At 44.0% G+C, this 117,194-nt stretch overlaps 1 protein-coding gene across 1 annotated transcript; it reads left to right on the forward strand.

Annotated features, from left to right (window-relative positions):
* The first annotated feature begins 4,726 nt into the window (after window positions 1-4,726).
* Window positions 4,727-71,580, forward strand: LOC146352370 (aminopeptidase Q-like). Its single transcript, XM_084833915.1, has 20 exons — window positions 4,727-5,601; window positions 8,554-8,696; window positions 9,827-10,002; window positions 13,409-13,535; window positions 15,326-15,480; window positions 25,900-26,013; window positions 26,767-26,904; window positions 28,671-28,736; window positions 28,848-28,913; window positions 33,898-34,058; window positions 35,622-35,698; window positions 37,618-37,757; window positions 38,502-38,557; window positions 41,028-41,181; window positions 53,973-54,067; window positions 64,355-64,462; window positions 67,943-68,113; window positions 69,138-69,278; window positions 70,578-70,641; window positions 71,298-71,580. The coding sequence occupies exons 1-20, from the start codon at window positions 4,976-4,978 to the stop codon at window positions 71,442-71,444; spliced, it is 2,925 nt and encodes a 974-aa protein (XP_084690041.1). The 5' UTR covers window positions 4,727-4,975; the 3' UTR covers window positions 71,445-71,580.
* Window positions 71,581-117,194: the final 45,614 nt, after the last annotated feature.

The following is a 117,194-nucleotide window of genomic DNA, read 5'->3' on the forward strand; positions in this document are numbered from 1 at the left end:
GCTATTGCTGCTTCCCCTATAATCTTTCCGGATTTGTGTGGTGCAAAGTCAGTCTGCTAATTCCTCCTCCCCCCCTCCCCCGTCTCTCACACTAACTTTATTTCTCATTCTCAAAACAAAACAAAAATCAATTTTTAAAAAGGAAGCTGCTGCCAAGCCTCAATACTCCCACTCCACACACTGTGAAAAAGAACAAAATAAGTTGCTCCACACTGCTCCAGGAAAAACTGCAACAAAATTGAGAGTGAACAGCTGATTGGTTCTTAAAAATGTTTGCCATCTGTGAAAAATAGCGATTGGCTAATGGGCATAGTCCTTACTGCCCATTTCTTCCCTATTCGCTGCACTTCCCTGATTACCTGGGGTTGGGTTGAGTACATCCATATAAGGCATTCAGACAGCTTGGCAGGCCCTAATGCTCTGGCTGGTGCTTTGTGCTGCCTGCAGAGGAAGAGAAGGAGCCAAGGCAAAGCTCTGCTCCTTTTAGCATACGTGTAATGCAAACTCCATCAAGACAGCAGAGGTAGGAGGAGGCTTTGTGTGTGCATGGGAGAGGGAGCCCAAGGAAAGCAATTCATTTCATTCAGACTTGAGCTGAGGCTGGGAGGTTGAGGGAGCACATTGGGAGACACACAGGCAGTCCTTTGCCCCTCTTGACCCAATGAATGGATTGCCTTTGGGTTTATTTATTTCTTGTTTTTATTGGCAAACGACAAGGAAACACAACAACAAAAGGAAATGTCACTTCACAACACTAACAAAAATCAGCACTCAAATCTTACATATTTACATTAATATAACCAGTCCATATATCTGAATAAACCTCAAAATGAGATTGGTGACTATAGGATATACATTCAAATATAGGAAGTGCAGTAAGATCCTTTGACCGTTGAATGATAGGTGCTGGGTGTTTATTGTTCCAAGCTTGCAGTGTAACTCTTTTTGCAACTACAAGGGCTCTCAGTATCCATTCCTGCTGTCCATCTGTTAGACCACACATCACAGGAATTTAATGTAAAGTATGTGAGTAATTACAATTATCATTTTTTTATTTTTTAAAATAAAATATGAGCAATTTGTTTCCAACCAAAAAGAAGCCACCATAGGACATGCCCACATCATATGCCTCAATGAGGCATTGTCCTTATTACATTGCCAGGATCTAGCAGCACTTGCCAGCTTCTTCCTAACAAGCTGCTGCACTGTTGCATAAACATGAAACATTTAATTTTGTCAATCTCAGTTTTAAATATAAAGAAATAGTACATATAGAAGTTAAGGCAACTTTCTATTGATTAGGCTCTATAGCATTCTGATTCCCTATTCCATTCAACCCTAACATTCTGAACATCAAATTTACTACATTCCAAAATACATTTATAAACAGCTATTACAGGTTTAGCTTTCTATGGTGTTAGCTTCCCCTTGTTTGCAAAGTGCCATGAATTGAAGGGTGAATTTCTGAGTAGGGACCTAAAGCTGATGTGCTTTGGGGGGCGGGGGGTTCTTGCCAACACACCTCTGCACTCCTTTGACACATTACGGATATGTGTGCAGAAAGACTGGACTCAAAATGCTATATTCCTTAATTCTTTGAATTGCTTTCATTAATACTGTTTTATATATTATTTCATTTATACTCTTTTATTCACCTAATCAAGCTTCCTTACTATCAATAAAGATTGCTTCTCACTAAATTTTTTTCTAAAGGTTTGCTATCTGTACCTTCCTTCTTCTTTCTAATTCATGAAATTGACCTGGAGCACTGTGACCCTGAAAATAAGCCTTTTAGCCAAAGTCAATGAAAGCATTCTAGTCCAGGTCAGGAAAGGAGAGGGAGAGCGTGAATGGTTTTATTGCAGGAAGGCCTAATGGAGGTGCTTTGGTATGTGCTGAAGACTGCCAAAGTATCAGTTATGCAAGATGGAGATGGGTAAGACTTTACAACCTTGAGAGGTGTTGGGGAATCAGAAGGATGTGTCAGACTGTGAGTAAACAACCATCAATCTTGGGATTTGCGATCAACAAAGAAGATATTGAACCCTTCTTTACTGCCATAGGCCCCAATGAAGGGAAAAAAGGATAAAACCCCTGAGCCTGTCAGTGTTCAGGAGGGTGTGGTTGCATCTGAATCGTTGTATGTGCACGTACCAACAGTACCCTCGATCCATGGCACACATGTCAAGTGCTCTGGCCAAGTACTTGGCAGCGTGTGGTATGTGTTGGGTAGAATTCAGGGAATAGGATTTCATCATCCAGGGCACAGATAAGGTGCAGTTATCTTTGCGCTGTCATATTCACTATTTTGGAGGTTTTCCTGCAGACAGCAGGTTCTGGCTTGAGCCTGGCTGAAACTGCATGCCCATTACACAGTCAGTAGGCTCTGGCGTGAGCTTGGCTACAGGGAAGCTGTGTAACAAACAGAGACTAACTGTATATTTAGCCATTTAAGGCACTACATTTGGGTCACTAAGTTGTGAGCAAGGAGCGTATAGTTAAGGTACTTGCTAGATTGCGACTGAGGAGTGTGTAGTTCCTTGAGGTGATTGTAACTAAGCTTGTAACTATGAGGTGAACTGCCTCTTAAGCCTGTTACTTTGCAACTCTCTAGGGAAGCTCAGCTCGTTTGTTTGTCAATAAATTTCCTTTTTCTTTCACCTACATTGGTTATGTGTGCCCTTTCTCCACCCCAGAAGATCCTAAACTCCTCAGCCTGATCAACTGAGGGGTCTTGGATATAAATTAAAATTCAAAACTCATACCTCCACATGATTTAAAATGCATGAAGATAATGCCTGAATAGAGCTAGGGTTCAGTGTAGTGATTAGAGTGTCAGACTTGAGCCAGTAAGACCCACCTTCAAATCGTCACTCAGCTATGAAGCACGCTGGGTGGGCCAATCACTCTCTCAGTCTGACCTATATCAGTGTTGTTGTGAGGATAAAATGGGGGGCTCACGTATGCTACCTTAAGGTCCTTGGCGGAAAGGTGGGATATAAATGTGATGAATAAATGAACAGAAAGAAGTTCCTTTTGAGTCCAGGGTAAAGGAGTGTAAGTGCTTCGTAGCAGAAAATGGAAAGTCAGAGAGAACCAACTGAGTGGATAGGCAGGATGACGTTTCTTGAGTTCTGCACTCCTGCATGACTTCAAACTACTTTCCAGATATGTGAAGATGACAGAGCATATAGGCAGAATACTTTGGAAATACAAGGTTCATGGGTTCAGTAGCGGACTGAACTCAGTGCTCTCCTAAAGATAAGTTGGCTTGTGGTTTCATCTGGGCACCACATTGCACACATTTCTCATTTATATAATCCCTTCCTCTCTTCTGACCATTTGCATGCTGTACATCTAAGAGCACAAGACAAAAACTTTGCCTTCTTGAGGTTAAATGCAGGGGGGGGGGATCCTGCTCTAAAAGCATATATTTTCTGTATGTATGAGGGCCTTTTCTGTGGTGGCCCCCACTCTGTGGAACTCCCTCCCTAGGGAACTCTGCCATGCCCCCTCTTTAATGAGCTTCTGCCATGCATTAAAAACGTGGTTGTTCAGGCAGGCATTTGGGGCGGGTTAGGGTATTTTAGAAAATGTTTTTATTGTAGAATTTTATTTTAAACTGTTTTATTATATGCTGTACATCACCCAGAGTGGCTGGGTGACCAGCCAGATGGGCGATTAATAAATTTAATAATAATAATACATGAATCTTGAATTGCTAGCATGATCTAAAATGTCTTGTCTGTTCTGGCTAAAGTTTCCCACATACAACATTTCTGGATTTTACACCATCTACCCTCTAATTCTAATTCAAGCCGCAATGCTTCATGCTACTTTTAAAAACACTGAGATACAGGGAAAGGGACTTGAGATTTCTGGCATAAACCTTCCCAGGCAATCCTAAACATGGATTCTAGAAAAGGCTTAAACCCACACACAGAGATTTAGTTCAACCTCGAATCCATCGTTGGTAAACTCTGTGCTACATGGTTGAGGGCTACCAAATCCAAGATTGCTTGGCACCTAAGAAAGAGAGAGTGCATTTGTGGGGAACTGGTAGTATCAGGAAAAAGTATCATGCTGTGAACTGCCTAGAGAGCTTTGGCTATTGAGCGATATAGAAATGGAACGAATGAATTAAAAAAAAACTGAGATTCAAAAGTTTGAAGATGCATACACGAGTGTTAGTGTGTATTCATGGTCAAAACTTGTTTTTTTTTATCACATGCGATACCATAGGTGTATGTGCTCAGAGTCAAAGCTCTTTGCCTCCTGAATGTATACGTTCTTGTTGCAGCATAATGTATGAGGACATCCTAAGCATTGCATGGACCACCTGCCTTCAAGGTTGCATCCAGCACCTCGACGTGTCTTCAGTGTATCTTTAAAAATATAACGAGAGAGAAACAAGAGAGCCCTCTTCCTATCTTCAGAGGCCTTGATAATTAAAACTAAATGTCTAGGGATTTTCCTTCACCCCCTTCTCCTTCCGCAGTTTCTCAGTCGTTCCAGAACATCTGCTGCTAGTGGCTGCTGTCTGAGGGGGGTAAAGCGGGACGCTTCCTCAGGGGAGCGAAGGATGGTCTATGCAGACCTCGTCATCGCCCTCCGCCTGGTTTTGCTACTCGACTACAACAGGCGGCGCAAACCAATCACAAGAACCCTTCCAGGGAAACAGAAAAGGCTTCGGGGCGGCTTTAGCCAGGCGGGGCGGGCTCCGTTCAGACGTCGGCCAACTATCTGCTGGGCTTCAGCGTGACTCCGCTGCTGAGCGGCGGGTGAGGTGCTTTTGCCCCGCTGTCTGGCTTTCCTTCAGCCAACGGCTCGCCTCCATCTGAGGCAATGAGCGGACACTGACGCCCCGGTTCCCCGTCCCGTTTCGCCGCCGCACCACCTTCAGCAGCGGCTAATCAGTCGTCGCCCCCTCCAGCCCGTCGTTTTTTGTTTGCGCGGGAAGGAGCCCGGCGCCAAAATGGGCGCCAAGCTGCGCTCGGGCTTCTACGTGGGCAAGAAGTCCGCCGCGCTGCTGACGCTGCTGCTGGCCGCCCTGCTCTTGGCGTTGCTCGTGCTGGGCGTCCTGTACGGGCGCTGCGCGCACGAGAAGGGGCTGGAGGGCGCCGGCGCGGGGCCCTCGCCGCCCAACGCCAGCGCCGGGCCCCCCGCGCGGCCGCCGGGGCCGTGGGACCGCTGGCGCCTGCCCGCCGCCTTGGCGCCCGTGCACTACTCGCTGCTGCTGTGGCCCCACCTGGCGCCCGGCCTGCCCGAGCCGCGCACGCACTCGGGGCGCGTGGCCATCACGGTGCGCTGCCGCGCGGACACGGCCACGGTGCTTCTGCACAGCGCCGAGCTCGCCTACCGGAGCGCCGCCGTCTGGGGCCCGCTCGGCCACGAGCCGCAGGACGCCGCCGGCCGCCGCCGCGTCCCCGTGGCCGAGCTGTGGGAGGCGCCCGCGAACCAGTACGTGGTGCTGGAGCTGCGCGAGAACCTGAGCGCGGGCGCCCTCTACGAGCTGCAGCTCGCCTTCCAGGGCAGAATCCACGCGGAGCCGGAGTTCAGCGGGCTCTTCCGGAACGCGTATCGGGACGAAGGGGAGAGCAGGTAGGGTGATGCTCCCGGCTTCGCTCCCCGGGCTGGGGCTGGGGCTGGGGCTATGCGAGGAGAGGGAATGGGAGCAGCTGTGCAGTTTAGAGCCTGACTTACGGAAGCCCCTTTTAGACGGGCATGCAGGCTTGTAGCCCGCCTAAAAGTTCTTTGGGGGGCGGGGAGTAGGGGGGCCTGGTCTGGTTTGCAGGCTTTTTAAAGACAAAATTGTAAACTTTTTATTTAACCCTTATTTAACTGCAATTCGTGTACATTCAAAAATTTCCACTAAGCATCGTCAACAATTGTTAGGGTTCTTGCCACCAGTTAACAAAAGAAAGAAAAAAAGAAAATCAAGAATAGCCTACTAGTAGAATATCAAGAATAAGCTACAATAGGAGTATTGTTATCATGGGATCATAGAGTTGGAAGAGACCATTTAGACCATCTAGTCCAACCCCGAGTTTAAAGCATCCCTGATAGATGGCTGCCCAGTCTTTGCTTGAATACCTCCAGTGACGGAGAGCCCACCACCTCCCTAAGCAGCTGTTTCCATGGTCTGACTGCTCTGACTGTTAGGGAGCTTTTCTTGATGTTCAAGCAAAATCTGCTTTCCTGTAACTTAACCCCGCTATGTTGTGTCCTACAACCTTGGATGACAGGGAACAGGCACCTCTCTTCTGTGTGACAATACTTTAGGTACTTGGTAAGTGTCATCATATCCCCCCCCCCCCCGCAGTCTTCTGTTTTCAAGGCTAAACATACCTATTTCCTTCAATCTTTCCTTGTAGGACTTAATTTCTAGCCCCCTGGTCATCTTTTTGCCTTTCTCTGTACCCGTTCCAATTTATCGGAATCTTTTAAAAAGTGTGGTGTCTAGAACTAGACACAGTATTGGAGGTGGGGTCTGACCAGTGCACTTTCTGTGATTTTGAAACTATGGGTAGTATCTAGTGTTGGTCCTACCCATTAGAGTTGGTCCGACTTAGAGTAGACCAATTGAAATGAGTGGGACTTAAGTTAGTTGTGAGTACTTCATGTCTCATTCATTTCAATGGATCTACTCTACATAGGACTAACATGGGATACTACTCTATGCTTCTATTGATGCAACCTAAATTGCATTTGCCTTTTTTGCAGCCATATCACACTTCTGACTCATATTCAGCTGTGACTGACTACAACTCCCATACCCTTTTTACACATACTGTTGCCAAGCCAGCTATCCCACCTTATACCTGTGCATTTCATTTCTTTTTCGTAAATGAAGAACTTTGCCTTTGTTAAATTTCATCGTGTTATTTTCTGCCCAGTCTTCTAACCTATCAAGATCATTTTGAATGTTGTTTCTGTTTTCTACGGTATTAGCTATCTCACCCAATTTTGTGTTATCTGCAAATTTGATCATCATTCCTCCCACCTCTTGAATCCCTCTTGCTGCTGGATTTTCCTTCCATAGAATGCTACTTATCAGTGCTCTGAGTTTATTAAAATCAGCTTTCCTGAAGTCTATGCGGGTTTATAAAGATGTTTTGACGCTGCTTCATGGTGAGCAGATTCACATGCTCTCTTGACTGCTTTGAAAGTGTTGTAGAAAACAGTATCATTTTGCATTTCTTGCAACTGCCTCCCGAAAACAATTAGTAAGTTTCAATGTTGCTTTGATATCCATATCCTTGTGCTGCGGCAGTGATGTTACAGGTTTAAGACATCCCAGTACTTTTATAATAATTTCAGTAAGAGAGGGAAAAAGAAGACTACTGATCCAATTGTGCAATCCAAGAGCTCCGTTTTTAGATGAGGAAAATTTTCACATGGGGAAAATTCAGTGATTAATTTGAGTGTGAAAAGAATGAATTCTTCATCTTGTTTGTCTTGCTAAAATAAAGTTTGACACAATGTGAATGAGTTTATACTTAAAGCCCTTCTCAGATTTAAAGGAAGCTTATTTGGAAATGCTGATATGCTGTGATGTCTGACAGTGCAATTTCTTTTAGTTTGAAGGATATTTTTGTTTTCAAAAGAATCTGTGACCAATATATGCCGGTATTTAAAAGAATTCATTAGTGTTGTTATGCAGTGCTGATGTTCCGGGAAACAAAAATTCCACTTGGCTGACTTAAGGCACATGCAGTTATCCTGAAATGCGGAATAAAGGTCAATAGGTATTCGGCTTGTGTTCAGTCCTTTTCTAAACAAATTCATTCTGATGCCTGACCTGTGGTGTTATGAGCAAGATGTTTGTTATTTATTTGTGCCATGGTGAGCATTGTTTTTATTTGAAAACTTGCTGAACATACAATCAATCTGCCTTCTGTTTTACTATGCCCATGCCAATACATGCTGTTTGTGCTTTTGAACAAATATGGTAAGGTCAGAGGGCCAAATTCACATGTAACCTTAGCTTTGGTGGATGTGTTTTTAGGGTTTTAGTGCAATTGTATTGGGCTGTTTGATGTTATGATATACAGTGTTTTCTGTTAAAATGTATGTAGCCCAGAGTATCCAGTTATGGGATGATTCAGAAATTCAGATAAATATAAAAAATATAATCAGTGTTTCCTTTTCTGTTAGATGAGCAGAGAGTTTTGAAGCACCCCCAAATATCTACCACATCCTTGACCCAGGAGAACTGACAAACAAATACAGTGTCATACAATTAGAAATATATTGTTACTGAGAAGCTCAGCCATAAGGGCTTTTTTACATGTGTAATTTATATTTAGTGTTATTGTTGGTATTCTCCTAGCACCTGGTCTAATATGTCTAATGTTTCCCTCTTCTTCACCCCAAAAGCTGATTGGTTTGATTGAGCTTATTTTTCAGAGTTATGTGTGCATATCTTGAACTAACTGGATGGGATTGCAGAACTGTGCATGCAGCACCACTTCAGAGGTTTGCATGTGCAAGCCTTGGCCCAATACTGTGTCAAGGTGATTTAATTTAGCCCTGTTCATACCTTCAATTTAGGTGGCTGATTGCATCACAACTAGAACCAACAGCTGCAAGGAGTGTTTACCCATGCTTTGATGAGCCTGCTATGAAAGCCACCTTTAACATCAGTATGGTTCACCATCCAAGCTATGTAGCCCTTTCCAACATGCCAGCTATAGGTAAGTAAAGAAAGGGCGGGGGGCACAGTAATGGTAGGGTGATCCTACTCATAGAAACAACAGCACTATTCTTATTAATGTTCCTATCATAGTTGCTGTAGCCAGGCTTGGAAAAATCGCAGGCACCTAATCATCCAAGTGCCTCAAAATGTGATGCTGGCACCTACGAATCTGAAAGGTTTATTCAGCCCTGATACTTTTTTGTTTTGTCTTTGTCATCATCTTCATCTTCCTGTGTTTGGCTTGCCGATTGTTTTACATTCCTGTTCTCTCAAGGTGCCAGGGAGAGGCAGTAATCACATCTGGGACAGATTCTCTCTTTTTTTGGTGAGTTGGCTACAAGCACCAGCAAAACTCTGCTACCTGCTAGCCTGGCAGGGCCAGTCTGGGAAGCTGGGTAGTCCTTTCTTTTGTGTCCTGTCAACTTGACCTGCTTGTAACCAAGAGAAAGTGCTGTCCTGTATTTGATGACTGCTTCCCCCTGCTACCACAGAGAGTGAGAATGTGCAGGTAAGCATTTATATTATTGATTCTCACAATACCCCCAAGTGGGAAATGGAAGCAGTACAAATGGGCTCCATCAACTGGGCTCCCCCACACCTCTCAGCTCAAAAGTAGTATGCTTTCCATTTCCTAACAGGATTCTGAGCATCACTTGGGACTGTGCTTCTACCATCCAGAGACTCTGAAAGAGCTAGACAGTCAAATGTTTTCTTTAGGAGGTGCTGAAGCCACAAGTGATTTTGGAGGTATCTGTGGATAATAATTCTGTCATCAAAAGATATGTTGGTGTAGAAGGGGAGGAGTTAGAGGGCTTGAGTATCTGTTGGACTGAATGGATTCTCCACTGAAGCAGAGTTCTGACTTAAATAATATGATCCCTGCTGTTCAGCAAAACAATATTGAACTATTACCGTCAGAAGCAAAATATCACTGCTCACATCCCAGCCAGCATGCAATATAAATATGGCATCATGGTCAAGCATGCATTTGTGTATGAGAGAGAGAGAGAGGACTGTTTACAGGGTTTAAAATCAATAAAACATGCATTAAATGCATTTATCTAATTCTATCATTTGTACAGAATTTTAAAAAATATGTTAATACCTTATATGTATTTATATTTATAGATGTATCCGAGTATAAAGATGTGAATGAGAGCACATTGAGTGGATTGTTGAATGGGACTACACCGATAAACTGGACCGTCACAACATTTGAAACAACACCAAAAATGTCCACATATATCACTGCTTTTGTGGTCTGTAACTTTGATCATGTCACTACAACTGAGAGGGGCAATGAGGTGAATGAAGCTGTTGAATTTATTACAGATTTTTGCAGCACATTTGCATCTGTGACTGGGTTTTATGTTCTGTGATATATTCCTACATGTAGTGTAAGCCACCCAGAGAATTCTGTGATTTGGGCCAGCATATAAAACTTGTAAACACATAAAGTATAATATTTAATAGTATAATAATGTATGTTTTGGATCCTGGATCTGCTTTCTGTGAGAGGAAGGGCTCCACTCAAGGAAGGGCTCCACTCAAGGAAGGTCCCTCCATCTTATTTTGGCGTATCCCCCCTCCCCCTATACCATAGCTCACCCCATTCAGCAGGTCTCCTGACTCTGTGTAGCATTTTCAGGGGTCTGGAGGGTCTGACATGGGAAGGAGAGGGTGGGGAAGTTTGCTTCTGGTAGCGCAGTTGATCCAGCTTAAATCTGGATCCAACCCCTATGTGCAACATCCCCCCACTGTTATAGTGAGATTTGGCTTACACCATATCAGGATTTGCCCAAGCACAGTATAACTGGGCCCACTGCCATTTTTCAGCAGAGCATCATAAGTGAATTTGTTAGGAGATTACTTTCCACACACCAGGAGCCCTCAGGACCCATACTCTTACCTGGAATGGCCCTCACACACTGGGTACTGCTGTTCCAAAGTCAGTTTACCAAGTTATGAGGAAGGGGAATGTCTCCTTTTCTTCTTTCCTACCTAGCTGAAGCAAAATAAAAGGTCCATTCACTTTAAAGGCTCAGCTGTCTTATACCGCCCCTAGCTCTCTGGAAAAAGTCTTAAGAAGAGCACAAGAAGAGCCATGCTGGATCAGACCAAGGGTTATTCTAGTCCAGCATTCTGTTCACATGGTGGCTAACCAATTGCCGACCGAGAAACCACAAGCAGGACATGAGTGCAACAGCACCCTCCTGCTGATATTCCCCAGCATCTGGTATACACAGGCATACTGTCCTTCACATTACCACAGTGTTGCAAATAAAGTTTTTTTTTTAAAAAAAGCCCTACTCATGAAGAGTCATTTCCTCTTGAGGATTCCTCCTCTGAAATTGAGCACTCCTTCTCAGCGGAGCCTACTGGCCTGCCTCTTGAGGAGATGATGCTCCTGGAGGCCAGGGGGCTGCATCATCTTCTGCCTCAGAGGCGGAATCCCCTGCCACTTGCAGGAATGGACCTGTAGCCATCTCCCGTGAGGGTTCAGGCTCCTCCTGGTTTTCTGACATGAGCTGTCCTGGTGTGCTCTTCATCTTCTGCAGCTTTTGCTCCTCCTCTGAGGAGGATTCCTCCAGTGGGGGCATGACTATGTAATACTCTACCAGCTAGTCAGGGAAGCAGCGAGATATTATTTGTATTTATTTTAACATATTGGTATCTCATTCTTATTCCAGCAGGACAAGGGGACATTGGTAGTATCCCTCCCAAGGCCTGGGATGAATATGACAAGTTGATTTTGTAGATGTATTTTGTAAATTTCTCCAAATCCAAGCTCTCTGTGGCACCCAGATCTTTAGAGTGCAACTTAGTGTGAGATTTCTCATCTTACAGTGCCACTGCATATTCATGTATATCTTGACTAATTTGAAGTTTTGAGCAAACAATTGTTTTTCCTTGGAGTTACCCTCAGAGAAGATGGATTTGGAGATATCACCCATGAAACAACAAATTCTTGCATTCATTCCATGTATTTGTAAGGATGAAGTTGGCCAAGAGGTTACACTTGAGAGTGATGCCCACAGTGCTGTAAACAATGCCTCTGAAAGTATGCCACTGCCAGTCCCATGCAACAAAGATTTTTTGGCACCATTTCCTAGACCCATCCAATTTGGGATATTCAGTTGCCAGAACGATGTAGCTAATTTACTTAATTTAACAATATTTCTGAATTGCTTACACTAAATAAATGTCTTAAGTCCTCATATAGAGGAAACGGATACCTTCCTGGGAATGCCTGTTGGAAAAGTTATGTTTTCAGCAGGTGCCGAAAACACAAAAGGGTAGGTGCCTGCCTAATTTGTAGTGTTTGGGAGTTCCAGAGAGTGGGTGCTAGGATACTAAAGGCCCTATTCTGAACCATGATGATCCAGATCTGTAGGTACCACCAGGAGGGTACTGGGAGGAGGGTATCTCCTGATGAGCGCAGTGACTCCTGATGAGCGCAGTGACTGAGCAGGCTAGTAGGGGATCAGGAAATCTCTTAAGTATCCTGCTCTTGAATGGTTTAGGGCTTTGTAAGCAAGTACCCCAAACCTTAAACTTGGCCCAGCAGCATATATACAGCCAGTGTAATTCCCTCAGCATAGGTGTAATATGCTGGCAATAATCTGTTCCCTCTACTAACCTGGCTGTGGCATTCTGCACCAAATGTAACATCTGGACCAACGTTAAGTGCTTTGTAGTGATCCAGTTTTGAAGTTACCAATGCATGGATCACAATGGTCAAGCTATCCCTGTCCAGGAATGGCCAGAACTGTGGTAACTGCCGGAGCTGCATACTTGCTAGAGCACTCCTAGCCCTTCAAGACACCTGTGCCTCCAGTGACGGCTCTGGATCGATGATCACCCACAGACTACACAACTTCTTCAGGGGGAGTGTAACCCTGTCCAGAAGAGACAACTGACCCAGTTCCTGGACATTGGAGCCACTCATCCACAGAGCCTCTGTCTTGCCAGGATTCAGACTCAGTTTATTTGCCTTCATCCACCCCATCACTGCATCCAAGCACCTCTCCAAGGCTTGATTCAGACATTACAGAGAAATAAAGCTGGGTGTCATCAGCATATCCACTCCAGATCTCCTGATGACAGCTTCATATAGACATTAAAAAGTACATGGGACAATAGCATAAATGCCAGAGGGCCAATGAGCATCTCCCCCAAATTACTCTGAGACTGACCCTGCACATATAACTACCTAAGAAGTCGGTCCAGGAGGATACTATAGTTAATGAAATCAAAAACTGCTGAAAGGTCCAGTAAGAGCAACAGGGGATCACCCCCCCCTGTCTCTCACACAGTAAATGTCATCTATCAGGGCAAATAAGGCCAATTCATTTCCAAAACTGGGCCTGAACCCAGACTGGAATGGCTCCAGAAAATCAGGATCCTCCAAGAATGTGTGGAATTGCCCCACCACAATTCTTTCAAGAATCTTTTCCAAAAAGGAGGTATTTGTGACCTGGCTATAATTGTCAAGTACCTTAAGGTCCTGGGTGGATGTCCTGAGGAGGGATGATTCAGCAGTGAAAGGATTAAGCCTCCTGCCCATTATTTCTGTCCTGGTAATGCCCTCCAACCCTTGCACTAATGTTGAGGCAAAAATGGGCTTCCCTGTGTAACTCCATCTCTAAACTGTATCAACAGCATACTTTTGTTTCTGTCTGAAATAATTATTTCTTCGCATACTGATAGATACGCATTTGGGCTAGGAAAACTGCAGTTCGAGAAGGATTTGCTGACTATGCTTTAAATATCACTGGACCAATCTTTTCATTTATGGAAGACTTACTTAACATTAGTTACACTCTTTCAAAAACAGGTATGTTTGCCAATTTAAATAACACTTACAAGTGTTAACTTACACTTAAAAACGGACAATAATTGTTATTGCTTGTAACAACGTAATGTGTTATTTACAAAATAATTGAGGAACGCCAGTGCTAAGCAAAAAGCTGTATCATTGTACCCTAGAAACGAGCCAGTTGATTGTGGTATGGCTTCTTCTAGCTAACAGCCTACATCTTACAAGACACTGTTTATTGTATTGTATATTTTAAAGATCTGTCTATTAAAATGATCCTCAAAATGGCTTACAATAAATACACAGTTCAGCAGAAAGCTGCCCAAGGGGCAGTCCTAAAGATGGTTGAAGCCCAGCTGAGGGGCTGTTGGATGCTGTTCTGCCAGCAAAGAGGGAGGCTGACGAGACCAACAGCACCACAGGTGCTGTTCTGCTGGTGGTGTGTGTCTGAGAGGGAAATGGGGCATGTAAGGAGTGGCGGAAGATGCACGGAATCCTTGTCCCCCTAACACTCCATCCCCAAAAGGAGCCCTCAGCTACCCCAGCACTGGAGCTGGAATAGTAATTCCCTCCCACTGACCACAATGGGAGGGGGGAAAGGTAAGGAAAAGATACCCCACCTTCTGCCCTGGCTGCAGTGAGCCAGCAGGAGTTAGGAAGTGGCAGTAGCCACTTGGGATCTTCCCTACCCACCATAGGTTTGCTCTGTAATTTATCTTTTTGTGAGGGACAGCTAATGGAGATGCTGGGAGGACATGACGTTAAAGCCTCTCTCCAGCTCTCTTGTGCTCCTGTTTCTGCCATTGTCTTTTGTGGCCTGTGGAGAATCCAAGGAAAACAGCGCCTCACTAAGGAGTAAGCTGCCAGGCAGTACTAGATACAATGTTCTTGCATGTTTTTTTCTGACCATTCTCATTCAATTTGATAGAAAACAAATTGCTTTCCAAAGAAATTCAAAGAATAAAATTACAGATAAATTCTCATGGTTTGTGTTCAGTGTTCTTGTGTTTACCTTACTTATGAGGTAGCCAAGGATGGTGTACAAGTGCCTTGTCTTTCATTCTACAATAATCTCTTTGGCAGCCTGTAGCCTCCTTGGTGGTGGGAGGGACGCGGTGGAAAAGATCATGAGGTAATTCCTCCATAGGGCTTTTTCAGTTCATGAAGCACAGGAAGCCCAGGAGGCTGAAGAGCAATGGATAGATGTGTAATAGAAAAAAAAAATACAGCATTCTTGGCCACCTCTCAGTGATTAGGTAAACGGAAATACATCACCAAAATAAATTCAAAATAAGTTATACAGCTCCCTGAAAAGACAGCGATCTCAGAAAAGTTTAGAGATTTCTCTTTTCCGACCCCCTAGAAATAAAGTGAAAGTGAAATAAAATTCCACTTTGCAGAATTTTCTCCCAATTTTCTACATCATTTTTTGTGTGGTGGCTGCCTTCCCCTTTCCTTTCACAATGTCTTGGAAGGACACTCAGTATGGGACATTGCGGAATATACAAAATGAGGACAATAGTAATTGTTCTTCACAGCATTGGAGGGCGCTGGTTTGGGGGAGAGTGCTGTGTTTGATGTAATTTTTGTCTGATCCAGCAAGTCTCTTTTTATGTTATGTATGTATTAATGGCAACACAAGAGAAGGGGCAGAATCATACCAAAGGAAGCTTTGTTTTAATAATGTTTTTAGCCACTGAAAATTTTGGGAGTTTGTGGGGAAGCAGAGGAGCATTTGGGTAAGCATGTTAAATATTAAGTTATTAAAGCTTCCTCTTTCCCCATCCTCTCTATTTAAACCAACATAGATCTGATCGCGCTACCTGACACGGTAGGAGGTGCTATGGAAAACTGGGGGCTAATGACTTTCCAAGAAGGTTCCTTATTGCATCGCCCAGAAGATAAATCTACATACAAGAAAACATGGATTTGTCAAATTGTTTCCCATGAGATAGTACATCAGGCATGTGGTGAAATATTCTGTACTTTTATTTATCTTCAAAATGAAGTTGATATCTTCCTAATAAACAGTAACTGCACAATTTCAATTTAAAGCGAAAATCAATCATGAGAACTGCCAAGTATCTTCAAACATGTTCAGGTGTAACATTTCTTATCAAGCAGAAGAGACATGTGGCATGTCACTGATGGAAGGCAGTTTTCATGTTTTATATATTTATATATTGTTTGTATTTATTTTTCATCTCAAAATAAATTCTCTAAGGGCCCAATCATGCATATTTAGACAGAAAAAAGTCCTTCAACTCCCAGCATTCGCCAGCAGGCTATACTGACTTGGGAATTCAGCGAGCTGAAAGACCTTTTTCTGTCCAAACATGCATAAGATTTCACCCTAATAAAATCCACAATAAAACAGTATAAAACAAGAACAGGAACTATAATACAAAAACAAAAAACAAATGCTATACTAAAATCCAAAGTTAGGTCATAAAGTTAAAATAGCTAGCACAGAAATCAGTTTTAACACAGAAAGAGCGTTTAATAACCCTCCAAAACTAAAACCAACCAATTCTAATAACATAGAGCTAATGAAATTAATAACATTGAATCACTGTATGGCATAACAGCAGCAAAGAAAGTATCCTGATATTTCGAATGAGATTAATAAAAGCAGTGTGGCCTTTTTATACTCTTTTAGCAGAGTGTTCAGTGAAAAAGGTCTCGTGTCATGCAATCCTAAGTATGTCTACTCATAAATCAGCCCCATTGAACTCAATGGGACTTAGTCTTAGGTTTGTTTGTCTCCTTGGGATGCGTTTTTGGACTGGAATAAGTGTGTATAGGATTGCAGCTTAATATATACAATATATTGATTAATGAATGTCTAGTTTTTACTTTCTGGTTATGCAGTTAGATAAATGCAAGCAATGAGCTGCACTGCTGCAAGGACAGCAGAATTGTCTACCAGGTGAGTGAGGCTCTTTGCTTCTCTTGCCGCAACTTCCCCCACCCCCATTACTTATGAAGGAGCATGACATAGTGTTGCACAAATAGAATGCTGCTTAAGAGACCAGTGCCAGAAGTAAGCCCTTCACATAAAAAATCTATGTCACACAGGAAAAGGGGAACTGTGCTGTTGCTAATACTGCATTAGTAACATGGCTACAATCTAGTCCAAGTAGAAATTGTCTTCCCATTGTCCTAGCAGAGAAGCTAGAGACCAGCAAGGATCAATACTGAAAGCAAAGTCCAAAGGCAGTACAAACCCACAAGAAAACCAGCAAAGTACAAGTATGGGGGCTGGAGAAACAGACATTGTTCCAACAACACTCTGCTTGGAACTGAGGACTTTTAAGCCTGAATGCTGGCGGAATCCATTTAGGAGGTGGAGCTTGATGAGGTTCCCTTGGTCCCCCCCCCCCAATTTTGTCCATTTTCTGCAAACTGGTCCAACTTGATCTTCATCAATGAGTCTGCCTCTCACTTTCCAGCCTCCTCTTTCAATCCACTTATTTGAGACATAATCCTGAAAAAAACTTTTGCTTTTTCGAGCACCAGAGCCTGCCTCCCCTTCTGTGTCTTTAAAAGAGTGCAACCCGACTTAGCTCCACTGGTGGCTATCCTGATGCTTCCAAAATTACTACACGTAATCAATCCTGGGCAAAACCTTCTACTCTCCCACCGATGTCTAGAAAAATAGAGAACTTATATAGGGTGCAGGAAAAGGATTGCTCCTTCCTCTTCAAACACCCCACACCAAACTCCATAATAGTAGAAGCATCCCAATCGAAGATGAGATGAAAGCCTCACTCTGCCACTGTGGATTCAGATGAAAGGAAATTAGATTCAATGGGATGCAGGATTTATTCTACAGCCCTGGCCATCCATGTGGCAATCTACGAGGCATACATGGCAGCCTACCAACGGTTCTTATGAGAAAAAGCAGCAGCCCTCGTTATCGTCTCCCAGAAGATGTCAAAAACCTAGCAATGATATCCCAAGCCAAAGCCCAAAGATTAGCAGCCAACAAATAAACATGGCCCACCACATGGCTGACTGTGGCTCCAAGGCTATTGCAGCTGCAATGACTTTGAGATGTCATGCCTGGCTTCACGTTGCAGCACTCCACCAGGAGGCCAGATTGAAAGTGGAAGATCTTCCATTCAGTGGTGATGGTGAAGGCCTTTCAGTGCATCCACAGATGCCACACTTTACCATGTCTACAAAATAAAGACATATGGCCTGAAGATGGGAATAGGGTCCCACTCCTCTATGACCTACCCCAACTGACCATGTCCATACTGGCAGTGCCAATGGCTACCTTGGCGCCAACCTGAGGGCCCAAACCAAGCTTCCAAACAAGGTTCATACTCCTCCTTTCACTCAAAGAGATCATTTCAGAACAAATACCACCAATCCACTTGTGGTAAACAACCCAACTATACCAAACAGTGTCTTTGACTCCTACAATGGAGCCCAAGCACTGGCTCTTTTCCACCAGAACAGACTCAAATCCTTTCTCCATGGCTGGAAGTCCTTCACCACTGACAATAAAGTTCTTGCTTGGTTATGCAAAACTTGAAGCTTCTCTGACAGATCTCCTCAAAAGTAAGAAATCGCCCTTCCACTGGTCCGACTCCGCCCAGCAATCTTTTGAAGAACTGAAGCCAGTGTTAAGCTCTAAACCAATCCTTTTACATCCTAATCCACAAAAACCCTTTGTAGTGCAATCAGATGCTTCTGATTTAGCTGTAGGGGCTGTACTCTTACAGCTGGGAAAGGAGGGCAAAGAGCTGCAGCCCTGTGCTTACCATTTCCAGAAACTGACCCTTTCAGAGAGAAACTACACCATCTGGGAAAAGGAACTTTTAGCTATAAAGCCAGCGCTGGAAACATGGCAGCATCTTCTAGAGGGGGCACAGCACCCAGTCGAAATTAGAACCGACCATCGAAATCTGGAACATCTCCAGACAGCCAGGGCCATGAATCAACACCAAATTAGATGGTTCCTTTTTTCCACAGTTCAACCTCAAAATCTGCCACGTTTGAGCCACAGAAAACCAGCAAGTGGACACACTCTCCCATAAGCCGGACTTACAGACAGGGGGTGAGGAGAGCCCCACCCCACCTGCTCCGATCCTTCCTCCTGAGAATCTGGTGGCTGCAGTCAACTCCCAATCTTGGGTAGAGGTCCTTTGCAGAGAACAAGTGCAGGATCCTTTGTTCTCAACAAAGTGGTGGAACTGGGACTGGCAGTTGGAGCTACCAAGCCAACCCCTTTTTCATTGCAAGGTGGGCTGTTTTACCACTTATGCAGAGTCTATGTGCCTTCCAAAAACCTGAGGGAGAAAGTCCTCCGTCAGTGCTATAACTCATCCACTGCAGGGCATTTTGGATTTTCCAAAATGTTGTATGGGGGTCACTTGGGATTTTTGGTGGCCCCGAGTGGGTCATGATGTCAAAACCTATGTGGCCTCGTGTGACACCTGTCAACGGGCAAAGGACCCCATAGGCAAACCCACTGGATTGCTCCGTCCCCTGCCTATGCCCTCAGGGCCCTGGAAACTGCTGTCCCTTGACTTTATCACCTATTTACCACAATTGCAAAGTAAGACCACCATTTTGGTGGTGGTGGCCTTATTTTATAAAATGGTTCATTTGATATCTTGTTCTGGACTGCCCATGACCAAAGAAACAGCAGACCTGTTTTTAACTCATGTTTTCTGACTGCATGGCTTGCTGGAGGGGCTAGTTTCAGATAGGGGCTCCCAATTCATGGCCTGATTCTGGAGGAAGTAACTGACGCTGCTCAGTATAGAATTCAGGCTTTCCTCCACTCACCACCCCCAGATGTATGGGCAGACTGAACACACTAATGCCACACTGGAGCAGTACTTGCACTGGTATGTAAATTACCAACAGGACAATTGGGTAGCCCTGTTGCCTCTCTCGGAATTTGCTTACAGCAACGCGTGTTCATGCCTCCACAAGCCAAACCCCATTCTTTGCCAAGTTTGGATACCATATCAAGACCTTCCCCATCTTGTTAACTTCTGCTTCGGTGCCCACCACCCATGACTTTTTAGATGAATTGCACTCTGTGCAACACCTTTTACAGGACAACATTGAGCAGGCGAAAGCAGCATTTAAAACAGCTGCTGATCGACATCGGCACCCTGGTCCAGCTCTTCTCATTGGGGATTGGGTGTGGTTGTCAACCCGGAACCTCCCATCTAACACCCCATGTAAGAAGCTGGTAGCTCGTTGGACGGGACCTTTCCAAATCATGGCCTAGATTAACCCCGTCACTTTCAGACTCGCCCTACCTGAAGATTCACCCTGTGTTTCATCACTCCTCGCTTTCCCCCATGATCTCTAGAGACCCTTATTGCTCGGACTCTGCACCCTCACCTCCCATTTTGGTGGGGGAGAGAGGGGGTTTGAAGTTGCTGACATCCTAGACTTGTGCCTTTTCTGGGGGCAGCTGCAATATCTGGTGGACTGAGAGGGTTACAGATCAGAAGATCGTTCCTGGGAACTGGCAGAACATTTGCATGCCCATTGGTGGTTTGCAGGTTCCACCAACACTACCCCCACAAGCCAGGGCCCCATGGGGAAAGAGGGCAGGAGGAATTGTGGGAGCGGGGATGATGTCAGGAATGAATCTGAGCGTGTGGAGATGCCTGGCAGCTCAGATTCAGAATCAGGATGGGAACAGTCAGAAGAGAGGGAGGGAACCTCCCCAGTGAGCCCAGATACAGTGAGACTTTCTTCCCAGGACCTTGACACATAGATGGCACAGGCTGAATGCCTCCCCCGTTCCTCCACCATGAGAATGCAAGTTGGGGAGGGGGACCTAGGGCGTGATTTGAGGGACACAAGAGTCAGTCATAGAGAGAAGCGGGAAAAGTTAGGGCAGAGCTACAAAGCCCCACCAAGTTGGCCACTCGTGATAGCCAATGTGGGAGGGAGCCACCCTAAGGGAGAGGCATCCCTGTGATGCAAGTCTAGCTGTGAAATTCTTGCCCTGACAGCTGGCAATTTTTCTCACTTCCACTTGTATCCTCTATTGATATTTGTAGATGTGTAGATTAGCTAGTTGAATGCAGTCTAAGAGTTTCCTAGAATTTGCATTTGTAATGAAGCTAGTTGTTAACCAATAAAGTAGTGTTAGCCTGGAGCTTTGTTTCCTGGAGTGTGTTGATTGCAAAGCAAGAGGACAGAGGAATATGACACTAGATCTTCGCTATGCTTACCTCCACATCACTATACACCCTGCTTCTCTCCCTTTTCTCTGATTCGCCTTGGGCAACAAACTGTTACAGATCAAGCTTCTCCCTTTGTGCTTAGCCACAGTTCTGAGAGACTTTATGAAGTATATGGCAGTAGTAGCTGGCAGCACATCTGAGACTTCAAGGGATCATTGTTTTTCCGTACATAGATGACTGGCTCCTCTTAGCTCCCTCTCACCACTGCCTCACCACCAACATCAACATTGCTTAGTCACTTCTAGGATCTCATGGCCTGCCGGTCAACAAAGAAAAATCCTGTCTCATCCCATCTTGAACCTGACAATTCATAGGGGCACTTCTCGACTCCAGTTGAGTCTATCAATTGACTCTACCTCCAATTGAGCCTACCTACCAGAGGACAGAGCAGACACCCTAAGATGTCTTGCACAGAAATTAAAGGCTACCCCCCAATACCGAGCAACCAGCAACCAACACCCTCTCGGGCTTATGATCTCTACCACCTCAGTAACTGTTAGCACACCTCCATATGGGACCACTTCAGTCATGTTTCCTATGAATCTTCCACCCCGAAATGGACCCTTGGACTTGTCTCTTATCTCTTCCCAATTCAGTCCAGCATTTCCTGCACTCGGGGAAGGTTCCAAGACATCTCTCATGGGGGCTCGTCTTCTGGACTCCCTGTCCGTCTGTAACAGTCACCACAGGTGCATCCCTTAACAGCTGGGGAGCACACTATGGCTCACGCAGGATCAGGGGACTGTGGTCCCTTCGAGAGAGAACCCTACTCGTCATTCAGCTTGAGCTTCTTGCTGTTGCCAAAGCCCTACAGGCACTTAAATCTTCCATCAAGGGGCAGTCCCCAGGACAGTATCATGATTGTCTTCTATATGGACAAGCAGGACGGGATGAGATCCCTTCAACTCCTCCTCAATTCCTGAGACTGGTGCGAATGTCGCCACATTGCCCCCGTCACCATACACCTTGCAGGAATGTCCAGCACTTGCTGACTTGCTCAGCAAGTTGGGAAACATCCCTCACAAGTGGGAGCTCTCTTTGACAGTCACACTAGAACTCTTCGACATGAACGGCACCCCTACTATCGACCTCTCTGCAGTACTAAATACGAAATGCCAATCTTTCTGCACCAGAGCTTGTCACGACCCAGACTCTCTGGGAGATGCTTTCCTTCTTCTCCGGGGAGGCACTCTAACCTACATGTTCCCCGTTTTCGTCTAGTCACAGGAGCGTTGAATAAGACACAGCACGATGAGGCCTACTCCATCTTCTAACCGCATGATGGCTGAGGCAAATGTGGTTTGCGATCCTTCTCCTCCTATCCAACCACACTTTTCTCCACCTTCCTTGCCTTTTGGGTCTCCTCACAATCAGCAATGGGAAGATCAGGCACTTGGACTTGGATTCTCTATGTCTCCCTGCATGGGAATTGGGCAGTCTCACCAATTCTTCGACAAGGTCCTGGATGTAATGACTGCTTTATGCAAACCTTGCACCCGAGCCTCATATGCTGCCTAGTGGAAGCCGTTTTTGAAATTTCTCGCTCCAACAGAATAGGACCCCAAATCCTGTAGTTTCCCAAGTATATTGGACTTTCTTATTCCTTTGAAATCTAGAAGCTTAGCTCTCTCCACTATCAAAATGTATTGAGCAGACATATTGGCTGATCATGACAATATTGAAGGATTCTGTCTCTTCTCACAACCTCACATTAAATGGTTCCTTAACTTCTGTCCACTGGCCTCCCTGCCAGTCCTGGCCTGGAGTCTGTCAGTGGTACTGGCTCAATTAATGGCCAAACCCTATGGACCTATGGCCACACCTGCCCTTAGGCTCCTCACAATGAAAGTGGTTTTCCTCGTTGCTATTACTATGGCATGAAGAATGAGCAACCTATGTGTTCTAAGGCATGACCAAACGTTCCTCACTTTATGTAGGGGCAAAGCAGTGTTATGCCCAGATTGCCCCTTTCTTCAAAAGGTTGTCTCACACTTCCGTTTAACTTGGGATATCGTTCTACCAACTTTCCTTCCTCAACCTAGCTCCCTGATGGTAGTCAAGCTTCATTTCCTAGATTTCAGAGGGGCACTTTTATTTGACATCCATAGAACATCACCCTTTAGGAAATGTACCTATTTCATCTCCCACTTGGTACCCAAAAAGGGTCACTCAGTGTCATCACAACGCTTCACCAAGTGTCTGGTTTCAGGCATACTTTTTGCCTATGCTTACCGGTCCGACTACAAGTAGGGGGTCACTCGACTAGAGCCATAGCATCCTCTGCCGCTTGCCCTCGCCTTCGCAGCTGTGTAGGGTAGCGACTTGGGCTCAGCCCTCTACCTTCATCAAATATTACCGCCTGGACGTCAGAGCTTGAGCCAATGGGGATTTTGGCAGAGCAGTCCTTTCTTCAATTATGACATGACATCTCCCTCCTCCTGTAAGTCTCTTACTTTTCAGTCACCGATATGTGTGAGTCACAGACACCATGAAGAAGGACAAGTAAGTGTGGTTCTTGGAGTGATCATTTGTGAACTCACACAACTCACCCTCCTCCCTGCTTCGATGCCTCACCTTTATTCCTCTGCTACAATGGACTCAGAACTGAGAGGCAGGTGTGAGCCACGCCTGGAGCGTATGCAAAGGAGTCGCACCCACCTAAAACTCTATTAAGTTCCAGAATGTTCCAAATTACCCTTACTAGCACAGCTTGCTGTGTCATGTGAACCCAGTGAGAGTGGCCTGCTGCTGTGGTTAAGGCTACCCCAGAACCCTAAAGCAGCCCAAGGGTTCTGGGTGGCTTGTTCAACGTGACTGCAATGCATGTCACATGTCACACAATCCCTCTGGCACATGTCTGGAATGTGCAGTAGGAGAAATAAGCCATTATGGCCATGATCATGTGAACCAGGCCATTGTATGGTGAAATGTTTAAGTGCCTGTTCTAAATTAAAGTAGAAATAGATAGAGACAAACTTGATGTGATGTTAATTGCTCCTATAATGCAATAGATTGAGGACCTTACAATGCTTTCAATATTTGAATGGGTGGCATAGAATCATAGAATAGTAGGGTTGGAAAGGGCCTATCAGACCATCGAGCCCAACCCCCTGCTCAATGCAGGAATCCAAGTCAAAGCATCCCTGACAGATGGTTGTCCAGCCTCACCTTGAATGCCTCCAGTGTGGGAGAGCCCTTCCTGTCGCCATCCCTGCAGTTCTGTGCTACCTGCCTGTACTCTTCCTTTGTTGCTTGGCCTTCCTTCCACTTCCTATATGTGTCCTTTTTGTTTTCAGGTCATCTCTAAGCTTTTTGTGAAGTCACATTGGCTTCTTCTGTTGTCTTCTGCCTTTTTTTCTTGTTGGAATTGTTTGTAATTGTGCCTTTTTTAAATACTCCCACTCATCTTGGACTCCTTTTCTCATTAGAGTTGCTCGCCATGGGACCTTACTTATAATTGTTCTGAGTTTATTAAAATTGGCTTTCCTAAAATCCAGGGTACGCGTTTGGCTGCACTCGGCTTTTGGTTTTTTTAGAACCAAGAACTCAAGTATAACATGGTCACATCCCCCAGAGTTCCTGTAACTGCTACTTTATCCACCAAGTCATCTCTGTTGGTTAGGATCAAGTCAAGGATAGCCGATCCTCTAGTTCTTTCCTATACCTTCTGTAGGACAAAGTTATCAACAACACAGGTCTGGAATTTCTTGGAGGGGCCATGTTTTGCAGAATTTGTCTCCCAGCAAATATGGGGGAAATTGAAGTTCCCCATTACTGCATCTTGCTTCCTTGAAACATTGGCAATTGGCTTTACAAACGTTTCATCCTCGTCTTCTCCATGATTGGGTGACCGGTAGTAGACTCCGACCACCATGTTCCTTTTATTCTTTGCTCCATTTATTTTAACCCAGATGCTCTCGATGGGGCTACCAAGCTCATCCTCCTGTATTTCTGTGCAGACATATGTATTTTAACATATAGTGCAACTCCACCTCCCTTTCTGTTCCTTCTGTTCTTCCTGAACAAACTTTATCCTTCAACTGCTGTATTCCAGTCCTGGGAGTCATCCCACCAAGTTTCAGTTACACCTATCAAGTCATAATTTCCCTCCTGTATTAAGAGTTCAAGTTTGTTCTGTTTGTTTCCCATACTCTGGGCATTCGTATATAGACATCGAAGACCATGTGCTTTATAGTCTGGCTTTCTGCCTACATGTTTTTGAAGACTATCATTGGGCACTATTAGAGCTGTTCTCTCCGTTGTGGTGCATGAGCTTTCGTCCATTGTTACCCCCAAATTTATGTCTCCCTCCCCTGAAGGATTCAATTTAAAGCCCTCCTGATGAAGTTCTTCATGCTGTAGCCAAGCACATTCTTCTGAGCCCTTGTGAGGTGCAACCCATCCCTTGCCAACAGTCCATCTTCCAGGAAGTATAGCCCCTAGTCCCAGAATCCAAATCTCTCGCGTTGGCACCACCTTTCTAGCCAGTCATTCACCCGGAGTATTTTTCTTTCCCTTTCTATCCCTCTTCTAACTACTGGAAGGATGGATGAGAAAACTATCTGGGCCCCAAAGTTCTTGAGTTTCCTTCCCAAAGCTTCAAAGTCTGATGTGATTTCTTCGTAGCTCCACTTGGTGGTATCATTTGTTCCCACATGGATGAGAAAAATCGGATACCTGTCATTGGGCTTTATGAGTGTAGACAGCCCTTCAGTCACATCTCTAATCCATCCTCGGAGGAGACAGCATACCTGGCAAGTCCATGGGACTTCGTGACATACTTGGGTTTCAATCTCACGCAGCAAGCATATAGATGCCACATTTAAATGGGTACTTATTTGGATATTTGCTCCACTTTTGTTAAAGCCTATGTATAATTGGTAGAAAGTTTATGCATATCATATGTATTCATTGCTATGGAGATATTCAAGTCTGTGTACATATATTAAAAGAAATGGGTAAAAAATTCTGTAGTTCCCCACGGGTGCCATGTAAGGGACGCTTTAATGGGTGCCATTCGAGGTGCCTGCGGGTGGCATGGCACCTGCAGGCTCCGCATTGGGCACCCTTGATGTGAGGCATGAACTCCTTTGCCAGATGGATGAGAATAGCGGTTAAATGCATTTAAATGCTTTTTTCTTCTCCTATTTTAGTGGTTTGGAAACCTAGTTACAATGGCATGGTGGAACGACTTATGGCTTAATGAGGGGTTTGCATCTTACTTTGAACATGTAGGTGCACACTACATTGAACCGTCAGTGGCCCTGGTAGGTATGAAATGAATTAACATTCATAAAATATATTTTATCCAAACAATACCGTTGTTTTCAATGCCTTGACATTAACGGGAGCTATACTGTGGTGCCTCCAGGTTTTGGAGTGTTCTCTGACAAGATGCTGTCAGTGTACCCCTGTGTCTGCCACCAGACTGGTCCCAGTCCCACCTTCTCCCTGCTCTTGTCGGTCCTCAGTTACCTACTCCCATGTGAGCTTCTGCCACCAGATTGAACTCATAGCACCTCATCTTACTTACCTCATCTGCTTTTTCTGAGAACAAACCTATTGCTTCCAAATCTCTGTATCAGGAGGCTTGGAGTTCCCCATCAAAGTCTGTAAGCGGTCCCAAATGCAGCAATTGATTCTCGTGGTGCCCTATGTATTGTGCCTAAGCTATCTCCTAGTGATGTGCTCTTCTGTAGCTCGGTGATGCCTTGATGTTCTCTCTGTACTGATGTTCTCAGTGCTATTACTGACCTGTTCCATGCTGATTGTCTATCACAGTTGGCGGGTAAAATTAGTGTGTGATGCCCTGGTCTTCTGAAATGTTCATCCCATATCATATCTTTCTGTGATAGATATTTAAGATATACAGATTCCCTTGAGTGGGATAATTACTAAATGAAGGTTTTTAATAGGAGAGGAACAAAGAAACTGTTTATGAATTAACAATATAATCCTAGTAGTTGTTTGAAAGTTGGTCGTGTTTTAGTTAAGTATTGGTATTTTATGGTTATTTTCAGGACCTAGTCTTTATCTCTGATCTGTTAGATATGTTGGAGATAGATGGTGGAATGGTACATCAGTCTTTATCAGACACAAATGAAGATCGTCAAACAGCTACAGTAGCTGAACTATTTAGTATGGTAACATACAAGAAGGTAAAGTCAGCAAATAAATCTTTTTCAGTACATGATTGCCCAAGAATATTGTACACACGATTTGAAAAGAGGCAGCATGGAATTGTCACTTTTTGCATAACACGACAAAAAAGGAATCAACTCCCCCTCTTGAAGTGAATGAATCATAGAATCATAGGGTTGGAAGGGGCCTACAAGACCATTGAGTCCAACCCCCTGCTCAGTGCAGGAAGCCTGACTCCCGTGCGGTCTCCCATCAAAGTACTAATCAGGCTGACCCTGCTTAGCTTCCGAGATCAGATGAGAAGGGAAGTTAATATAAGAAATCACTACAGTCAGAAAGAGATGAGTGGATAGAAATATGCTCCATTCATATCAGTGGATCTCATTTCCAAGTTGTGGCTATAAAGCATTCCATTCCTTCAAAGATTAAAGTCCTCAATCCACATACCATATGTTTTGTTCCCCTGCTGATGAAAGATAAAACCTATGCACACAGCTTGATCCACACAGCAAAGTTGTTGGTATGCTCACTAGGGGGCTCTGAGCACATGTGAAACATGCGTATTAATCTGAAGGCCAGTCAAAATGGATTCTTTGGAGTACCATGATGAAACTAGGCCACTTGTGGACTAAACTTCTCTAGGCTTGTTGTGCACATTTCCCCCTTGGAGTGAGATCAAAGAGCAAAGCCAGCAGGCTGGATTTTGTATGTGTCTCTCCCTAGATCAGGAGCTGACAGGCTATCTCTGGCCATTCAGGAGAAGGGGGGCTTTCCTTCCCACAGGAAGAGAGACATATCTTGACTCACAAGGTGAAATCATACAGCTGGCCAAAACAGCTTCAAGGTGAAGCTGTAAATTATTGGCCTGTGTGAGAGGCCTTCCTAATTAACTATAAAGCTGTCAAGCCAAACATGTCTTTATGCATTCAGACAGCATATAGGACACTGTGTCAGTTCAAACCTGACTCTTCAAATTACTACAACACGTTTTCTTCACCACTGAGGACACAGAACATGTGCCACATATCTAGAATAGGAGAGAAGGAGTTCCAGGGTAGAAGACATAATTTCCAGATGCCGTTAGAAAATTTCTCAAGTGATGCCACAAATGCCTTTTTATACTCCACGGCATCATTTCTGACTTTTACACTGGATTTAGAAACATGAGAAACAATGTTATTTTTTTATTAGTAATTATATGCTGAGTACATTTTCCTGCCTGAAATAAAACATTCGGTGCTTGTTCTCAAATAATCACATATAATATTCTGATTTTTAAATGTCACATAATAGTTTTGCATGGTAGGTTTTACTCTGGGGAAGAATACTTAAAAGTTTAAGATACTATATATTATTTATTTGTTATTTATGTATTGCATTTATATCCCGCCTTTTTTCCTCTTGCAAGGAACCCAAGGCGGCTTACATTATCCTCCTCCTCTCCATTTTATCCTCACAACAGCAACCCTGTGAGGTAGGTTGGGCTGAGAGTCTGTGACTGGCCCAAAGTCACCCAGTGAGCTTCCATGGCTGAGTGGGGACTAGAACCCGGATCTCCCGGCTCCCAGTCCAGCACTTTCACCAGTACACCACGCTGGCTTATATGTAAACATAATCACCCGCACATGAAAAGTATGTGTATGGGGAACGGTTTGGAATCTTTATATAATATATAACATAATCGGTATATGTATTTAATAAGAAAACACTGAATGTAATATCAGTAATTAAACATTTTGCATAATTAATTACGCTCTAATCCTTTAAAAAATATATATCTTAGGGGGCTGCCATCATCCGGATGCTTTCCAACTTTATGACAGAAAGACTGTTTATAAAAGCACTCAATGTGAGTTTAAGAAATGACTTCAACAGTTAGAATTTTGAAAAAAAATGACTTAGTTTTTTCAAATGTATTGTCAGTGAGAATTGAATAATTCTGATGCTTGTTTTATTGCAGGCTTACCTGAATGCATTTTCCTTCTCAATTGCCATCCAGGATGATCTGTGGAATCACATTCAAAAGGTGCTTAAAACTTGTGGTTGTTTGCTCTTACTATAACAATTGGCCCTAAAAGAGGTTTGAACCAGCAATCTCAGAGTTTGCCCAGCTGTTGTACCAGTCTGGGCTAACAGATCAGCATGGTCAAAGGGCTGCCTTCTCCTACAGAAACCTCTTTGACTTGCTTCCAAGTCAGGCCTCAAGTCTTTGCCTAAGTGACCCTTCATTTGGCTCCGTGCTCATGCCTGGTATGTTGCTCATTGACCAATAATCAATAGCTAATTTAAAATGCATATGGAAGTCTGAGTCTCTATCTTTATATGTCTATAGTCCCCTTCTCACAATCTGTGGGCAGTCATGTGTTAGCAGCCAGTAAAACACGGGTGCATTGGAGAGCAATGTAAGACCTTCAGACCAGTAGGCTGTTTCTCATATGGAACATTTCTGCCACAACTGAAAGATATGATAGGATGCCAATATAAGGAAATTCCCCAGGTTACATCAATGACTAGATGTATCCTTGGATATACTAGTCTGGTGGTGGGAGATTTGCAGCCCTCCAGATGTTGTTAGACTGCAACTCTCACTATCCCTGATAATTTCCCATGCTGGCTGGGAGTGATAAGTGTTGGAGTACAGCAACTGTTTCCCACTGCCTATTTCCCACCTCTGTACTAGACAGAGGAGGAGGCTTTGCCCTGCAGAAGGAAGTCCCCGCCCAATTTCAACCACTGCTTAAATCAGTATCCTACCCATGACTGTCAATCTGATTACCTAGGCCCTGTCAGATATCACAATATAATTGTGGGAAGTTGTGATATGTCCTGGTAGGGAGCACAGGGATCTTGGGGTTCCTGCTCAGCTCTGAAGTCAGTAGGGCTTTCCTTCTTTTCTTCCTCTCCTCAGCTTCTAGGTACCTAGCTGAGCACTGGGAGAATGCTTCCTAGCCCAGCTGCCTCTAGTCCTTAAATGCTGTTTCTCAGCTGATTTCTTCATTCTCCCTTGATCCTTCCTGACTGCCATATTGTGCATGGCTAGGGAAAATGTCTCTATCACCTTGCAGTGAGACTAGTCTTCTTCTGATAGCTATCATTCCCTATGACGGCCTGGGCAGTGTTTCCATTATCAGGCTAATGGGATTATTGATTCCAACTGTATCACCTCTTGTCTTAGTTTTGGGGTCACATCACACAGAATTCTTTGAGTTACTACATTGTAATTGTGTTGATAGGGTCTTGAGTGACCATTGTTAAGCTGATTGAGACCCAGCCACATAATATTTTAATTTACTGGGTTCTCTTGTGCATTTAATAGCCAGGCAAATTGTCTACTTGGCCCACAGATCAGTTAGATATGAGCTCACGAATATTCCTAATGAATATGCAGTGGAGGTGAAGAATAAATTTAAGGGACTAGATTTAGTAGATAGGGTCCCGGAAGAACTATGGACAGAAGTTCGCAACATTGTTCAGGAGGCAGCAACAAAAAACGTCCCAAAGAAAAAGAAAACCAAGAAGGCAAGATGGCTGTCTGCTGAAACACTGGAAGCAGCCCAAGAAAGAAGGAAAGCAAAAGGCAACAGTGATAGGGGGAGATATGCCCAATTAAATGCAAAATTCCAGAGGTTAGCCAGAAGAGATAAGGAATTATTTTTAAACAAGCAATGCGTGGAAGCGGAAGAAGATAATAGAATAGGAAGGACAAGAGACCTCTTCCAGAAAATTAGAAACATCAGAGGTAAATTCCAGGCAAAAATGGGTATGATCAAAAACAAAGATGGCAAGGACCTAACAGAAGCAGAAGAGATCAAGAAAAGGTGGCAAGAATATACGGAAGATCTGTATAGGAAGGATAATAATATCGGGGATAGATTTGACGGTGTGGTCAGTGAGCTAGAGCCAGACATCCTGAAGAGTGAGGTGGAATGGGCCTTAAGAAGCATTGCTAATAACAAGGCAGCAGGAGATGACGGTATCCCAGCTGAACTGTTTAAAATCTTGCAAGATGATGCTGTCAAGGTGATGCATGCCATATGCCAGCAAATTTGGAAAACACAAGAATGGCCAACAGATTGGAAAAAATCAACTTCTATCCCCATACCAAAAAAGGGAAGCACCAAAGAATGTTCAAACTATCGAACAGTGACACTTATTTCACATGCCAGTAAGGTAATGCTCAAGATCTTGCAAGGTCAACTCCAGCAATTCATGGAACGAGAATTGCCAGATGTACAAGCTGGGTTTAGAAAAGGCAGAGGAACTAGAGACCAAATTGCCAATATCCGCTAGATAATGGAGAAAGCCAGGGAGTTTCAGAAAAACATCTATTTCTGTTTTATGGACTATTCTAAAGCCTTTGACTGTGTAGATCATCACAAATTGTGGCAAGTTCTTGGTGGTATGGGGATACCAAGTCATCTTGTCTGCCTCCTGAGGAATCTGTATAACGATCAAGTAGCAACGGTAAGAAGTAAGAACAGACCATGGAACAACGGACTGGTTTAAGATTGGGAAAGGAGTACGGCAGGGTTGTATACTCTCACCCTACCTATTCAACCTGTACGCAGAACACATCATGTGATGTGCTGGGCTTGATGAAGCCAAGGCTGGAGTTAAAATGCTGGAAGAAACATTAACCATCTCAGATATGCAGATGATACCACTTTGATGGCTGAAAGTGAGGAGGAGCTGAGGAACCTCATGACAAAGGTGAAAGAAGAAAGTGCAAAAGCTGGGTTGCAGTTAAACCTCAAAAAAACCAAGATTATGGCAACCAGCTTGACTGAGAACTGGCCGTGGAGGCATTGACAGACTTTGTCTTTCTAGGCACAAAGATTACTGCAGACGCTGACTGCAGCCAGGAAATCAGAAGACGTTTACTTCTTGGGAGGACAGCAATGACAATTCTTGATAAAATAGTGAAGAGCATCACAACATCACACTGACAACAAAGGTCCACATAGTTAAAGCAATGGTATTCCCCCCAGTAACCTATGGCTGCGAGAGCTGGACCATAAGGAAGGCTGAGCGAAGGAAGATAGATGCTTTTGAACTGTGGTGCTGGAGGAAAATTCTGAGAGTGCCTTGGACTGCAAGAAGATCAAACCAGTCCATCCTCCAGGAAATAAAGCCAGACTGCTCACTTGAGGGAATGATCTTAAAGGCAAAACTGAAGTACTTTGGCCACATAATGAGAAGACAGGATACCCTGGAGAAGATGCTGATGCTAGGGAAAGTGGAAGGCAAAAGGAAGAGGGGCCGACCAAGGGCAAGATGGATGGATGATATTCTGGAGGTGACGGACTCAACCTTGGGTGAGCTGGGGGTGGCGACGGCTGACAGGAAGCTCTGGTGTGGGCTGGTCCATGAAGTCACGAAGAGTCGGAAGCAACTGACCGAATAAACAACAACAAATGAGCAGTGTACTACAGATGAGAGTAATCAAACTTCAGAATAACATCTGTGCATCTTTGTCCTGCTCTGACCATAAATGGAAGCCTACTGGGCATGATGAATACTCAAAAAAAGTTGCCTTTTTCCTTTCCTTTTTCTTTTTCTTTACTTAATAGTAGGGAGACTGATTTTCATCAAGACTGCAGCTGTGATCCCAACAAAAATGGACTCTCTCTCAATCCCTCTCTCTCTCTCTCTCACACACACACACACACGCTTCCTGCTGCTATGAATCTTAGAAACAAAGCTTAGAAACAAAGCTCCATTTGGTTAATCCTCCATTTGCATCTTGCAGTATGGATGAAAATCTTTCCCCTCCCCCCACCACAGTTTTTATTTAACTTTAGTATTTAGTATTAAGTATTTAGTGTTAAATACTAAATAGTGTTAAATACTGCGTGTTAAATACTAAATCGTGTTAAATACTGCGGTGGCTTAGCGGTTAAGACGCTGAACTGCAGACTGGAAGGTCGGCAGGACAGCAGTTCGAGACCCGAGTGCTGCGTGATGGAGTGAGCTCCCGTCTTCAGTCCCAGCTTCTGCCAACCTAGCAGTTCGAAAGCAAGAAATTGCAAGTAGATAAATAGGTACCGCCTCTGCGGGAAAGGTAACAGTGTTCCGTGCTCCTCGGTGTTCAGTCATGCCGGCCACATGACCACGGAAGCGTCTTCGGACAGCGCTGGCTCTTCGGCTTAGAAACGGGGATGTGCACCGCACCCTAGAGTCGGACACGACTGGTTGGGGACACCTTTACCTTTTACCTTTTTATTTACTGTTACCTTTAGTATTAAGTTAAATAAAAAAACAGATCCCTTGGCATAGTTGATATTTATGCATTAAAAGTAATGTGTAGGTTGGCTCTTACTTGGGCAAGTAGGAGCCTGAGTGAATATGGAGTTTCAGAATGATGGACAGCTCCAGTCAGACAACTCGCTCTGACAAAGTCTGGTCCTAACTTTGAGCTAGAGTACCCTTCCAAGGCTATGTCCCCTCCTGAAGAGTAGAGTTTTAAAGAGGTAGTCCTGTGGCCTGGAGTTTTGCAGTTATCTCTCTGTCAGATTTCTCCTTCTGTGTCACCAGGGCTAGCGAGCAGGCCTTAGTGTCCTTGAGTTCACTGGTGTACAGGGAAAAGCTCCTCAGAGTAATCTGGATCATGAGATGCTGTTTTGGAGGTCCCAGTTTGGGAGATTCTGACTCAAAGGACTTCTGGCTGATACTAGGCATTGGCTCAGCCTCTGTGTTGGGACCTAGGTCTGGGATTATCACTCTCACAGTTTACACAATTGGTCCTCCTCATCCAGTTGGCTCTTCCTGTTCTGTGTTAAGAGTTCTGGCTGCAGCTTAGGGTCAGGGCCATGCAAACCTTGCTCATGAAAGCTGATCTTCTGAGCGTACCGAGTTTCTTCTTCGTGAGACCTATTTAATGTTCAACAGAGATGGGATTACTCATGTATGAACTGGCTTATGGTATCTGAAATCCTGATGTGAGTATAAGTGCAAAAATACAGTTAAAATTATATAAGGCAAACTGTTCTAATCCAGAATTTTTCTTCAAGGTAATAGATGAACAGAATGACCTCCAGTTGCCAGCACCAGTAAAAGTTATAATGGACTCTTGGACCTGCCAAAATGGTTTCCCACTCCTAACAGTAAATTTCTCCACTGGGAACATCAGCCAGGAAAAATTTAATACTGAAAAAGGAAAAAACAATACGAAGTATGTCTTCTTAGTACATATATGTTTAGTTTTTAGTACTGATGTGAAGGTTTGAATTGTAGAAATCTGTTTTGCCTAATTCAGGCAATTCTCCCTTTTAAGTACAACCTGTAATTTGCCATGACTTCCTAAAATGAAAGCTATTATTGGTGCTTGCCCTCCAAATCAGACTTCAAAATCCACATCAAGTATCACAGCAAATCATGGTTTGTGCTAAATAGGAAACTGAAGTGAAGCTATGTGTGAGAGGGGAGAAGGGATGCATGACCTGGTGGCCTATTTCTAATCCTCTGAACCATGGTTTGGAGGGTCATCTGAACTGGGCTGTTGTATTGTGTTTTGTCTGTATTAAGAACAGTCAGTGGATGTGTGAGCTGGAAGTATTAGCAGAGCAGTATTCCCATGTCAAGGTGTTATTTCCCTTCAAATGAAACTCAAAGGCTGGTCTAGATTGCAATACAAGGCAACACCTGCCATCCCAGATATCATGTACACTCAAGGTTCCCATAGTCCCTAGGTTCTCAAATGGTGGGTCAGTATTTCTTGGTGAGTTTGGGACTGCTTCAATGTGAACTGTATTTAATGTAACAGAGCCATTGTTCAAGGCATGCTGTAAAAATCTTATTTTGGCAAAGGAAGTCTGACTTTTTAGTACTAAGGAGGAAACACCTCTGAAATCAGTGGAGGTTCTTTGGTGCTAATTTCTGCAAGTGACCTAATTTTAGGAAAGTATTATTGAATATGTAGGTCTAAATGAAAGTGTATCAATCTTAACAAAGCCCAACCACTGTCTCTGCTAGTTGAACCAAAAGATGTCACAACAAGGGTCTTCCACTGATTGACACAAATCATTTTCTAGTATGTACACACACACACACACACACACACACACACACACATACAGAGCAGTTTGCATCTTTGGGCTGAGAACTGGAAAAAGCATAGGTATGGCACATCTTTATCCTTGAGGCTTTACTATCATGTTTCAGTTGAGAAGAAGTTAGGTGTACTTAACAGCACTTACTTATTTCTAGTTTGTGCCCATTACATTAAACCATATTCTGTTGAAATCCATGGAACTTGCTTTCATGTAAATGCCGTGGTCCATCAAAGGGGGTGCAGTGCTTCTGATGTGAGCCATGTGCTGCGGCTTCCTAGTTGTCAACTATGGGAAGTGAAGGTTTATCAGGCATATACTGGCCTCTGACCTTCCAGAATTGAGAAAACCCCTACTGGAACTAGGGGTGAACCATGGGTGGTTTCCAGAAAATGTTAGTCGAGCTTGAATACAAAATGAAATCAAGGGGATTCAAGCATACACCAAAGCTCAAGTTCTAATTAATCATCTCTAGCTTATGCCCAGTATTATTAATATGAGCGTTCTTTTGGTGTTGATGCAATTTGAATTGCACATTTAAAACTATAAAGAGGCAGGAAAGAAGGGCTAAGAAAGCTAGAATGTTTCCAGTAAATGTTTCCAAAATGTACATTATTTGATAGCATTTGAACCCTTTATTTTTCTTAGGTTTAAGAAATAATTATCCATTTTTGTTTTTAATTAAGTAAGGCATGGATGATTCCCATTTCTTGGATAAAAAATGGAGTAATACAACCTTTAGTATGGCTTGATAAGAGCAGCAGTAAGTATTTTTTTCCTTGAGAAAGTCTCTGTTCTTTGTAATATGTAATTTTGAATATTTGTAAGAAACAAATTAAAGCCAAAATATCCACACTATTTATTTCAGTTTCCCCTATTTCTGAAGTGGGTCTTTATCCTTCTCAAGCTGTGAGGGAACCTCATGGTTTCCAGAAGTACAAAAAATGCTTATAAAAAAATTTAATTGGGTAACCCCTACCCCCAAACTGCTCAATGTGACCATGAAAGGCTGGTATACTGCTGGTGGGGGTGAAGATAGAAAATTGGAGGGGGGATAGAATGGAGTATTCTGGAAGAGGGCATTGCAGCTGGAACCCTGACCAGGAGCATTCTACACTGCAGCATTTTGTTGCAATTATAGGATGTATTGGAAAATTGTTAAAAAGTATTGTTCCCTTTTTTTAGTGTTCTAAACTGGCTTATCATTGTCATGTCTCTGAAATGCCTTTCCGGGAAGCCTATGAATTAAGCAATGCCACTTGGAAATTGTAATGTGGGGGCAGACAAAAGGCAACAAAATTTGCCTAGATGACCATGCAATGATTCCTTTCCTTCCGTATACATTGTGTGTGATGATGCATTGCCCCTTTGTTTGTTGCAAAGGTTGTGACTAGCACATGGTTGTAAACATTTATTTTATCATTGTAGCTGCCAAATAATCCCCAGCAGCCTTCCTTCCTACTTTGGTCCTGGAGAGGGGACAGGGATCACTTTGAGAATGCCAAGATAATCCCTGCTATTTCTGAAGCTTCAAAGTAGGGAGGAAGGCTGGTCACTCATCATGCTTACCAGAGGGCACCACTTTTCTTGCCATGTGCCCAGAATTGTTGAAGCTGATGTGCATAATGATGATGATGATGATACACAACCCACAGTCACTTTCTGACGTAAATTAACAAAGGTGAGATGGGTGAATTCCATAGTGTATAAACTCTAGTATAATATTGATCTTGAATAAATCTCAGTGGATCTCAAAGGGATACAAGATCAATATTATCCTAGACTTTATACACTAGTAAAATTTATTAAATTTACTTCTGGTAAATTTAATAATCTTCACACCTTGGGAAGGGGACATTTCCAGTGCAATAAAGAATGTATCCATGTTTGGCCATAGTTTAGGGTACTGAAGTCATTTCAAACCCTTCTCCAAAATTCATCTGGAGCTTAACAAATTTGAAATGACTTCTTGTGACACTCCTGCCCTGGGTTCTACCTTCTCCACCTTTCACCTGGTGAAACTGAGAAGAAAACCCCCTCAGGACGTTTGCCTCCGCTGCGTCAGTTGTCCTCAATGACACACAAGCTTCAGCCCTTTTTTCTCTCTGGGTTAAAGAGACACCCAATATGCCTAATTGGTTCCCTCCACCCAATACAGGAGAAGTAACTAGGCAATATGTTTTTCTAATGGTAGTGCTATGACAAACCAACACATGGAATTTTGTATTAAAAACAAACAAATACAAATTTATTTAACACAAGAAGAGTTATATATTATTATTAATCAATCTATGCTTGGTCCTAACCAACCACCTATGGTACCCCTTCTAAATCCTAATCCCCAAAACCCACTCACTAGATGTAGCTTCTACAATCCCTAAAGCCCTATCTGACTTCTAACTGTAAATTCATTCCCTATATAACCTCAGAATCCTCCCACACACACCCAAGTCCCTACCACCTTTCACATAATCCCTAATACTCTATTAACTCTATCTTATCTGGGTCACATTGAACAATGCAAACACATACATCAATAGAACAGGCATATGTTACATAAGCTTCTGGTGAAAAGATGTAAAAATGCCCCATGTTCAAATTTTTCTTGTAATCAGGGGTTCTTGGTTAAAAAAAAGGCACTCCTAAATATATGCCAACTTTTTCCTTTCATGCTGCCCACAGAAATATTTCCTGAAATGAAAATATCAGATTCTGAACATGACTGGATTATTTTAAATGTGAACATGACTGGTTACTATAGAATTAATTATAACCAAATGTACTGGAGGAGATTGGCCAAAATGCTTGAAAATGACCCAAAGGTAGGGTGATTTTTATGATTATTATACCATGATGTGACCCTACAAGATAGTGAGGGGGTTCGCACATCACACTAACCCACCCTGCAAATAAGCCACCACAGGTTGGTTGTTCCCTCACTAACCCAACAGACGATTGGGCTTGCCATTGCTTGTTTCCCACCTCAGTGCTCCCGCCTAGCCACAGTCATTCACTCCTAAACACCTGCGCAGTAATGTAAATAAAAATTTTAAAATTGCGAATGAGATGCCCTCCAGTGTCTTTCTTTGGGCAGGGCGCTGAGAAGGGATGTGGGGGGATGGTGACAGCACTAGAAAGATTGCAGAGAGCAGCAAGGGTTTTCGCCGCTCTTGCTAGGTGTTTCTGTAGCCGTTCCAACAACCCATGATGAAATCGCCCAGCTGGGTTCCGATGACACAACAAGCCACCATTAGTATCAACAACCCTAAAATAAGGCATGGGTTCTCATGGTGGCTTGTTTATGAAAAATAAGATAACATGCACAGCTAGAGATTGGGGATGGGGGTGTTTGTTCATGAATGACAATATCCCAGTTCCCAATGAGGAACCTCTTGTACATCTTTTTATTTACATTCTTCTTGAAGAATTGCACACCGTTGTAATTAAAGTATGCATGAGTGTTACTTCAAGTATTGCAGATACTTGTGAATATCTTGACACACAAGAGTAAGTTTGCTTCATAATGAGCTGTTTAGAATTTATAAACACATGAATCCTCTTTGCAGGTGATTCCTGTTGCCAACAGGTTACAGTTGATGAAGGATGCCTTTCAGCTGAGACAGTAAGCCCATCTGTTATAGATAGCTTTCTCTAGATAAGCCTGACATTATTTCTACATCTGCCTTCTTTTCCTTAATACCGATATCCTTTTCTCCACACCTTCTCTTTACACCAGCTTTGCATTGGGGGTGCAGAGTGGCACTCTCCATCACACTGTCTGGATCCTTTGACTGATTAGATTAGCCCAGGTTTGCTGAGGGAGAAGTGGGCATGGATTTGACAGCAGTTCAGATCTTATATGTTGCTGCTGCTGCTGCTATTCTCACAACTGTTTGGAATAGCCTTATCAGCCAACACAATGAACCCTCTGCTCCATTCTTTCTACTCTCTGAGCCACTATAAATGCAAGAAGAGATGTTGCTAGTGCAAAGCACAGGCATTGGCTTACTGATAATGTTGATACAGTGTTGCAGTGAATTAGAGGAAGAATTAGTTGAAATTTGCAATGGAAATATTTTTCTGCTAGAAACAGATTTGTTCTAAATAAAAGAAATCATTAAAAATTATGATCTCAAATTTGGGCTAGGTAGGGACTGTGACTAATAGTAATTGTTAGGCTTCCTAGCCCCATTTTGGTTTCTTCTCCAACTTTGGAAAATATAGCAGTGCATGCTGACCATACTAAAGGATCCTCCTCAAGAAAGGTACAGCATTGGATTTACTCATGCTTAAGAGTAGATCTATTAAAATCAATGGAACAAGTTCATCATGACTAAGTCTAGTCCTGTTGATTTCAATGGGTCTACTCTAAGTGTGACTGAGTCTGGATGCAACCCATAGTTTACAGTGCAGTCCCGAGCTGTTTACTCAGAAGTAAGTCCCTTTAAGGTCAATGGAACTTACTGTCTAGGCACAGTGGGTGGGATTACAGCCATGCAGTACAACCTAAACATCCTTACTCAGAAGTCAGTCCCATTTAGCTCACTGGAACCGACTGCCTAGTAAGTAGGACTTCAGCCTTAGTCATGCAGGTGCTTGCCATTGCTTGAGTTGTTCTGTTAAACATCTTTGATCCTGCACTCCAAATATGTGCTTTCTGCTCTGCCTGTAGCCTCTTCCTTGCTCTTGCCCTCTCTGTTATGGTTCTGAGCTCAGTCCACCCAGCCTGCCTTCTCCAGCCTCAGCCTGTCTCCTGCTTCCAGCTCAACTCCCTCCTCCTCTAAATTGCCTGCCTGGAATGTCACCATTTAGTGGCCTTTGAACCGTGAGTATATCTTGCTGTCTGCTGCAGCTGATTCTGCTAGAACCTCCATCTGTCTGCCCCTGACATCCAAACAAATTAAATGTGGAGTTGTTGTTTCACTAGTGGCATGGCAACCCCTTTAAAGTTAAATTCTGTGGGATGTGGCACCATGTGGGAGGTGATTTGTATTGCTTCCCTTGCTGTTGTGTAATTTTAGTCATATGGGACGCTGCTTCATATAGGTAGCTGCTTCTCACATTCTATATGGATCTACTGTAAGCAATCTGAACAGCAAGTGTTTGTCTTATCTCTGGAATTTCTGTATTTTTCAAACTCTTGTTTTCTTCTCCCTCTTCCCTGCCCTCTATGTTTTTCATTTAATACCCTGGTACTCATAAAAATTCTGCATACCTTACGTATTGCAGATGCTTCTTTTGGCTTCCATTTATTTTGTATCTGTTCTGAAAACTTTCTAACATATCAAACATAGTGAAAAGTTGTGGAACAGAAAAAAACAGGACCCAAAAGGAGCAGTTAGACCACTTAGGTTTTTCCACCTGTTCCCCTTTAGGTGTTCTCAGCAAGGTTAACTCTCAAGTGGAGGTGGTGATACATTTCCCCACTGCACCATACTGGCTGAATGGAATTTTCATTTTGGCTTCTTTCAGCCAGGGTGGTGTGTTTTTTTAAAGCACTGTAATTTCAAATGTGCTTTCCTGGTTAATAGTAGCATTCTTGAAGTTCTGAAAGCTCCTTTTTAAGTGTTCTCCTTCTGAGGATTAAAATCCCCCCCCCTATACTAGCCTGCCTTGACAGAGACTGCTATGATACAAACTGCTGAATTTTCAGGAAGGTCAACAGAAAGATGGTTGAAAAGTTTGGGGTCCTCCAAACTGAAATGGTCAGTAACAAATTCTACTCATTCCAAACAAGTTTTCTTAATTTCATGTTGTGGTTCGTATTTATGTGTCCTTCTATACATAGTTTTACCTTCTTACCAGTGTTGGCAAACTCCCAATACTGCTTCTGCATGAGTATCAGGCACCTTGCTTATCATTTGTAAATGGACACTTTTGAGCATGTGAATGTGAGAGGGAAGCCTTCCATTGAGTTAGCAGGATATTCATTTGTGAGCTTAGCATAATAGTATTTCAGGAGCTTACAATTATTATCTAATCATTACTATATTTTTCTTTTTTGCCCTCCATTCGTATGTTTGGGTGCGTACATGCATCTGTCTGTCTGTCTGTCTGCTTGAATATGCTTATGCATAATTTCTTTTAAATAGATTTAATTACACTGAGTATGATACTCCACTGTATTTAACAAAGTACCTTGAAAGAGAAGACAATATCGTAGTGTGGAAAGAGACACTCAGTCATCTAGAAGTTGACAACTGGGAGCTTATTCTGAGTGATTATGAATTATATCCAGTTTTAAAGGTAACTGTATTCTGAAATTAAGAGTATTTATTTAAGTGACAAGGCTGTGGACGGCTTCTGATGATATGTTTTCATATTTGAGTTTTGAAAAGGTATGTAGAAATCACTGCATATACCATACTGTAAATGCTGTACTCTGTAGGATTTGTGGAAGTACTGAAGGATGACTGGACAAGGGAAAATTGTGGTATTCTGTCTGGGGTAATTTTTATTCTGAAAATTGAGGCTAGACACATGACGCAGTTCATATGTTATGTGTAATGTAAAAATATAGGCAATAATAATGATACTAGTTATTACTGGGTGAAAACCAATGATGTCTGCCAACAAATGGAATGGACACTGTTAGTGGAATGGATTCCCTTCCCCCCTGCACCCCCCCCCGCTCTAAGTCCCACACACTTCCAGAGGGTTGGGGGACAGACTGGAGTAGATTTGGGGATGCAGATGGGAGGAGGGGGAGTGGATGTCCCTTGGCATGAACAGACATCCACTTGCACAACAATGGATAATACCCATTGTTATTAAAGTTGAATACCTAAAAATATCTAGGGACAGAACAAAACACATCAAGAAAATATTCCTGTCCAAATACAATAAAATATAGAACCCCTCCCCCAAATACAAAATACAAATTGGAGAAGGAAAGGGTGAATGCTTGGTAATAGGTCCCATTTGACTCAATAGTAGTTATTCTCAGTAGATACGCAAAGAACTCCACTGTTAGTCTTGAGATATTTTTTTAAGCAAGGGAAGAGAAAGACAGGTTGCTGACCTGTAAGTGTAGTTCTTCAAGTGGTCATCTGTGCATTCACACATATGGGCTCTGTGCCTGCACAGAACCCTGTTTAGGAAACTTCTATGCCTGAGGAATTTTTGGTGAGAACCCTCCCCCGCTGCCCCAACATTCATGTTCCTAGTGGGTTCCTGCTAATTCCCTCAGTTCCTTGAGACCACCTGTTGTGGCTTTGGAACTGACAGGAATCTCGCTACCAAGAGTGAAATTGATATCAACATCAAAATGGGGATTGTGCATGGGTTGTGTGAATGCACAGATTACCATGCAAACACCCTTACTTGTTGAGGCCCAAGGATGTGGACAAAGTACTTGGCCAAGTCTGGCTGATCACCTGTGTGCTTGACCCTTGCCCGTCATGGCTTAGTACATCTAATAGGGAAGGGCCGTCCAGCTGGGTCCAGGGCTTTCCTCCTTGAGAGAGGGTCCAGTTTCCTTGGACCTATTGAACAAGTGCCTGGATGCGGTAATGGACTGTATGAGGGCCAACAAACTGAGACTCAATCTAGAGAAGATGGAAGTACTGTTAGTGGGTGGTTCATCTGCCCAGCTAAGTGATGTTCAACCTCTTCTGGAGGGGGTTGCACTCCCCCTAAAGGACCAGGTTTGTAGTTTGGGGATGCTCTTGGATCCAGCATTGTCACTAGAGGCTAGGGATGCTGGAGAAATTTGAGACAGACTAAAATGAGCTCGAATTCCTAAGTATCCGACCTGTGGAATCCACTGCGGAGTGACCTCCTCAGGCTGGCAGAGTCTGTGGACTTTCAGATCTTTTTTTTATTACTTTTTCAAAATTTACACATACTTATTCATAGGAAAATATGCAAGTTTCTGCTGAGACTGGTAAATATATATACAGGGAAAAGTTGAATGGAACGGGGGACAATATGCTAAATGTTAAGTATTAAGGTAAATTATGTAAATTGTTGTGAACCCTCTTATGGAATTATTTGCATATTTTTCCGTATAATGAAAAAAATTCAAATCCCTTTGTGAACGGACGACGGAGCAAAAGGCGTGTGACAATCCGTGAAACACAGATGGAGCAGAGTGAAGTCAAAAGCAATGCGTTAACTCTTCTCCTCGGATCTAGCCTTCGCTGATGCAACTTTCTGTTCCTCTGAAGCCACTCCTCCCACCCCACCCCCAGTAGTACCACACCTTTAGGACACACTGAATCCCAAAACGCATGGAAGTTGTAATGCAGGGAAAATCTGTCACAAAAGGACTTGTAGACGCTTTATATACAAACGCTAAAGCTGCAATCCACTGATTAGGCAAATGGGACAATCCGGTTCCCTATTCCATTCCTGCTTAAAACCGTGTGTGTCATATTTATTTACTGATAATAAGTATTTTTATACTGACGCTGAGCAGATGGCTGGGAGCTTCAGACATTCTTGGAGGAAACTGATTATCTAGACCCATTTCAGTCTGGTTTCAGGCCAGGGTACAGCACTGAAACCGCCTTGGTTGCTCTGACTGACTGTCTATGCTGGGTGAAAGACAGGGGGGGTGCAACCCTGTTGATCTTCCTGGATCTCTCAGCGGCTTTTGACACCATTGATCATGGTGTCTGACACCATAAGGTGGGAAGAACCCTGTCCATTTTAATATGCCAAGAACCTAATACCATCCAGCTGGAGAGAGGATCCAAACAGGAAAATGTACCAAGGTGGAAAATCTAATCTAAATGGAAAAGACCAAAATTTAGTACAACGCAACAGATAGGCCCAATGATATAAAGCAAGATCTGGAAAGCCAAACCCACCTTATTTAATTGGAAGTTGCATCCTTCAAGGATATTTGTGACAGGAAGGAGCCCCCCCCAATTTATGAAACAAAGCACTGAGTTTTTGGAAATATTTGTCAGGGTATACATAAAGGAATCTCGCTGTCAGGAGCGCCTTGGCGGCCTCTCTCAGTAGATTCCAATAGCCAACTCAAGACACAGACGAAAGGATTTCTTTTCAAAGCTTTAATCCTTTTATAACTTAATTACTCTTTCAGATGCTAATCACCAGTGACTGAAGCAAGGAACAGCAGAGTGGCCTAAGCTTCAAGTAGGCAGTTGATCCCCGTTTGAAGGAGAGTCACTTGAAGACCCAGAATGTATGGGCTAGGGAGAGATCCTCCCTCTTTCCCTTAGGTCCATGGGAGGCGGCCGCTGCTTGCGTGCCAACAGGCGCTACGCCTCCTTTCCACGCCCTCCATCGCTTGTCGCTCTTTGCATCTGCATCGAGCATCTAAGAAGACCCCCTCCCGCACTCCCTCACTACCAGGGTCACTATCTCAGGAATGCTGGCAGGAGGAATCTCTGCCAGGTGCTGAGCCTGTGAGGGATGAGCTGGCTCCTCTCCCACGGATTGCTGTTCCTCCTCAGAATCCGAACTGCTCTGAGGCTCTCTGGGCTCAGTTTCCACCCTGACACTCACATAAAATGTAAATTTAAAGTATAATATCAAACTTAAGTGTATTTATCTCACCCCACAAACTCAGCTTTCAAGATGCCCATCTATCTATATATCCCATGAGATCTTTGTAATCAACTTGTTCGAATTTGGCTTGAGCATTTGAAATATGTCTCTTGAAAATGATTATTCCCAAATATGCAATAAGATCAGGGCACCATCGAAATTGCCAGTTAGCTAATATGTTATGAGATATAGTACCTCCAGTTAGCATCAGTTCAGACTTTGACCAGTTGATTGAATAGCCAGACAAATCACCAAAAGTATTGATCAGCTGCATCAAAGCGTGAACAGAAAAATCAAGTTTTGAAATAAATGGTAAAAGATCATCAGCATAAAGTATAATTTTAATTTCTAAACCACCATGCACAAAGCCCTGAATAGTACTATCTAATAGCACATGCCAGGGGTTCCAAGCATTGATTGGATATCAATGGAGAAAGTGGACGTCCCTGTCTGGTACCTCTCCTGAGTAAGCCAAGAAAAGACCATTGATCATAACTCTAACTCTTGGGGTTGAAATCAAAGTTTTAGTCATTTCAGAAGATCTCCCATCAAGCCAAAATTACTCACTATAGCTAAACGAAATTTCCAGTGAATTTTGTCAAAGACCTTTTCAGCATCCAAACAAACAATAGCAACCTGATCTTTTTTAATGGTTTAGTGGTTTTAATTGTTGTGAAACACCCAGAGAGCTTCGGCTATTGGGTAGTATAGACATGAAATAGATAAACAAGCTACAGTTACAGGTAATCAACCTGTCTTCTTTGTGGTCTCTGTGTATCATGCATGTGGGCAAGTAGCAACCTGCTTTACTGGAGGTGGGTTGCTGTCCTACTGTAAAACAGATGAGATGACTGCATGTTCGAAGGAACAGTCTGCCCATGCCCTTACATTGAGTTAGTAATGTATAATAAATGTTGATGGATTTGACCTTGTCACCATCAGGCATAGTTCAGGCAGAGCAACATCTTTTCCAAATACTAGTGATGTAGCCATCACTCAGGTTGAGACTGCTTGAACCAGAGCAGAAATTTCAAGTTTCTCTATGTAATAAACAAATTTGATGGTCTCCACCACCAAAGAGGCAAGTCTTTGAGATGATACCAGATGGAGAAGGGAGCTTCAATCCCTTGTTAAATAACGAAAGCAGGAACTGGAGAACATGGTGCAAGGGGCATGTGCAAGGTCAAAACTGCTAACAGTGGTAAAGGCAGAAAAAGTGCCCATTTCTGGACATATGAAGGTCTTGTAGCAGGCTTCCAAGTTGCATCCAGGATACATTGTACCAACGGATGAAGTGGGATAGGTGAATTGTTCATCGGAGCCTCCAAGTTATCAAGCAGAGCGTGTAAAAGTCTGGATGTTGAATCCTCAGTATCGAGTGAGTAATATCGGGATCAATGGAAGCCAAATGTATTTTTCTCGGGCCGACGAAGGAGCGGGGTGAACCAGTGCTGTCTCTGCCACCTTGGTGTTATCAGGATACAATCCTCATTGTCCATTCCTATTTTTGCCAACACTCTTGTGAGCAGGGGCAAGGGAGGGAACAGGTAAACTAAGCCCCATTCATCTGAAGATGAAAGTGTCTCCCAAACACCCCAAACCTATTTCTGCTCTGCTGCAAAAATTCTGACAGTGTTCTCCACTCTCACAAAAAAGTCTACCAGTGGAGTGGCCCACTACTGAAACAGACTTGCCAGTACTCTGCTGTCCAACTGCCACTCATGAGAGGCTTGGTAAGTTCAACTCAGCAGATTGGCCAGAACATTGTCTGTACCAGCAATATGAACAACGACAAGTCCAATCCATCAAGGGACACACCAGTGAAAAATCCGACAGGTCAGATTGCTGAGGGGAAGAGATCTCGTTCCTCCTTGTTCGTTCAAGTAGCATGCTATGGTGATGTTGTCCGTAACTACTTCTCGACGGCAGTGTGGAAATATGTGTCCTTCAGGGCTACCGATACGAACCAGTCTCCCTTGCATAGCAGTGCAACTAGTTGATGGCATCAACGCCAGCACAATCATCCACAATCTCTTGGTAATGTTATTGTCCATACAAAGCCCTAAACAACTTGGGACCAGGATACCTTGCAGAATGCCTTCCCTTATACATATCCATGCGACTTTTAAGATCAGCAGAGGACACCTTGCTGGTCATTCTGAAATTAACGGAATGTCGCCATTCAATACCCTGACAGCAGGCCTTCTTGTTGGTGGTACCTACCCTTTGGAAAACCTCATGCAGTTTGGGAGGCAGAAAATGTGACATCTTTTAAACACCTCCTGAAAACACACTTGTTCACCCAGGCTTTCCTTGGGCTGTAATTAAATCCATCATGTTGCTCCATTTTATTGCTTCTTATGTTGCTTTTGTTGTAATTGGAAGTGTTTTAATGTTGTGTTTTTAATATTGTATTTTAAATGTGGTTTTAATGTTTGTTGTGAACTGCTTGGGGATTTTATTATATTTAGCAGTATATATGTTACAAATAAATAATAAATCTCCTGGGTTTATTTATTTATTTATTATATTTCTATACCACCCAATAGCTGAAGCTCTTTGGGCAGTTCACAAAAATTAAAACTACAAAGTACAGCATAAAAACAGTATAAAATATAGAAGCTTAAAATGACAGTATAAAAATACAACCAGAATAAAACCTATCAACAATGCAGAGTTTTAAAATACAAACACAGATTTAAAACAGCAAAGTTAAAAAGCTGGGAAAATAAAAGGGTCTTTACCTGGCACCAGAAAGAGCACAACGTAGGCACCAGGTGAATCTCTCTAGGGAGCTCATTCCACAGGTGGGGTGCCACAGCAGGAAAGGCCCTCTTCCTGGTAGCTACCCAGCTCACATCTTTTGGCAGGGGCTCCCGGAGAAGGACCCCTGAAGGTGATCCTAGGCTCCTTAGGCCAGGTACATATGGGAGGAGATGATCCTTCAGACAACCTGACCCCAAGCCGTTTATAGCCGTTTATTAAATAATGTTAAACATTATTTAAATGTTAATACCAGTATTTTAAATTGGGCCCAGACATGGACTGGCAGCCAGTGCAGCTGGAAAAGTACTGGCATGATATGATCATGTTGGCCAGTCGCATTAACAATCTTGCTGCTTTGTTTTGGACCAGCTGAAGGTTCCAGACAGTTTTCAAAGGCAGCCCCATGTTTAATGCATTGCAGCAATCCAGACCAGAAGTTATCAGAGCATATAGCTAGGCTATTTCTGTCCAGATAAGGGCGTAGTTGATATATCACCTTAAGCTGATAAAAGGTGTTCAGTGCCACTGAGTCCACCTGTGCCTCAAGTGACAGTTCTGGGTCCAAGAGCACCCCCAAACTATGATCTGATCCTTTAGTGGGAGTGCAGCCCTTTCCAGAACAGGTTGAATAACAGATTGCCATGATCCCAATCCTTCAAGCACATACTGGCATTGTGACACAGGAGACCCAAATCAGTGAGACTTCATTATTGTAATGAATCCCATGGCAAAAGCTTAATGGTTACATTCTTCAGAAATAATTTAGTTGGTGGCCTTTAGCTATAGGCTGTATGTAATTGCAGAACAGTCAAAAGCTATTAACTACAAGCGTGACACGGATCTATACAACTGGATTTCCCTGCAGTCATTTTGAGATTCCTGGCAAAAACCAACTTAGGCAATCCATACAAGGTCCCAAATGCCGTACAAGAAACTGGAATGATTTCTGGCATATTTATTCTCTCTCCCAGAGAATAAAAAATGTGGATTCTAGAAAATACCTGAACAAACCACACCCACAGAGTTTTAGTCCAACCTTGAATCCTTCATTGGTAAACTCCGTGCTACATGGCTGAGGCCTATCAAATCCAAGAGTAAACCCATGCAAGCAGAGAGTTTGATGACCATAGCTTTCACCTTGGTAACTCCATGCTGCATGGGTCCAGGCAGAGAAAAGTCCAAGGGTCAGGAACAGACCCAGCCTGCTGGCACACTGTGTTGACGACAAAGAAGACACACTATCCACAGTAAACAAGAGTTCAAAGACTATGAAAAGCATCACTGTACTTTTAATGGCAAATCCTTAGCAACCCAAAGTTCAAAGAGACAAGAGTCCAAATTAGGAGAATCCGTGTGAAAAGTGCCTCCTGAGGCTCAGATGGTAGAAAGTCCAAACAGGATTTCAGGTAGTGAAGATGAGAACATTCCTAGTAAACATTACCAACCTGTGTATTGGTTTAAACGGGGAAAACGTGGCTGTAAAGCACATCCTCCTGACCACTTGACAGACAAGGGCTTTTGGCCCCTCAGTAAGGCCCCTGCCCAAACAGGGTGTCTCTGTTCTGCCCTCCAGAGTTGACATTTCTGCTGGTGTGACACTTCTGTAAACCCCACCTCCCTTCTGTCAGGTTCTCATGGAGAAGCTGCTAGCCTCCTTTTGCCAAGGCCAAACCAGCAGCTGGACTAGGAGTAGGTTAACTTCCCCCTGCTCTCCTCTGAGTATGCTGACAGAGATAAACTTACACAGATTCTGACATTACACAGGCTGAATAGGCCCAGACTCTTCCAGACAATTTCTGATCAAATTCTGACTATAAACTATGAGGCCCACTGCAGCACGGAAGCTGGGCCCCGACATGAGTGTGATAAAGGAGCTCATGTCTCGGAGGTCCAGAATCAGCTGGAGTGAAGAAGCTGTTGTGAAACCAGTATGAGGGGGCATGTTTGATCACTCCCTTCAGCAAGAGGGTCTCTGTCTCTGTTTGCAGCACTGCCGATGGAGCTGTAGCTCAGAAGGAACCAAGAGGAGGAAGGGCATTGAATTTGATGTTGTAACCTCTCTGGATGATGGAGAGGACCCAAGAGTCTGATGTGGTGTTGGCTCATGCTGGTAGAAAAGATGACAGACAAGTTCCAAAGACAGGGTGATAGAGAGAGGGACAAAAAGAGCTAAAGGGGAGTCAAAGGTGGCGTTCGTTATGCCTGTCACCCTTTCTATGAGGGCCATGGAATTTTGCCAATGTGTATTGTCAATTTGATGCTGAGGGTATTTGGGTCTGGAACAACTGGTAAAACTGCTGGCAAGTTTGGGGCCAAACAGATGGGCGGGACCACCTTCTCTGTTTGTAAGGAACTGGGAATTGCCACAGTCCCATTCTCTGTGCCATATTCTTCACTTTCTGGACAGAGTCCATAGTTTTGTCTGTCTTTCCGTTGAACAGTCCCTAAATGTCAAATGACAGATCTTCAGTTTGAGACCAGGCTTCCTGTGAAAGCCCTGCTGATCACAACCAAGCATGCTGTCAGAAGGCAATGGCACCCACCATTGCTTTTGTGTCAGAGTCAACCTGATATTGAGAGGTATTAACCTGCTGACAAGGAAGGTGGATAGCTTCACCTTGAAAAACTCTAGCTAAGTCCCTCTTGTCCTCTGGCATGTGGTCAAAGAGCACCCCCAACTTTTCTCACAAGAACAATTGGTACTGGGATATAGCTGCCTGATAATTGGAGACACAGAGTCCCAAAACAGCAGAGGAAGAAATTTTCTACCCCATTAGGTCCAGTCACCATCCTTCTTTGTCAACCAGAGAAGAGTGGACTCTGTGCAGTCTGGCTTGTGTGGATGCATAAAAAGGAACCCAGGATCTTTCTCTTGCATCTGATATGTATTTTCCACCCACTTAGACGTAGGAGTCGTGGAAGATGGAGCTTTCTAAGACAACTGGATTGTTTGTAAGACTGCTGGGAAAAGAGGGATCATGACCAGTATAGAGCTTTCCATATGGCCCATATTGAACACAATCCTTGATTTGTGCAACAGGTTGTTGAGTTTCCGGCCCAAGAGACTGGGCCATCTGGACAATCTGGTCTGAAAATAGTCCCATAACTCTAATGGAAAGGCTGGATCCTGAGCACTCCGGGTCGCATCTGGTGAAGAAATAGAGGGAGCCAAGGATGTGTATGAGGTGGAATCTGACTGGTATTTGTCCGTGCCAGACCATGGTGATATTTCCAGATAACTACCGGCATGATAGAAGCACTGTGTGCTCAAGCACTGTGTGGCAGTGTGCTCAAGATAGGAGGAGGACCTGAAGCTACAGGATTGCTGTGTAGTATGCCCAGGGCCATACAAAGGTGGGCTGCGAAGAAGTAGGAACTGGCAGCCAATTCTGTGGAAGAGGAAGTAGGACCAAGAACTAGTCCTTGTCCAGAAGTCTCAATTAGAGATGCTGATGGCACAGGACGGTACTGAGATGGGTCCCCGGGATGGCGAACATCATCATAGCGCTCATCTTTTGGTTCGTATCTTGGACACGAGGCATTCCAACAGTAACTCTGCCATAGGAGCAACTTCCACACTCGAACTGTTTATCCCAAACCAAAACAAGTGATCATGACCTAGCCATGAGAAGCATCTAAAACCTAGGGGAATATTCTCTCTATCTTGATGGATAGAAAGTGGAGAACTTGGAATCCGGAGATCCCTCATGGCAGTGAGCAGAGCATGGAGGAGATTGACTCTGACAATCATCAGCTGATCGAGACAGTATCAGAACCGGTGAAGTGTCTTTAATCTTGCCTTCTGACATAGACATGATCAGAATTGGGTTTTGCATCGGTACCGTCATGGTCAATACCATCAGTATCAGTGAATTCAGCATCGGTGGTGGAGTAGGGACGCTTGGAAATGCAGCCGGCTGTCAGGAGCCCCCTAGCTGCCTCTTTAAGTCCCCTCCAATAGCCAACTCATGACACAGACAAAAGGGATTCTTTTCAAGGCTTTATTCCTTTACAACTTAATGACTCTTTCAGATGCTAATCACCAGCAACTAAGCAAGGAAACGCACTGGGGTAGTTAGCAGAATAACCTAAGCTCCGGGTAAGGCAGTTGGTCCCCGTTTGAAGGGGAAGAGCGGGAAAACACTGAACATATGGGCTATGGAGAGGTCCTTCCTCTTACCCGGGGATCCTCGGGACATGACCGTTGTTTTAGCGCCAAGCGGGCAGAGCACCGCCTCTCAGCGCCCTCCATCAGGCGCCGCTCCCTCCGTCTCCGCCGATGGGTGGATGGGTGTCCAGCAAGATCCCATCCCCTGCTCTCTCACTGCTAGGGTCACTATCTCAGCAATGCAGGCAGGAGGAATCTCTCCCTGCTGCTGTGCCTGTGAGAGATGAGAGAGCTCCTCTCCCACAGGTGGTTGGTCCTCCTCAGAATCAGAATTACTCTGGTGCTCAGTGGGCTCAGTATCCACCCTGACATCGGCACTGTCTGAGCTTGCTGCAGTACAGAGTCAGAGATTCGCGTTGACTCTTTATTTTTCTTATTCTTGTGGTCAGAAGAAGGTTTTGGAGTTCTGGCCTTCTTAGATAACTCTTTTGTCATTGTGTCAGTGATTGCCCAGTGTCAGTGATTGCCCAGGAGTTCAGAGTTCAGCATGGCCTGTGCCTAGAGCCTGACTAGGGGGTGAGATAGACCTCAACACTTGTACCAGGCATGGTGTAGGAGCAACAGTTTCTGAAGGTCCATCCAAGGATTTCTTTGGTACGTCCACTGCCTTAAGTGCTTTTTTCCACACATGGTCTGTCTGGCTGATTCTGCCACACTTGCCTTGTAAAAACCTGGCAGTGAACGCAGATATCCACTTTATGCCCTTCTCCAAGACAGAAAAGGCACAAGGAGTGCCCACCTGTGGCTGGACGTTTGCTACCACAACAGACTAGGGATGTCAGAGAATTCCGCCAAGGATCTCGGGGAGGCCGATTGCCAGCGCATTCAGCCCCCCGAAATCGGTGGCGGAAGGGTCTGTCCCCCCGCCCCCCCCCGGGACGAGACGTACCTGGGGCGGATCTTCCTGGCGGCTGTGGCGGCGGTGCGGCCGGTCTTCCGACCGGCTGCCGCCGCCACCATTTCCAGTTAAAAAAAAAAAGTCATAGGCTACATAAAGATTTACGTAGCCTATCACGGCTAGGTTTTAAAAAAAAACCGTGATAGGCTACGTAAATGTTGACGTAGCCTATCACGGCTGACTTAAAAACAACAACAACAACAACACGCGTACGCAAATGGCGGCGGCCACGGCCGCCGCCTTTTACGTTCCTTATTTTGGCACGTCTTAGTGTACGTCAAGATTTACGTAGACTAAGACAGCGAAAATAAGAGGAACGCAAATAGCGTAGCGTCTGCTATGCTATTTCCGTTCCCCTTATTTTCGCCGTCTTAGTCTACGTAAATCTTGACGTACACTAAAACGTGCCAAAATAAGGTGCGTATGCGCGGTTTTGTTTTTTTTTAAGTCAGCCGTGATAGGCTACGTAAACATTTACGTAGCCTATCACGGGTGACTGCAGGGACGCAAACGGCGGTGGCTACGCCCGCCGCCATTTACGTCCCTGGTAGCCAGCGGCCGGATGTCCAGCTGCTGGCAGAGCCGGCCGGTGGCTCCACAGAATCCCGGCGGAGCACAGCCAGCCGGCCAGGATTCGGGGGGGGGGGGAGGAATGGAGCGCCTCCCCCCCGTCCAGGATTCCAGGGGGAGGGACGGCGCGCCTCCCCCCCCACCATCAACATAATCCACGAAAGGTAAGTGACTTTCGTACATCCCTACAACAGACACATTTACAAAAGGCGGCCATAGGGTCATATGCCCTGAGGCGATAATGCAATCTCAAAGATTACAGACAAAAAACAAATGAAAACAAAACTAGAAAGAGAAAGAACGACAGGAGAGAAGAAAAGAATGAATAAAAACCTCAGCCATTTTTACACAGTAATCGTGAACAATGGGAGAAGTTCCCAGCAAGGCTACCACAATGGCGATCAAAAGAGAAGTGAGGGAATAGGTGGGAACCTGCAAGGGACATGCACACTAGGACAGTGGGGAAGGTTCTCACCAAAGATTTCTGAGCTGTAGAAATTTCTCGAACAGCGCTCCGTGCAGGTGCAGAGCCCATATGTATGATGCACAGAGACCACAAAGAAGAATGCATGTAAACATACAGTGCTTTAAAAAGTAAGTAAACACTTTCTATGAAAGAGTTGTGGCAAACCTTAAATTTCTGTTTTAGTGTGAATTCTCTTGCATCAAATAGGATTTGTGATCAGAAAGTTAAGTCTAAAAAACCTAGAACAAAACATTGCTTTAGTGCAGTATATTTGTTTTCTTTTTGTAGCAATATTATAGTGAGATCTCTGTACAGCAAAATATTTGTATATATTTAATATCAGGGTTCAAAACCTTTCAACAATAGAGCTACATGACGCAGGGATGTCATGTGCCACAGGCTAAACAAGTGCATAAATTTAGTGAAAAAGAATTGTGGCACATTTTCTAGGATTCACATCTTCAAAACCTGTTGCTTCCTCCCTAGAAGGAGGTTAAATCTTCATGCCAACCTTCAAATTAAGTTTACCATCTGGAACAGAATTAACTAATGAGAGCATTGGAGGGATTAGAAGGCTGTGTTTGTATTAAAGGAAAAGAAAAAAGTAGAATTCCTCTAAATTAAAAATAACGTCTCTCTTTTCTCCAAAGAAATATTTCTTACCACGAATTTTGCCAATGTACCATCGTTATGCATATCTTCTTCGTCAGAGTCTTGATGTGTTGGCAGCTGACTATTTGACTAGGTAAGTCCTTATATATATATTTTTAAGATACCAACACCCTAGTTCTTAAACACAGAACATCAAAATAAGCTCCATCCATATCAATGAGGCTTACTTCCAAGAAATTGGAATAAACATAATGCATCTGGGTGCTTCCATACTAGGTGAATTGCTGTGCTTCCTTCACCTGCTTTTTGTGAGGCATCTACACAACATTGTCATCAAATTATTGCCCTGCTCTATTTCCCATTTGGGGTGGGGTGGGGGGAACAAATCTCGCTTTTAAAAATGAATGCAACCACAGTGCAATCTCTGCAGGTGTAGGCTATTTTAGCTCTACTTTTCCATCTATTGGAAGAGGTGTGGTTTGGATATATGCAGTGAAATTTCAGGGATTGAGCCCTACCACCGTGCCTCTTTACCATGCACACCATTATAGTTTTCTTTCCTGTCCTCCTCTACACACGTATAGGTGTCCACGTGTGCCTGAATGACATGCATTAGGAACTTTTAATGAAATGTCACAGTACACTTCAACAAGAATTGGGACACCCAGGTGGGGGAAAGGAAGGAATTGGCCAAAGATTAGGATACTTCAGTGTATGGTTTATTACAAAAAGGGACATAATAAGTACATGAACAACATTTAAATGGGAATTATTTGTTTAAATCTGGAGAGAGAGATGGTAGCAGATGTGGAAAGGCCTGGGGAATATGGAACAATTTGCTAGGGATATGGGAAAGTGGATGAGGGGAATCTTAACACCTAAGAAGGGAATGGGAGGGTGGGAGGAGTAGGATAGACATTCAGGGGAACTAATTTGTTCGAGATGAGAACAGGATGTAAATAAGTTGGCCAGAGGAGCCATAGGCAACTACCTGAGAGTTAGACTAGTGAGAGAGAAGTTCGAAAAAGAAATGAGGTTGAAGCACAGCTATTTCCTATCCTTAACAAAGTAGATAGAAGGGGGCTGTTCCCCAGGGGTCTGCTGTGATCCAGTAGTTTGTCTTTGGGACTAGAGCAACAGGGCTGCATGTATTGTTCCTCACAAATTAATGATGGATGAAACCATCCTGGTTCTTTGATGACTTGCAGCTTATTTACTATGGTTACAGTTTGGACTTTGCTTGAGTGATCTGTCTATAGTTCAGTACGTTGGGAGCATTTAGAATTAGTACAGAAAAAACTTTTTTGATCCATTTATCATTTTTATTAGAAATATGCTTATAGCATCACATCAAAATATATTTTGCATATAAAAACATGTTTTATTGTTAAACAGAGTATTACAAAAGGTCCTTATGACATGCTAACCCATGATGGTTTATTTCTGGAGCAACCCATGATGGGTTAGCATGTCATCTATGGGCTCCCCCCCCCCCATTGTGGTTTCTTTCCCCAAACAACCCACTCTGAGAACCCATGGTCTGCAGTAGAGTTTGTTTTACCTATGGTGGGTTAACTTGTCATCTTGCAATGATCACCTACAGAGTCACGCAGCGAAAGTGGCCCGGAAAAGCACTACCGCTCTGCTCTTCTTGAGCGATCTCTGCTCCCAAGATCTGCCTTGCAACAGATTGTGCCAGCTGCCAGTGCCCCCCCCCCTTCGCTGCCTGAGTCCTCCCTCAGTCCACCTCCCTGATGCACTCTGCAAAGAAAGTTGCTTTTGCTCTCACCTGTGTCTAATCAGTGGAGCAACCTTGGAAGCTTGTTTTCTTACCGCCTTCAGCTGTGTTTCAGGCTCCAAAGCAATTTCCACCCTCCCTCCTGCTCAGCTCCCAAATGGCTTCACTTGCGGGGAAAACCTCAGTTCTCCTGAAAATGAGAAGCAGCACAATTATCCAGTAGTGCATCAGGTGTGCCCCAGTATGGGGCGTGTGTGTATAAAGTTTGGACTCATTCATTCCTGAAGACTTTCGCTGAGTTGAAGGCTAACCCCCTCCTTTTCGCTGCAACTTTCCCACAGGTCCCTGTTGTCCCCTAATCTCTAATACCCTGTTGTGGGTTTACCACAGAGGGGAAGCAGCAATTCTCAGAGACTTCAATATATCACTGCTTTCTGGGACTTTGGGGGAATAGACAGCACTTGAATCCCTAAGCATGGATACCCAGGACAAGGGTGGAAGCAAACACTCACCATCCTTCTTCTCAGAGGAGCTCTTCATGCAACCATTGCAATTGCAGTGGAGTGCTCCCTCTGCATCTAGGGCTTCTTCCCAGGAGGAGGGGGAGAAGGCATGAGTGACAATTAGGGCACAGTATTGGACCAACCAAGAGGTGGGCACATTCATAGAACTATGGGGCAGCCCAGAGGTCCGGGTGATTCTGAACACCGTCAAGCACAACAATCTGTTTCCCTGATTCTGACACCGGATGCACCTGTGTGGCTACTCCCGCACCCCCCAGTAGTGCAAGGAGAAGCTGTGTGGGCTGAAAAATTTAAGGAGACCATCATGCACAACAACCAGAGGGGGTTGAGCTGCTGACCATGCCTTTGTATGACGAACTTGCTCACATATTAATGGACTTCCGGTGGGATATACTGTGGGAAGTGGAATCCCGATGAGCCTCCCGCCATGAGTCTGGCAACAGCCAATGAAGCACTGCTCCTCTCCCACCTGTGAGTCATCCTCCAGTCCAGGTCCCTCCCAGTGAGTCCAACCCTACAGCAGGGAACTCGTATCAATCACCTCCCCTGGCTGCAGCTCATCCCTCCAGCTGGTCCCTGCTGCCCGGACGTCCAGCAGCAGCATGGGTGGGACACCGCACATCTGGCATGAGCTCGTTTGTGTCCTACTCTTCCAGCACAAGCAGCTGAACATATTTTACTTCTGATTTCTCAAAAGACCCACAGGAGAGTTCCTCATGAGCAGAAGCAAGGCAAGGCCGGACCCACCTCAAAGTACGGGGCTGAGAACAACCATTCGTGAGGCTGTATGGAGCACTTTCCCAAGAGAGATGCAGGTGGGCCTGAAGGACGGCTGGTCAGAAATGCTGCCTCTGCACCCAGTGGTGCAGAGGCAACTGAGTGAGGGAGGAGCAACTGTGGGCCCAACATACTATTCTTGACTTAGACCAGTACATGATGCAGTTGCTAACACAACCTGGGCAACCCCTGGAAACTTGTGGGAGGGGGGAGCTAAAGTGGGCACTCTTTCCTGAGCTGTCTCAGGTGAGGCCTGGCAACCAGTCTGTGTCCTAAACAGAGCTGCAGTGCATCTTGACAGAGCCCAGCTACCGCACCTTCCTTGGCTTCACAAGGAAGCCACGGGGGGGGGGGGGGGGGAGGGCAGAAGACGAAGAAGAAGGCGCAGCTGCACCTGCACAGTTGCGTATTGAGGAGGAAGAGGCTCTGCCCCGACAAACAGGCAAAGGGAGCCCAGGGCTGGCAGAGCAGCCACCCCTGACCATCGCCGACTGGGCAGCCCATCTGCACAACAAGCACAAGACTGACAGCAACTTGCGAGGGATTTGGTGACTGCCACAGAAATGTCCAACAAGAGCACCTATACCCTGTTCAAGGAGATGGCTGAGAAGGAGGACAGAAGACAGGCCAGCAAGCGCCTGCTGACTGTTTAGTGTACACGTGTGATGGGTGACAGCATCCAGGTGTGTGCACAGGCAATCTGTGAATCTGGAGAGTGCACGTGGGGGATCCATGAATTGGGGGAGTCTATGCATGTGGGAATGGTTGCCTCAGACCTTGTGCTTGAACACACAGTGCGGGAACACACAGCTGCCATGGCCCACCAAAGAGACATACTGCGATCTGTGACAGCAACTTTTCAAGGGGCAATGCACACGTGCCACAGCTAAGCTCCATACGTGGCGTATCCTTATGCACCTCCACAGCAGTACCTTCCCGTGCCACACCAGGCAGGTGGTGCCCCTCGATTCTTCCCTGGCAATCCCTTGGGTGGGCCCCACCCTGGTCAGCCTGCACTGGGGCTGCAACAAGCAGAAGAAGCAGCCCCTCGTCAGCGCGTTCCTCAACCAGGTACTGCTCATTGGAGGGGGACTTGGGGGAGTGAGATGAGGCAGGAGAAGGAGAAGAGGAGTCCTGTCTCCCTTTCTGCCAAGCAATTGCTAATTCCATCCCCCTGCTAACCACTTCACTTCCACCCTATCTCTCTCGTAATTCCCAAAGAGACAAAGTTTCCTTTGCCAGCTGCACATTCAAGGCCATGCATGGGCACCAGAAAAGAAACAGTGTTGTTTTGTGGGGACCACATGGGGGGATGGAGGGGATGTTTCTCTCTTGTACTCCACTTGCTTGTCTTAAGGCATGGACACACCTCAGAGCAGAAGCAGGAGGAGGAACAGAGCTGGGTTGCAGCTGATGCTCATTGTGGTGCAGTGCCAAATCCAGCGCCTGTGCCACCGAGGTTCGTTTGGCTGGAGGGGGTTGCTGGCTCAGAGTGTGGCTTGAAAGTTCTGCTGAAATTGATGTCTATGCTTGTCTGCTCTATCTCCCTCCTATGGTGCTCCTCCTTAACACAAAACTAGTCCGAGTCTTTGAGAAGATATACGAACTTCTATGCAAGAAGAGGTACAAACTTCCAGATACAAACTTCTTTTGTATCACCAGCAAAATGAGAGACGCTCTTGGCTACAAACCAAGATATTCTCACCGCCGCACAGCAAATGTGCCACTTGGAGTGGACAGTGTTCAGAAGCAGACTCTCCATTCCCCCTTCCCACACAAGAGCATTCCCCCAAGTAAGTTGCAAGCTGAGCTGCCTTGCTCTAGCATCCCCATCTCCCCCCCCTCCCCATCTCCCCCCCCCTCCCCATCTCCCCCCCCCTCCCCGTTCTGCTTCCTGTCCATGAGATCATCACCTGTAACAGCAGGTGGAGGCAGTAGGAGAGATCTCATTATAAGTACCAAATTTCCCATTCAGTACTGAGAAGGCTATTTAGCTGACAGGTACACAGGTGTGGTGAGCTTCTAATAAGGAGCTTCTAATAAGAAGCTCCCACCAGGGCTGGCCCTACAATGATGCAGCCTGATGTGGGCGCATCAGGCAGCACAGAATAAGAAGAGCGGTGAATTGCGCCACTCTCCCTACCCAAAGCCCACTGCCTGCTTAGCTGGCCAGGCGGCAGGCCAGCCAATCACTCCCACTGCTGCTTCCTTCCCCCCTCTCTGCTCGGTCAGCCAACAGCTTGTGCCTGGCAGTGGCAGCTCCGGCTTCTCCTCCCTTCCTGCTCACTGGCCAGCCAGTCCCACCTTCTGCCCCAGCTGTGAGGCTCTTGGGAGACTCATCCGAAATCTCACGAGAGGTCCCAGAAGAAGCAGGGTGGCACTGGCACCACCAGCACCAGGGGTGGCCCTGCCGCCTTGCTTGAGGCGGGAACACGCCTTGGGCCAGGGCTGGCTCCCGCATTCTGAACTCAGCACATATTTATACTTTTGTAGAAATTCATTGCTTCATAGCTAATACCATCTACTGTCCCATAAGTTAGGGCTCATGGTCTTAATTATTTCATTGTTATTAAACATTCTTTAAAAAAATGGGAACATACATAAAAGGCTGACACATATACCTTCCAGGCTAGATAGGATCAATTTTTAAGTATACCTCTGAGAAGATAACTCGTTACTCAAATTTTGCCAATGAAACATGAGTCTATACATTTTTCTAGACATCTGTATATCAAGCTTTTTGATGTGTATACTTTACACAATATTTTTTGCTCATTACTTGATAAGCAAAATCTTTCAGTACACTTTTGACCTGAAATAATACAGTCTCATACCTGTTCATTAGTCACATAATTTTTTGGCCCAAATGACAGGGCTTTAAATCAGCATTTTCTCTTGGTATACCACATCAACTTGACCATTATTTCTATGCCAGTTACCCAGAATTCATTGTGAACCTGCTTGTGAACCTGCATCTTCTTCTCTTTAATACAGTTACTACTTCTTATTTATTTATATTTTCAAATTCTTAACTATTTATCATTGAACATTTGGCATTTGCATTTCATAATAAAACATCTCATATTGTTTTAAGAGAGCTGGATTAGCATTTTTTCAGTAGTCTTCCCAGCAAGTCCAATAAAGCAAGATCAGCTTTTTCCTAAAATCCAGGACACTACAAGCACCCAGGGAAATGGAGCCAGGGTTGGAAAAAGTTCACCTTGATCTCCGTATGAGAGGGGTTCCCAGTGTGCTTCCCATGGGCACCAGTGCACCCCAGAGACATCCAATGGCATCCACAAAGCTTTCCACTCCCTGCTCCCCTTCACAAATTTATTTTCAATAATATAACTTGGAAAATATTAGGGTGCTAGGCTCTCATTCCTGTTCCTCAGCTTGCCACTGATCAGCTATTTGGCAGGCAGGAAGAGAAGAAAATTGTTGCTTCCTGGCCCACCGAACTATCTTCCATCCACACAGACCTTTCTCCCTTGCACTCTCTCTCTCCACTCCCAGCCTCTAGCCATGCTATTTCTCTCTCCCAATCCCTTTCCTCATTCTTTCTGCCTCCTCTACAGCTTTGCCTTGTTATTTCCCCCCCCTCCATTCCCCTAGCCTCCTTCTTTCTTTTCCCCAAACTCTTTACTTCTCTGGTTCTCCCCCTCCCAGCCTTTAGCCTCACTCTTTCTCTTCCCTCTACCCCTTACCCCTTTGACTTGCTATTTCCCCTTCCCTCCCAGTCCCTAGCCTTGTTCTTTCTCCCCCACACCTCTTTGCCTAACTGTTTCTCCCACTCCTAGCCTCTAGCCTTGCCCTTTCTCTCACTATTTTTTCCTCTCAGCCCCTATCCCTGCTCGTTTTCTCTCCCTTCCCAGCCCCTTCTCTCGTTCTTCACACACACACACACACACACACACACGCAGTGGGGAATGGAGTGGCTGTGCCTGGGTTCAAGATTGGGAAAGCTTTCTCTTTCCTTTTGGGGCTGGGACATTTTCCTTTCCTTTAGGGCTGGAGGTGTGTGTGTGTGTGTCTGTGGAGAGGATAAATGACGATTGCAACCTTAAATGGGTATTTTGTTGTGTTTCTGTGTGGTCAAATATGTGGGTTAGCTTTAGAATTCAGACCCTTTCTCTTCTTGTACTCAGTCTCTTGGGTGACTTACTAGTCCTTTGACTAGCCAGGATTCCGCAGCAGCCATTATGTGACTAGCCATATCCTCTGCGGTAGCCATTTTGTGGTGGTGCAGCAGTTTCTCAAATTCCCAAGTGTGCCCATGGGTCCAAAAAAGGTTGGGGACCCCTGCCATATGTATATAACTTAAAACAATCCTCCAACAAAGCATCAAAAATAGTATGTGTGACAAGAATAGGAAGAGGTGAAGCTTCTTAGCTGAGCTAAGCTGTGAATAAACTCCAGGGATAAATGGCACTATTAACTGTACAGAATGTCTTTTTAAAAAATGGTTTGGGGAATGTTTTTTTCCTTAAGATCAGAAGTGGTGCAGGGTGGATGAAGGTGGAACTGAGTTCAGTTTTCCTGCTTTTGGTGTCTAGTGCGAAAAAGTACAGAGTGTGAGATGGGGGTCATGTGCATATTTTGGGTGGGGGTTCCTGACACTGATCGGTGTCAATGGGTGGCTTGAGTGCCTACGGTATGTTTTCTGCTGGGGTTTACAGTACTTTATGCATGGTGCTTAAGTATATTAAGTCTCTAGATTACTAGTTAAAGGGGTGTGAACAGATGACTTGTTCTTGTGTGTGTGTGTGTTTGCTTTTTGCTTTTTACATTAAAAACAATGAAAAACAGCCCAAAAGATTCCCCCACTTTCTACAATTCTAATTATTACAACTGATCAGCAGCTTGAAAGCAAGGTTGTCTGTTGTTTGTTTTTTAAAGTCAGCTACAACTAGTGATGTGGGTTTTCCAGAAAATGTTGAATTAAGGCACAATCCGATGCATGTTTAGACAGAGAAAAGGCCCACAACTCCCAGCATTCTCCAGCCAGCTGGGGAATGCTGGGAGTTGTAGGCCTTTTCTCTGTCTAAACATGCATAGGATTGTGCCCTTAGCAATATTTTTTAGAAAGTTTTCCAGTGCAAATCAGGCTAATTTGCATAGCATAATTTCCATTGAAAAATGTTCAGTTTGCATTGGAAAATCACTAGAGGGTGATTTAATTTAGCATGTTTACTAAATGCAAGTAAAAGGAAAACAAAGCTAAAAAAAGTACCCCATATTATTTTTTGTCCCAATACACCTCAGATATTTGACCTGAAATACTTGATGGGAAAAGTTAATTAAAGTGATTTTAATACCATATTATGTAGACAATTTTATTTGAATACTTGTAAAAAAATTACGGACAAACCATGTACTTCCCTTACATTGTTTAAATGAAAGAAAGAAAGAAAGAAAGAGAAACTGAAAACTGTTGATACACTAAGAGCTTTAATACATGAGGCATTGTGTGCTCATTCTTTACTCACAGCTGTTTACTGGTTCTTTAGATAATGTCATTACCTCCAGTTTTACTTTTGTTTTTTAAGAGCACTTTCCCAACATTTTTTAGAGTGGGGAAAATGAAATATTATTTATGAAAGTGAAAGAAAACCGATTTTCCTGCTTATGTAATTGTGTTATTATGCTATAGCACAGCACCACCTAGAAGTAATGCAGAGTAAATAGGAAAGGAAAAGCACCTTGTTTAGAGCTCGGGTCTCAATTCTGAGACAAAACTGAAAGTAGATACGGCAGATTAACAGCCTTGTGTAGAAAAGCTCTAATTCAGCCTTCCCCAATGTGGTGCCCTCCATATAGTTTGGATTACAACTCCCAGCATCTTTCAGTCAGCGTGGCTGGCTGGGGATGCTGGGAATTGTAGTTGAACATATCTAGAGAGCACTAGATTGGGGAAGGCTGCACAAATTAATTTAAGCAACCCAAAGAACTGTGCATGACATACTGACAGCCACTCATGTATTTCAGCAGAGCTCAACTCTTCCACTACAGTTGCTGTGGCACCTTCAGCTTCACTTTCACTACGTATTAGTTCCATATATGTATTTCAGTGACATATATGTATTCTGTCACATATATGCTAGGGATAATCACCCGAAAAACATTAATTATAGCTTTGAAACTGCCAAATTAAAAGAATAAAAAGAAGAAATGCCGGGATTAAAAAAAACAAGTCCATGGGATATGGAGCTCAGGATTACGACTTGCATTAGAGATGGGCAGACTTTAGGCTTGTGGGATCTATTTTGTTTTTTACTAGAACTCTGACATCCACCAGCCTGGTGCAAAAGAAATGCAAAGAATTCTGAGCTCTGCTGCACCACACCAGCTTTCTAGCACACCATAAATGAAATATTCAAGTAGGACAAATAGTATATTCAATGATGGTAAAATATGTCATCATCACAACAGACATTTGTTGTGAGACAAATCTGTAATTTCATAAAACACCCTTCACAACCCTAAATTGGGGGGTTCAAGGGTCGGGGAGAGAACCCTATAAAATATTTTGTATATACATACTTTCCAAATTGGCCATTATAATTACAAGTACTTCTGTGAATTTTTCTGTCCTGTAAATTTAGTTCTAGATTTTTGAACAACCAAGTCATCAAAGCATAGGCTGTAGATTGAGAATCTATAAGACTGAAGAATATAAAGGATTTGGAAGGAACAGAAAGGCCATCAGGTCTAACCTTGTCCTCAAAGGCAGGACTTTTAATCAATAAGAACATAAGACGAACCATGCTGGATCAGACCAAGGGTCCCTCTAGTCCAGCATTCTGTTCACACAGTGGCCAACCAGCTGTCGACCAGGAACCTGCAAGTAGAACATGAGCGCAACAGCACCCTCCCACCCACACTGCCCAGCAACTGGTGGACATAGGCTCACTGCCTCTGGTACTGGAGGTAGCACATAGTCATCAAGATTAGTAGCCATTGATAGCCTTTTCCTCCAAGAATTTGTCTAACCCCCTTTTAAAGTCATCCAAATTGGTGGCTATCACTACATCCTCTGGTAGCAAATTCCATAGTTTATGCACTGTGTGAAGAAGTACTTTTATCTGTCCTGAATCTCCCACTGATCAGCTTCATGGGATGACTCCGGGTTCTAGTATTTTGAGAGTGGGAGAAAAATGTCTCCCTATTCACATTCTTCACACCACACATAATTTTGTACACCTCAATCAATCTCACCCCAGATCAGAGCAGGTGCATTGCCTACACAGGAAATGGCTCTGTATGACTCCAGAAAGTATGGATTAGTTAGCATCAAACCTTTGATGAAATTCAACATGTGTCACATCTCTCTCCCCCCCCCCTTTATTTATTTATTTTAACTTTGGCTTTTCCATCCTAGACGTGGCATAGAAGCAATCCTTCATACAGCATGTTGGTTTGGGCTCCGTGACTGTTTAGACCTGTCTTCTGAAATCTTCAGCAAGTGGATGAACAATCCCACTCCTGAGTAAATATGGTCTATAATGTATACATTATACATACATTTTCTATGTAAATAGCTTGTGTGGGAGATGATGCTAACTGGATATGGCTAATTGGTTGTGGCTACAGGGAGGCAATATAAATTTCCTTTCTGAGAGGAGGTCAAAGTAATACTATTGGCAATATGTTATTTACTGGACCAAGTAAAGTGAAAGTTTTAGATTTTCACTAAACTCTTCATAAGTAGGAATGGGAATTCAGAGCTCAGAAAGGTTGAAAAGTTCTTATATATTTGTTGCTTTTACCTTGGGCTGCTTTATTGTTAACTGTTCATTACATTTATATCCTGCCTTTCCTCCAAGGAGCCCAGGGATGTTTTCATGATCCTCCTCCTCTCCATTTTATACACACAACAACCCTGTGAGGTAGGTTAGGCTGAGAGTCAGTGACTGGCCCAAAATCACCCAGTGAGCTTCATGGCTGAGTGGGGACTAGAATCCACATCTCCCCAGCCTAACATCTGACCATTGCACTGATTCAAAGGTTACAATATCAGAAAATCTCCAAATAACGCAGTGGAATATACATTAAAGCACCCAAGGGTGCCAGCAGGGCCAGGCTGAGGCACCAGCCAAGCTATCCCCCACCCCGCGGCAAGTGAATTGAGTGATTCCTCCATTCGTTTTCAGGTGGAGGGAGTCCTCCTTGCCATAAAATGCCTGTGGGGGGCAAATCCCCCCCCCCAAGAGCCCTTTGGGCAACAGAGTCCTTGCTGGGTGCTGACTTTTACCCCTTCTTTAGTTAGTTTTTGGCAGGGGAGCTTTCTCCATCTCTTTTCAAGTCAATGGAGCGATTTCTTGTGTCATCACGTGATGTACTTCTCCTAATGGTGGAGCAACAAAAACTTCTCCCCCGAGATCTAAGACCACAGGCAGGCCATGTTTCTCCATAGGAATTTGGGAGCATTGTGGAAGCAAAAAAATGTCAATAAAGTTGGAGCCTGGCCTATCTCTTGAGGGAGAGCATTCCAAAATTGGGGCACCACCATGCAGAAGGCCCTGTCTTACGTCACCACCCGATGTACTTCCCCTAATAGTGGGATAACAAAATAGGCCTCCTCACATTTTTAAAAACAAGGGCAGGCTGGTACAAGCTATTTTTTACCATAGGTGTTGGGGAGTAATATCGAAAACCAAAGAGGTTTTTGCAAGCAAAAATAATCCATGGAAACAGAGCCTTCAATTGGGGACATTTGTGGGATATCATGAGGAAAAGGCTACCTGCTCCTCAAAGAAATCTTGGATAACGCTCATGTGAAGGCAGTTCCAGTGATAACCTGTGGTAATCATTGTTAGCTTTTTGAACTATCCAAATTTCAGATGATATTTGCTATGATTAATATCAGTCCAGAGATGGTCCTTTCCAAAGCCTGCATCTAATTTTCACATTTATATTTGTATTTATGTTTACAAAAACTTTTTTCTGACCGATTTTGCTCATTTTAAGAATAGCTCATCTAAACTTAAGCCAAATGCTTAAGATGTTTTCTATTGGAAGACATAATTAACCCCTTTCCAGTGCATTTTGCTAGCACCTGGGAGCAATTTACAAGGGAAGAACAGGTGTCACCACTTCGTACATGTTGCTGCCAGGCAACATAATATTTACCACTTAAAACACACAGAAAATTTGTTGATGGTCTTGACGGTACTTTGGGTTAGGTACCATTGCAGAGTTTAACATATAGGAGAGCTAATGAACACACGAAGCTGCCTTATACTGAGTAGGACCATTGATCCTTCTAGCCCAGTATTCTACTGCAACCAGCAGCAGCTTTCCAAGTATACAGACAAAAGGTTTGCCAGGCTTCATGTCTTTTTAGGACAGGGTAGGTAGCTGTGGAGGGTGGGAGCCATTTTCACCAGCCCCAGACTGTCCTGTAATATGCATTCCTGCTGCTGACCCACAAAATTCCCCGCACACTCTGCAGCGACTGCAAAAAATATTGGTATTTTGTAGCCAAAATTTGGTGGCAAACTGCTACGGAGTAGTAATTAGCTTAAATTTCGCTTTTAACCACTCCATATGGAGCAGTAGTTAGGTCAAACTTAGAATGAGAACTATCTAAATTTGACATATTTACTGCTCCGTATTGGTAAATGGATGTTCATTTTGTCGTTGCGAATTTTGGCCATGGCCTCAGCATGTAGCATGTGCGGCAAGTGGGCCGGATGTTGCCCACCTTGTTTTAGGAGGAGATAAGGTGAACAGAAGTCGGGTTCTTCTACGTGCCAAGTACGGGCTCTACCACTGAGCTGCAGCCCCCTCCCTCTCCAGTGGCAAGAATGCAAACCATATTCTTTGAAAGCTTCCACCCTTGGTGGGGGAACTGCCACAAGAGTATTTTGCCACATAGAAACTGGGGCAGTGACTTTGCACCTCATATGTCAACTTGCAAACCGGTCCACTGACTACCATGGCCCTTCGGTTTTTTTCTTTGTGCCACGTCTCTTCCAATTATCAGATGACACAAACAGTGGAATAACTATCAATTTTACTTTGACTACTAACTGATGCATTAAAGGAAATTCTGTTCACTTTTGAACACCATAAATTGAAGGCACAAATAAATCAAAACATAATCAGATGATCAGGTTGTAGTCATGATTTTTTCCAGTGATTGCTTTCTGTTATAATTAGTACTGCAAAGTCTAGTTTTGATTAAAAAGAGAAACCTTTCATTAAAAGGCGGAAAGAACATAATTATGCTTTTCAACTATTTTACTTAATTTATGTATTTCATTATATTTTTATCCCACTTTTCTGCCATCATGGAACTCAGGGGAGCTACATGGGATTCCCAGGTGGTTTCCCATTCAGGCACTGACCTGACATAGACTTGCTTAGCTTCACCAAGATGGTGGCTTCAGACCATGACCTGGGTCTGTAGTTTCATACTTGTAGAACTAAATTAAAGAATCTTTTGAAAATGTCCAATTCCAAACCTGAAATAAATATTCTGGGTTGAATCCAGGTGTGTCTGTCTCCTAGTGGAACACATTATCCCTTCTCCTGCAGCCCCCCCCCATACACCCCCAAATCTGATTGGAAAGTTGGGGGGGAGATTTCAGGGGAGTGCAGAAGGGCTGTACAGGGAGGAGAAGAAGTCTGTGTGCAAGATGGATGCCTCCCTCTCACCTTTTGAGTTTTCCTATTTGTACATGGGATATGTTTTCATTGGACAATTCCGTTATATTAGGAAAAATAGAAGCATTCCCACAAATGAATCTCTGAATTAGTAAACTCTTGTAGTTGACATTCAGAACTCTAAATTTCTCTTGTCTCAGCCATACTTTCTTGACATCAGTGGGAAATGGAACTGAGTTGTACTTAGAGTTTTATCAATCATAGAGATAGATTTAATTACTTTATATCAATAACCTGTTTTTAACTGTGAAGCAATGCATTGTACCATGCCAGTTCTGAGTCATATACTACCTTCCAGGGCTCCGGTTTGTCTTAGCCAAAGCATATGTTGCTACGGTGTTCAGATGGGTAGTGACAAAGAATGGGACTTCGCATGGAAAATGTTCAAGCAGAATGATACGGAGCTGGAAGAAAAAGTTTCTATAGTCTATGCCCTGAGCTGTACGCGTGAACCATGGTTACTTCAAAGGTAAACATAATTAACTTACATTTCCAGTGTATTTAAAAATAAATTATGATTTGTCAAGCTAAAGACAATAATAGATAATCAGTACAATTATGCACTTCATTCAGTTCTTCTCTGCAGAGAGTTTCTACATTTTTTGCAATCCCATAATTATTACCATTTGAACAATTTTGACTAGATTATCTGATCAGTTAGCATGAATGTATGCTTATGTGATTGAAAGGTATGTTAAAAATCCTGCGATTATAAAATAAATTATCCACAGCTGCATCTCTGAAGTTGGAGAGAGCTTGTTTATCTGCAAATGAAATATGTGATTTTTAGGATTCTGTGAACATGTTGTTTCAGCAAGGACCTCCTTTCAATTGTTGAAGATATTATTTCTCCCACTTAGTCAAACATGTGGATGGGGACAGGATCGCACTGGGTAGCCCCACTCATACAGCAGGAATATCTGTAGGTAGGTAGAAAGGCCTTCACACTTACAGCTGTATGTACAAAGGCTTCCGTGTAAGCAGGAACCCTGATAGCACAAGGGTCCTGCTTGCATAGAAACCTTCATGCATACAGGCCCCTCCTACAAACATTCACAATGTACATGCGGACATTGGGGAGGAATTGAGTGAGATGTGTGACATCAAGGATGGGGCTACTCGGCATGGCCATGTGGGTTAAACAGCAGCCGAATAGGGATATTCACAATCCAGTGCCTTAGTTGTTGTTGTTCAGTCATTCAGTCGTGTCCGACTCTTCGTGACCCCATGGACCATATCACGCCAGGCCTTCCTGTCCTGCACTCTCTCCCGGAGCGTGCCTTAGGGAAGGTGCCAAATTTAGCATTTGAAAGCCAGATGTTGTGATTCATAATAAAGTTGTAGCCATGCAGATGTTTTACACTCCTTGTCCAGTATCCTTTACTTGTCCCTGCAACGTAAATACATACAAACACTGATACCCTTAGTAGTATTTTATAAATAAGATTTCTCTATTGTGAATTTTATACTTATTTTGAAGAACTTCTCTACAGATTCTTGCAGTATATCCTCAACGATTCTGTAATATCATCTTATGTTGTAACGAATGCAATTAATGCTATGGCGAGAAGTGAGGTTGGCCACCGGATAGCATGGAACTTTGTAACAGAAAATTGGTCATATCTGTATAACAGGTATGGCAAGCAAGTACTTGATGTGATATCACTTCAGCCTGCATTTCTTATGCTAATGTGCAGAGTGGGGAGTGTAGTTTCTTTGTCACTGTTTTCTTTCACTATGAATTATTAATAGAGTAAAGGATAGAAAGCAAAAAGACAGACACAAAGATAAGCTTGGAAATCTGTTCTCTTTCATGTATTTATTTATTTATTTATTTATTTACTTGACAAAGAATAAACAATGCATTGGAAGAATCGGTGGGATGGTGCAAAAATGCTCAAAACAGTTAAGCAGGAGCCTAACTTGGATGCAGAGTAGTCCTTCTGTGAATCTGTTTGTGGAAGGGACTGCAGTCCAGGGGAGTTACCTCTTCATGGAAAGGGGAGGGGACTTGCTTTGTGCCCATTTCTCTCTTCTCCATGCAGCCTACCAACCTTCTAAAGCAGATTTTTGTAGAAAGCCAGAGGGTGCAGGGAAGGGGGAATATTACTTCTCGTCCTCACAGCAGCATCCAGTGAACAGAATTCTGCTCACACGGTTTCTGGATGTAGACAGTCTCAAGAAGCATATTGAGCATTGGTATGACAAATGGCATTTAACACGGATGACTATAGCACACAGGAGAAATAATCATAGATGGATAGATAAGATATAGATATGCATGCATATACCTGTATAATCCTGATTTAAAGTAGTCAAAAAGCAAACACAAGAATAATGAAAATATGGAAAACATAATAATGACTTTAAAGCAGTATATTCATTCTCTTAACAAAGAGTATCCTTCTAGGTCACAAGTGGGCAGTCTGTGGACTTCATACAGTCCTACGCTGTTCTCAGTGAAGTCCACAGAGCTATGGGGATCCCCACCCACTTTTCCCTGCTGTTCAGCTAAGCAACCATCAGCTGAGAGGTGGAGAAAAGGCCATTATTCTGGCATTGATATCACTGGACTCCACAATCTCCATCTAGATCATGGGGGCAGGGGAGGATTAGCTTCAACCACCCCCCAGCAGTCCTGATGCAGCCGGCTCTATTGTTTCTGTGCTGCTAATATCAGCAGAGAAACAACAATCCTTTAGCCTCACCCTGCCACCCTGATGCAGCCACAATTGCTGCTAATTCACCCCTAATAGAAATGGGGAAACAGTTACCTTCATTGGGATTGCTGGCGGGCACGGTTGGAGGAGGTTTTAACTTTCCCCATAGCTCTTCCAATGCCATCAAGATCACTATTTCTGTGCATTGGGATTGGGGGCAGTGAGGCTTACAAACTTCTCACTTACAAACATTCATTATGCTTTCTTTCACAGGACTGGATTTAAAGCATTAAATGCTTTCATGTCATCTGTCAGTTCAGACTTAGAGGTCCAAATGGTAAGTAGAATAATTGAACCATAACATAATTAAATAACATAGAACAGTTGCCCTAAAATGACAAGAATTTGAGCCCTTAGAAAATATCATTATGTTTTATGTTAAAAAATCACGTGGAATGGAAAAAAATACTGACACTGGACTTGTTAAATAGTTAAACTGCTTGAAACCACTTATGCATCTCTGATGCATTTCAATACAGACTGGAATGTGGAGAAGTAGGTGACGTTGAGCACTGTGCTAGTGGCAGGTCTAGGAAGCTAACTACACAGCACCCTCATTCCCCAGTCAGAGTCCAGTGTCTCCTCCCCCCCCCCCAGTGCTGCAAACAGGGTTGGGGACCCTTCCAAATGGGCTCTGGCACAAGGGGCTGAAGGGTCCAGGTAGAATTCTTGCTTGCGTGAGGTGTTTCCCCCCAGTTTTCAGGGATCCCCCTTCCCCTTAGCCCTCTATGTCACAGCTCATCCCACACTTGGTTTCTGTATGAGCAGGAGTCTTGTGAATTCTTTTCAGCTGTTCTGGTGCAATTTCTCAGTGTAATCTTTCTGCAAAGAGCTAAAGGATAAGGGGTTTGGATTTGACCAAGATATATGAGGGATGTGAATTATAATATTAGTGAAAATGCACAGACTAACTACATGTATTCATTATTTTAGTTCCAGGTTTTTCTTAATAATACACTTGAACCACAACAAAGAATAATTGCTACTGATATGTTGCTGTCAGAAAAATCTGTAAATGAAGAAAGAAAACAATCAGTAACTAAAATGATCAAGTGGCTAAAGAAAAATATGGATGGCTGACATTTGAGAACTCTTTCAAGTATCAGTTTTTTGGTTGTGGATTGATGGCACCCTAGGGCTGCATTTGGCCATCAGCCTAATTTGAAAAGCCATTTGTGTGCAGTCAGTTCAGACCTCAGGCAGGTTGCTGAGTGGGAAGAAAGAAGGAGAGAGAGAAAAGGGTGGTGGTGGTGGCAGAAAAACATGGGGTTGGCAAAGCACATAGTGCACCACTCCACCTCCCAGTTGGGAGAGCAAGCAGTGTACTAAGTAAGGGGAATCCCCTTGTTATCTCCAATATGTGACCAGAGAGAACAGTGGGGATTTCCCTGCTTTCCCCCCAAATTAGGGTAGCTGGAAGCAGTCAAATTTAAGGCAATGCGTTGATCGCATTAGGCCTAGGCAGAGAGTTAAGCATTTCACACCTCCTCCCGCACATGCCAAAGGAGGAATAAGGATGTACACTGATGCTTTGCTTTCTTTTTCCTGTATGCCTAAACTTTCTCTTTGCATACTTTCATATACAGTGGGGATTCCTGAAGTCAAGGTGCTAAGGTGTATTTAAATGACAGTGAGGTTGAACCCACTAACACCACTGTGGCCAACCAGATGCCTCTGGAAAGCCAACAAGCAGGATGCAAGGGCAATAGCCTTCTCTTCCCCTGTTGTTCTCCAGCAACCAGTATTCAGAAGCATGCTGCCTCTGATTCTAGAGGTACTATATAGCCAGCATGACTAGTAACCAGATATTTTTATTTCCATTAATCTGTCTAATCCCCCTTTATAGTCTGTGAAAGCAAATACCAGTTTTAACTATGTGAGATGTGAAGAATTACTTATTTTTCTCTGTTCTGTATCTCCCACCATTCAACTTCATTGGATGATCCCATGTTCTAGTACTACCAGAGAGTAAGAAAAACTTCTCTCTTTCTCCACATGCATAAATTTATACATACTTATGTCCCCACTTACTTGCCTTTTTCTAAACTAACCCCCCCCCCCAGTGTTTTAAGGTTTTCTCATAGGGAAGTTGCTCCACCCCACTGATGTTTGGTTGCCTTTTCCAGCTACACACATCCTTTTTGAGTTACAGCAACCAGACATGTACACAGTATTACAAGTGTAGTCCTGGTTTTGGACATAATGGGAAATTCTGGATAAAAGAAACTAGGATCTGTGTGCAAAGGGAGGGCTGAGAGAGGAGAATGCTCATTTCTGACTTGATGGTTTATGAAGATGAGGACATGATGTCTCTGAATTGGCCCTACAAGAGCTAGTGCATGTTACGTTGCTTCTCTTATATCAATACAAGTCATTTTATTTTCATAACATTTGATTTGAATATCTACATACTGATAATCACCATTGGATTGGGTCTGAAGGATTTCATTTGGACTTCCAGCCACTTAACAGTGAGCTGGATCCAGACAAATGCTTTAATGCCATTTAAATCAATGGGGCATGTTGGTCATGAATTTGTGTTTTGGCTGTTGCACTTCTAAAGTCAACCAAGGAGGACCAGGTTGTCCACAAACATCCATATTTTCAAGATTAGCACCTGTGATGAATTAGAGAAACTATTTGAGATGTCTAGCACGAACTGAATGCAAAGTCATGCCAAGAAACAATCTGAAGCAAAAGCCTTGGTACTTCCAAATCATGGCTTTGCGTGTCATACAACCAAGCCTTAAATGGCTGCTCTGAGGATTGATAAGTATTCTATTAATATGTAGGTCTAGTGTCAAAGATGCATGTTGTGATTATTTCCTAAAATCTGTTTTAAGCTCTCCTTTTTATAACTGATGAATTCTTCATTGAATATGTACACAAACTATGTCAGTGTTTTCCGTGTTAGAGATAATTCGGTTCAAAGAAGTCCAGCTATATAACATTGAGATTAGTTCTTCAAAAAGCGATTTTCTCAGGAATCTTTTCCCAGTCTTCTTTTCAATGATTGAGAGTGCACCTACATGGACACTTAAGAATTGTCATGCTGGGTCAGATGAAAGGTTCATCAAACCAGCACTTTATTTCTGACAGTGAAGAGCCAGTAACTCCAGGGAAGATGGCAAAAATAATTCCGTACTGTTTCCCTTCCGCCCACCTCCCGCCCCAGTATCTGATAGCAGAGGTACACTTGCTTACCAGAGATTTCTCTAGACCTGCCTTATTAGATGTGGAGGCACAAAAAATTGTACTAAGATTAGAAAAAGTAGTAGTTAACCCTTTTAATGTACCACATTAATAATTTGGAAGAAATGGAAAAATACGTTAATCCTGGAAATATCCCCAGTGCTTCCATTTTTTGCATAAAGAATTTGCTCATTTAAATAAACAAGAGCAATATGCAAAATGGAAACAAAAAAAGTGGTATAGAAGAGATTTCTATGAAAACAAAACCCCTCTCATTGTACCAAAATTAGAAGAAAAGCTTCAAGGAATGCAAATGAATTGGATTCTTCTTAGGGGTGGACGAAAGTCACTTACCTGTCCTCGAAGATTTCCAGCGGGGAGGGGAGGCGCTTCGTGGTTCCCCCCCGAAGTTCAGGCCGGGGGGGGGGAGGCTTCCTGCCTCGCCCGGCTGAAATTCAGGCCGGGGGGGAGGCTTCCCACCTCGCCCGGCCGAAATTCAGGCCGGGGAGGAGGCGCCTCACCTCGCCCGGCCGCGAACTAAACAGTTAAAAAAACAAAACGCCCTGTGATAGGCTACGTGACGATTAATGTAGCCTGTCATGGCTAGATCTGCAAAGTCAGCCGTGATAGGCTACGTAAATCGCCACGTAGCCTATCACGGGTGACTTTAAAAAAAAAGCGCGTACGCAAATGGCGGCCCCCATAGGGAGCCGCCATTCGCGTTCCTTATTTGGTCACTGTAGTCTATGTAAATCTTTACGTAGACTACGGTGAAAATAAGGGCAACACAAATAGCGTTGCCCTTATTTTCGCCGTAGTCTACGTAAACATTTACGTAGACTACAGCGACCAAATAAGGAACGGGAATGGCGGCTCCCTATGGGGGCCGCCATTATCCGTATGCGCTTTTTTTTTTTTAAAGTCACCCGTGATAGGCTAAGTGACGATTTATGTAGCCTATCACAGCTGACTTTGCAAATCTAGCCGTGATAGGCTACGTTAATCGTCACGTAGCCTATCACGGGGCATTTTTGTTTTTTTTTTCTTTTATTGGAATGGCGGCAGCGGCAGCCGGTCAAAAGATCGGCTGCTGCCCCTGACGAAGACCCGCTGAACCGCCGGCCGGACCCGCCGCCGGGAGGGACATTCGGCAAAGGTAAGTCCCGTCCCGGGGTGGGCGGGGGGGCGGAGAATTTCTCCCCAAAACTTCTTCGGGGGGCCGACCACGTTGGCGCTCGGCCCCCCGAAGTTTCGGGGAGAAATTCTCCGCCATCCCTAATTCTTCTTCATCAAATATGTTATCCTATTACTAATCCTCCAATAAGACAAAGTGTGACTAGAAGTATGACAAAGTTTGAAGGTATCGTATTAGAACATATGGTCCATACAAAAGGATTAGTCTCTAAATTTTAATCACATCTTACTGAAACAGACATAAATATGTCAGATGGATTGAAAAGAATATGGGAAGTTGATTTTGGGATAACAATAGAGCAAAATGTATAGGATAAATTATGAATAACAATCAAATAAAACTATATCAACAATCCTTAGGGAGAATTCGTTAAAATTGTTACACAAATGGTATATTATACCAGTGAGTCTGGCAAGAATAGCAGATACAAACAATACGAAATGATGGAGAAATTGTTATCAGCAAGGTTTATAAATTCATATGTGGTGGTCATGTCCTGTCATCTTACATTTTGGAACATGATATTCTCAAATGGGAAATACTATACATCAAACTATGCATCTTACATCAGCATCAACTGTATTAATATGGGAAATACAAAATTCAGAAGTGACATCTAAAGAATTAATCGTGTTCATGGTAATGGCAGCTCGCAGGGTAATAGATAAAAGTTGGAAAACTGCAAAACTCTTTGTATATGAAGCTGTGGCAGATCACCACAGCAGAAAATCAACTTACCAACTGAAATTAGCTAAAGGCAAAGTCAAAATATCCGCTTTTTATAAAATGTGGCATGATTTTATTGTATATACAAATCAAGGACATATGCACCAATATTTGTCAAAGCCTTTCTTCGGGTTACAGACTAGAGACTAAATATAATTTGGTATTATGAAGAACCGTGAAGAAATCCTCCAAGCGACCAATCAATTCCACCTGTACTTTTGTCTGTAAAGTGGATAAACATTAATAGTCAACAACTAGATTTAAATTAAATGTATTTGTTTGTATATTTGTTCGTTTGACATTGTAAATAAACATTATAAATAACATAAATTTAATTTTATTTAATGTGGTCTATTATTTATTAAATGTGGTCTAGGGCAACTCTGCGTTGACATTGCTACTGCCTACACCATGATACTACTAATCGATACTACTACACGATAGCCCTGCAATTCTGGCTCCAGTAATGGAATACTAGTATGCAGAAAGAGCATCAATACCCTTTTCATAATGGCAGCTAAAATTAAACATGTTTAAATGGAGAAATAAACAAGACCCTCAAAATGATTAAGTAACATCCAGTTTACAATCAGTGCCCAACATCAAGAAGACTAAGGCTGGATGTTCTTCTAAAAACAGGCCCTGGAAAGTGAACTATACATTTTTGGCCAGTTTTGACTGTGGGTGACATGCTGACATATTTTGTTGTGAGGAATGAACTATTTTGTCTGGATGATTAAACCTGTTGCCTCCAGGAAGGTTTTCTTGCAAAATATAGTAACAGAAATATGGGGCAAAGTAACCTGCCAGCAAATACTGTTGAAATCCTAAGCTGAAGTGCTTAGTAATTTGCTTCCAAATTGAGCCAGATGAACACCTCTCACATGATCTTTTATCTTGACTAAATATATCCACATCCCTGAGCCTGCCCTCATAGGATTGTCCTCTGTACCCTATATAATTATTGTGGTTCTCCACTTAATCCCTTCTGTCTTGACAACATCCCTATTCAATTGTAGTGTATACTACCCTTATGAGGTCCCTCCTGAGTCTTGGCATATGGAAACAATTTCTTGTTAATACCATATGAAAGGGCACTGGACTTTTGAATAGGGTAGAAATGTGTAACAGTCACAATATTCAGTTTGGAAATCCGTTTGGTGATATGGAAAACAGACAAACTTACCTCAGAATGATTTGGAGGCTGCCCCATGTGTATGTTGATTCAGAAATCCAAATCTTTGTGCCTCCCATTGACTATAATTGGAAATCAACAAACAGCTATAAACTATTTCGGTTTGTCATATTTGGATTAGCTCTTTAGGCATAGTAGACTTGTTTGGGGGAATTATGGCTGCCAGTTTCCAGACAAGGAGGTGCAGGACGTTTTTGTAACGCATCCAATATATCTTGATTTTTAAAGAAACCGTGTTCCTGCTCCTGGAAGAGAGAACTAGCAAAGAGCACTGAAGAGTGGATCAGTCCTGCAATATATTACTTCAACATCCTTGCCCCAAAGCACTGGAATTGGACAGCCCTGATACAACCATATACTGTGATGAGAAGCTAGAGGTGTCAGTCACAAAACTACCCCCCCTCCTCTCCCCTCTTCCCTACTCTGTCATTTGACTTACATGGAAAACTTGGAGAAAAATGTATTGATCTCTTTGTGTCCCTTCTAATCAGAATCGCTAATAATTTTTTGGGAGGGCTTCGATTCAGTTCAGGAGGAACCTTGGACATCTCCCAAATCTCCATCAGCCATTTTGAACTATACGACAGTCCACCATGGGTTATTTAACCCATGGTGAGGCTGTGATGCATGTGGAGTGTGCTTAGATTTTGCATAGTCAACCCCCACTTGGGGTTGTCCTGTCATGTGAACCTAGTAAGCGTGGATTATGTGAGGGTTGTTTAACTCTCGCATTACCCTAGAACAGACCATGGGTTATGTGATGGTCACTTAACCCTCACATAAACCATGCTTGCCGGGTTTGCACAATATAACAACCAGAGTGGGGGTTGGATATGCAAAATGGTACCTGTGGACTGCAGCTCATTATGGGTTAAATAATCCATGATGAGCCATACTATGTGATGCAAACAGGTCTCTAAATCAACCCAATTTGATTCATAATTCGGCCTAATGTGAAGCACTCCCATATGTTTGTGGCTGAATCCACTGGGGAACTCCAGATGGAAAGGCTTATCTTAGCAGGACTGATTTTCCCTTCCCCTGCAAACCCCTCCCCCCCATCTGCTCAAGAGGGGAAGCATGGATGACTGCAAAGGGACATCCACTCGTGCAACACTGGATAACTCCTAGCCATAACATCACACATACACAAATTCCTATCTACTTACCTTCTTTGAGCTCTTTGCAGTATAGCATACGTTGTGCACTTGGTTACCTGCAACCGAGTACACTGGTTACCAGTTGTTTTCCAGGCCAAATTCAAGGTATTGGTTTTGACCTTTAAAACCCTATATGGTTCCGGCCCAGCGTATCTTAAGGAGCTGATCTGGTTCTAAATTGTGCAATAAGAAGTTTGTGATCTGAACTACAGTCAGCTCCAGGTCTTGTTTTTACCGACTGTATAAATGTCCGCCACCTTTGGCTACAAAGGATGTAGTCAATCTGATTTCAGTGTTGACCATCTGGTGAAGTCCATGTATAAAGTTGTCTTCTAGGTTGTTGGAAGAGAGTGTTTGTTATGCACAGTGAGTTGTCTTGGCAAAATTCTATCAGCCTATGTCCCGCTTCATTTTGTTCTCCCAGACCATGCTTGCCTGTAATTCCAGGTGTCGTTCGACTACTCACCTTAGCATTCCAGTCTCCTGTAATGAAAATAACATCTCTTTTTGGCGTACTATCCAGTAGGTGCTGCAGATCCCCATAGAACTGATCTACTTCTGCTTCAGCATCTGTGGTTGGGCTGTATATTTGGATCACTGTACCCTGAATTCAAATTGAGATCATTCTATAGTTTTTTGGATTGTATCCAAGCACTGCTTTAGCCACTTTATTATTAATTATGAAGGCTACTCCATTTCTTTTGTTGTCCTCTTGTCCACAGTAGTAGATCTGGTGGTCTTCTGATGTGAAGTGGCCCATTCCAGTCCATTTCAGTTCACTGACACCCAAAATGTCTATATTTAATCTTGACATCTCCCCAATAACCACATCCAATTTGCCCTGGCTTGTAGATCTTACATTCCAGGTTCCTATGGTGTGTTGATCTTTAGAACATTGGATTCGTCGTTCACCACCAGCACCATCGGCCGCTAGCCGTCCTTTCGGCTTTGAGCTAGCTGTGTCATCACATCTGGGGCTAGTTGAACTTATCCTCTGTTCCTCCCCAGTAGCATTTTGACCATTTTCTGACCTGGGAGTCCCATCTTCCAACGGTATACTGACATATCTCTGGTTGTACTGATCAATTTAGTTTTCACGGCAAGAATACTGGGGTGGGTTGCCGTTTCCTTCCCCAGGGATCATGTTTAGTCTGACCTCTCTGCCATGACCTTCCCGTCTTGGGTATCCTTCACGGTTTAGCTCATGGCGTCATTGAGGTATTCGAGCTCCATCACCATGGCAAGGTAACGATCTCCTTTGCTGGCTAGGTAGCAAACACAGCTAGCTCGGAGTAAATCGCTCATGGAGAAACCCCCAGGGATGGTCTACTCTCTGTCTGCAGACAGAATTTCCTACAAAGCAATTTTATCTATTTCCTGGTGAACCAACACATTTTAAAATTCTAAACATAATGATTTTTTTTGTTCACAATTATAGTCCAAAGGAAAATATTTTTTAAAATGTTTTATTTATGAATTAAAATTTATTTTGAGTCTGCCTTTAAGGGAGCATTAGCAAGTGTCCCTGTTACATGTGTGTCTGTGAATTTTCAGACATTCAACCTTGACACTTGAAGGATTCTTTTAAGACTGAGCACTGAGCATCCCAAAGCTTAGCCCCTTAAGGGGTTAAGGGGATTTAGAGATTGAAGAGACAGTTGCTTAACCTAGGATTAGTTTATTGAAAATGATTAGAAGCATACATTCAAGAGATCAGATTGTTGCGACAGGCATTTTACAGGATTATTGTTCATTTGTACAGGATACCAGTTCTAATTATTAAGGTAGACACATTGAAAGCAATGTTTTGGCGTAATTGACTAGCAGATGATGGGGTGGGGGGAAGAAGTCTTGGCAGTTGGGAGACAGAGGGGGGAGATGGATACTGGGACTGGCAGGGGAAAGGAGTAGAGGCTGGTAGCAGAGCTTGTGAGCAAAGAGAGGCAGCTAGCAAGTTGCCTATCTCTGAAGACACACAAGCCTGGGGGTAAGAAAAGAAGCAGGGGAAGCTGACTGGGTTCCTTAGCAAAAAAAATGGGAGTAATGGCAGAAGAGAAGAGAGGAAGATCTGGCAAGCTAGTAGACTTGTTGGGAAGAAATTAGCAAGGGGTTTGTTACCCCTCTAAAAAGAGCCTTGTGTGGCGCAGAGTGCCACGACCTGAGTTCGATCCCGGCGGAAGCCGGGTCTCAGGTAGCTGGCTCAGGTTGACTCAGCCCTCCATCCTTCCGAGGTCAGTAAAATGAGTACCCAGCTTGCTGGGGGAAAGGTAGTCACGACTGGGGAAGGCAATGGCAAACCACCCCGCTATAGTCTGCCATGAAAACACCAGCACAAGCGGCGTCCCTCTAGGGGCCAGTAATGACCCGGTGCTTGCACGGGAGGAACCTTTCCTTTTTTGTTACCCCTCTATATTCGTGTAGTCTGGAGTGCGATGAAGTTGGAGGCAGTTAGGTGCCCCTACAGCAACAAAAAGAAAGAGGGGCAGAGGGAGGATGAAGGGGGAATTTCACAAGATTCTTCTTATGAAAGAGAGCGAGGCTTCTTTTGGGTCAAAGAGACCTAACTTTTGGGCTGTCCAGGAGTTGGTTATATGCCCCCAAATTTGAGTTTACTCATTAAACTCAAACAGTGCCATAATCCTGTCTCTGCTTGCTTATCAAAACTAAGATGTGTTTAGCTGGGACCATCTTTCCTCTGAGCTCAAAGAAACAGGTAAACATTAACACCTGATTAGTAGATTTTCTTGGCAACTTTCTTGGATTGACATTTTGGAGCCTTAATGTAAATTGAAATTAGGATAAAAAGAGGTTAAGAAGTAGGGATGGGAGAGAATTCCGCCACGGACCCCAATGAGGCCTGATTCCAAGAATCCAGCCCCATTGGGTCCCGTGGCAGAACAGAGCACTCACCTCCGCCTCCCCTGGAATCTGTCTGGGTTGGATCCGTCTCTGCGTTGAACCTGTGGAGCTGGCCATCAACTCCGCATCGCTGGCAAATGGCGATACAGCCAGCAGCCATTGCCGTGCTGTATCGCTGTGTTAAGTCTCCGGATGCAAATGGCGTAGTGGGTGCCATTTGTGGCTGTAAAACTGGTAGATTAGCCTAAATGCAGCCATTTTCGGCTGCATTTAGGTTAATTTACCAGCTTTACAGCCACAAGTGGCGTCCGCTACGCCATTTGAGTCTCTGTTTTTTTACATGATAGGCTACGCAAATATTGACGTGATAGGCTACGAATGCTGCTTAAGTGACCAGTGCCAGAAACAAGCCTCCCACATAAAAATCTGTGTCATACAGGAAAAGGGGAACTGTGCTGATGCTAATACTGCATTAGTCACATGGCTACAATCTAGTCCTAGTAGAAATGACCTTCCCATTGTCCTGCTTCAGGCAGTGCCAAGGCAGAGAAGTTAGAAACCAGCAAGGATCAGTACTGAAAGCAAAGTCCAAACACACAAGGAAACCCCCCTAACATACAAGCATGGGAGCTAAAGAAACAGACATTGTTCCAACAGTACTCTGCCTGGAACTGAAGGCTTTTAAGCCTGAACATTCAGAGCCATGCCCAGGGCACAGGAACAGGTCATTAGACTTTATCCCTCGCATCTGGAACACAGAGTATATTGCCTGCAAACAATGGAGGATGCATTGGTAAATGATATTCCAGTATAGTGGTGCCAAAGAGTTCCCTACAGAATTGTAACTTAGAATTTGGGCTTCTTCACATGGAGCTTTTTGGGCTTCTTCAAATGGAGCTTTTATCCCACTATTGAAATTGGTTACTTGTGGAAGTTTGTGGGTCCTTTAGATGACATCAACTTCCACGGTGTCTCCCGCACTAAATGACCGTTATTCCAATTTTTAAAAGATCGGAGATAATCAGCTATCAAATTGCCATGCTTGAGTTCCGCTAGAGTTCCCTCATAAAAAAAAGTAAACCCACATTTAATGCTACCTTGCCAACACCATGGCTGATGGACCAATCCTGTACATGCCTATTCAGAAGTAAATCCTATTGAGTTCAGTGGTCCTACCCCTAGATAAATTGGTATAGGATTGCAGCATTAACAAATCTGGATTTTAAAGGAAGAGTTTAACTACCACCCATGCATACTCTTCGATTTTATCTATTGAGCTTAACATCTTTTAGGGTGCGATCCTGTGGGGATAGTTGAACTCGGAGGCGGCTTACTATCCAATGCAGGGTGGGTGGAGCACAAAGAGAATCCTCTCTTCTGTGTTCTGGCTGCACTGCATTTGTGGCTAGATGACCGATTTTGGCTGCCTAAATAGGGTGCCTCGGAGCGGGGGCGGGGGAGAGGATGGGCAGTGCATAGGAAGCACTGTAATGGTGATCCCCGCCCCCAGGAAATCTCCCTTTTGGGGCGCTCCGTGCTGCTCTTCTGAGGGTGGAGCTGGGGACAAACCATGCCTCCTACGAGGTGGCAGGGGAGGGGGCAAGGAGTCGGATTTCTGGGAACCGAGCTCAGAGCGCTGGCCCCAAGCTCAGTTCCCAGAACTCAGAAAATCCTATGGCTGTCTAGGCATTGTCTAGCAGCCATAGGATTGCGTCCTTAATTACTTTTAGTTTGCAAGAACAGCAAGATATTTGGTTATACAGGAACAAACAGAAGGGCAGAAGTGGAAACAAGGAAGGAAAGAAAATTGTGGGGAACTTTTAAAAAATGTAATGTTTTTATTAATTTTTTAATACAGCAAATGAACACTAGCAACTAGCATTCATGCTATGACATATAATTCAACCATACATGCAGACTTACAAAAACAATCAAATCAAAGACACATGACAAAGGACAAGGAGGGGGCAGACAGAAGTGACTTTCAAATAATAGCTTTCATATTCCCTCAGAGATCTAGGCTAACCATCAAACAATTCCAAGAACATGGACCAAATACTTCAATATTTTTCGCTAGCCTCTTGCCTGCTAAACACGACTTTCTCTTTTATGGCCAAGTCCAAGAGATCCTCTGTCCACTGTTCTATATGTTGTGTAGTTTGGGACTTCCAGTTTTTCAATACAATACACTTGGCCACCAAAGCTACCCATAGAATCCAGAGTCTGTGTCCCTTTCCAATGTCCCATTGCAATGGTAAGTTCCCAACAACAAGAGGATAAACACAGAAATCCAATGTTGCATATATTATAAAACTGATGTGTTTCATTTCCTCATGCCAGAAGGGAATAATAACTGGGAAGGACCATAATATATGTGGGTTAGAGTCCCTCTGTTTTCAGAGCATCTCCAGCACCTATCATGCTCCAGGATATTCAGTTGGAAAAAATCTATCAGGTGTCCAGTGGGCATGCAAGATTATCTTCTGCTGGATTAACTGCAGCCACAAATCTAAAGAAGAGTTCTTCATGTTCATGAGGGTGTAGTTCCACTGAGAAATATCTAGCGGCTTCCAGTTCATCAGCCCATCTGATCATCTACTACTACTACTACTACTACTACTACTACATTTCTGTACCGACCCATAGCCGAAACTCTCTAACAACTGATCTAACATAGGACCCAGCTCAGTTCCAACATAAGGGTACAGAAATCTGTGTGCCTATGAAAATGACTCTGTTGCGCACAGGAAGCCAAGCACTTCAGGAATTTCTGATGCTGCAAGGGCATCTGGACCAAACATAGCCTTCAAGACAATGCCTAAGATGTAAATATTGCCAGAAGGCAGTTTTAGGGAGCTTGAATTCCAACTTAAGGTCCTCAACAGTTTTGAAGCAATCTCTCTTGTCAATAAGCTGTGACAGTGCTGATTCCTAGATCTACCCATGTGTGCCATTGTAGTGATTCACCTGCAATTTTTATATTATATTGGGATTGCCCCACAGTGTGAGATCTCCATATGAATGATGGTCAAAGCCCATAGTTGTTCCCAAGTCTCTCCATGCCTTCCTTGTGGCCTCACATGGCTAGATGGCATAATACAGCTATCCACCCCTCTAATGGTGCTATTTTTTGCCTTTCTAATTCTGCTCATTCAGGGCATTCTTCCCCCCAACTTCGCTCCAATCTAATACCATGCCTGGGCAATCATAAATGTGTTATGGTAGATTTGAAATTAGGAAGACCAAATCCACCCTTATTAACTGGTAACTAATTTATTATATGCAATGTTTATTTATTATATGCAGAGCCAGGGCCTGCGGGAGAGGCTACCACCACCCCCGGGGAAGAGGCGGGCCTGCTGCTGCTGGGCCTGCTGCTGCCGCCGCCGCCACCACCACCACCACCACCAACACCACCAGGCCTTCCCTGTAGACTTCTGCCCGGCAGACCGCCAGTCCCTGCAGGACCAGGCCCCCAGGTACCCAGCCAGCTGTGCTGCTCCACCTGCCCCTCCCTGGAGGGGCTACATAAGCTGGCTGGCTGAGGTGGCCTGGGAGAGCCAGGGCCTGCAGGAGAGGCCACCACCACCACCACCGGGGAAGAGATGGGGAAGAGATGTGCCTGCTGCTGTCGGGCCTGCTGCCGCTGCTGCCACCACCACCACCAGGCCTTCCCTGTGGACTCCGGCCTGCCATTATTTTTAAGGGGATTTTTAATTTTTGTTTGTTCGTTTGTTTTTCTGCGGGATTTTGTTGTGTTTTTAGGGGTGGGTAGCCTGCCTGATAGGCGGGAGTGAGGGGGCATGTGTCCACCTGATGGAGGCAGTGGGGGGAGTGTTGGGGGCCAGAACATACCGAGGCTGGGCGGCAGGTGCTGGCGGAGCACTAGGGGCAGGCCATGCCAGGTAAGGGGAACAAGGGAGAGATGTGTAGTATCTGTCCCCTTCTCTGGGCCTGTCCAGAGCCAAAGGATGGCTGGGGGAGGCGTGACCCCATCTTCTGGCCTTCGTTTGCTGCTCTGCAATGCCAGGTCTGTTACCAAGAAAACCTCCCTCATCCATGACATGATTCTGGATGAGGGTGCAGACCTGGCATGTATTACGGAGACCTGGCTGGCTGAGGCTGCTGCTCCAACCCCTGCAGCCATGTGTCCAGCTGGATTTTCGTATGCACAGCAGCCGAGGGCTGGGGATCGGGGAGGGGGAGTGGCTGTTATCTACAGAGAGTCCTTGGTCTTCACCAGGCCCCCTCTCCAGGAGACCAAGGTTGCTGAGTGCATGTACTGGAGGTTGGGCCCGAGGGGCAGTCTGGGGATTCTGCTCGTGTACCGTCCACCCCGCTGCACGACTGACTCCCTGGCCGAGGTGCTGGAGGTGGTCTCTGATGTCCGTATACAGTCCCCTAACTTACTGGTGTTGGGGGACTTCAACGTACATTCGGAGGCCATCCTCACAGGAGCACCTCGGGACTTCATGGAGACCATGGCCTCCTGGGAGCTGCACCATATTCTAACTGGGCCCACCCATGTAGCCGGTCATGCACTAGACCTTGTGTTTGTTTCTGGAGAAGCGGGGAGTGATCTGGAAGTCGGGGGTATATCCACCACCCCCTTGTCATGGTCAGATCACTATCTGGTGATATTGGACTTCTCGGTTCCACAACCCCTCCGCAGGGGTGGAGGACCCATTAAAATGGTCCACCCCAGGCATCTTATGGATCCAAATGGATTCCTGAACGCGCTTGGGGATTCTCTGGGGCATGCCAATGGCCACTCGGTCGAGACCCTGGTGGGTGGCTGGAATGCCGCAATCACTGGGGCATTAGATCGGGTGGCTCCGAAACGCCCTCTCCCCCTGAACAGGGCTCGGACTGCACCATGGTTCAATCCATGGTTACGAGCTCTGAAACAGGAGGTGAGACGGCTAGAGCGCCGGTGGCGGAAGTCTCGCTCCAAAGACGATCAGACATGGGCTAGAGCTGTATCTTCAGCCTATCACGTGGCGGTGAAGGCAGCAAAAAAGGAATATTATGCTGCCTCGATCGCGTCTGCAGAGTGCTGTCCCAGGAAGCTGTTCCAAGTGGTCCGGAGCCTGGTCGGTCCTGTGGCTCCAGAACCACGATCAGATTAGGTGTGTTACTCTGCACACTGTGGATACAGTTAGTGAGCAAGAGGCGGCCTGTGGCAAACTGGTTTTGTGGGATCGGTTCCAGCTTCTTCCTCCTGATAAAGTGGACAAGGTGCTTTCATCTGTAAGGCCGACCACCTGCATACTTGATCCTTGCCCATCTTGGCTCATTATGGGCTGCAGAGAGAGACTGGGTGAGGGGATCAGGGTGGTGGTGAACGCCTCCCTTGAGGAGGGAGTGACACCATCAGCCCTCAAGGAGGCAGTGATAAGACCGCTCTTAAAGAAGCCCTCCTTGGATCCCCAAGTTCTGAACAACTTTCGCCCAGTCTCAAATCTGCCATTTTTGGGCAAGGTGATTGAGCGGGTGGTGGCGGTGCAGTTGAAGGCACACTTGGAAGAAACTGATTATCTAGACCCATTTCAGTCGGACTTCAGACTTGGGCATGGGACAGAAACGGCCTTAGTCGCCTTGGTAGATGATATGAGGAGGGCTCTGGATAGGGGTGAATGCTCCTTCCTTGTTCTCCTCGACCTCTCAGCGGCTTTTGATACCGTTGACCACGGTATCCTCCTGGACCGCCTGGAGGGGTTGGGCATTGGAGACACTGTATTGCGGTGGTTCCGGTCCTTCCTCACCGGCAGGTACCAGAGGGTAGCACTGGGAGAGGAGGTTTCGGACCCGTGGCCACTTACTTGTGGGGTGCCACAGGGTTCCATCCTCTCCCCGATGCTATTTAACATCTATGTGAAGCCGCTGGGGGCTATCATCAGGAGGTTTGGGGTGCAGTATCATCAATATGCGGATGATACGCAGCTCTACCTCTCATTCAAATCTTCACCAAGTTTGGCCGTAGAATCCCTGTCCAAATGTCTGGAGACAGTGAGCGGCTGGATGGGGAGGAATAGGCTAAAGCTGAACCCTGACAAGACCGAGGTACTTTTGGTGGGAGACAAGAGGAGGCTGGGGGATGTTGACCTGGTGTTGAATGGGGTACAGCTACCCTTGAAAGAACAGGTCCGCAGCCCGGGGGTCATTTTGGACTCCCAGCTGTCCATGGAGGCTCAGGTGTCAGCTGTGAGCCAGACAGCGCTGTATCAACTCCATCTGATACGGCGGCTGCGCCCCTTCCTTCCCGACCATCTGCTCCCATCGGTAGTACATGCCCTGGTCTCCTCTCGTTTAGACTACTGTAATGCGCTCTACGTGGGGTTACCCTTGAAGATGGTTCGGAAGCTGCAGCAGGTACAGAACGCGGCGGCTCGCCTGATTAAAGGCAACCGCCGGCAAGATCACATCACTCCAGTGCTGAAGGAGTTGCACTGGTTACCAGTTGTTTTCCGGGCCAAATTCAAGGTGTTGGTTTTGACCTTTAAAACCCTATATGGTTCCGGCCCAGCCTATCTTAAGGAGCGCCTCCAGCAGCACCAGACAGGCCACTTAACAAGATCAGCCTCGGATGGCCTTCTCTCTTTCCCATCAGCCAGGACAGCTAGACTGGTGGGGACGAGGGAGAGGGCCTTTTCTGTAGTGGCCCCCACTCTGTGGAACTCCCTCCCTAGGGAACTCCGTCATGCCCCCTCTTTAATGAGCTTCCGTCGTGCATTAAAAACGTGGTTGTTCAGGCAGGCATTTGGGGTGGGTTAGGGTATTTTAGAAAATGTTTTTATTGTAGAATTTTATTGTTTTATTGTATGTTGTACATCGCCCAGAGTGGCTGGGTGACCAGCCAGATGGGCGATTAATAAATTAAATAATAAATAAAATAAAATGTGAGGCCTTTGACTAGTTCCCCATATAAATGATTGGAACAGTCTATTTATGTGGGCAAAGAATTTCCTGGGGATCTGTATAGGTAGACCTCAGAGGACATACTTAATATGAGGGACCAAGTTCATTTTAAGGACATTTATTTCCCACCATAGACTAAGCATTAGTGGTTTCCATCATCCTAAGTCCTCTGTAACATTTTGTTTTTTTAATAGTGAGGTAAGGTTCAGAGTTGCAATATCCCTGATATTTCTTGGGAGTAGAATGCCTAGATATTTAAAGTGGGTTACTGCCTACTGGATGGGGCCAGTTCCAGTCTGTCCCCCTAATAGGAATTTGTCTCACTGACATGGCCACTGATTTGTCCCAATTTATCTTATATCCTGACATTTTTCCAAAGTTATTTATGGAGTCTTGGCACACTTACATGCAGCCTATCCAGAAACAGCAACATGTCATCTGTGTATAGCACAGGTTTTGATTCCCAACCCTGATTAGGAATGGCTTTGATTTTTGAATCCTGCCATATATCATATGCCAGTGGTTCAAGAGCAGTGTCAAATAGAAAGGGGTTAAGAAGGCGGCCCTGTCTTGTGCCTTTGAAATGCTCAAGGGAGGAGATATTAATCCATTGGTTGTTACTCGTGCCTTGGGGTCTTTGTACAAGATTTTGACCCAATTTACAAAATTTGTGGGCAGACCCAGTCTCTCCAGAACCTGGTGTAGGTATCTCCAATGCACTCTATCAGAGGCCTTTGCATCTAGAAAAAGGATCATGCACTGAGAAGGCACCTCCCTACTTTCTGCCATAATATTATTTTTTTATTTTATTATTAAATTTATTAATCACCCATCTGGCTGGCCACCCAGCCACTCTGGGCGATGTACAACATACCATAAAACAATTTAAACAATAAAATTCTACCATAATTTTTTTTTTAAATACCCTAACCCACCCCAAATGCCTGCCTGAACAACCACGTTTTTAATGCACGACGGAAGCTCATTAAAGAGGGGGCATGACGGAGTTCCGTAAGGAGGGAGTTCCACAGAGTGGGGGCCACCACAGAAAAGGCCCTCTCCCTCGTCCCCACCAGTCTAGCTGTCCTGGCTGATGGGACAGAGAGAAGGCCATCTGAGGCTGATCTTGTTAAGCGGCCTGTCTGGTGCTGCTGGAGGCGCTCCTTAAGATAGGCTGGGCCGGAACCATATAGGGTTTTAAAGGTCAAAACCAACACCTTGAATTTGGCCCGGAAAACAACTGGTAACCAGTGCCACTCCTTCAGCACTGGAGTGATGTGATCTCACCAGCGGCTGCCTTTAATCAGGCGAGCCGCCGCGTTCTGTACCTGCTGCAGCTTCCGAACCGTCTTCAAGGGTAACCCCGCGTAGAGTGCATTACAGTAGTCTAAACGAGAGGAGACCAGGGCATGTACTACCGATGGGAGCAGATGGTTGGGAAGGAAGGGGCGCAGCGGCCGTATCAGATGGAGTTGGTACAGCGCTGTCTGGCTCACAGCTGACACCTGAGCCTCCATGGACAGCTGGGAGTCCAAAATGACCCCCAGGCTGCGGACCTGTTCTTTCAAGGGTAGCCGTACCCCATTCAACACCAGGTCAACATCCCCCAGCCTCCTCTTGTCTCCCACCAAAAGTACCTCGGTCTTGTCAGGGTTCAGCTTCAGCTTATTCCTCCCCATCCAGCCACTCACTGTCTCCAGGCATTTGGACAGGGATTCTACGGCTAACCTTGGTGACGATTTGAATGAGAGGTAGAGCCGCGTGTCATCCGCATATTGATGACACTGCACCCCAAACCTCCTGATGATAGCCCCCAGCAGCTTCACATAGATGTTAAATAGCATCGGGGAGAGGATGGAACCCTGTGGCACCCCACAAGTAAGTGGCCACGGGTCCGAAACCTCCTCTCCCAGTGCTACCCTCTGGTACCTGCCGGAGAGGAAGGACCGGAACCACCGCAATACAGTGTCTCCAATGCCCAACCCCTCCAGGCGGTCCAGGAGGATACCGTGGTCAATATTGGCCAGAAGGCGTAAATGATCCTCTCCCTATATCTTAGGCACAAAACCTACCTGTGATGGATGAATCATTGTAACCAAACATGCCCCCAAGCATGCAGCCAAGACTGTGGAGATAATTTTTGCATCCACATTTATTAAAAAGAGAAATCTGTAATTACTGCACCTTAGGGGTTTCAAAATTAAAGATAGGCAGGACTCATACATTGTGTATGGTGGTGGGGAGTGTCCCAGTCTCAGTTATTTCTGTAACCAATCTACCTACAGGGACTAGCTCCTCACCAAATATCTGGTATGATTGAGCAGGATATCCATCAGGGCCTGGGGACTTTCCAGTTTTCATTGATTTTATCGCCTCCTGCATTTCCAAGGCTGTAAAAGATGACACCATTAAGGGTTTTGGTTTTGTTTTTGTTTTTTGCTCCTTAGGCAGTCTTGGGAGTTGAATAGTATCTAAGAAAGAATCTATGTCCTTGTTTATATCCCCTTCCTTAGAGTATAATTCTGAATAAATTTTTTTAAAGAGTTCGTTAATCTGGTTTGCATTCTTTTGCAGTAAATTTACAGCACCTAGAATTCCTGGGATGGTGTTTCTGTTTTTCACCTGTTTTAGTATGAATGTCAGTAGTTTCAGCTTTTTCTCCTGACTCCCAGAATGTTTGTTTGACACAGGTCAGATGGAATTCTGCCTGGGCTGAATGGTGCTAATTTACCTCATACTTTAGTTTAATTAAGCTATTATACATTTCCAAAGTAGGCAATTTGGCATAAGATTTCAGTAACTGTTGTAATTCATTTTCTAATGTAGTTAGTTGTTCCCCCTGAGTCTTCTTTTTATATGAAGCATGTGCTATGGCAATCCCACTCAGGTATGTTTTCATTATATCCCATACGACGGTGAATTTTACATCTCCAGTATCATTATCCTTCAAGAATTGTGATATTCCCTCTAGCAAGAAGGTTGGGTCTTTTAAGAATGTTGTGTTCAGGCGCCATTGTGGGATTTAATTGGGTGGGAAGTTGGAATCATAGAACCATAGAATAGTAGGATTGGAAGGGGCCTAAAAGACCATTGAGTCCAACCCCCTGCTCAATGCAGGAATCCAAGTCAAAGCATCCCTGACAGATGGCTGTCCAGCTTCACCTTGAATGCCTCCAGTGTGGGAGAGCCCACCACCTCCCTAGGTAATTGGTTCCATTGTCATATTGCTCTAACAGTCAAGAAGTTTTTCCTGATGTTCAGCTGGAATTAGGCTTCCTGTAGTTTGAGCCCATTATTCCATGTCCTGCACTCTGGGATGATCAAGAAGAGATGCTGGCCTTCCTCTCTGTGACAACCTTTCAAGTACTTGAAGAGCGCTATCCTATCTCCCCTCAGTCTTCTCTTCTCAAGGCTAAACATGCCCAGTTCTTTCAGCCTCCCCTCACAGGGCTTTGTTTCCAGTCCCCTGATCATCTTCGTTGCCCTCCTCTGAACCCTCTCCAGTTTGTCTGCATCCTTCTTAAAGTGTGGTGCCCAGAACTGGACACACTACTCCAGGTGAGGCCTAACCAGTGCTGAGTAGAGGGGAGCTAGTACTTCCTGGGATTTGGAAGCTATGCTTCTATTAATGCATCCCAAAATAGCATTTGCCTTTTTTGCAGCCACATCACATTGTTGGCTCATATTCAGCTTGTGATCGACAACAATTCCAAGATCCTTCTCACTTGTAGTGTTGTTGAGCCACGTATCCCCCATCTTGTAACTGTGCATTTGGTTTCTTTTTCCTAGGTGCAGGGCTTGGCATTTATCCCTATTAAAGTTCATTCTGTTTGTTTCCCTTATCCTGGGCATTAGTATATAGACATCGAAGACCATGTGCTTTATAGTCTGGCTTTCTTCCTACTTGTTTTTAAAGAGTATTATTGGGCGCTATTAGAACTGTTCTCTCCACTGTGGTGCATGAGCCTTCGTCCGTTGTTACCCCCAACTTTACATCTCCCTTCCCTGTAGTTTAAAGCCCTCCTGATGAAGTTCTTCATGCCGTGGGCAAACATATTCTTCCCAGGAGAAAAAGTTAGCATTACTGGGGTGTGATCTGACATAGCCCATGGTCCTATTTTGCATTCTGTGATTGACTCTACTAATGCAGAACTAGGGATGGCAGAGAATTCCGCCACGGACCCCAATGAGGGTTTGGGCTCCCTAACAGACTATACAAGTGCTTTGCCACCTCAAAAGAATCCCACACTGATATAGCATTTCTACAAGAAACCCACTTGTTGGCAGAGGAAGTTGTCTTCCATATATTTTAACTTTTTGTTTCTCTACAAGTCTTTGTTAGGGCATGGCATGGACAGAAAGAGATAAACTCCCCATCCCCCAAATGCATGATTATATTATAAAATTCCAGACTTGTTTTTCCTTTAACTGTCTACTCATATCTTTGTGGGTTTTCTGAAGTTGCAGCTTCCTAAATTCCTACCAACTGGTAGACATCACAGTACTCCTGTGTGACAATTAATGCATATTATGTAAAGCGGGATCACCAACCTTTTTGGGACCCATGGGGACATCTGGGAATTTGGGAAACTGCTGTGGGCACCACCACAAAATGCCTAATCAGTGGACTGCCATTTTGGTGCCTACCTGTAGCATCTATGGGTCTTCAGCTGTGTGTTATTCAACAAAAACTTCGTTTTGTGTCTGTTGGATACCACAACATCCCTATAAAAAGGGATTCTCTGCACCCTTTTGGCAGCTAAAAGACTGATATTACAACATTGGAAGGATAAATACCCCCTGTAATGCAATGGATTGAGGATCTTTCAGCGTCTACTTTGTCGAAGCCTATGTATAACTGCTAGACGTTTGTATGCATTTCATATGTATTCATTGCTATGAATATGTTCAACTCCATGTACATATATTTTTTTAAAAGGGGGGGATTGTGGGTGCCTATGGGCACCATTGGAGGTGCCCATAGGCGCCATGGTAAGTGCAGGCACCACATTGGGGATGCCTGATGTAAAGGCATGAACTGCTATTTTGTTGCATAGATGGGAATAGCAGTTCAAAAGAATTCATTCAAAGACTCTTTTTCCCTCCTATTTTAAGTGGTTTGGAAACCTAGTTACCATGGCATGGTGGAACGACTTATGGCTTAATGAGGGATTTGCATCTTACTTTGAATATCTAGGTGCACTCTACATTAAACCCACAGTGTCCCTGGCAGGCATGCAATAAATTAACATTTTTCATATATGTTTTATCCAAACTATAGTATTGTTTTCAATGCCTTAACCTTAATTGGAGCTATAATGTGGTGCTTCCAGGTTTTGGAGTGTTCTCTGGCAAGATGCTCTCAGGGTACCCCTGTCCTCACCACCAGACTGGGCCCTGTCCCACCTTCTCCCTGCTCTTGTCAGTGCTGACTTGCCCACTTTCATGTGAGCTTCTGCCTCCAGACTGAACTCATAGCACCTCATCTCACTGACCTTGTCTGTTCTTTGTGAGAATGAATGTTCTTTGTGAGAATTGAATGAATGAATGTTCTTTGTGAGAATTTATTGCTGCAATGGCAGCCTTGCAGTTCCCAACAAAGTCTGTAGGTGGTCTCAAATCCAGCAATTGATACTCACGGTGTGGTGTGGTGCCGTGCGGTGCCCTATGTATTGTACCTAAGCGATCTCCCAGCAATGTGCTCTTCTGTAGCTGCAGTAATGTAGCACGTGATGCTCATTCTGTATCGTGGCTTTCTGCGATAGATTTTTAAGATATGCAGATTCCCTAGAATGGGATATGAATGCAATGACTAAATAAAGTTTTTTGAAAGGAATGAAAACAAAAAATAATTATGAATGAATGATATAATCCTAACAATAATTTGAAAAGTGGGTTGCATTTTAGTTAAATATTGGTATTTTATGGTTATTTTCAGGATCAAGTCTTTAGCTCTCAGGTTGTGTTATTTATGTTGAAGAGGGATGATAGACTATATCAGTCTTTATCAGACACAAATGAAGATCGTCAAACAGCTACATTACTAGAACTTTTTGGTTCAGTAACATATACAAAGGTAAAATCAGCAAATCAATCTTTTTTTCAATACATTAATGTCAAGAATATTATACACATGATTTGAAAAGAGGCAACATGGAATTGTCACTTTTTGCATGACATGAGAAAAAAGCAATCTACTGCCTCTGTTGAAGTGAATAGTGAAGGGGAGTTTACGAGAAGGGGAGTTTGTATAACAAATCACCATAGTCAAAAAGAGATGAGTGGATCAGGACTAATCTCTACAGAAATGTGCTCCGTTCGTATCAATGGATCTTGTTTCCAAGTTGTGGCCATAAAGCTTCCCCCAAAGGTTGTAGTCCCCAATCCACACACTATGATTCCCCTGCTGATAATAGAGGAGAGGGAAGCACCAATGCAGACAGATTGATGCACACTGTGAAGTTCTTGAGCTCTATCAACTACAAACCCTCAAAACTAGGATCTCCTCCAAACCTTTGCCACAAATCCTTGGTTTTGTGCTGCTACCCACATCTGTGTTCTGATACATCAAGTATCGTAGCTAACACACCAAAAAAGCAACATTCTCCTATCACCTCCAAACCTGGGCCAACGTTTTGTGCTAGTTTTGTGCCATTTTGTGCCACAAATCCTGAGTTTTGTGCCAACACCAAAGGCATGAGAATCACATGCCTTTAGGTGTGGCATAGTGAATGATAAAAAATTAACATTCTCATATCTCCCTCAAACCTATGTGAACGTTTTGTAATAGTTTTGTGCCACAAATCTTGGAGTTTGTTCTGGTACCAAAAACATGAAAATGACATCTTGTGGTAGCAAATTCCATAGTTTAATTATATGCTGTATGAATAAGTAATTTGTTATATCTGCCCTGGAACTCCCACCAATCAGCTTCATGGGACAACTCCTCTGGGTTCTAGTTTTATGAGAGAGAGAGAGAGAGAGAGAGAGAGAGAGAGAGAACCTCCCCTAGCCACTTTCTCCACACCATGCATTTTGAAGACCTTGAACGCATGACAGAATACTATGTCACTTGAGTAGCAGCTGCACATTATGAAGGATAATTTTAAGGATGCTTTATGACCATAACAAAGGATCTCCCCTTTCCAGGCTATGGTATGAGGAGGCTAACCTCCTTCTGTGTAACCCTATTCCCCTAAAACCCATATTTACCCAGGAGGTATATATAGAGAACATTGTCTTACCATCCAAGAAATCCTTACAGATTTTACTGAGCAATGACTGTTCAATAATGTAGATATACGTTGCCCAAATTGTGATCCAGAAGGTGAACAGAGGAGGAAGGGGGAATATTTCTTAGCAAAATTTACTCCTATGTGGGCAGTCCCTATTTTTGAAGGCTGTTATGCACTAAAGTGTCCCAGAGCAAGAGTCGATTGGGGTTCACAAAGAAGGCAAACAACAGTTTCAGTATTGAAAATGTGTTTTTAAATAGTCCAGTTTGAAAGACAAAGGCAAAAGTTAACAGTACAGAGTGAAATGTCTAAGACTATTGATGGAAATCCCCTCCCCGCACACACACACATGCTGAGGGGGCTGCCAAGCTGAGCTCAGTGTCTGTTCTTTTAATGTTCTGTCTGCAGTGAGCTAGGGTAGCAAAAAGTAAGCGTCTGTAACCTTTTTTTCAAGGTCTTACAGGCAGTTTGGATTCTAACTACAAAAATGATCTTCCTGCAATTAGCTTTAAAGTATGTCTCTTTTTCAGTTTTGACTTTGATGTCATTTGTGCTAGGTAAAAATCAGTGGAACACAGCTTTACTTTGAGGCAACATTACTGAGCGCTTAGCACTTCAAATACTGTAAACGCTATAAGCACTATATAATTAATAATAACACCTGCACCAGACCCCATAAACCCTCTGGGTTGCACTGCAAAAGTGATTATGGGGGGTGGCGCACTAAAGGCTCTCCTTGCCCAGGGTGCTATTTATCCTAGGGCTGGCCCTGGATTTGTGGCACAAAAGAGCATGAACTAGCAAAAAATTTTGGCAAAGGTTTAGAGGTGGTATGAGAATGCTGAAATTTCAGACTTCACCAGGCCCCACATAAGTCTATGTCTTTTCACACCTTTTGTACTGAAATAAAACTTGGGATTTATATGCGAAGTATGTTTTCCTGCTCTAAATAAAGTTATGTGCTTGATCTCAAATAACCACATATAATATTCTGATTTCTAAATGCCGCATAATAGTTTTGCACAATAAATATTTACCATCCTACTGTCAGGAAGAATAAAGATCTCTCTCTCTCTCTCTCTCTCTCATATATATATATATATATATATATATATATATATATATATATAATCACCTACACATAAAAAGCATGAGTATGGAGAATGGTCTGGGGGGAAACTTTGTATAATATATTGGGGAAAAACTTAGTATAATATATAATATAATCAATCTCTGTATTTAATAATAAAACATTGGATGTAATGTCAGTAATTAAATGTCTTGCATAATTAATAAAGCTCTCATCCTTTAAAAACTATGTATCATAGGGGGCTGCTATCATCCGCATGCTTTCCAACATTATGACACAAAGACTGTTTATAAAAGCACTCAATGTGAGTTTAAGAAATGACTTCAACAGTTAGAATTTTGAGAATTTGTCTTATGTCTTCATTTTCGTTTTTTTCAGATGTATATTGTCAGTGAGAACTGAGTAATTATAACAATTATTTTTATTGCAGTCCTACCTGAATGCGTTTTCCTTTTCAAATGCAGTCCAGGATGATCTGTGGAATCACATTCAAAAGGTTCTGTGGGCAGTCATGTGTCAGCAGCCAGCAAAACACGGGTGCTTTGGAGAGTAATGTAAGACCTTCAGACCAGTACAATGTTTCTCATATAGAACATTTCTGTTATAACCAAAAGACATGGTAGGATGCTAATATAGTTTTAATTGTTGTGAACTGCTCAGAGAGTTTTAGCTGTTTGGTGGTTTTAAAATGTAATAAAAAAATAAAAATTACGTATCTGATATAAAGAAATTTCCCAGGTTACATCAATGATCAGATGTATGCTTGTATGTACTATTCTGTGGCTGGGGAACTTGTAGCCCTCCAGATGTTGTTAGACTACAACTCCCACAATCCCTGATTATTTGCCATACTGGCTAGGATTGATAAGCATTGGAGTCCACCAACTATTTCCCACCGCCTGTTTCACACCCCTGAACTAGACAGAAGGAAGTCCCCACCCAATTTCAACCACTGCTTAAATCAGCATCCTACCCATGACTGCCAATCTGATTAGCTAGGCCCTGTCAGATATTATAATATAATTGTGGGAAGTTGTGATATGTCCTGGTAGGGAGCACAGGGATCTTGGGGTTCCTGCTCAGCTCTGAAGTCAATAGGAAGGGGCTAAAACAGCACTGGCTTTCCTTGTCCTTCTCCCCTCCTCAGCTTCCAGGCACCTAGCTGAACTTTGGGAGAATGCTTCCTGGCCCAGCTACCTCTAGTCCTTAAATGCTGCTTCTCAGCTGATTTCCTCATTCTCCCCTGATCCTTCTTGACTGTTCTGTTGTGCATGGCTAGGGAAAATGTCTCTTATCACCTTGCAGTGAGACTAGGGATGTATAGATTATGTAAAATCTGTTTTGTTTGCATTTCACAAATTGTCACGTGCCTTTCGTTCCATCATCTGCTTATCGATGGAATTGGATTTCTTTTTAATGTCTGAATTTGCACAAATTCACATTTATGCAGATTTAGATTTGCAAAAATGTGCAAATCCCCCAGAATGCACAAATCCCCCCAAAATGCACATTTCACACCTTACCCTATGGGGGATATGTGCATTTTTGGCTGTTTTTTTTACTAAATTTATGCAAAATTCCAGAAGGTTAGAAAAAATGGTCTGCAAGTCTACAGAACCCACCTGATAGGGAAAAAGCCAGTCTGCTGCAGAATCTGTGAGTTGGATTCATACAAATCCAAAGTCATTTGGTTCCGTTGTAGATTTGTCTGACATCCCTAAATGAGACTAATGCCCTCCTGACAGCTATCATCCCTTGTGATGGCCTGGGCGGTGTTTCCATTATCAGGCAAATGGGGTTATTGACTCCAACTGTATCACCTCTTGTCTTAGTTTTAGGGCCACCTCACACAGAATTCTTTGAGATACTACATTGTAATTGTATTGACAGGGAAATGAGTGACCATTGTTAGGCTGATTGAGATCCCCCAGATAATATTTAAATTTTCTGGGCTCTCTTGTGCAATTAATTATCAGGCAAATGGGCTACTTTCATGAGCAGTGTTCTGCAGTTGAGAGTAATCAAACTTCAGAACAATATCTCTGTGTCCTTGTCCTGCTCTGATCACAAATGGAAGCCCACTGGTCATGATGCATACCCTAAGATGGCTTAGGGTCAACCTGGATGTTACTTCTTTTCCCTGTCTTTTTCTTTTGATTTACTTAATAGTAGGGAGACTCAGCTGTGGATGTGTCTGGTGGTGAAAAGAAAATCTGATGCTGTAAAGAACAATATTGTTTAGGAACCTGGAATGTTAGATCAATGAATCAAGGTAAGCTGGAGGTGGTCAAACATGAGATGGCAAGATTGAACATCGACATCTTGGGAATCAGCAAACTAAAATGGACAGGAATGGGCGAATTTAATTCAGGTGACCATTATATCTACTATTGTGGCCAAGAATCCCTTAGAAGAAATGGAGTAGCACTCATAGTCAACAAAAGGGTGGGAAAAGCAGTACTGGGGTACAATCTTAAAAATGATAGAATGATCTCAGTACGAATCCAAGGCAAACCATTCAGCATCACAGTAATTCAAGTCTGTGCCCCAACCACTGATGCCGAAGAAGCTGAGGTTGATCGGTTCTATGAAGACCTACAACACCTTCTAGAACTAACACCAAAAAAAGATGTCCTCTTCATCATAGGGGACTGGAATGCTAAAGTAGGAAGTCAAGAAATCACCGGGATAACAGGCAGGCATGGCCTTGGTGTACAAAATGAAGCAGGACAAAAGCTAATAGAGTTTTGCCAAGAGAACACGCTGATCATAGCAAACACTCTTTTCCAACAGCACAAGAGGTGACACTACACATGGACATCACCAGATGGTCAATATCGAAATCAGATTGATTATGTCCTTTGCAGCCAAAGATGGAGAAGCTCCATACAGTCAGTCAAAACAAGACCTGGAGCTGACTGTGACTCAGATCATGAGCTGCTTCTTGCAAAATTTCGGCTGAAATTGAAGAACGTAGGGAAAACCACTAAACCCTTCAGGTATGACCTAAATCATATCCCTTATGAATATACAGTGGAGGTGAGGAATAGATTTCAGGGATTAGACCTGATAGACAGAGTGCCTGAGGAACTATGGACGGAGGTTCGTAGCATTGTTCAGGAGGCAGCAACGAAATCCATCCCCAAGAAAAAGAAATGCAAGAAAGCCAAGTGGCTGTCTGATGAGGCTTTACAAGTAGCTGAGGAAAGAAGGGAAGCAAAAAGCAAGGGAGAAAGGGGAAGATATATCCAACTGAATGCAGAGTTCCAGAGAATAGCAAGGAGAGACAAGAAGGCCTTCTTAAATGAACAATGCAAAGAAATCGAGGAAAACAACAGAATGGGAAAGACTAGAGATCTCTTCAAGAAAATCGGAGATCTCAAGGGAATGTTTTGTGCAAAGACGGGCATGATAAAGGACAAAGAAGGCAGGGACCTAACAGAAGCAGATGAGACTAAGAAGAGGTGGAAAGAATACACAGGAGAACTATAAAGGAAAGATCTTAATGTCCCTGATAGCCATGATAGTGCGGTCACTGAACTTGAGCCGGACATCCTCGAGAGTGAAGTCAAGTGGGCCTTAGGAAGCATTAGTAACAACAAAGCTAGCGGAGATGACAGTATTCCAGCTGAGCTATTTAAAATCCTAAAAGATGATGCTGTTAAAGTGCTGCATTCAATATGCCAACAAATTTAGAACACTCAGCAATGGCCGCAAGACTGGAAAAGGTCAGTTTACATTCCAATTCCAAAGAAGGGCAACGCCAAAGAGTGTTCAAACTACCGCACAATTGTGCTCATTTCCCATGCCACCAAGGTGATGCTCAAAATCCTACAAGCTAGGCTTCAGCAGTATGCGAACCGAGAGCTACCGGAAGTACAAGCTGGGTTTCGAAGAGGCAGAGGAACTAGAGATCAAATCGCCAACATCCGGTGGATCATGGCGAAAGCAAGAGAATTCCAGAAAAACATCTATTTCTGCTTCATTGACTACGCTAAAGCCTTTGGTTGTGTGAATCACAACAAACTGTGGCAAATTCTGAAAGAGATGGGAGTACCAGACCACCTTACCTGTCTCCTGAGAAACCTGTACGAGGGTCAAGAAGCAACAGTAAGAACTGGACATGGAACAACCGAGTGGTTCAAAATTGGGAAAGGAGTACGACAAGGCTGCATATTGTCACCCTGCTTATTTAACTTATATGCAGAGTACATCATGAGAAATGCCGGGTTGGATGAATCAGAGGACGGAATTAAGATTGCTGGGAGAATTATCAACAACCTCCGATATGCAGACGATACCACCCTAATGGCAGAAAGCGAAGAGGATCTAAAGAGCCTCTTGTTGAGGGTGAAAGAGGAGAGTGCAAAAGCTGGTTTGAAACTCAACATTAAAAAAACTACGATCATGGCATCTGGCCCTATCACTTCCTGGCATATAGAAGGGGAAGAATTGGAAGCAGTGACAGATTTTACTTTCTTGGGCTCCAAGATCACTGCAGACGGTGACTGTAGCCATGAAATTAAAAGACGCTTGCTCCTTGGGAGGAAAGCTATGGCAAACCTAGACAGCATAGTAAGAAGCAGAGACATCACCTTGCCAACAAAGGTCCGTCTAATCAAAGCTATGGTTTTCCCAGTAGTAATGTATGGCTGTGAGAGCTGGACTATACGGAAGGCTGAGCGCCGAAGAATTGATGCTTTCGAACTGTGGTGCTGGAGAAGACTCTTACGAGTGCCCTGTACTGCAAGGAGGTCAAATCAGTCCATCCTAAAGGAAATCAACCCTGAGTGCTCATTGGAAGGACAGATACTGAAGCTGAAGCTCCAATATTTTGGCCACCTAATGCGAAGAGAAAACTCTCTGGAAAAGACCCTGATGCTGGGAAAGACTGAAGGCAAAAGGAGAAGGGGACGGCAGAGGATGAGATGGCTAGATAGCATCACCGATGCCATGAATATGAACTTGAGCACGCTCCGGGAGAGTGCGCAGGACAGGAAGGCCTGGCATGCTATGGTCCATGGGGTCACGAAGAGTCGGACACGACTGAACGACTGAACAACAACAACAACAACAAGGGAGACTGATTTTCATCAAGACTGCAGCTGCGATCCCGACAAAAATTGAATCACACACACACACATGCACATTTCCTGTTGCTATGAATCTTAGAAATAAAGCTCCATTTGGTTAAACCTCCCCTCACATGCTGCAGTCCTGATGAAAATCTTCCCCCTCCCCTCCACACATAGTATGAAGTTAGAAAAATTAGATCCCCTAGCATAGTTGTTGTTGTTGTTGTTATATTCAGAATGATGATGATGAGGGACCAAAGACTGGTGACGCTTTGTTAGTTCCCCTTGATGTCTAATTTCAGTGTATAACAAATCCAGTTCGGAGAGGAGACTCTGGGAGACAAGTAGAGGAAGGGGAGAAGCTTCCCAAAAGGGTCACACAAACTCAAAGAAGGAAAACAAACATGAGAGTGAAGCAAACCAATCATGAGCAACGTTTACACTTTTAGACTCATCTCCCATGGTTGGTAAAGTCTAGAGAGTTATGGGGTTAAAATGGGGTTTTGTGTGCACTATTTGGATGGAGGTTCCTAAGCTGTGAGTACTAATGTGCTTTAACTATACATTTCCTGATTTTGCTGGATGATCCCCCACCAAGCCCTCTGTCAGCCCGGTGATGTCAGGCATGGCCATGCCTCCTGACACCATTTGGTCCCCAGCCAAAGCACCTGCTGGACCTCCACCAACCAGTGCTTCAGGAACTTGGCTTCACTGTGCACCATCTGTCCCTATTTAGGGAAAGCCTGCATGCACCAAGGGCTCCCCAGCTGAGGTGCAGTGTGGAGAAATGCTCCTTTGCTCCGTGCTTCAGCTGGGGGCCTGCTTTGGTGGGTAAAGCACTTGGTGCACTGCTCCTCATCCCAGTTGGTGCACAATGATTAGAGAAAACATCAGGGATTCATTATGCATTACTTGTCCTCCTAATTGGGAACCAGCTATAAGTGGGCCAGTTAAAGAGACTGTGCAGAGAGTTAGGTATTCACGTTTCTTCAGTTCCGATGCCTCTTTGCAAATTAAGGGTAAGCCCCCCCCCCCTTTGCAGATGCCACAGGAGGAGCACCAGTGTACAGTATTCCTTTGCTTTCTTTATTCTCTATGCCTAAGATTCCTTCTTTGCTTAGTTTCATGCATAGTGGGGATTCCTGGAGTCAAGGTGCTAAGGTATACTTAAACAACAAGACTGAAACCAGTAACACCACAGCAACCAACAAACCCACAAGTAGGATGTCCTTCTCTTCCCCTTTGAATCTCCAGCATCGAATATTCATAACCATGCTGACTCTAATCCTCAAGGTAGAATATAGCCATCATGACTAGTAGCCATTGATACTTTATCCCCCATTAATTTGTCTAATTCCCTTTTATATTAATCTAAGCAAATGGCCATCATCACCATATCTTGTGATAGCAACTTCCATAGTTTAGCTATGTGCAGTATGAAGAACTACTTAATTTTCTCTCCTCTATCTCCCACCATTCACCTTCATTGGATGACCACATGTTCTCGAATTTCCAGAAAGAAGGAAAAACTTATCTCTATCCACCTTTTTCACACCATGAATAATTTTATACTTACCTATCACATCCCCCTTACTTGCCTTTATCTAAAAGAAAAAGCTCCAAATGTCATAAGCTTTCTCATAGGTTAGTTGCTCCAGCCCCCTGATAATTTTTGATTGTCTTTTTCTCTACCTTTTACAGCTCTTCAGTATCCTTTCTGGGGTGCAGGAACCAGAACTGTGCACAGTATTACTAGTGTGGCCCTAGTTTTGGACATAATGGGAAGTTCTGGCTTAAAGAAACTGGGATCTGTATGCTGAAGCCTTTCTGCAAAGGGAGAGGGGAGCGTGCCAGTCCAATGCTTACTTCTGGCTTGATGGTTTGAGAAGTTGAGAACATTTCATCTCTGAACTGGTCCTCTGAGAGTGGCTGTGTGCTATGTTCCTTTTCTTATATCAATCATATTTCCTCTTTTACACATCCACATAACGTTTTAAAAATTTATATCCTGCCAAAGAATGGCACTCAAGGTGGCTAATAATAATCACTATTGGATTTACTGAAGGATTTCATTTGGACTTCCAGAGAGGACAAGATTGTCCAAAAGCATTAGTAGCTGGGCTTTGTCTTGACATCCATACTTTAAAGCACCTGTGATGAATTAGGAAAAATATTTGAGATGACTAGCAGAAACTGAATGCAAAGGCATGCCAAGAAGCAATCTAAAGCAATAGGCTTGGCATTTCCAAGTCATGACTTTGCATGTCATAACACTAAGGCTTAAATGGCTGCTCTGAAGCTTGTTAAGTATTCTATTAATATGTTATGTTGCATTGAGTTATGTTGCATTACACTTTATATCTATGCTGGCTTTTGGCCAAAAGGCCCCCAAAGCAACTCACAAAAATATGAAAACAAATATTCAAACAATACACTAAATGCAAGTTTAAAGCAAAAATATCACAACAATTTAAAACTAAAAATAAAAACCACAAAGCCCAAACACACCTTCTGCATATCCAAAAGCAAAAACTCATCAGCAAAAACGGCAGACGGGAGCTGTAATATTCCACAGCTCCCTCTAAGGTTTCTCAGGCAGGGGGATGGGCAGAGCAAATGAGAGAGAAAAATGCCTTGGTTGGAACAATCTCTCTCCCCTGAAGCACAGCCTCCCAAGCTGCAGCTCCAGCCTTCCTTTTAAAGTCTCAGCAGGGGTGGCGGGGGGACAGCTCACCCTTGATGGAACAGCATCTCTCCCCTGCTCTTAATTGTGTCAAAGGTGCGTATTGTGATTATTTTCCAAACGTCTGTTTTAGTAAACTTAGATATATCAGAATCTCCCTAAGCTATATTTTCTGTAACTGATCCATCTTCACGAAATATGTTAAAAAATGACACTAGAGATGATTTGGTTCGTATAACAATGAGATGTATTCTTCAAAAGGGATTTAAAAAAAATACTGATAGAATGGAATGACTTGTCTCTGGTCTGTCTGGCTGTAAAGTGCTGAATATTATCAATCGCAAGCCAAATGATACACAATTTTGTCAGCAATCTTCCCTCAATGATTGAGAGTGCACCTACATGGATAATTAAGAATTGTCATGCTGGGTTAGACCAAAGGGTCATCATCAAACCAGCTCTTTGTTTCTGAGAATGAACAGCCAGATGCCCCAGGGGAAGAAAGCAAAAAATAATCCCCTGCTGTTTTCCCCCAGTATGTGATAGCAGAGCTACCCTTCCTTACCAGAGATTTCTTTACTCCTGCTTGAATAGATGTGGAGGCACAAGAAATCATACCAAGTCTAAAAGAAGGAAAAATGTGGCCTGGGGAACCCTGCATTGACATTGTTCCTGCCTATACAAGATGGCCCTGCAATTCTGCCTCTAGTAGTGCATATAGGTGCTGTTGCTGGATCAACTTGGATTGCTGAGTTGATTGATGTATATATTTGATACAGACCCAAGCCTCGAAAGACTCCACCACAAATCCATAGAAGAGGCTGGAGTCTGTTGTGTGATCATAATAGGTATAAAATATTAACATGCACAAGGAGCACCAATACTCTTTTCATAACAGCAGCAAAAATAAAGCATGAAGAAGTAAACAAGGCCCTCAAAATGATTAAGTAACATCAAGCATCAGTATCAAGCAGACTAAGACTGGATGTTCTGCCAGGAAGGGGCCCTGGAACGGGCCAGGTTTGATCACAGTTGACTTGCTGACATAGTTTGCTGTGACAGAAACTGTCTGGATGATTAAGCCTGTTGCCTCCAGAAAGGTTTTCTTTCAAAATATAAGAGAAATATAGGACAAAATGAATGGCCAGCAAATACTGTTGAAATCCTAATTTAAGTGCATAGCAATTTGATTGCAAATTGAGCCAGACTAACACTTCTCATATGATTATAGCCCTCATAGGATTTGTCCTGTTTATATAATTGTTGTGGCTCTCCACTTAATCCCTTCTGTCTTGATAACATCTGTTTTCAGCTGTAGTTTATAATATCCTTATGAAGTACTTCTTGAGTATTGCCATTTGGAAACAATTTCCTGTCAATACCATATGAAAGGGCATTGGACTTTTGAGTAGAATAGGAGTTTGCAACAACCACAAGATTCCGGTTAGTGGTTTGCCAATTTAGAAAACAAATTTACTTCAGAATGATTTGGAGGCTGCCCCCATTCAAATCTGTATGTCATTTTGGAAATCCAAATCTTAGTGCCCCCCATTGACTGTCACTGGAAATCATCAAGAGGCTATACTTTTTTTTCTTTTTGTTAGAACTAGAAGAAATTTTAAGGCGTGAATGAATTATGGTTCCCAATTTCCAAACAATTTGCTGCAAGGTTTTTTTATGCTACGTGTCTACCATCTCAGGGGGGAGCATGTGCCAGCCCAGATTCTCAGCTTTCAAATGAGAGAGAGGGGGGGGGAGGGGGGGAGTGAGCGCAAGTCTCTAGCCTTTGTAGAGATATAACCAGAGATATAAGGCACAAGTGTTCAGGCACAATTCTATCTGTGAGAAATGAGCCTGCTACCACCTTCTAGTGTTTAGCCCAGGGAAGAGCAACCTCCAGCCTAATAAGGCCCACACTAGGGTCCAATTCAGTCTGTGGCAGGTTGAGCATGCTCCGTGGGTTCCACCTTCTGCCCTCCCAGAGCCCTGATCCCTGGGGAAGAGGAATTCCCATGCTATCTCTGATTAGAGACTGGAGATAAGCTGGGGATTCCCCCACACCACTCAGCCATGGCTTCTAGGAGCCAGCTCCTGCAAGCACCAGCCAGTTCCCATTGTGCCCCAGTCGGGATGTGAGCAGGGCAGGAAGGAGCTGCTTTGTTGTTGTTCAGTCGTGTCCGACTCTTCGTGACCCCATGGACCACAGCACGCCAGGGCTTCCTGTCCTGCGCTCTCTCCCGGAGCGTGCTCAAGTTCATATTCATTGCATCAGTGATGCTATCTAGCCATCTCATCCTCTGCCGTCCCCTTCTCCTTTTGCCTTCAGTCTTTCCCAGCATCAGGGTCTTTTCCAGAGAGTTTTCTCTTTGCATTAGGTGGCCAAAATATTTGAGCTTCAGCTTCAGTATCTGTCCTTCCAATGAGCAGTCAGGGTTGATTTCCTTTAGGATGGACTGATTTGACCTCCTTGCAGTCCAGGGGACTCATAAGAGTCTTCTCCAGCACCACAGGTCGAAAGCATCCATTCTTTGGCGCTCAGCCTTCCTTATAGTCCAGCTCTCACAGCCATACGTTACTACTGGGAAAACCATAGCTTTGATTAGACAGACCTTTGTCGGCAAGGTGATGTGTCTGCTTCTTACTATGCTGTCTAGGTTTGCCATAGCTTTCCTCCCAAGGAGCAAGCGTCTTTTAATTTCATGGCTACAGTCACTGTCTGCGGTGATCTTGGAGCCCAAGAAAATAAAATCTGTCACTGCTTCCATTTCTTCCCCTTCCATATGCCAGGAAGTGATGGGGCCAGATGCCATGTTCTTCGTTTTTTTAATGTTGAGTTTCAAACCAGCTTTTGCACTCTCCTCTTTCACCCTCAACAAGAGGCTCTTTAGATCCTCTTCACTTTCTGCCATTAGGGTGGTATCATCTGCGTATCTGAGGTTGTTGATCATTCTCCCAGCAATCTTAATTCCAACCTGTGATTCATCCAACCCGGCATTTCTCATGATGTACTCTGCATATAAGTTAAATAAGTAGGGCGACAATATGCAGCTTTGTCGTACTCCTTTCCCAATTTTGAACCAATCGGTTGTTCCATGTCTGGCTCTTACTGTTGCTTCTTGACCCTCATACAGGTTTCTCAGGAGACAGGTAAGGTGGTCTGGTACCCCCATCTCTTTCAGAATTTGCCAGAGTTTGTTGTGATCCACACAACCAAAGGCTTTAGCGTAGTCAATGAAGCAGAAATAGACATTTTTCTGGAATTCTCTTGCTTTCTCCATAAGGAGCCACTAGACTTGGCCATTGATTGCAGGAGCCAAATTCTGCAAGTGTCAGCCAAGTTCCTTCCTGCCCTAATCATGCCCCACTCAGGACGTCAGTGGATCAGAAAGGAGCCAACAGACTCAGCCATCCAGCTGTTTCCTGTCCCATTTGGAATATGATCCCGCCCCATTCCGAATGAGTGCAAAGTGGCACTCCTACGAGAGCTGGCCAAAGCATTGCCAACGACATCATGGGACGGGTTGTGGAGCCTTGACCCTTGATTTTATCTGACCTGCAGACCAAAATAAGTTTCCCACCTGGCTTAGCCAATGAGTGAAGTCCCAGCTATGACTGACAATGTTCATAGAGATAAGTCTTAAGTGACCACCTATTTGCAGAAGGCACTTCCTGATTCATGCTGAATATATTTTTTTTATCTGCCCTCATTGAATAAGTGTTTACTGACCATAGTTGTGAAATTCAGAATTTTAGCGTGGCTGTGATTGGGGAGTAGCATATCCCGCCCCTTAGAACAGGTAGTACAAATGACAAAAGTTTGTGTTCTTTCTAGCTCAGGTCTTCTTTTCTTTTTCTTTTTACTATGTTTGTGAACATTTAAACAATCACCCTGCCAGTGTAAGTAAACTCAGCCATTATACCCCTATTGTGGGTGGGACACACTGGTTGAGTATGGGTTAGGTCAGCCCTGCAAAATAATCCATGGTTGTTATACCCATATCGCTGGGAGGGAATTGAGGTATGACACCATTCCAGTATAGTCCAGTTTTGTTATCTCATCTGCTGGTGGGTTAGGGTTTTTTTTGTAGGGAAATGCTGTGAAATGCTGAAAGCTAGGAGAATGTTTGCATACAATTTAGCAACAATGCAGTCTTCTACATATCAACTCGAAGAAGTATATTCCATTGACATAAATGGGCTTTAGTCCCAGGTAAGAGAGTACAGGATATAAACTTTTACCTGAGAGTAAACCTAATCTAGTTCAGGGGCTTGCTTCTCTGAGTAGGAAAGTAAAGACTGGACCGTTTTTTACACTCTCTTTTTGTTCCCTCTGAGCTCAGCTCAGCTGCTCCTTCATGGATCCACCTTAAGATTATTTTCTGCTTCCTCCCTCCCATTACTGACAACCAGTCTGAGAGCATTTCTACACCAGGCTCAAGCCCTGCAACTTTACTAGGGCTTTCTGCTTCCATTTTAAATGAAGGATCATGACGGGCTCCTTTTACACACACTTCCCTCCCCACCCTCTTTTCCCCTCTTCTCTGCATTGTTCTATATATTTCATTGTACAGCCACTAGATGGTGCTGTGGTCTACCTCTTATTAATGTGCTGTAATTTGATAGCTCATTATCTCCGATCTTTTAAAAAGTGGGATAAAGGTCATTTAGTATGGAGATGCCTTGGAGGCTGACGACGTCATGTAAAGGACCCGCAAACTTCTGTGAGTAACCAATCTCAGTCGCAGGATAAAAGCCCCATGTGGAGAGAGTTGTTGTTTCTCATTGGCTATTCAGCTTTGACATCCCTTCCCAGGAAACTGTGTGTTTGTGTGGTGGGGGGGGGGGGAATTTGAAATGTTGGTCTTCGTGAGCTTTTTGCTGACTCAGCAAAAGATAGCAAAGGTGTTTTCCTGTCCAGTGTGCTGGTCAGCTAAAGCTACCCCCTTCCTGGTCACACTCTTCTTTCCATCTTTTGCAGCAAGAGAACAGCACACTAACTTTCCACTAAGTAAGTGTGTTTAGCATTCCAGCCTACAGCCTAAGTTTCTTTATTTATTGAGTTCTTTCTGTGCTTTACAGTAACCTGTAGGAAAGAAAGCGGGGAAAGAAGAGAGAGGTGGATCCAAGGGATTAGCAGAGACAGAGCAGTCTTTTGAATTCCCAACAGCTAGCAACCCATACCACAGAAACCGAAGTGCATGAACTTTAATATTATGAGTGCAAAGGGTGTGTGTTTGTGGAATTTTCAGAACCACACAGATGCACTTCTTTGGACACATATTCTCCTGTTTCAGGAACAACTCCCATTGTACAGAGAATCAAGTGACTTTAAAGTAATGACTGCAAAATAGTTGGGGTAATCCACACAGCCAGACAAAATATGATGATGATCATTAACAATGATGATAACAATAACAACATCCTCGGTGGCCCAATACAGAGAAGCAGGCTTTGGAACCCAGCAGCACTGCAAAACGGGACACACAGAGCATGACTGGTAGTGACTCCCCAGGGTTTCAGTCAGGAATTTTTCCAGCCCCACCTGGATATGCCAGGAATTGAACCTTCTGCATGGAAAGCATGTGTTGCACCACTGAGCTATAGCCTTTCTCTTTTTTAACACCCTTTAGCCATCCTGTAATAGGTTGAGGGTAGTTAAAAAGGTTAAAACCTAAATCCATGTGTTCCTCCCCACACTAATTTCATAAGGGTATTCTGCCATACAATATTTATCTCTGTTGATTTCTTTTTATGTATTGCAACTGAAGCCAAGAGACAATTATACTTCCTTAAGTAGGGATCCCATCCCTACTGAAATGAAGAGAGAATGAACAACAGCTGTTCAGTTTCAGTTACTACTAGTTCATTTTGAGCGTGAAGATGTTTTACAAACTATTATAACTTTTCAGATTTCTGAAACCAAGCTATCTTTCCTTAGTGATGCAAATGGGGAAAGCATTGCAAAACATTCCAGAAGGATCCAATCTGGAGTTCCATTATTAATGAAGAGAGGAGGGGAAAATGCCACTGTCAAGTGCTGTTCATGAACTTACAGTATATTCTAGGCTGTAATTAGTGATAAAAATCACTATATTTTTAACCATCAAATGCTATCACAGTATCTTCTTCCTCCCAGCATGAAAAACAACTTTGGGCTAAACTGTGCAGCATTTTAAAATCTTCCCTACCCTCATCCTGACTTGGCCTTTTCAATACATTCCCCACCCCCCGCCCTGCAGTCTCAGCATACACATTTACCACAACAGTCTAAACTGCAGCTGAGTAAAAAATACACCACCACACGCCTGAAGATGCCTCCATCCCCACTACAGGTAGAAATCACATGAATAAAAAATACCAGGTCCTCAACCTTCGTTTCCCCTAAGGAAACTAAGCTAGATGCACATCCTTCTGAAGCAATTATCTGATTAAGGGTGCAATCCTGTGGCTGCTAGACAGTGTCTAGACAGCCATAGGATTTTTTCGTTTATGGGAACTGAGCTGGCGGTCCGAGGTCAGTTCCCACAAATCCGACTCCCCTCCCCTGCTGCCTCATAGGTGGTGGGGTTCATCCCCAGCTCCGTGCTTGGAGGAGCAGTATGGAGCAGCTGAAAAGGGAGCATTCCTGGGGGCAGGGTGGGGAGTGTGGAAGCGCTGGTAGGATGCTCCCTATGTGCTGTCTGGCCTCCCCCCCCCACTTTGAGGCACCCCAGCTAGACAGCTGAAGGCTATCTAGCCGCAAATGCAGGGGGCCAGAGCATAGAGGAGAGGATCCCCTCTGTGCTTCGCCTGCCCTGCATTGGATAGTTGGTCGCCTCCAAGTTCAGAGGTGGCCAACTATCCCCATAAGATTGTGCCCTAATTGGCAGACATGCAGAAAGGGTGCTTTATTGGGCATGACACAAAATAATGAAGATAACAACAACAACACATCTCTACTCAGAAGAAACAGATCTAATTATCCTCAGACCCACAACACAGAAAAGCAGTCTTTAGAACCCCTCAGCAACTGACTGGAAAAGGAGACACACACAGCATGCCTGCAAATCTGGTCTCACCCATTCACACACACAAACCTCACTCTTACTCTCTCTGTCTCTGTCTCATGCACACAGCCAGCTAGAAGCACTACTTCAATGATACATCCTCCTGTTCCAGCAACAACTCCCATTGCACAAAAAAATCAAGTGGCTTTATGCTCAGGATCCACAGCAATACAAAATAAGTGTAAATGGTGCTACCTCCAGTACCAGAGGCAGTAAGTTTATGTATACCAGTTGCTGGGGAACATCGGTGGGAGGGTGCTGTTACACTCATGACCTGCTTGTGGGTTCCTGATCGACAGCTGGTTGGCCACTGTGTGAACGGAGTGCTGGACTAGATGGGCTCTTGGTCTGATCCAGCATGGTTCTTTTTATGTTCTTAAGACACTGTTGTTGTTGTTGTTGTTAACACAGCCACACAGCAAAGCAGTCTTCTGAATCCAGTAACAAGTTTGAGCACATCCAAAATCCACCCCTTTGCATTTGATTATGATAATGATATCAACAGAGCCACAATTGAGAAAGCAAGTCTTCCATGGATTTCTCCAGACTCCTTAAAAACTTAGAAGTTTTTAAACCCACATTACACTAAATTAGTTAGTCTAAACAGCCAGCCAGAGAATCCACAGAAGGTAAGGGTTTTTAAGGCTACAATCCTATACTCAAGTTACTTTGGAGTAAGCCCCCTGAAATCAATGAGTTATTTCTGAGTAGACCCCTAGGATTGCACCATAAATGAACTGGGGGCCACAGAAGTGGAAACATTCATTTTAGCTTGTGTAAATTATTTTCCCTTGCCTAGGGAGGATAGTTAAAACTCTTTATATTCTCATCCCACCCACAAGAGGGGAATGATTTTTACCCCATCACCACTCGTGCAGATGATTTTTAAAAAACATATATGTCATGGGAGAAATGAGTTCCACAAAGGGACAAACAATTCCAGCCCCCTCTCCCCCGAATCAAGAAAATTAGCAACCAGCAACAACAACAAGAAACATGAAAAACTACTACAAGGTCATACTGAGATGATCACAAAATAATTTGTCTCTCCATACACACATGTGAACAAAATTATGGTGGCGGCAGCCGCTGCTGCTCTCTGTAGTGTAGGCCTGGTCAGGAGTCTAACATGCTGCTTCTCAGTGGCTTTGCAGAGAAGCACTTTGATTGGCCACTGACTGCTGTCCAGGCTAGTTGAGGCCATCCAGCTAATCAAGCTGCAGCAGCAGCAGCTGTGTGTCCCTGCCAGCAACCTTCCAAACCCATCCATTGTGACAATTTCAGAGGAACTGTCCAGGAAGGAAGGCACTTTTCTTAATAAAGTTGTGTGCACATGCAATTACTTAAGATCATGCTGCTGGACTAGGAGTCCCTTCCTAGTCCACGCAGCACAGCAGCAGCTGGCACAGTAGCACAGAGCAGAGCAAGCACAGACCATTGGCAGTAGTGATCCCCAGAAATGGAATGGGAGGAGGGGAGGAGATGAGAAGCAGTATTTCAGCGCCCTACTTGCCCTTACTAACCAGCTGTACTGGAGCATTTTCTAAGCAGACATGCATAGGATTATGCTGTACAGCTGCAATCCTATACACACTTACCCAGGAGTAAACCCCATTGAACAAAGTGGTACTTATGAATGTTTAGAGTTGTTTAGAGTTGCACTGTTAATAACATTTCTTTGAGTTGATGATCATGCAGAAGACAGAGGCATGTGGGTGGGACATATGAGAAGCAGGAGCATGTTTTTCAAATTTTGAATGTTTAATTTGAGTTATACGAGCTGTGCCAGTCCCCAGGCTCCCTCCTCAGGGTCTCTATAAATGTCCAAGTGGGTGCCATGTACCAGGACCCTGAACCCTCATCCTCAGAGGATTCCAACCACTTGTCATCAGGAGAAGAGGCTCTAGAGCTAATGGTTCAGGAGGGGGGTTCCACCTCCCCAGGACCAGTTCTCCAGAAAGACCCCAGTGGTCAGCTCCCCTGCATCCAAAAGACATCTCATTACCATCCTCAGACTCTGAGGACTCAGGCCATGAGGAAACTAGCCTGCCACAACCGCTCCCACGTCATCTCAGCCTGAGATTGTTAAAACAGGCCAGGCCCTTTTAAGAGACAACACCTCAATCAGTATGGAGGCAGGCCAACCAGCCTAATAGGCAGCAATAATTTTATTTAAATCTCAGTCTCACTCTGCTCCTTATTGGAGCAATATACAGACAACCCTATCTGGCTTCTAGCCCCAGCACCACTATGAGCTTTCTGTGGTGCTGATCTCTTTCTGTCTTGCTTCCCTAAGGAATCTGATCTGATCCGACCTAACCTGACCCCTGCTCAAGATCTGATCCATAGCAGAACTTTGCAACACAGGCTGTAGCGCAGGGCCACAACAGAACCTGAAATGATACAGTGGGATACTGTATACATCTTGGCTCTAGTGCACATGCATGTAACTATGTGCACACAGTAAGGCAGCATGCAATGCACAGTTGGCCATTTTATGTGCTTGGGAAGCTTATTATGAACATAGTATAAGACAAATATGGTTTTTTAGTATTGAATTATTTACTTAATTTTATTAGATTTATGTTCTTCCTTTCCTCCAGGAGTTAAAGATCTCTCCATTTTTATCCTCAGAACAGAGAGTTAGTGAGAGGTAGGGCTTCTTCACACCGAGCTTTTATCTTGCTATTGAGATGGCTCTCTCATGGAAGTTTGCAGGCTCTTTAGATGATATTGTAAACCTCCAGGGCATCTCCAGGCATTTCCCGCCGCCGGAGCTGCAGCCAGGTAGGCTCCGTTTTGCGGGGCTTTCTCAGGGTGGTGAAGCGGGTTGCTCCGTTCTGCCACGGATTCCGGGGGGCCAAATTCACTGGAATTCGGCCTCCCTGGGATCCATGGCGGAATTCTCTAACATCCCTATTAAAGTCGCTAGAAGGGCTTCCGACTTCCCTCCTTCTGCAGAGGAGTGGAGGGACGGGCAGAGCCATCAATCATGTTACAGCCTTCTATCCTGATTTTTCCATGCAGCCATGAAAAGGTATAGAGAGGAGGGAAGCACTATGAGAGATGCCTGTATACAGGGCCAGTTTAAATCCAGGAAATGATCCAGAATCAAAATGACCAGTTTGTAGTGGGATAAAATGCCAGGTGTGAAGACAGCACTAATCTGAGAGGTACTGACTGGCCCAAGGGCATCCCAATGAGAAATGGGAGGTATTTGTTATTCCTCTTCAGTCAGCAAAATGCTCTGGCTCTCTTTCTCTCTGTTTGTGTGCGTATGTGTCCCCTGTCCTATCGTGTCTGAATGAGTCAGTCTGTCTCTCTTTTTTGAGGGAGTGAATGCGTGTTTGTGTGTGAGAGAGAGAGAGCTGTGATGTGTATTTATATTTTCTGTGCCTGTGTTCTATATGCAATAAAAGTGGAAGCTTGTGTTTGTATTTGAGTTCTCTACCACAGACAGGATATTAGTCTTTTGCTTCCAGGAGAGCATGGAATTTGATTTCCACTAAAGTATGTAGTAAAAAAATGCTTTTGCATTATTGTTGAATAGAAAATAGCTTTTTTGACTCTGTATGTGTGTGCGTGCGTGTGTGCGTGCATGCATGTGTGCACACGCTTTGTGCTCCTGCCTGGATGCTGCCATGCCTGCCTTAGAAGGTGGAAGGCCTGCATATGCAGGTGACCCTTCGGCCTTTTCATGACAGTGAAGCTCTGGCTGGCCTTGCAGCAGTCAGTATCTCAAACCAGGTGTAGGAGGCAGACTGTGCCTGTCAGTATGCATCCTGCAACCAGTATCAACAGGTTTGATATCAGCAACCGTGTCAAGGTTTGCGAACGCTGTGACACCTTGCTTTTCAATGGTAAATCATCAACTCTTTGCCATGGAGTAAAGGTTTCACTATCAACGCTCATGGTTCTGGATTTCATCCACAGTATTGTCACTGATGGCTCTGCACTTGGCAAGCAATTCCTGAAGGGCATTTGCAAGTTCAACAGTGCCCTAGGCTTTGCTTTCTTCTATGCACTTCTCAACATGGCACAGCCACAAGGTCCCAGTCTATTCGTCTTCAAGGTGCAAGGCTCAGTTTACTATCTGATGGGCACTTTGCAGTAAGATGAGATTTCAAGCTACAACCAGCTGTACATTCTTGACACTGACGAGCCACTATGGCTTGCTTTGAGCGAGCAGAGAACAGCATGCTGGACTGCACCTTGCTGGAGTCAGTCACTAACCTGCTACGTAATGTTATTTGTTGTTGTTCAGTTGTTCAGTCGTGTCTGACTCTTCGTGACCCCATGGACCATAGCACGCCAGGCCTTCCTGTCCTCCGCTGTCTCCTGGAGTGTGCTCAAGTTCATATTCATTGCATTGGTGATGCTATCTAGCCATCTCATCCTCTGCCGTACCCTTCTCCTTTTGCCTTCAATCTTTCCCAGCATCAGGGTCCTTTCCACAGAGTTTTCTCTTCGCATTTGGTGGCCAAAATATTTGAGCTTCAGCTTCAGTATCTGTTCTTCCAATGAGCAGTCAGGGTTGATTTCCTTTAGGATGGACTGATTTGACCTTCTTGCAGTCCAGGGAACTCGTAAGAGTCTTCTCCAGCACCACAGTTCGAAAGCATCAATTCTTCGGTGCTCAGCCTTCCCTATAGTCTAGCTCTCACAGCCATACGTTACTACTGGGAAAACCATATATTAATTCGCTAATGAGTACCGGTCAGTGAAATCCTTGAGCAAGAAAACATTGCCGTACTTGCTGCTAGACATGCACCAATGGACATATCACTGTGCTTCCATCATGACCACAGAATGATGAACACTATGGCTCACTCTGGATGCTATAACATTCTCTGTGTCTCTGAAGTTGCTGCTCTGGTTGTTACCTCGGATGGCTTTCCTCTGGCTGATTGTTGTCTGATATTATACCCTAAAGGTGGACAGTGCCACGAGATCTCCTACATGGAGAGTTTACCCTTTGGTTTACCCTTTGCTGCACTTGCACAGTGAGGCTGGATGGGATCCTGGCATGGCACATGTTTCAGCCAGGCAAACCAAGTTGGCATCTATCTGACTATACCCTTCTATGTTGCCATGAGTCATGTGTGCTCATTGGCAAACCTCAATATTCAAGTCGTCGATGGACCAGAGCAAGGACATTACAGTGGCCTCCCTGAAGTTTACACCAAGAACATTGTAATTAGGGAAGTTGTGTAAAAATAAAAGATGTAACACTTTGAATGTTTCAGTAAACTCAGTTAGTTAACTTAAACCTTTCATTAGATTTTTCTCCACGAACTATGTAACCAACTTGTTCTGATTTAAACATATGGATAATTATGCTTCATTATATTATTGTATTTGATGGTTTTAAGCTTTGTCTTGTGAACCACCCAGGGAGCTTCAACTAATGGGTGGTATAGAAATGTAATAAATAAAATAAAAATACATACAATTAATAAGATGAAATATAGTGCATATATAGCTTATTTCAAGACGTATGTAACAAATTCCTCTCCATGACGAAAATATTAGAGAAAAGAAGGCTTCCTTCAGAAAATCAAAGTCTTGCCCAAATGAGGGGAACAAAAAGGAACACAAATTGCAAAAAAGAAATGCAAACAGATAATAAGGGAGACAAAAAAGGATTTTGATCAGCACATTGAGACCAACAATTAAAACATTTTTAAACACATCAGAAGCAATAAACTGACTAGGGAGGTGGTTGGACTGTTGGATGACAAGGGAGTTAAATGAATAGTAAAGGATGAAGGAGATTGCAGAGAAGATGAATGAATTTATTGGGCCAGTTTGCACAACATGACAGCCCATGGGTTAAGCAACCCATGGACTGTTGGGGATGAGTGGAAGAGAACGGATGTGGCTGTAACATACCTGCCACCTCTGCTTTTACTCAGCAACCCACGTTCAGTTCTTTTATTTATTTATTTATTTATTAAATTTATTAATCGCCCATCTGACTGGTCACCCAGCCACTCTGGGCGATTTACAACCCACCATAAACAATTTTAAAACAATAAAATTTTACCATAAATTTTTTTTAAAAAAAATACCCTAACCCACCCCAAATGCCTGCCTGAACAACCACGTTTTTAATGCACGACGGAAGCTCATTAAAGAGGGGGCATGGCGGAGTTCCCTAGGGAGGGAGTTCCACAGAGTGGGGGCCACCACAGAGAAGGCCCTCTCCCTCGTCCCCACCAGTCTAGCTGTCCTGGCTGATGGGACAAAGAGAAGGCCATCCGAGGCTGATCTTGTTAAGCGGCCTGTCTGGTGTTGCTGGAGGCGCTCCTTAAGATAGGCTGGGCCGGAACCATATAGGGTTTTAAAGGCCAAAACCAACACCTTGAATTTGGCCCGGAAAACAACTGGTAACCAGTGCAACTCCTTCAGCACTGGAGTGATGTGATCTCGCCGGCAGCTGCCTTTAATCAGGCG

This window comes from Heloderma suspectum, chromosome 2, assembly GCF_057233095.1.
Source record: "Heloderma suspectum isolate Gila_16-S chromosome 2, 16-S_ref, whole genome shotgun sequence".
Lineage (NCBI taxonomy): Eukaryota > Metazoa > Chordata > Lepidosauria > Squamata > Helodermatidae > Heloderma > Heloderma suspectum.

What these genes read in the sequence shown, in the direction of transcription:
- LOC146352370 (XM_084833915.1), top strand. Translation starts at nt 4,976, where the DNA reads ATGGGCGCCAAGCTGCGCTCGGGCTTCTACGTGGGCAAGAAGTCCGCC. An exon ending in TGTGGAATCACATTCAAAAG is followed by an intron (nt 28,914 to 33,897) that starts GTGCTTAAAACT and finishes TTTTTCTTCAAG; the next exon opens with GTAATAGATGAACAGAATGA. An exon ending in GCAGCTGACTATTTGACTAG is followed by an intron (nt 54,068 to 64,354) that starts GTAAGTCCTTAT and finishes TTTCCATCCTAG; the next exon opens with ACGTGGCATAGAAGCAATCC.